Source organism: Aphelocoma coerulescens, chromosome 23 (genome assembly GCF_041296385.1).
Source record: "Aphelocoma coerulescens isolate FSJ_1873_10779 chromosome 23, UR_Acoe_1.0, whole genome shotgun sequence".
NCBI lineage: Eukaryota > Metazoa > Chordata > Aves > Passeriformes > Corvidae > Aphelocoma > Aphelocoma coerulescens.
In genome coordinates, this window is record NC_091036.1 from 7,876,828 (window position 1) to 8,012,868 (window position 136,041).

The 136,041-nt window shown below is 51.0% G+C and overlaps 7 protein-coding genes and 1 non-coding gene across 26 annotated transcripts in view; 5 read left to right on the forward strand and 3 right to left on the reverse strand.

Moving 5' to 3' along the window:
- FAM76A (family with sequence similarity 76 member A) overlaps positions 1-1,846 on the forward strand; it is a 14,221-nt gene extending 12,375 nt beyond the window's left edge. For all 3 annotated transcript variants that reach the window (XM_068994480.1, XM_068994482.1, XM_068994481.1), the window contains one exon: positions 1-1,846. This exon is cut by the window's left edge and continues 83 nt beyond it. In XM_068994480.1, the coding sequence (XP_068850581.1) occupies positions 1-4 (4 nt within the window). In that variant the 3' untranslated portion in view covers positions 5-1,846.
- Positions 1,847-5,698: 3,852 nt separating this feature from the next.
- On the forward strand, positions 5,699-13,798 carry SESN2 (sestrin 2). Of its 2 annotated transcripts, none has more exons than XM_068994477.1 (10): positions 5,699-5,820; positions 8,732-8,797; positions 9,594-9,788; positions 10,156-10,338; positions 10,623-10,832; positions 11,582-11,732; positions 11,902-12,017; positions 12,794-12,984; positions 13,403-13,547; positions 13,626-13,798. In XM_068994477.1, the coding sequence occupies exons 1-10, from the start codon at positions 5,743-5,745 to the stop codon at positions 13,710-13,712; spliced, it is 1,422 nt and encodes a 473-aa protein (XP_068850578.1). In that variant the 5' UTR covers positions 5,699-5,742; the 3' UTR covers positions 13,713-13,798. The 2 variants fall into 2 exon arrangements, with proteins under 2 accessions (XP_068850578.1, XP_068850579.1); XM_068994478.1 differs by lacking the exon at positions 5,699-5,820 and adding an exon at positions 9,209-9,455 and having other exon boundaries at positions 6,602-8,797.
- A 4,014-nt stretch (positions 13,799-17,812) lies between these two features.
- PHACTR4 (phosphatase and actin regulator 4) lies at positions 17,813-83,346 on the forward strand. 9 transcript variants are annotated; one of them, XM_069035876.1, is made up of 16 exons: positions 17,857-17,872; positions 41,523-41,569; positions 43,423-43,481; positions 43,761-43,859; positions 68,571-68,747; positions 69,164-69,244; positions 72,158-72,322; positions 72,451-72,810; positions 75,956-76,526; positions 77,137-77,360; positions 77,788-77,938; positions 78,541-78,596; positions 79,503-79,564; positions 80,345-80,482; positions 81,386-81,462; positions 82,051-83,346. In XM_069035876.1, the coding sequence occupies exons 5-16, from the start codon at positions 68,606-68,608 to the stop codon at positions 82,064-82,066; spliced, it is 2,043 nt and encodes a 680-aa protein (XP_068891977.1). In that variant the 5' UTR covers positions 17,857-17,872; positions 41,523-41,569; positions 43,423-43,481; positions 43,761-43,859; positions 68,571-68,605; the 3' UTR covers positions 82,067-83,346. The 9 variants fall into 9 exon arrangements, with proteins under 9 accessions (XP_068891973.1, XP_068891977.1, XP_068891981.1 ...); XM_069035878.1 differs by lacking the exon at positions 17,857-17,872 and adding an exon at positions 18,497-18,512; XM_069035880.1 differs by lacking the exon at positions 43,761-43,859.
- A 315-nt stretch (positions 83,347-83,661) lies between these two features.
- RCC1 (regulator of chromosome condensation 1) lies at positions 83,662-92,489 on the forward strand. Of its 4 annotated transcripts, XM_069035937.1 has the most exons (13): positions 83,662-83,691; positions 83,905-83,950; positions 84,356-84,395; positions 84,705-84,763; positions 87,314-87,391; positions 87,494-87,681; positions 88,212-88,391; positions 88,473-88,569; positions 89,146-89,268; positions 89,458-89,613; positions 89,861-89,980; positions 90,374-90,526; positions 91,078-92,489. In XM_069035937.1, exons 4-13 carry the CDS (start codon positions 84,730-84,732, stop codon positions 91,251-91,253), a joined length of 1,305 nt encoding a protein of 434 aa, XP_068892038.1. In that variant the 5' UTR covers positions 83,662-83,691; positions 83,905-83,950; positions 84,356-84,395; positions 84,705-84,729; the 3' UTR covers positions 91,254-92,489. The 4 variants fall into 4 exon arrangements, with proteins under 4 accessions (XP_068892038.1, XP_068892037.1, XP_068892039.1 ...); XM_069035936.1 differs by lacking the exon at positions 83,662-83,691 and having other exon boundaries at positions 83,774-83,950; XM_069035938.1 differs by lacking the exons at positions 83,662-83,691; positions 83,905-83,950; positions 84,356-84,395; positions 84,705-84,763 and adding an exon at positions 86,684-86,715.
- Positions 84,048-84,252, forward strand: LOC138098176 (small nucleolar RNA SNORA73 family). Its single transcript, XR_011146557.1, has one exon. It is a non-coding gene; the product is annotated as a small nucleolar RNA SNORA73 family (small nucleolar RNA).
- Positions 92,490-99,835: 7,346 nt separating the features above from the next.
- Positions 99,836-108,626, reverse strand: OPRD1 (opioid receptor delta 1). 2 transcript variants are annotated; one of them, XM_069035939.1, is made up of 3 exons: positions 108,373-108,626; positions 101,087-101,436; positions 99,836-100,368 (listed from the first exon to the last, which is right to left on the reverse strand). In XM_069035939.1, the coding sequence occupies exons 1-3, from the start codon at positions 108,624-108,626 to the stop codon at positions 99,836-99,838; spliced, it is 1,137 nt and encodes a 378-aa protein (XP_068892040.1). The 2 variants fall into 2 exon arrangements, with proteins under 2 accessions (XP_068892040.1, XP_068892041.1); XM_069035940.1 differs by having other exon boundaries at positions 108,388-108,419.
- Positions 108,627-124,853: 16,227 nt separating this feature from the next.
- TCEA3 (transcription elongation factor A3) lies at positions 124,854-131,723 on the reverse strand. Of its 4 annotated transcripts, XM_069035851.1 has the most exons (14): positions 131,485-131,720; positions 129,948-130,010; positions 129,740-129,845; positions 129,246-129,411; positions 128,914-128,982; positions 128,646-128,714; positions 128,445-128,519; positions 128,097-128,174; positions 127,824-127,978; positions 127,490-127,551; positions 126,467-126,616; positions 125,811-125,957; positions 125,660-125,731; positions 124,854-125,522 (listed from the first exon to the last, which is right to left on the reverse strand). In XM_069035851.1, the coding sequence occupies exons 1-14, from the start codon at positions 131,551-131,553 to the stop codon at positions 125,514-125,516; spliced, it is 1,290 nt and encodes a 429-aa protein (XP_068891952.1). In that variant the 5' UTR covers positions 131,554-131,720; the 3' UTR covers positions 124,854-125,513. The 4 variants fall into 4 exon arrangements, with proteins under 4 accessions (XP_068891952.1, XP_068891953.1, XP_068891950.1 ...); XM_069035852.1 differs by lacking the exon at positions 124,854-125,522 and having other exon boundaries at positions 125,531-125,731; positions 127,824-127,912; positions 131,485-131,723; XM_069035849.1 differs by lacking the exon at positions 124,854-125,522 and having other exon boundaries at positions 125,531-125,731; positions 131,485-131,722.
- A 911-nt stretch (positions 131,724-132,634) lies between these two features.
- The window catches only part of ASAP3 (ArfGAP with SH3 domain, ankyrin repeat and PH domain 3), a 17,658-nt gene continuing 14,251 nt past the window's right edge, over positions 132,635-136,041 (reverse strand). Inside the window, exons 19-26 of the mRNA XM_069036108.1 lie at positions 135,944-136,041; positions 135,788-135,855; positions 135,514-135,621; positions 135,150-135,393; positions 134,789-135,062; positions 134,155-134,299; positions 133,882-134,004; positions 132,635-133,605 (exon numbers count right to left, since the gene is read on the reverse strand). The exon at positions 135,944-136,041 is cut by the window's right edge and continues 18 nt beyond it. Of these exons, the coding sequence (XP_068892209.1) occupies positions 133,531-133,605; positions 133,882-134,004; positions 134,155-134,299; positions 134,789-135,062; positions 135,150-135,393; positions 135,514-135,621; positions 135,788-135,855; positions 135,944-136,041 (1,135 nt within the window). The 3' untranslated portion in view covers positions 132,635-133,530. The remainder of the gene's footprint in view (positions 133,606-133,881; positions 134,005-134,154; positions 134,300-134,788; positions 135,063-135,149; positions 135,394-135,513; positions 135,622-135,787; positions 135,856-135,943) is intronic.

The window sequence follows — 136,041 nt, forward strand, 5'->3', positions numbered from 1 at the left end:
TTAAAGCCAAACCCCCAACCTGGGAGCTTTCCCCAGCATTAGCCAAGGAGTCTGGGAGACCTGCTGGATCGCTGGAAGCCAAAACCTCTGTGTTGTCGCTAGCCCAGTGCTGTGGACTCCATGGGAATTCCTGATGGGTGTTACTTCCGACAGCATGCTTGAGCGTGGCCGGTTTCGATCCATGGGGAGAGGTCCCAGCCTTCCTAAATCCCCCGTGAAGTACTGTTTTCTGGAAGAAATCTTTTCCTAACCAGTTGCTACCACTGCCAGCCCTTTCCATGAGCAAACAGGAACCTGCTGCTTAGTGGCTCCTTGCTGGTTTCCAGCCTGCTGCTGTGCGGGAATTGCTGTGGCCAGTTGTTCTGCAGATAAAATGGGAGCTACGTGTGGTGGGAGCTGGATTTTTTTTCCTTGAACTGTTTCCTCTTCAAAAGAGAGCTGAGAACTCACCAGCCCAACAGATGTTCCTGGAAGGTTGTGCCACTGCTGACAATGGTTGATCCAGCTTTTTGAAGATGCTTCCAAAATGGGGGCCATGTATTTATCTTGGAAAATTTTTATGTTTTGTTTTTTCTTCTTTTCTCTGTCAACTTGGCAAACCAAACTGCCTGGTTTTGTGTTTCCTTGTTTTTCTGATGAGAGCTTTTGGGTTGGGAGCCAGAGTGGAATGATACAGCCCCCAACCCACCCAGAATTCCACCCCACCAGTGCCCTGGTTACGTGGTGACATCTGGGATTTCGATGATTTCTGCAGCTTGGTGTGATCAAATGTCTCTTACTCCATTTCTTTACACAGAGAGTTCAAGGCTCGGATATTCCCTCTCTTTCCCCTTTCCCTGCCCCTTCCAGATGCAGGGGCCAGGTTGGCTCCAGGAAAGCACTTACTCAGGCAGCAACCCGAGCCAGGGAGTGTTTTTTGGGGCACTCCAGGGATTTTTCTCACTGCTGATTCCAAACCAGCAGGATCAAAGGGCTATGAGCGTTCCCTGTACCAGGGGTGTGCTGCCCTGAAACAGCATGGCCACCACTGACCCTTACAGCCAGGCCAGCTGGGGTAGGTCTTTTGAGGTGATGGTGATGGATAAAAGCACTTGGAGGGGGAGCACCACACAACTCCAGGCTGGCAGGAGCTCCTCGACATCCCGAACTCTGGTCAGGGAGTGGAGAAACATCTCAGGGCTTGGAGACCCCCGAGCAGGGGCTGAAGGTAGGTAAGAGAACTCATGCTTTTGCTGCAGGACGGCTGCTCCGTCAGGGCTTTGATGAAGCTTTTAACTAGAGCTTGTGATTATTTTTTTCATCCTTTTGTTTCTTATTTGTTTCTAAAGTTGATTTTACTCAAAGGCACTTTTGTGGGATGATGTTGGCTTCTGGCACGGAAGGAGCATGTTTCATTTGACACTGCCATGCATTTCTTTTTGGCTTTTCTAAGGGACTTTTGATGTGAAAACAAGCAAAATCAGAAATTGTTACACTTTGCCTGAGTGTGGCAGCAGGAAAAAACTCACCCAATTTTATACTTTTAGAAAATGAAGTGCATTGGTGGGAGTTTTTTAACTGTGGGCTTTTGCTTTTTTTGCTTCCCTCAACATACAGAAATAAAAAGAGGGAGAAAGGCCCTGTAAATACTGTTCAGTTGGGTTTTTAATCGTGATAAATTGCTCCTGCCGTCGCGTAGCTGATTTGTAGCACCAACATCGTTTCTTTGTATGTTTGTAATAATGAGATTTTCAAGGGATGCTTTGATTTGTACAAATGACACCTGTAAAAGTGGTTTTAAAAATCCTCATCTGTGGCTGATACTTTGTTTGCTTTGAAAAGGGAAAACACCAAAACAACCAAAGCACCTTTCCCTGCCTGGAGCTGATTTATCTCCTGCTCTGGGGTTGGGAGTTATGGGAAGGAGATGGTATTTTCCCATTGTTTGCTTTGTTCCTACTTTTCTTTCTATCTTTAAATCCTCCCATCAAGCCTGTTGCTAGGATCCTGGTTACTTGGTTACATCCAGCTTCCCAGGACCCATCCGCCTGTATCTGACAAGATTTATTCCTGATCTCAGCAAGGGGAGAGAGAGACCTGCTCTTTTGGCATGGAGGTTTTCCCTTTTCCCATGAGATTTCCATGAAGAAAACTCAGCTGCCCCTTGTCTTTTTCCAAAGAAATCTCCAGAGGTCCGGGAGTCCAAAGGGGTTTTAGCTGTGACCCTTACTCATATCCAATTCCTGCTCCTGGAGCACATGGGGATAGCAGCTCCCTCCTGCTGCTACTTCCAGAGCAATGAGGACCACTGACCAGTACAAACCATAGTTTCTAATGTTTATGTTGCTGAAGCCACATCCATCTGCCTGCAGGGCAGAAATCCTGATGGAGCGCTGGCAGCTCCTGTGGGCCAGGATCACCTTGGGAGTCACCTTCCCTCCACGCCTCTGAACAGTTCAGCTGCAGAGGAAATGAGAGGAAACAGCCTCAAGGTGTGCCAGGGAAGGTTTAGATTGGACATCAGGGAAAATTCTTCCATGGAAAGGGCTGTCCAGCCCTGGCACAGGCTACCCAGGGAAGTTGTAGAGTCTCCGTCCCTGGAGGAATTTGAAAGCCATGTGGATGTGACATTTGGGGATGAGGGTTAGGTGGTAGCCCCCAATGCTGGGGGAACAGTTGGATTCGATGCTCTTAAAGATCTTTTCCAACCTAAATGATTCCATAATTCTAATTCCCTTCTCCACGCCGCAAATGCTCTGGGCTTCCTTTTTCCAGCCCACAAAGCCCTAATGCCAGTGGGTTTTCCCACTGGAATCTGTAATGGGGTGACCAGCCACAGTGACAATCCAGCTCCTGATCTTCTAGCAGAGCATGTAAGGAAAGGAAACACTGAAACAATATTCCATGTCTTACCTGCCCCAGGTGTTCCCTCAGTGTCCCTGTATGGTCTCTGCTGCTTCCCTTCGTCCTCAGAATCTGGGCTGCCCAAAACCACCAGCTAGTGAAAGAGGCAGGAGTTGTCCGCAGCCAGCCTTCCTCTGAGGTAACACACCTTGAGCAATTTGCCTTCCTTTGCTGTTTAGCTTTCCTGGAGCACCAGACTTGTCCAGTCAGCAGGATGGTAACCAGGACACTGTCAATTCCAAAATAATTGCCTACTGTTGCGGTTTTTTAAATCCCTGGAGAGAGTTAAAAGCCATGTGGATGTGGCACACTTGGGGACATGGGTTAGTGGTGGCCTTGGCAGTGCTGGGCTAATAGTTAGACTTGATGATCTTAGAGGGCTTTTCTGAACTGAGCAATTCCATGATTCTATGGAATGCTGAAGCTGTTATGCACTGCCCAGCATCACCAGCTCCTGGCTCCCATCATGGGAGGGGCTGAGCCCCTGGCAGCTCAGCTGTGGTGGCTGGACACTCCCTGTACCAGGCTGCTGTGAGAGGAGGGAGATGCTGCTGACAGCCTGAGCTGGCTGCTACGTGAGCAGGAGCGTCAGGAACCAGCCAGGAAAGTGCTGGGACTGCAGGTTACCTGGCGCTGGCCAGGTGGGCTGACGAGGGGTGAGGAGCAGATGGGGGATCCCGTGCTGCTCCAAAACCTGGAGCTCTCTGCCCAGCTAGCCGTGATTGGCCCCTTCTGTCCCTGCTCAACATCCAGGAATCATCTGTGGGACAAATGTCCTCCTGGCACAGCTCTTTGTGTCTTCTGATGGGATATTTTTGTATTAAATATTTGGCAGCATCTCCAGCCCATCTCTCCAGCTGGATCATTGCCTGATGCACACCCACAGCCCTGTCCCTCTAATATCTAGTGCTTTTTGAGGGGGGCAGAAAGGGAAGAACAGAGACAGCCTTCCCCCCTCTGCCCCCCGCACTCTGCTTGCTCTGTGTTGCCTCCACTGATGCAAAGGAAGAGATGGATTTTCCCCTCCAGGCTGACGTGTTCAGCCAGAGCCAACACAGAGCTCATGGCCTCAGGGTGGAATTGTAGAATCATCATGGAATGGTTTGGGTTGGAAGAAACCTTAAAGCTCATCTCGTTCCACCCCCTGCCATGGACAGGGTCACCTTCCACTATCCCAGGTTGCTCCAATCCCCATCCAACCTGGCCTTCGACACTTGCAGAGATGGGGCAGCCACAACTTCTCTGGGCAGCCCCAGGGCTGGCTGGTGACCAGCAGCACCTCTGCTCGTGCCCCGTGTTCAGCAGCTCTGTGGGCTGTGACAGTGCCAAAGGAGCAGGTGATGGAGCTGGGCTGAGGTGACAGAGACTAAACAGCACCTCTGACCCCAGGGCAGGGCGGGGCCACGTTCCTTGGATCAGATGAAATAAACGCCCGAACTGTGCCTTTGAAATGACACAAATGGAAATACAGAAGCGGAAACCTTGAGGTGGCCAGAGCCACCCAGACCCCACAGCCTCAGCACAGGGCCATGTTTGCAAAACACTCTAAAAATAGCCCCAGGAAGGGGACAAGGAGCAATGACCAGGCACGTTTGAAACTGGCTGTGTCCTCCCTCCCTGCAGAGGCTGGGGCTGTGGGCTGTGCTGATCGTGGCTGTTCCACCTGTGGGCTGTGATGCCTTGCAGTGGCTAGGAGCACTGACGTTCCCTTCGCTGGCAGGAGCTCAGCCCGGAGCCAGAGGAGGCTGTTGCCAGGCAAATCCTGAGTTGTTTGTGCAGCGACTCCTGTTTGTTGGACTTTGCCATGTCGGGCTGTCAGGCAGCACCAGATTGGCACCAGCGCTGTGTCTGGGACAGCCCATGGTTGTGGGGGTGGGGTTTTTTCCCTTCTTTTCACATTTTTTTCATTTTCTTTATTATTTTTCTTCTTTTCAACCTTTTTTTTTTCTCCTGTCCCTTTGGAGAAACACCAAACCCAGCAAAAGAATCAGAATCCCAGACTGTTTTGGTTGGAAGGGATCTTAAAGCTCATGTCGTTCTGCCCCCCTTCAGTGGGCAGGGACACCTTCCACTATCCCAGGTTGCTCCAAGCCCCATCCAGCCTGGCCTAGGACACCTCCAGGGACGGGGCAGCCACAGCTTCTCTGGGCACCCTGTGCCAGGGCCTCCCCACCCTCACACCCTTCCCCATATCCATCTATCCCTGCTCTCTGGCAGTGGGAAGCCATTCCCCCTTGACCTGGCACTTCAGGACCTTGTCCCAAGTCCCTCTCCAGCTCTCTTGGAGCCCCTTTGGACACTGGAATGGGCTCTGAGGTTTCACCAGAGCCTTCTCCAGGCTGAACATTCTCAGCTCTCCCAGCCTGGCTTCAGAGCAGAGGGGTTCTAGCCCTCTTCGGAGCATCTCTGTGGCCTCCTCTGGGGTTGCTCCAGCAGCTCCGTATCCTTTTGATATTGGTGGCCCAGAGCCTGCCGTGCGGGGCCTCACTTGAGCGGAACAGAAAGGGTTTCCCTCAGCTTTCTTTTCCCTTTAGCCCGAGGACACATTTCCAGTACTCCCAGTGTTCAGTGGTCGGTAAAGTGCGGCTGGCGCTGGGTAGACCTGATGTCTGCGTGTTGACCACGCCCCTCCGTACTGCCATTGGTCTGATTGTTGTTTGGTGGTCACGCCCGCGAGCTCCCATTGGCCGGGGCGGGCGGGGGCGTGTCCCACCGCCCCGCGCTATGTAAGCGTGGCGGGCGCGGAGCCCCGGGGTTACTGCGGAGCGCGGGGGTGTCCGGGGGTGTCCGGGGGTGTCCGGGGGTGTCCGGGGCCTCCGGGGGTACCCGGGGCTATCCCCACCGCCCAGCCCCGCCGTGATGCTGGTGGCCGGCTCGCCGTGCAGCCCCGCGGGGCCGAAGGAACACCGGGGCTGCGGGGCCCGGCGGGGCGGCCAGGTAAGGGCTCCCGGGCTGCATCGCCCCATCCCCGGGGCACGCGGGGTGTAGCCCCCACGGGAGTCCCTCGGGGAAGGGCTGGGGGTGTGCCCTTGGCCCGCGGCCGCTGTCTCCCCACTGCCCGGGGTCACCCGGCCCCGGCTGGCTGCAGAGAGGGGAGAAGCCGGGACATGTCCAGAAACCGGCCGGGGTGCAGGAACAGTCCTTTGGCTCTTCCACTTTGCAGCGAGGCTAAAACCAGGGGTGTTGAGGAGCAGGCTGGGTGCTGGGAGCTCCTGCAGTGTCCTGGGCATGGGGCGGCCCTGTCCAGGCAGGGGGAACTTTGGGCGTCTGGAAGGGGAAACCTTGGGGTCTCCGAAGCTTCCAGGAGCTGGGCTGTATGTGGGAGCCGGGCAGAGCTTACAGGAATGGCCGGGCACAAAGGGAAGTGAGGCACAGGTGTGATGGGATGTGCCTGTCGGGGTAGGTGAGGGGCTGACAGGAGGTTGGGTGCTTCAGGGTCTCTGTCCTGTTGTTTGGCTCGTGCTGCTGTTCCCAGGCTGGGTATGGGATCTCTGATGTCCCCGTTAACCAAGACATCTGGAAAACATCTGGTGTCGCCCAGGGCTTATGCATTGTGTGGAAAAGTCCAGTGTGGAAAACTGGGGTCCTGGGGTGTCCGTGGAGTTTTGCAGGATCTCCTTGACCTTCCCAAGCAACCAGCTCGGTCTGCAACATCAGTCCACCAACATCCTGAGTATTCTGAAAAGCTGGGAGTTGCCTCTATTGGCAAGACTTATTTTCCCCCCTCAAAAAAAAAAAAAAAAAAAGCTTTTTTTTCTCTTGCTCCTGCCTTCCCCTTCCACCAGATTTCCTTAGTGACAGCGGGATTGCTCTGCAGCTTGGGGCTTTGCTTGGAGGGAGTTGTCACAGCAGGATGGTTACTCCAGAGGAGGGCTGGAAGCTAGAAATGCTGGGACAGTGGATGGAACAGACCCCAGGCAGCAGAGAACAGCAGGGAACTCACTCTGGCACCTGTTCTGACGTGAGCCAAAGCCTGAAATCAGTGCTTTGGAGCAGGCTGGGGTGAAACTGGTGGTGGCCCTGATGCTGCTATTGTCCCCAGGAACAGTTTTTGGCAGGAACATGGTTAGGAGGCACAATCCACTCTGCTGGGTGGCTCTGATGGTGTTTATTTAACTTCACCTTATCTGGGATGGTTTCCCCACACCTGACTAAGCACTGGCACCAGTGGGATTAGTACTCAGCACACCCATCTTCCTGCTCCTGGGGAATTATCTCGTTCCCCTGGTACCTCTGTCGAGACCCTCAGCCTGCTTTGTGCCAGCTGGAGCTGGGAGCAGGTTGTGTGTCTAGTGCCAGTCACAGCGTCTCAGTGCCTCAGTTTCCCCTCAGTTTGATAGGACAAGAGGAAACAGCCTCAAGTTGCACCAGGGAAGGTTGAGGTTGGATAGTAGAGTAAAGTTCTTCACTGAAAGGGTTGTCTAGTCCTGGCACAGGCTACCCAGAGAAGTTGTGGAGTCCACATCCCTGGAGGGATTTAAAAGACATGTGGATGTGGCACTTGGGGACATGGGTTAGTGGTGGCTTTGCCAGTGCTGGGGTAACAGTTGGACTTTACGGTCTCAGAGGGCTTTTCTAACCTGAACTATTCCATGGTTCTGATTCCCCATTGGTGGAAGCAGGAGGGGATATCTTATCCGGTGGTGGCACAGCAAGGGTTAAGCACAGCACCCCAAGGATTCCTTAATTCAGCAAAACACTAGGAGCCTCTTGCAGGAATGATTAAAAGCACCTTCCAAGGTCACCCTGAGATGCCACTGTAAAGCAGTGGCTGGGCTGGGGGGTTGGAATTCCAGCCGGCTGGAAGTCCTGCTGTCTGTCCCATGGATTTGCCTTGCCAGGGTCTGCTGCTGTCCCCCTGCCAGGGAGTCTCTTGGGCTGTCAGACAGTTCTTTCTCCTCAATCCCTGAGTCAGCAAGGAACAAAGGAGCCAACTCAGCAGCAGGAGCCTAATCCCGCTGTCACCCCAGTGCTTCCATGGTGACTCAAGGCAGGAGCATCCCATGGGAGCCATTGGATGAGGGCACTCCTGGCTTTGCCTTGGCTCTGTCCCGGTGCCGTGTCCCGCTGTCCGGCACATGGGGAGTGCGTGGCTGCACTGACAGCTGCTCTGGTCACTTCGTGCCATCCTACACCCCTTCCTGCTCAGGAGAGGGTGCCAGGCTGCACCTTCCACCTCCACAGGGGTTTGAATTATGCCATTATGTTCCTCTTTATGGGTCTGTGGGAGCAGCTCGTCCAGTTCACCCAGTAACTAACTGGATGCTGTGGGAGCACAGCTGCCCACTTCCAGCCCTGAGGAGTGTGAGGCAGAAAGGACCTGAACCCCGTGCTTGGAGCAGGGGGAGCCCCTCTAAGTAAGGGCTCATTTCTGGATTAACTGTGTTAATTAATTTGGAGAGGGGTGGGGGGAAATGGTGACGGTTTAGTAGCATTTTGTGCCCAGGGACGGGTTAGTGGGACCCCCGGGCGCCGTGTCTTTGCTGGTGATCGTAACCACAGGGCTGTGGCTGTGCTGCTCCTTATCCCCACTGCCGTCCCGCGGGACCCCTGCATCCCATTTCTCCCTGTTTTCCCACGGAGGTGGTAAACCACGGCTCGGGAGTGGTGTCACGGCTCCTGACCCGTGGGGCCGCAGCCCCGGTGTCCCGGTGTGTCACACGCGCCCGGGAGCGGAGCAACATCCCAGCGCGGTTTCATCAGGCGCTGCCAGCCTGACGCAAAGGGTGTGGGGGCGATGGCCCCGTGGCCCGTGCCGGGTGTCTGCCTGAGTCACCCCTTCCGGTGACGCTGACGGGGATATTCCGTGGCTCCGGTGACTCCTGGCTGCTCCTTCCTTCCTTCCTAGGAAAGAGGAATCAAGGCTCCCCGGGAACAGGCAAAGGGCCCCAGCACCTTCATTCCCCTGGGAGAGGTAAAGCGATGGGGATGGACTTGGGTGGGGGTCTCCTCCCTGCTGGGGGTCTCCTTCACCCTTCCCTGCTGCGGGTGGGGGGACAGGAAGGATTCCCAACCCCCCAATTCTTAGTGGCTGGTGGGGGTGGGATGCTGGGGAAGGAGGAAGAGGTGGAGAGGGGTCACCAGCCCGGGCAGATCCTTGTGGCATTGTGGGGGAGTCGTTCTGGAGGTTGGGGGAACAGCTGTGTTTCACCCTGGTGTTTGCCTACCCTGCCTGTGCCTCAGTTTCCCCACTCATCCAAACACATCTGTGTTTCTCCTGCGATGCAAAGACCTCCACCCTTGCCTCAAGGCCCCCCTCAAAATTCTACCTTGAAATCCCCAGGGCACCTGAGCCCTATCTGAGCACCCACGTTCACTCTCCCAGATGTTCCTCCTCCGGCAGAGATAGTGCCGTGGTTTCGTCACCGTGTTGGGGGGGCTGACCCCCATCTCCTCCCCTGCGCTCCAGAGCCCAGACAAACAACCCAACCCATGGGCTGAGCTGGACGGGCTGTGTGGGATCTGTCATGGAGACCCCCAAACACCCCCTGCTCCCTGGGGCTGGGGACAGGGAGACGGGCAGCAGGGGCCACCGGCGGTGTCCGTTCCGGAGGCGGGGCACTTCCAATGGGGTGAGGATCTGATCTTGGTGCTCTTGGGTGACTGGATCCTGCTTGTTGGGGGGTCCCCATTTAGGTTAGGGGGATGTTGGCAAGAGCAGGGGCCTACAGCTCACAGCCCTTCACTTCCCTCCTCTCCTCATTCCACAGATCCCGCAGGAAGGTGGGGAGAGCAGCCTTCACCAACTCCTCGAGGCCTTCGTCTCGGCAGGCAGGGTGGACCACGTCGCCATGGTCATGGGGCTGCACCCCCAGTACCTCAGCAGCTTCTGGAAGACCCAGTACCTCCTGCTGCGCATGGACGGGCCCCTGCCCTACCACAAGCGCCACTACATTGCCATCATGGTGAGCAGTGGGGCCCTTGGGGTGTGGGGACACAGGGGGCTGTGTGGGGTCCCAGCACTGCTGCTTGGGAGGCACTTGGGGCCCCACAGATAGGCCCCTCTCTGATCTGACATCCCAAAAGCTTGGAAGCCCCTTTGGGGTTGGTGCCCACCCAGGGTACCCCAACACCCTCCCTCCAGGACCTCTGGGGACTGGCACTGATAGTGAGGGGGGAAATCCCTCCTGTCTGGAACTTGTATCCCCAGGGAAAATCCTCCAGAAGCAATGTGGGAGGAGTGGGCTCCCTGCCTTGGCTTCTTCAAGGGCTTGGAGCAGGGTGGGGGTCCCCCGGCCAGTGCCGGGGGCTGACTGCTGGCTCTCCCCACAGGCAGCAGCCCGGCACCGGTGCTCCTACCTGGTGGGGTTGCACATGGGGGAGTTCCTGCAGGTAGGGGGCAACCCTGTGTGGCTGCAAGGGCTGCACTGTGCCCCCCAAAAACTCCGGAACCTCAATGAGATCAACAAGCTGCTGGCGCACCGGCCCTGGCTCATCACCAAGGAGCACATCGAGGTGAGAGCTGATGCTGCCAGCACAGATCCCCCCAAAACACACTGTTTGACCCCAGGCCACGTTCCTGCTTGCACAGCTCCCAGGGTTTAACCCTTTCAGGGCTGGGGGAGTCAGTGGGATGGGAAGGGGCGACTTGCCCTCAACAGGTCTATGGGTGAGGCATTTCCCAAACATGCTCCTATATCCCTGCCCTTGGCCTGCCCTTGGCTTGCCCCGGCACTGGGCTGTGGTGAGGGTACAGCTGAGGGCTGGGGGGTCTCTCCAATCCCCGCTGCGTGTCACAGGCTCTGCTGAAGCCAGGGGAGGACAGCTGGTCACTGGCGGAGCTGGTGCAGGCGCTGGTGCTCCTCACCCACTACCACTCGCTCGCATCCTTTGTCTTCGGCTGTGGCATCAAACCCGAGGAGGACCAGGATGTGGGGAACAGCTGCTGGCCCCCCTCGCCCCACAGTGACAGCAGTCCTGCCTCTGATGACAGCATGGGGGGCTCTGGGGTAAGAGGGGCTTTGCCTTGCAGGGGTGTGAGTGCACCGTGGGGTGCTGCATGCTTTATGGAGCTTCCCCTGGGAATCACAGAACGGTTTGGATTGGAAGGGACCTTAGAGCCCATCTTGTTCTACCCCCTGCCATGGGCAGGGACACCTTCCACTATCCCAGGTTTCTCCAAGCCCCATCCAGCCTGGCCCTGAACACTTGCAGGGATGAGACAGCCACAGCTTCTCTGGGCACCCTCCATCAGGGCCTCCCCACCCTCACAGGGAAGAATTCCTTCCCAGTATTCCATCTATCCCTGCCCTCTGGCAGTGGGAAGCCATTTCCTCTTATCCTGTCCCTCCAGGCTCTTGTTCTAAGTCCCTCTCCAGCTGTCCTGGAGCCCCTTTGGGCACTGGAAGGGGCTCTAAGGTTTCTCCAGAGCCTTCTCTTCTCCGGGTGGAACACCCCCATCTCTCCCAGCCTGGCTTCAGAGCAGAGGGGCCCAGCTCTTGGAGCGTTTCTGTGGCCTTTACTGGGAACAGCAGATGCTTTAGAGCCGTGCAGTACCTTCCATGTCCTACACAGGACTTCCCCCTCCTCCCAGGCCTGGGGATGGGTCATGGGAGCTGCTGGAATCTTGGCAGGACAAACACAGAGGGAGATGCTCGTTTGAGCAGCCCTGGGGGTCCCCCAAGTGCCCGCAGATCTGGACTTGGGGCCCCCTCTGGTTGACCAGGGGCAGGGTTGACCCTGCCCTGTGCTTCCCCAGGGTGTGGACACCATGCAGGAGGTAGAGGTGCTGATGGAGAGGATGAAGCTGCTGCAGGAAAACCAGTGGGAGGAGGAAGGAGTCACACAGGAGGAGATGGCAACGCGCTTCGAGCTGGAGAAGACAGAGAATTTGCTGGTCCCTTCCTCAGGTGAGGAGGTGCAGGGGGCAACTGTCGGGGGGCAGGAGGTCTCCATGGGCCAGGGGAGCCTGGGGAGGGGGGAAGGAACCAGAACCTGCCTGAGGGAGAGCAGGATCCGCTCTCCAGTGCAGCGCTGGCTCTCGTCTGGGCTCACGGCCACTGCGGTGGTGCCTTGTAGATATTTTGGATCCCTCCCTGCAGTCCAACATCCGCTGCTTCCTGGAGGACCCTGAATTTGGATATAAGGACTTCACACGGAGGGGGGAGCAGGCTCCCCCCACCTTCCGTGCACAGGTGGGTGCTCAGCCGTGGCTCAGGTCTGGGGGATAGCTCCTGCTTATCTCAGTGTTGTTCCCAGGATTGTGGAGAGTGGATGAAGAGCTGGAGCTGAGCAACCAGGTGCTGAGAATTGGGGGGAGGTGTCAACTTAGGGGGGGGACCCCCACTTATGTCCCTGGCTTTGGGAGGTGTTGTGGTTTAAGCCCTGCTGGAGATGAAACACGACACAGCTGCTCACTCAGCCCCCACTTTCTTCCCCCCAACCCAGGGAGGATAATCCAAATAAAACTTGTATGCTGAGGTAAGAACAGTTTAATAATTGAAAATAAAGTAAAATACAATAATAATGGTAAATAATGATAATAATGACAATGAAAAGGGAAAAAACAAGTGATGCACAATGCAATTGCTCAGCATCTGCTGACTGGTGCCAGACCCATCTTCCCAAACCCAGATTGGCCCCTTCCAGGTAACTCCCCCCAGTTTATATACTGGACATGACGTTCTCTGGTGTGGAATATCCTCGTGGTCAATTTGGGTCACGTGTCCTGGCTATGCTTCCTCCCACTGGCAGAGCCTGAAACAAGAGGAATAAAGTCCTTGACCCAGGATAAACCCAACTTTAGCAAAAAACCCAAACCATCAGTGTGTTACCAACACCCTTCTCATTCCAAATCCAAAACTCAGCATTGGAACAGCTGCTGAGAAGAAATTGACTCTGCCTGAAACCAGGACAGAGGGACCCCACTTTTCCCCATCAAACCCCTACCCCAGCATCCTTTCTCCATCAGGATTACACCTGGGAGGACCACGGCTACTCACTGATCAACCGCCTGTACCCGGATGTGGGGCAGCTCCTGGATGAGAAGTTCCAGGTGGTTTACAACCTGACCTACAACACCATTGCCATGCACTGCGGCGTGGATACCTCCATGCTGCGCCGGGCCATCTGGAACTATGTCCACTGCGTCTTTGGCATCCGGTACATCCCCAAAACGTGGCTGGAGTTTCTTTGCCTTGGGAAGAGCCCAGGAGGAGGTCCAGTGATTTGGTCTTGGTTAGAGTGTTGCTGCTGCTTCCGCAAGGCAAAGTGATGCTGTTGGTGGGCTTGGCTGAGGTTCAGAACAGCCCTGGGAAAGGAGAATTTAGTAAGAAATTACTATAAAGGCAGTGAGGCTCTGGCAGAGTTTGCCCAGAGAGGTGGTGGAATCCTCATCCCTGGAAGTGTCCAAGGCCAGGTTCGATGGGGCTTGGAACATCCTGGGATAGTGGAAGGTGTCCCTGCCCATGGCAGGGGGTGGCACTGGATGGGCTTTAAGCTCCCTTCCAACACAAACCATTCCATGGTTCTATGAGTGCACAAGGCTTGTGGCTGGAATAACACATCCTCTTCTCTCCAGCTACGACGACTACGACTACGGGGAGGTGAACCAGCTGCTGGAACGCAACTTGAAGATCTACATCAAGACAGTGGCTTGCTACCCGGAGAAGACGACCAAGCAGATCTACACACAGTTCTGGAGGCACTTCAGACACTCGGAGAAGGTGCTGCCCTGTCCCTTCCCCTCCTGGCAGGGTGTTTGGGGGTGCAGACCCTGTGCCCTTACCCTGCTCTCGCCATAGGTGCACGTCAACCTGCTGCTACTGGAGGCACGGATGCAGGCGGCTCTGCTCTATGCCCTCAGGGCCGTCACCCGCTACATGACCTGAGCTGCCTCTGCTCTCTCCTCCTCCTCCTCCTGCCCTGGCTGTGTGGGAAAGACCAGGGGGCAGCTGGTACCTTGTGAATTTGTCTGGAGTATTGTCTCCCTGCTTAATGGGCTTAGAGCTGTGGAAGGAAAGTGGGAGCTTCCCTGCACTTTCTTCCAGGAAAGGGGAGCCCCCCAGAAGCTCTCAGTGCTGGGAAGATCCCAAAGTGCTGCCCTGGGTTTGGCAGAGCTGTGCGTGCTCCACTGCTCCGTGCCTTTTTGGGGTTAGCCCAAATGAAGCCAAACTGGGATCTCTGTGGGTGCAGTGCTGGTGTCACAGCCCTGTGACATGTCCTGGCACCAAGGCTGCCACTGCATAGGACTGTCCCCCTGCCAGAGATGGCCAGAGGATATCATGGGCTTCATCCCTGCTTTTTGGGTCCTGCCATGGTGGGAGACACAGCTGCTGGTGGGGGTGCTGCCCAGGCACACCCTCCCCACCTTTCTGCCTCATCACCTGCGATTTGGGATGTGAAGTGCCTTTAACCTAAGTGCCAGGGCAGGAGCAGGGAAAGGGTAGAAATACCTGAGTGTGTTTTACACCTTTTTGCATTGTTTTCCAACCCCTGGCACATCTCCACTGCCTCAGCTTTAGGGGCTGAGGTGGGGAGCTGTGCTGGGGCATGAGGCTCCCTCAGCCCCTCTCCTGCTGTGATGGTGGCAGGGTGGGATGGGGTGACCAAGGCTTTATCCGGATATGCAAGAACATTCCCAGCAGCGCAGGTTGCCAGGGAGGTGTTTGTTGGGGAGCAGGATCCAGGGCCAGCAGCACCACCACCCTTGGTTTGGCTGTTGAATCATAGCTCCAGTTAAGTTATTTCTATATTTTTTGGGTATATTAACTCCTGGCTAGGCATGGAAATGCCTCTGTAACTTTGCTATGAATCTCGTTTGAAAAAATAAAATAGTTCTTTTTTTATTCTTTCTCTTCTTCCTTTTTCACTTTCCCCTTGGTCAGCCCAGGGGCTGATCCTGTATGGCATGTATAGAGGCAGGAGTCTTGCTGCTCCAGGAGTGCCTGGGAGCATCCCTGAGTTGTCCAAGGGGGGATGTGGGAGGCCTGAGTACTCCCCATTTGTCTGAGGGGGATGGGTTTGGCTTCGGTAAACCCTCCCTGTGGTGATTGTTTCCAGTCTTTCCTGGCTGTAACATCTTCCTTGAAAGCCAGGATTTGGACATGACACTCATTCCACTGTGGTGCTGGGTGGGTGAAGCAGCACTGCGGACACCCCAACCCCATGATGTGGAGCCCAGCACTTATCAGGGTGTGGGCAGGAGCCCCTGGAAGCTGCTGATAAGATCCCTGAGGAGGGGCCAGCTCTGCCTGGGAGGTGCTTCCCTTCGTGCCTTAGGAGCAGGATCCTGGCTCTGGGGCTGGTTGGAACCCTCTGGCCCCTGCAGCCATGGAGGACCTGCCGTGCTGCCCCTCTGAGCAAGCATGTGGAGGACAGTGGGGCTAGAAGGGAGGCTTGGTGAGGGTTTGCTAGGGATGTATAGGGCAGAGTCTCTATTTTGGGGGAAAGAGGTTTGAGGGCAGCTTTTTCTGGGAAACTGACGCAGGAGGACAGGGCTCCCAGGGCTTTGCTGGTTGTGCCAAAGTTCCTGGTGGACATAACAGCTGTACTTTTAGGGTGTCACTCTGTAGCACAAGAGAACACTGTGTGGGGGCCTGGGGGGCTTGGGGAGCTGAGCCAGTCCTTTAGCTCATAGCCTGGGTCATCGCACCCCCTTTGTTTTTTCAGTTGGTCACAATTATAAACCAATAAATTCCTCATCTGGGGCATAACCAAAGCCTGCAATTTGTGTACATATGTATAATTTCTCAGCAGCTTTCACTGTTGTCTTGCAGGGCCGGTGTGTTAATAATCTCCCTACCTGTCACTGATAGTTGTGATCCCAATAGATGCTATTTGTTTTTCACTCCACTTGCCCTCAATTTAAAAACATAATATGTTAGTGGTGTTTAAAACACATCAAAGCAACAGGAAATAATAATAATCTGTGCTGAAGGAGCACTTAAAGACTGGTGGGGCCCAAAGTGCTTTGCAAAATTGGCATTACTGGGGCTGAGCTGCCCTCGCTGTGCAGGGGTTCATGTGGGGCTGGAGACAAGGAGAAATATCTGTACCCTGAGTGTGGACAGCTCATTCCCTACAGATGCAAGGAGATACCTGGATCCACTGCATGGGCTGGAGATGGATAATCATAGAGCCATTGAATGGTTTGGGTTGGGGGGAAACCTTAAAGATCATCTTGTTCCAAGCCCCTATCATGGGAGGGGATAAACTGAGGCTTAAGACAAAGCAGCTGCACAACAACTGGGGGGACATTTGGCTAAAGTGAGTGGTGGGTGGGCACAGGTCTCTGTCCCAGCTCTTCCCAGTGTCCATGTCTGCTGTGGACAATCAATGCCCTGTGCTTCCATGGGATCACATACTTCCCAGTGGAGAGCAGCTACCTCAGCAAAGCCTCTGCTGTGGTCACCTCGGACTGCGATGGAGTTGAGCACCAGAGCTCCCAGTTCTGTCACTGTCTTAGCTCATAGGAGTAATCTGGCCCATGGAGCCCAAAATATGCCCTGGCATCCTCTGTGCCCAGTGCCAGCCCTGGCATAACCTACCTGTTGGTGGGCACCTTGGGGTCCTTGGAGTGCCAGCGGTGGCTGGGAGTCAGGGTCCCTCCACAAGCCCCCCTAAAACGAGCTCCATCCTTGCAGACACAGCAGAAGAGCTTGGCAGGGTGTGGGTCCACAAGCTCCCAGCCCTTTGCAAGTAAAAAGCTGATTGCTTTGGATTTAAGGTGATAATGGGGCTGTCATGATGTAGCCAACAACCTGTCCTCGCTGGGGATAAATTTGGCTTATCCCGGGGAATGTGCGGGTTTCTGGGCACCTCAAATGGCTGCTGGAGCATTTAAGTCCTTGGAAGCATCCACGCAGCAGGGATGGTGCGGCCAGGGCTGGGACCAGCTGTAATTCAGGATGTGTCCCCGAGTTGCTGTCACCGCCCGGGATCGGGGTGCCCAACCCGCACCCCCAGCTCTGAGACAGCCGGGGGATGAGCACCGCGGCGGGTGCAAGGGGGTCCCCAACACTTGCTGAGACAATGGAGGGGACAGACGGGCTCCACAGCCCGGAGCTGCCCGGATTTACAGCCCAAACCACTCCGAATCCAGCCCCGCCTCGGGAGGGCGGGGCGCTGAAAAGGGGCAGGTGGGACCGGCCCGGGGCTGGAGTTCGGGACTCGTCGGTGTCCCCCGGCCCCGGAGCCGCCGCTCCAGCGCCTCCTCCCCGCCGCTCCACGGCTTTCCCGGCTCGGCAGCGCCGCTCGCTGGGAGTCGGCGGCAGCTGCGAACCGGCCGCTGGAACCAGCCCCGCCACGATCCTGCCCCACATCCCCGCTGTGAACCTTGGAATCCCGGAATCCCAGGATGGTTTGGGTTGGAAGGGACCTTAAAGCTCATCTCGTTCCACCTCTGCCCTGGGCAGAGACAGCTTTCACTGGACTAGGCTGTGGGGTGTGTGTATGTGTGTGTGTGTGTTCGTGCCAGCCGCTCCCTCCGGAGCCCTGAGATCTTCAGGGTGAGGTTTTCCTTGCCCGGAGTGTTAGAGGCTAAATCCACCTCCGAGGTAACGCAGGGAATCATCTCAGGCTTCTGCGGGCAAACCCCAACCCCAAAACTTCATCCCAGCCCTCCCAACACCCCATCACCCCCCATGCCAGTTCTCTATGACCCCTGTCACGCTCTGACCCCAAAGCCCCACTCCTACACCCCCATCACCCCCTACAGCAAGCCCCCACAGCCCCCGATCTCCAAACCCAAAGCCTCACTCCCAGCAACCTCACCCCAACCCCCCATGACCTTTGGCCTCAGAGTCTCCCTCCAACCTCGCCCAGCACCCCATCATCCCCCTCCCGAAATCCCCTCTTGTCCCTTGACCCCAAAGCCTCACTCCAAACGCCCCCACAGCCCCAAACCCCCACGTATCCACTCTTCCCTTTTCCGGGGGGTGTGTCCTCCCTCCCGGGGCGTGTCCCCCGGCCGCACTACATCTCCCGGCATGTCCCACGCGTGGCTTCCGGCGGGGCGGCCCGGGAGCGGCGGCGGCGGCGGCGGCGGCAGGTGAGGCCGGGCGGGGGCTGGGAGCGCCGGCGCGGCCGGGGAGCCCCGCCGGGGGAAGGACGGGGCTGGAGACCCCCGGCTGGACCCTGCCGAGCCCCCTGCCCAGGGGCAGCGCTTTGGGACGGGGGCGGAGGGCGAGAGGGGGTGGTCACTAGGGGGGACCCGGGGGTACCTCGGGGACCCCGGGGATGCCGCGGAAGGGCTGGGGCTGTGCGGGCGCTGCGGGCGGACCGCGCCGGGGGCGTCCCGGGGGGACGCTGCACGGGAACCGGCTCGCGGGTCGAACACACCCCGCACGCCGGTTCTGAACGCAACAAGCGGAGTTCCCGTCCCTGTTCGCTGCTGTCCTCCGAAGGACAATTCGGAAACTCTGAACGGCTTGGTCTGGGACTACAGTAAACCCGGTTTTTTGTCCCTCCTGCCCTCCTGTGCCTTGCTGTGAGTGTTTCCAGCTTCCCCAAAGTTCTCTCTGAGGCAGCCCGTTGGTATTTCTTTGTTTGCTCTCTCCTGCCTTAATGTTGACTGAAATTTGAAACGTCCCCGCTGTGCTTTCTGGCTTAATTGTTCTTTCCCTCTGTTTGCATGCAGATGAATTATTTACCTCTGTGCCTTGCATTGGGTTGTGTTTGTCCAGGTGGAGGTAGGTGAGGGCTTGGTGCCCTTCTCTGGGGCTGGAATACTGCAACAAAAGTGAATGATGTGAGAAGGTGCTCAGCTGAGGATGAAATGAACTATAAAGCTTCTTAAGCTTTAGAATATTCAAGTGCTGCTTCTACAAGCCTAGAAAGAGAAATGGGAGTCAAAGAATCCCAGAATGGCTTGGTTTGGAAGGGACTTTAAAGCTCCTCTTGTACCACCCCCTGCCATGGGCAGGGACACCTTCCACTATCTCCCAGGATGCTCCAAGCCCCATCCAGCCTGGCCTTGGACATTTCCAGGGATGGGGCAGCCACAGCTTCTCTGGGCACCCTGTGCCAGGGCCTTCTGACCCTCACAGGAAAGAATTTCTTCCCCATATCCATCCAAATTTCCTTGCGTAGTTTAAAACTGTTCGCCTCGTCCTATTGCTTTCTGCCTGCGTAAAAAGTCACTCTCATTTTTATAATCTTCTTTCAAGTATTGGAAGGCTGTAGTGAGATCTCCCAGGAGCCTTCTCTTCTCCATGTAATTGCTTCTTTATTGCTTAAAGATACCTGGAATTGTGCAGGAGTGAGTGTTAAACTTGAAGTTTTCCAGTGTTCCCATTTTTCAAAAGCAAGTCCTGGGCAGAATCAGGTAAGGGGATTGATGATGTTTCCATAGTCCACTCTTGGGGTGGGTAAAGGATGTTCAGCTGAGTTAGTTTCATGTGCTATAGAAGTTGCAAGGGGGTGTAATTAGATTCCTCTCACTGCTGCGATTTCCTCAGGAATGCCTGATGCTCTTCAAACAGACCTTTTAAATGAATCCAAATTGCTTTTAAGAGTAAACAACACCTAAATCGTAAACTTAGATGGTTTAAATTCCTATTTGTGAAGACTGCAAAAAAGGGCAACATAGAGCCAGAATGAGGCCGATTGTGAGGGACAAGGCTGGCACAGTTACAACTGAAGCTGAGTATTTGGACAGTGATGGCAACAAAAGCCCTCTCTCATTCAGAGTAGGTTTAAACCTGTTCTTGCAAACAGTGCTGGAAATGACTGTGCTGTTCTGTGCCAAGTCAAGGTGGTTTCAAATGTGTCAGTGTGTCCTTTCACAGGTGATGCTCTTATCTGATAATGTATCAGAGTGTTTTTGCAAGGAACGTTTTCTTTCTGGATTACCAAGAAATGAGCTGTGTCTGAGGCACGGAGCATACTCAGGTCCTGGGAGATGTAGCGGGAGTCCTGTTGGGAGCACAGGGCAGTGCCACAAACAAGGGGAATGTGATTGCATCCTTGTTTCCATGCTGCTGGATCAGTGATCTGTGATTATACAGCCTTCTACTTCATTCAATCACTGGTTAATTTGATTTCCAGTTTAATTTGATGACAGTTTTGAGAGCCAAATCATTTGTATTTAAACAAATGGCTTTTATTTTGATCAAATTTCATTGTGTTTGGCATGTGTTGGAGCATTATATGTATTAAAAATCGCTGAGACTGTGGTTCCTGCAGGTTTATTAGCTGGTGATGAATATTCAGTTACAAGCAGTACAAAACCTGTGTCTGGCCGGGGGTGGGGGGACTTAAAGCATAACTGGGTTTTTCTGGCTGGTCTCAGTGATACAATGAGTGAAGAAAGCTGCCAATATCCTTGGGATCACTTGGATTACCTCAAAACGTCATTTTTCAGGCAAAACTGGAACTTCAGGCTGCAGGGAAGCTGGTAGGGCTGTTGGGGGCAGAGACGTCATCTTGCTCCAGCATCCATTAAGGTGGGAGTGGAGATGCCCTGGGTCATTCATAGTCAGTTCCCTAATTCTCTTTAACAGTGATTTTTGGCATACAAGTGCCATGTGGGTTTATTTTTCTGAGTGTGAGAATGCTTTTATTTTTTGCTGGCAAGTTTGGAGCCTGTGGAAGACTAATGGATGTGCAACTGTGGCAGCGTTGGGCCTCAGCTTTGTGTCGAGGGGAAAAAAGCCGTTTCAGAGATCTATTTTTATCAGTTAATTAGTTGCTCTTGCTGACGTGTCAGTGCTGTGGTGATAACTAGTCCCAGTTCTTCCCTGCGCAGTGGGGTCATGGTTAGGCAAGGAATGCAGCAGCCAGCATGGCTGCTCATCCCCATGGCTGGAAGGTTAACTCCTTCCAAACTGTGCCCCTGAATCCAAGGGCAGGTTCCATGTGAGGAGTTGGCATATAGACATACAGAATTTTGTCAGTCTTCAGCAGAGGTGCTTTCCCAATGGTGACTGCCCTTAATTTTTTTTCTCTCCCTGGAGGACTTACTGTGTTTCAGTAAGAGCTGAGGTGTGGAGGTTGCTGTGATTTGCCAGTGGCTGGGTGACAGGCCTGGAATCAGAGGTAAAGGGCTGCAGTTTTCCCAATTCTTGCTCTTATCTGCTGATTTTGAATGACTCAGGACGATCCGTCAGGGTTGGAAGGTGACCAGGCAGAACATCTAGCAGTGACACATTGGTATTTTGCTCTTTGTAGATGAGGAATTGCTGTTTTCCTGATTTCAAAATGACGAAGCCCTTAACCTGAAAATTCTTGTGTTGTTCATTCTATTGCTTGTGGTGTCACTTGTTTTTGATTCTCAGCCGTGCTGAGATAGGGAGGTGAGAGGCAGCTTTGGTCCCAGCTATACCCTGGTTGTCGCTGCCTGAATTTCTTTGTTTATTGGTGACTCTCTGCTCTTTCTGCTGAGGATGGGATGGGGGAGGGAGGACTAATTATCTCCAGAGAGAGGCTTTAAATGCTATTAGCCAAAAGAACAGGCTTCATCTCCTAACTTGAATGAGTTGAGAGAACTAACATGAAGCACTGGTGGCAAAGATACGAAAATTGAGAGCAGTCCGAATGGTTTCTCTCTGCTGACCCCTGAAAATAGATTTATTATTTCTTTTCCCCCAGCCTTTGGCTGGCAGCAGCTTTGGAGGAGTGGGGGAAGGGGTAAACAGATTGTTAACTTTATTCTTTTGTGTTTGTGCTTTTGGCATACTGATTCCAAAGCACAGTTAGGAATTGCTCACCTACCAGCTGCATGGGGAAGTTCTGCAGGCGTGATGGGAAATTCATTATCAAGGACTAATTAGCCACAGCTGCTGAGTGTCATGGGGCAAAACAAGGTGCATACTGATGAGGTCGGTTTGTGCAAGCCTGGCACTTCTGTGCTAAACAGATAGTCTGTCCTTTTGAAACACTTTTGGGAAAGATCATTGGACTTTGGTAAAGCTTAAGTGCTGTTAGACCTGAGGGTTTGAACCTTTTCACATTTCTGGAGCTTTTAGCTCCAGAAAGCTGCTGCTAAAAGCAGGAATCTCTTGGCTGCCAGTACCTAAAGGTTTTCCTTTAGTTAACCAATCCCCAAGAATTAACCCCTTAATTAGAGCAGCGTTGCCACAGACTTAGTTGTTCAAAATCCATCAAGATTAATCCCCACCACTGATTTAAACCAGAGGCTGCCCCATATGGGCTTCCTTCATCACCTCACACTTGTCTGTGGGAACAGTGAACCTCTCTTAATGTGCTTTTCTCTCCTCAGTTCTCTCCCTTAGCTTTTATGGGTGCAAACAAAGAAAATTTGGCCCTAATCGTGCAGAAAAGCCTTGATTTGTAAACTCTGATCCAAGTTTGGGAGGCACTGACTTGTCTGGTGTCTGCACAGTGTTTAGTGGTGGGCCATGTTCCGACCTCTCAGTGTGTGAACACTGTGTTGCAGAGGGTGACTTAGCAAAAAAAGAGGTTATTGCTGGATGTGGCCTTGGGGCTGGTATCACAAGCTGTGTCTCAGGCTGTGCTCATGGAGGCGAAGCTTCCAGAGGTGTTTATGGATGGGGGATAAAGCCAAAGGTTGTTGCCTTTGGAGTAGTTGAGCTTTAAACAGTGCATGTCACTGTGCCTGTTTTCAGGGGACTTTGGCTGTACTCACATGCCTTTGAAGGCTGTGTTCTTTTGACTAATCCTTCTCTCCTACTCAAAATCAAATCAGGGATGTCTGTCACCAACTGAACTCACTGCTGTAGGTCGGTGGGATTGGCTGTTCTCACTGTGCCTCCTGGAAGGGGGATTTGGTCAATGTTATTTCTGTGTTGGCAAGAGCTCCCCTGCAGATGCACAAAAGTGCTGCTGGTGGTGTGTTATTGATTCCTCTCCTCTCCAGAGCCGTCTAAAAGTTTTTGCTGGTTTGCTGCAGTGCCAAGATCCTCAGGAAGCAGGTTTGCAGGTACAACTGACACCTGCCAGCCTTCGGATCCCAGTGCAGGGGAGACTGTGTTTGTGCAGGGATAGAAGCAAGGTCAGGAGGGTTTGAGCTGGTCTTTGCTGGCTGCCTCAGGTTCTGTGGGAATGCATTTTTAAACCTGCTCTGCTGCAATGTTGACAGTGGAAATCTGGATGGATCCACAGAATATTTGCTCCTTGTTCCTGGATGGATGACCTTGTGCTGATGAGGTTATCTTTATCAGCTGAGACTGAGAAGGAGGATAATTACTGAAATGGTGACAAGCTGTCACATTTGTGCTAGCAAATTTGGGCTTTTATTTTTGGCAATATTAAGTTTAGTGTCTGTTACAAACCAGGTGTAATTTACTGCTATGTGGGAAACAGGAGAAGCAGGAAAAGAGCTGTTACAGAATCACGGAATATGCTGAGTTGGAAGGGACCCATCAGGGTCATGGAGTCCAACTCCCACTAGATTTGTTCCCTTGTAAAGGGTGTTCGTGTGATGCCAGAGGAGAACAAATAATTAGAAGCAAAGTCTTCTTCGCTTACATTTTTTGATTAGCAGCAGGTGAGAAGTGGCATGTTCCCTGTAGGGCCACGGAAGCTTCATTTACCTTGTGCTAAGAGTTAAATTAGTGCTTATATCCTACTCCTGACTTGCTCTGTATCCTGTTCCTCCTGCCTGTGGATCAGGGCCAGAGGGGGGCAAGGTCATAGAATTTTTCATCTTGTACTTCCAAATCAGTTTTTAACAGACCCACAGTTATGGACAGAAGCCACCTGTGATTGCAGGTGTCTGTAAATGGGATTTCTCCTGGCTCAGCTGCACCTTCCTAAAGCAGTATCTACTTCTGGGTGAAATTGTCAGATGAGTGTGTCCAGTTCTCTTGGCTCATACTGTTTTCCAGCAGTTTTGGAGTTAGTAATGGCTTCAGGCCACTTGGCTTTTCTGTACCTGTTCAGATCAAGGTAAAGGCAGTTAATAGAGGGCCAGCAGTGCCAGAGCAGCAAGGGAAACTTGAGAAAGTCTTACCTGGGACCTAACATTATAAAAAGTGGGGTTTTGCTATTATTATTCTATTTCACTTGTCTTTTATAAATACAGGATTTTTTTCCTGACTATGAAGATAAACAGTTTGCAGGGAAGAACTTTCCTGGACTGGAAAACTTCGTTCATGCAGGGACTGCTCAGTTGCTGATACCTAATGTCAGGCTGGATTCTTCTGTCCTTCAGCCAGCAAGGCTGTTATTTGGCATTGTTAAGTATCCAGTTTCTCTGGGGGTGTTGGTGGGCTTACACAAAATGCATCTGGAGGAAAGAAAGGGGGGAATTTTCAGGTTGAATTTATTAAGCTGGCTGTGTGAGGTATCCTGAATGTGCTGCAGTCTGGTCACCTGCTAAAACCTGTGTGAGTGCATCAGGCTGGGGAAGTGGGATGGATTGTTGTGAGGCTGCTGGATCCCCAAAATCAGTGTGACACTAGTGATTACACTAATCAGTATTATTCCACATCTGCTTCTAGCCTCCAAATGAAGCCTTCAATCTGTGTTTTAATGACTGTGTTCTCTCTGCTTATCAACTGTGAGTCCAGGGAAAATAAGGATGCTTAGGTGGACAGGAGGCATGGTTTAGCTCCCAGCGATGTTGCTGCCGTGGTGTTTGATGTCAGGCAAGTCACTTTTTCCTTGTTTCATCCTTCTGTCTATCCTCTCCAAAATTACCTGTGCTTAGTGAGGGTGTAGTCATCCTCCTGTTTATAGCTAGAGGGACAAATTAATTAATCTCAGCCTTAAGGGCCATAATTAGCAGCCAGGTTCTACTGGTCTAGTCCCATCCTGCTCCGTGTCGCATGGTGTGTAGGCGGGCCCTTTAGTAAATGGAATATGAATAACAGGAGGAAGTGTTTGAATAGCAGGTATGTTGGGTAAGTCCAGCATCAGCTGTGTTCAGGGAGTTGTTTCTTGATTTTCACCTTGTCCTGTATTTTGTGAATGTGTAATTTTAAGTTTTAACTCTGCAGTTTTTTAATTTAAATGCTTATTCAGGTTTCACACTGGGCTTTTCTGCCTGTGGATCTTGCTTTTTGTATTAAGTTCTTTTGCAAGGGGGGATTTTTAAGAGCTTTTTTCAGTGAAATAGAAAAAGGGTTGCCTTGATACTGCAGTAAATTGCTGCTGCTCTTGGGAAGTGGGATTTATAATGCTGCTGTGCTACATTTCAGCATGGAAGGGGAGGTGGGGGAGAAACTACCAGAAATCCATTTCTCATTTAATATGGAATTGCATAGGTGATACTCTTGCATGGAGAGCAGCAGTCCTTGCATAAACACTGGGTACACTAACATTTCTAACTAGTAAATTTATGGATAATCTCTTCTTTTGGAGGATTTATTTAGATTTGAGAGCATTAGCCTCTGGGAAAATTAAACCTCTTTTAAATCCACTTTGTTCAGAGACTAGACTGAGGAACTGCTGGTAAGCCCTGCTATCTTCCTACTGCTTTTCTGTGGGCTTGATTGGAATTGCCGTGCAGGGACACAGCTGGTCCAGAGGCATCAGGGCTTTGGTTTTAGGTGCTTTATCCAGTTGTGGCAAAATGGATTTGGAGCCTGTTTGCTGTTCCTGTAAGGGGCATGTGCAGCTTTAAGCACTGCCAAAACCAAGAGAGCCCCTAAAACAACCAACCCCAAAGGTAAGAAAGATGAAATATTTGTGGGAGCTGAAATGTCTGGATAAAGCCGTTTTTCTGCATAATGCCACAGTTTTGGGGGGCTGGTGGCAGCTGAAGTATCGGTGTGCTGGGTGCTGCTGTGCCTGCCGAGGTGTACTTTTGTTTCATGTGGCTGATTCATGATTCTGTGTATTTAATCATAGTTTCTATAGCAGTGAAATCTTTAATGAGCAGGTGGAGTTTGCTCTTAGTCCATTGCGGGTTCGCAGGAATGTTGTGGCCGATTCATTCCTGTGTTCTGCTGAGCAGAGTTGTTTCATAGGGGATAATATTGAAGGCTATTCTGTGTTTCTGGTGCATGTAATGAGTACTGAAACAGCTCTTTCATTTTAATAGTATTACTATTTTTAATATTATGAGCATGAGCATTGCTTTGTCCTGTGATGTGTGGCTGCACTGCTGAGTAAATGCAGGGTAGGATTCCTTATGTTGATGTGAATGTTTATCTTACTACCTTTTGATTATCATTTAAGATAATTGAACCTGTGATTGTAGACTTGAGTCTTCCTGTGTTCTCCACAAACCCTTCCCTCAGGGTTTGATATTATCTGTTGGCTCTTAAGTTACTGGGACACTCTTTACAACTGTGGTTTAGTCCTGTTGTACTGAAAGCTCAAATTCTTTGGTATTTCCAAGGTGACTTTGCTGCAGGAAGTAGCTTTCATTCTTAATGCCAGCATCAAGGGGTTTGATAATGTGGTGGGTCGTGGTTTTGTGTGGATTTAGAGCCACATGTCACCTTGCTCTGGTGTCCTATAAAATATGTTGAGTTCTTGAACTTGGAACAGAACACCGATCCTGGAGAAGGGCACTAGCTAGCTGTTGGGTCCCTCAGTGGGATGAGAGTCCTTTGGGATGGCTGACAGTGCTGCTGCTGAGTTTGGCTTCAATAAAACCTCATCTGAAGCTGGTGTTACAGTTGTTTTTGCGGAAGAGTGACAGTTTAATGCTTGTCTGCATTGATCATACCCTCTTCATCCTTCCCCTCTTTTGAGTGTGAGCACTTTAAAAGCAAATAAAGCTTCCTCGTCCAAAATTCGGGTTCTGATGTGGCATGTGACTTGCTTGTGACAACTAGGGCAGTTGAAACAGGAATCTGTTGGGAATGGATTTGTATCTCCATTAAACAGGAGGGGAACGTGTCCATTGCCAAGAGTCTGTTGGAGATGTTGGCTGAAAATTGTTGTGTTTAACTTCCTGTGCGTGGGGCTCAGCAGCAGCAGAAGGCTGACTTTTGCCCATGTCCCTGAGGTGAATCATGTATGGGGTTAACCTGCTGTTCAAAATGCAGCATTAAAGCATTTGGCAATGTAGTGCACGGGGAACTGAGGTTGGTGGGTGCCAGCACTGCTCAGCTCTGCAGGTGCTATTCCTGTCTCCTCCTCCATAGTAAGTAGCTCCTGCTTTATTGTGGGTGTCCCTTGGTGTTGGAGATCAGAAGCTTTGCATATTAGGCACACTGTGTGCAGGTAAAGTGGAAGTCCTGGTTTATTTGCCATTTCTTTTAGTGTTGAAGACAGGAACACTTTGTTCCCTGCTTTTGATTGTAGCAGTTTGGAGTGTGAGATCTTCCAAGCTTGATTTTGTGAAGCTTTCTCACAGTTGCAGGCTTGATCTTGGAATTTAGTGTCCCTACAAGCTCTGTCTTCAAAAAGAATTCTTTCTTGGGAGGCTGTATTTGTGCTGGCTGATAGGAACCTAGCTGAGCTGCCTGTAATCACTGTCTGGGTTTGAAGTAGCCATGGTGGGATGAAATGTTTGCTGCCTTTCAGTGGAGTGCTTGTCAAATAGTCTCATTTAGTGCACCCAGATTTTTAGCAGATGGGACAGATTTCTGTGAGCCTGGGCAAGCGCCACAATTGTTTCGCAAGGTGAGACATTTCTCTTTTGATGGGCAGGAGAATTAATAATGCTGTGTGATTCATACCAGTGATGAATCTGGATCAGATTTGGATTTTTTTTTTTTTTTTCAAGGACATTAGCATTTGTCTTCAAAGAAAGCCAAGTTGAAAGCCAAAACTTGACAGAAGCAGTTCCTGAGCTGTTCTGATGGGATGAATGAATCTTGTGGATAGAGATCCCCATACACTTGAGGAGAATTGGTCTTGGGCAACAGGATCACTGTGCTCAGAAACTCTTCCCCTTGTGCTTGGGGTTGCACCAGGGCAGTGCTGTGTGGATAGGAGGGCTGAGCCAGCCCACAGCTCCTGCAGGGGCAAGGAGCTGTGGGACACCAGATCTGCATTAGGTGTGCTGGGGCAATGATTAACTACGGCAGGAATCCATCCTGTGGGTAGCCAGCTCCTAATGGAAGTGTTCTGCAGATGGCCAGACTTGCCAAACAGCACAGGAACCACAAGGAGGGGGGAGCAGGGAAGGAGATGTTGGTGTCTGGTGCTTGTGGAGCTCAGTGTGCACTGCAGGAACAGCCTCTTGCACTGATTTTTGTCTTGGCAAAGGCAGCAGTATCTGAGTGAGTATTCGGCAGTCTCTGGTGGCCAGGCCTCCATTTGCCTAGAACAGTCCTGTTCCTGCTGCGAATCCAAGGCCACCTTAAATGCCACCACACTTGAGGGATTACAGGGCAGGTCTGGCAGGAGTGAGAAAGGCAGAATTCAGGCTCCATTTTAGTGTTTTATTGCCTGCTCTCAGGGCTATCACTTCCTTTGCAAAGGGGTTATTTCCTCCCTGCGGCATCGCCCTGGATGGGAGCAGGGTGTGCAAGAAAGTGAAAATCTCTGGTGATGACTGAGCCATTGCATGTTAAATTTAGTCATTTGGGGACATGTGGGGCAGGTGATGCATTAGTCAGATCTCAGGATGTGATCTGCCAGTGGAGGGACATGGTCCCCAAAAGCCAGAGTGTACTTGTGTGTTTTAGCAGATTGCAATTTAATTGGGCTCGGAGTGAGTCTGAGCTGTTTGTGTGGCTGGAGGATTGCTGATTTATGTCGTGATCCTTTAACAAAACAGCTCTGGTGGAGGCAGCCTCTGCCATCGGGCTTTGTGTCTCAGCAGCACAAAGGCTGTGCTGGAAGCAAAGCGGGTGTCTGTGTGCCTGGTGTGTCCATCTGGGCTGGCTGAGAGAGAGCTGGAATTTGGAAATGCCTTTAACTGTGTGGGGGGAGCAGGTGGCTTTTCATTGCCGTGATTTGTTTATTCTGGTATAGATAGGGGCAGGGTTTTGTTGCTGTCTGTTGTTCCAATAAAGTAGGAGGAATGAGAGGTAAAAAGTGTGGAACTGGTTAAGCTGGAATTCCTGGGTAGTGCCTGCCCTTGGGATATGATCAGCAAGGTCCTACTTATTTCAAAACCTAGGGCTGATAAATCCTGGTGCTTTGGGATCAGTTGGTGCTTTAGGTTTTTGCTTCTAGGTGTATTGGAGGAGTTTAAGAATTGTTTTGTAGCAGAGAACTCAATCTTGTAAATATGAGTAAAGTATCTTGGTTTGTCGCAGATACTCTGAGATTATGTAGGATAGGTACTCATGGCCTGGTGATCAACCTGGCTCAACCAGCACGGAGAGATAGGGGTGGCACCTTCCATGTGGTGTTGCAATGGGAAAAGGAATAGAGGAGCAGGCAAGAACTATGATTCATGTCAGATATTTCAAGCCTGTTGAGTGCTGGGAAGCCTGACTCTGCCTCCCAAGCCCTTGGCTGTGAGGACAGACACTGGAGCTGTGTGTGGGGCTGCAGCTATGTAAACATCCAAAAGTGCTGTAGCTGCCTAGCAGGTCCTGTGTATTCACTCCCTTCCCTTATTCTCCACCAACTGGTTGTGGCCCATGTGACAAACAAATTGAGGAACTGAGCTGGATCCAAACCAGCTGCTTCTGCACCAGGCTGGTTTTGGCTGCGGTCAGATGCTCTGTGAGATCTCTGGTGCCAGTGGAGAGGAGGGAGGGCAGAGCCTGTGGAGCCACAGCTTTCGTTGCCTTCTGCACAGGGGTATTTTGGGGTTCCAGTGCAGGTGCTGCTGTGCCTGCCATCCCCTCACCTGGTGCCTGCCTGGAATTGCTCCCTTGAGAAAATTTTCAGGTTGAGCTGTTTCTCCAGTTTAGTTTTCATGTCAGACTAACCTGAAAGAGCTGTGACGTTGCAGTTGTGGAAGGGCTGTGCTGAGCTCCATGAGATTGGGGGCGCTTGTTACTGGGGGCTTTCAGGTCTGTTAATTTTTGTCAGAAGACTATTTTTTTTCCATTGGATCACATAGGTCATAGAATGATGGAATGGCTTGGAATAGAAGGAACCTTAAAGACCATCTAGTTTCAATCCCCCTGCTGGACACCTGCAGGGGGACCCCTTCCATTAGACCAGGTTGCTTTTCCCTAATAAAAAGCTGACTTTTATCCCAAATACACGACAAAGTTATATTTTTTCAAGACATCGGGAAAGGTGGGGTGCTTTGGTTCTTTGTAGTGGGCTCTCTTTGCTGGAAATAAAGCAATTGGAGACCTCATTAGTTACTTCTGTGGTAAAAGCTACTCAAAGCTGACTCTGCAGCAGGATAGTTAATAGCAGACCTAACCCAAGGCTGAAAGGAAGCTGTAGTGATGGAGAGGGCAGCTGAAACCAGTCTTGGTGGTGGTTGCAAATGAAATTGTTTATCAAGTCATAATTACACGGGCATGACCACAGACCCTTTGGCTGCTGAAACTGGGATGGCAGTAGGACTGTATTACAGCTGAATGGTCTGAGTTCATGGGCTGCCTTTCCCTGGAGCTCCCTGACCCATCCGGAAGAACAGGAGAGGCTGCAGAGAGGTGCAGGTTCCAGCAAATAAATTTGCAATGAATTAAATTCCTGAGAGTTGGCAGAACTCCTGCAGCCTTCTGTGTGTCGCTCCTGGCTGTTGGGATGGGAGGGTGCAAACCTGCGGGCTGAAGTCCCTCTGAAAGCTGCTGAAGTTTGTATTTGGTGTGTGGGTGTTTCACAGTTCCTGTGCTCTGGGGTAGATGTTGTGTATCTAAACCCTGTGTTTTGTGGGCACCTCTTTGTGAATTGAAGTATTCCTCAGATTAAGTCAGTAAATCTCCATTTACAGGCAAACCCCAAGGCTGGCTGATAAATACACTCTGTGGCCTTCAAATGAATGATATCATCCATCCAACTTGGAGTTATGTCAGAGGGGAAGGTCACCTCTCAATCCTTCAGATTGCTGCAAGCATCATTATTTACTGGGTGAAGCTGGGTCAGGTTGGATCAAGCTTCAGTTCCTTTTTACAACAACTATTCCTCAATACCATTTTTATTGCAGACCCGAGTTTCCCTTTAGTAGACCTGTCACTGCTGACTGATTTTCCATTTAAAATGAGCAAGTTTTCCAGGTGTAGGTAAGAATACACCCCCCCCCCCCACCCCCCCAATTCCAGTGTATTTTTACATTTCCAGAAATGCTGTCGGGTTATACCAGTGCTTGCCTGGTACCTGTGCAGGTTTCAAACTCCTGGGCTCACTCACAGCTACCTTTGAAGTCTTAAAAACCTTGCAAAGTACTTTTTGTTTTGTTTATATGGCTCAGTATGAATTTAGGTCCTGCTAGTTTTAATGTTTTTCCTTAATATGCCTTTTCCATACTACGTTTTGTGATCACATTCTCCTTCAATTTGACTATTTTTCATCTGTTTTACTGTTCTGATACAATTCATTCCCTTTCCAGAAATCTTGTTTAGAATTTACCTGGAATGCTGATGTAGGTGGAGGGGGTGGGGGTACGTTTTTAACTGTTCTTGGTTCTGGCACCTATCAAAAGGTCCTGTTTGCTGAGCAAACTAGCAGTTCCTGGCTGGTTAGTAACTGTGCTGGGGAATGGGGTCACAAAACAAACCTGCTGTGATGTCCAAGGGCACAGCAGCTGAATGCAACAGACAGGCTGAATCTGGTATACAAGAGAAGTCACCAGAAGGTGTCAGCTTACAGTTCAAGCTGCTTATTTTTTAAGGATTTTTTTTTTGTCATTGGATTTTAATTCTCTTCTGAAGCTCCTCGCAGGCTCTGTCATAATGGATTCCTATTATATAACTTTGGGTGGTGTTTGTAATTCTCAATAGCTCTTAGGTGGATTGATTCAAGGTGATCAAACCAATCAGGTGTGCTGGTTCCTGTACAGGGAAGGGCTGGGAGCTACTGGGTGTACCTGGAGTGCTCCTGTCTAAGGTACGTCTTGTGGAGGATCCACTGCTTGTGAACCAGGGGCTCCTCACGCCAGGTATGCAGAGCCAGCTCTAGCAACCTTCCTGTTAAATACAGCCCATCCCAAGGTATTTCCTCAGCTCCTGTGCCTTGAGAATGTTTGAGACATTGATCTTTTCTGTAATTTTAAAGTCCTCTCTGCTCCTTGGTGTTACAAAGATTTCCCTGGTTTGATTTGTGCAGTTGGAGAAGAGCAGTTTTCCCTGGTTGCCTTCCTGGGCCAGGTCAGCTCGCCTGCCTGCAGGGCATGAGGAGCGATTTGTCGCTTCAGTTGGGTGTTTTTTTTAACCATTGTTACTGTGGAAGGTCCTTTTGTGGCTAGAAAGAAGCCCTGATAGTTTTGTTGAGCTCTTAATGCTCAAATGTGTTGGCTGAAAAATTTCACTTCTAATGGAAAGTTAGAGTGGCGATAAGAGAACAGAACTGAAACATTCCTGTTCTTGGGGGAGTTTCAGGAGATTACTGTCTTTAAGATTATCCCACTTAAGATTTAATTTAAGATCATTTGGAGGAATATATCAGACCAAAACCTAAAAGATGAGTGGTCATGTGCTGAGCAACCTGGTCTAGTGGAAGGTGTGCCTGCCTGTGGCAGGAAGGTTGGAGTTAGATGATCTTTAAAGGCCCTTCTGACCCAAACCATTCCCTGATTCTGTGTCCCGATCTAAAAACAAATGGAAGAGCACTAGGAAAGGCACAACTTCCCCAAGATTAAAATCAACTTGGGGCCCAGTAGGTCAGATGGCTGCACTAAGCACCCTCCCCAGGCAATCAGTGTTGCTGCTTCATAAACTTTGTGCATAACCATGAGAACTACAAAATGTTTTTGTTTTTTTTTTTTTTTAAAGAAATGTTCTCATTCAGAAACTTTATAGGCTTATTTTCACAATGGGATGTCTTGCTGCCTGCGCTTATGTTAAAAAGACTTTGCCAGATCAGTAATGGGAATTAATTTCTCTGTTGTCCTAGTTAAAGCCTGGGCACCTTTTTATTAAAGCTGGAGCTTTTTGAGAAAATTGCCTGGGGAAGGTTTCTTTGAGGAAATTTGATATCTTAATCAGAAATAATTAGCAATTATGCTAGTGAGTCTGTGAAAGAAAAAAATAAGGCTAGAACTGAATTTCAAACCACCTGAACTGCTTGGCAAAATCTGCCTCAAAAGGTGAAATTTAATGCTCCTATAGATTCAGTGATGTAATTCTGGGGTGTCCATTCAGAAAGAGCTTTAATTTCAAATAGCTGAGCTGTTCCCAGTTAAAAAGTGTTGACTCTGTAAGTTGATAATGACACCTACACAGCACAGGTTTCCTGCATCTCACATTTTTTCAAGTGGGAACTTTGCATTGCCTTTGAGTGTGGAATTTGGTTAGAGGTGCCTGGTTTATGTGCTGGAACGTGCAGCAGGGAAGGCATGGAGTTTTATCTGATTGCACAAACCCTGTGGGCTGTTTATCCGAGGAAGCAGTTGGGCATTCAGAGTGCTTTGGGAAAGACCCACATGGCAGGATTGCAAATTCAGCTCTGCTGCTGCAGAATTTTTGGGAGTTCAGGTGAGCTTTCTAACAAATTCATTTTAGTGCTTTGATGGTGGTTAAGCTCATTCCTCTCACTTCTTAAGTAGAGGTGAAAAGAAAGACTTTTCAAACTGGCTCTGCAGTGGCTGAGACTAAAAGTGGCCTCATTTGGGGGAGGAAATGGTGGTTGCAAATGAGATTGTCTATCGAATCATAATTACAGGGGCATGACCACAGCACTAAATGAGAACTTACTCAGCTGCTTAGTTTTTATTCAAAGTTTGATGAAAATGAAAACCACAAAATGAAGGCAGAGATGGTTTGAATTTTACCCCAGAAGCCAGAGGTAAATAAGTAACCCTGTTATTTTGTGCTTTTTGGGGGTGTGTTACAGAACTGACACAGACTATTATAGCCCAGATGATACATGCAACCCACAGTCTTCAGCCATTCCCCGTAACAGTGGTTCCAGGATGAGAGGTTTGCTTGGATATATCCCAACAAGCTCATTTGGATCCTTCAGTCAGACAGGCACAAGCCAGAGGACTGAGCTTGTGTTTGCTTAGCATTCATCAGGTATAAACCATAGAATTCTGGGATGGTTTGGGTTGGAAGGAATCTTAAAACTCATCCTGTTCCACCCCCTGCCATGGGCAGGGACACCTTCCACTACCCCAGGTTGCTCTAAGCCTTGTCCAACCTGGCCTTGGACACTTGCAGGGATGGGACAGCCACATGAATTGAAATTGCCTGTGATGTGTGGTACAAGAGTGCGCTGTTGTGTGAGCAGATATTTGCAGACCACAAAGGAATTTTAATTTCTGACAAGCCCTATTGTCCTGAAATCAGTTGTGCAGAAAGACATGAGGGAAATGTGCCAGTTCCAGAGCTGAAACCAGTGTGGTGCTGCTGGGGCTAGGATTTCACAGGGCTGCGAGCTGATCTCAGTTGCTTTTGGAAGGGGAACCTTCTACAGTTCTGTGTCTAACATGTTTGTTTTTTTTTTCTCTTTAAAAAAAAACAAACCCTGGGATTCATTTCTTTGTGGCAATACGGGAAGCTGGAAAGGATCTGGATGAGAAACCCTTCTACTGGTGACCAGCATTTTGGGTTGGTTAAGGCATTCAAGCTTATTTTTGGGTTTGAATATTAGATGCTCAATGTTTAACATGTTGTGCACTGTTTTATAACCTTTACAGGAAAAAAAAAAGGCATCTCCAAACTTCCTGTTCTTAACATTCATAGGTCTGAGAAATACGGACCACACTCCTGGTTGTTTTCCCTTTACACTTATATAACCTTCTCTGAAAGGTGGATTGTACTGGAGGCATTTCCCCATCTCCCCTGTGCTTTCAATTACTGCACTAATTAATTTATATAGGCCTTGTGATTGGGCTGTGGCCTGGGTTTGCAGAGGCCCCGCTGGTGTTTTTGTAACTAACTGGGGATGCCCCAGTGGCTTCAGCAGCAATAAAGTTTCTCCTAATACGGATTTGTGTAGTCAAGAATTCAGTTTGTCATCTTCTGCGTTTTGGAAAGAGGGAGAAACAGAAAGTACAGCTTAAATTTTGGGCAGTTTAGCTCTGAACTTCAAATATTCATTGTTTTTTGCTTTGCTGAAGTAGATGTTGGTGGAGCTGGTTCCTTTTCTTAAGCCCCATTGTGCAAAAATGCGTCGGGTCCTGGATGACTGGGATGCTCTATAGAAACTACTTTCTATAGTTCCCTTCCTTTTCCCCTTCATTTGCCATGCCCAAACTTTTCTGGGTGTAATAGCGAGCTATAGGAATTGCATTCTTCAGTACAAGAATCTATTAATGCGTTTTGAGCATTCGTATGTATCAATAGATTAAGTGGGGTGTGTTGGTCTTATGGGTGTCCAGAACTACTTTAATCTCCTGGGTTTCATTATATCAAGCAGTTGGTCAAGGAATAGCCATGCCTTGCTACCTCCCTTTGGATCCTCCTACTCCTATGTCAGCTTCCACAGTAATAAGAGCATCTGTCCCCTGCATGAATGGACCATTCTGCTTTAATTTTACCCTCTGCTTTTATATTATCTGGAAGATAATTTTGGTCCAAGACAAGCCCTTCAGCTGCTTCAAGGACAGTGAAGAGAGAAGCTGGTTTGCTCTGTTCATACTGCAATTTTGCCCTGCGTGTATCTGCATCTCCAGAGTGGTGGATCAGCTGTCAACAGGTCTGGAGGCGAATTAGAGGTGTTTCCCATACTGAGAGCTAAATAGAAATAGCATTTGTCACTGGGGGCTGGCGCAGATGTCATGCTGTGTTCGTATGTGCTACACTTTCCTGTAGGCTGCTGGCTTTTCATTCAAGGTTTGGTAAACACGGCTCCTTCAGTGAACTGAAACACCTGGGAGAGGCTGGAGTGGCTTTTTCAGACTTTATATGGTCTGTTTCAAATAGAAGTATGGAAGAACTTACTGTGTTTGGTTTGTGAGATGAATACAGTGTCCAGGTGCTATTGTGGAGGCCTACATAAGGTGAAAGTTTATAGGAAATGGAGTATGGTAAGTTGTAATTTGGGTTTGAATTGCTTTACCAAAGAAGGGGGAAACTGAGGTGTAGATAAACAAAGGTCCTTGTCTGTTGCACAAGTACTGCGTTACTTGTCCAGTGTCCAATGTTCATCATCCCTGCAGGTGCTCAAGGAACAACTGGATGTGGCACTCAGTGCTCTGATCTGGTTAACAAGGTGGTGATTGGTCACAAGTTGGACTCAGTTATCCTGGAGATCTTTTCCAACCGCAGAGATTCTTTGCTGGTCAGTAGCAGAGCAGTAATGGTGTGGGGTCTGGAGTCCCACTCCAGTGTTCTGCACAGCATGTCCGTGAGTATTTTTAAGGTTTACTTTTGCCCAAATGTTGGAAAAAGCCACTCACCTTTCCCGTGACGCAGCCCCGGAAGATGCAGCTCCTTTCCCTTTCCAGTTCCTCTCTGGTAATGTTATATTACTGTGCCACCCACAGGCAGCTACTGAGCTGCTGGAAAACATTTGCTGTGTGCATGGGGAGCCACTTATCAAATGTTAAATCTGTGACAAAAAGCCACTGGTTTCATATCAACTGTATTGAGGTTTTCAATCCTGGTTATTCCATTTTCTATTTAAATTGCACGTAGAGTTATACTGTTGTCTGATTTTTCCACTTCTTCTGCAAAACCCATTCCTCGTGCCAGCCAGCTGCTGTGTTCCTGCTCAAAGTCATTGCTTCCCAACCAGTGCAAAAATGCCTGAAGTGCTGGGATCCTTGGAAAGAGAGGGAAACTGCCTAGCTGTTAATTAGTGGTGCACCCCGTTAATTGACACGTTGTCAGATTAGGCTGCAGAACAACTGGGTTTAATCTGTGTGGTTTTATTGAGGGGGAATATTCTGATTTCCCTCCAAGTGACCTCTCCACTACTCAGTGTGTGATTAATGCAGAACAAACTGGGTCAGCTGAGGCTGCTCAGAGGATTTTGAAACCAGCATTTGTAGTTCCAGCAATTTGTAGAAACCAGCAAATGATGTTCAAACCATATGACTGAAGGAGATGAGCACACCAAGATTTTTAGGTGGAACTGGTTTGTTTTTAAACAAAGTCAGAAAAATAAATGAGCTTTTTGGCATCCACTGACTTGAAAAGGGGCTTGTGCATCTCTTCCCCTTTGTACCACTCTGTCCAACAAGGGGTTAATTATACCTTTACGCCTTGTCTTGTAATCTGTACTAGGGCATTTGGCACAGTTGATCTGTTTAGGCTTTTTAAGAATTTCCCTTGTAATATTTAAACTCCAGTTGTGCACCGGTGCTGTAATCTGTCCCTTGGGAGAACAGTTTGGTGCTGTGGAGGTATTCTGCTTTGTAGAACAGAATTTGAATATTGTTTACCATGCTCTTAATCTCACCACTGGCAGATAAAATGAGTTTCTTTAGCCCTTCCCCAGAGGACCTGATGGGGCTTCATGGCCAACGGACCCATGGCATTAGGTGGAGTTATCTGAGCTTTGCAAAAATCCGCACATCTGTCTTCCTGGAAGGAGTAATTGATTGGTGAGAGAATAAAATGTTGATTTTATTTTTGAAATTGTATTTATAAAAAGGAAAGGGCAGCCAGATCCCTGGGGCAGATGGGGAGCTTTTGTGAGTCTGGCCCTTGAGAAACATTTGCAGCTGGGGAGAGTCCTGATGGCTTGGATCAGCTATTAGAGTGGTGTTTGGCAAATCAGGAAGGAAGACTCAGGACATTCCCTGTGTGATGAAGAGGAGGATGCTCTGTGCCTGGCCTCCATCTCTCAGCTGGCCTTATTCCTGGTGTCCACTTTTTCTTGTTATGATGGTGAGCTATTGTGGGCAGCATCAACCCTTTGCATGCCTCTTGTCATCTGCCCCAGCGGGACCCTTCTGGGTGCTGCTATAGTAATATTTTAAGTGGTGTAAAGCAAAGGGCTGAAGTGGCATAATATTTGTTTATTGGCTGTTACTAGCACCATATGAGGTCAAAATGAATAATCATCTGGGAGTTGTCAGGTGAGCTTGTTTAATTTCATGGGTCATGGTCTGTATTAATGCAGGACCATGTTCCTCAAGCTATGGGTGTGTGTTAACCCTTCCCTTTCCCTCCAGCTGACGGCTATAGTTCCAAACTGTTACAAAAGCATCCTTTCTCTCTCCCACATGCTTTTTTTTTTCCAAGACAGACTTGGGTTTTTTGTCTCGTTATAGTAAAAGCCCTGTAGTAGCTGCCCAGCTGCTGTCGTGTCCCTCTGGAATGGTGATTTAGAGCTGAGCCAGCATGGAAACTGCCTTTCCATGCCTAAGGCACGCCTGTTGGTAGCCACTGTGGAGAAGTAATGTGCCACTTCTGCTTGGAAGAGTTGTCATTTTTCTAGTTCAGTTGGGAAAAACAACCAACATTGTCTTAGGTGTTAGCTGGACTTTTGGAAGCATGTTGTAGTTTTTTGAAGGAAGTTGTTCATGTTACTGGAGGAGATGAGCAGTGAGGACAGAGGGGTCCAGCTAATGAGCTTCATTCTGAAGGAAGCTGAATGCTTAATGTTGCAGAGGTCTGGGGAAGGATTGTGAAAATGAGACCGTGAGGAAAGGGGGAAGCTGTAAAGGGATAATCAGTAAAGCTCGTGGATTGCCCAAGGCTGGAACAAACAGCGGCACCTTGGTGTGCAGCTTCGTGGTAGTTTGAACTGGGGCTGTCGAGGTCCTGTCCTTCCCAGCCCACTCCTCTGGCCATGCGTGGTCTGCATCTGGGTCAGCTTTGACTGTTCCCAGAGCAGCTGGATGGGTGCTGGTGCAAGGAATGGGTGGGAGGCATGGGAGGAGGTCCAAAGTCTGGAATTGGGCTGGTTTGTGTTGCTGTGGGAGGATGTGACAGAGCTGAGTACATGGGCAGACCTGGAAAAGACAAAATTCCCTGTGCAGCAGGGAGTGTGTTAAGACTGAAGAAATAGGGTGGAAAACTGTGGAAAATACTCCAGCACGGCTGCAAAGCAGTCGTTTTCTATTGTGTGTGGATTATCTGCCTAGCTGGAAAAAAGCCATCACCTTGCTGCCGGGAGTTCAGAGCCGGGTCAATGGAACAGGAATATATTCTTAGAGTGGTACAAAGAGCTGGGGAAAAAGCTGTAAAGTGTTTGAAGTCTCGAAGCAGACAAAGACCGTGGTTCTGCTGCTGCGGATGGCCAGAGTAGCGAGGGGCGGGGGAGTGTCCTGAGCGCTGAAAGTTACTCAGCTGTGCCGGGAACAGGGCTCTCAGAAACACAGGAATTTCACACAGCTCTCAGGCCCAGGGAATGTGGGAGCACTCAGAGGACATGAATATTCAGAGGAGCTGTGGCATGTCATGCTAGAGGAAATGAAAAATCCAAGTCTTCTCAGGATTAGGTATCTGGGAAACCTGTGGTAGCAGGGGATAAAAGCAAATTTCTGTTCTGTGGGGTAGGTTATCTCAAACCACCAATTCCAGAATACAGCTTTCCAATTATCCAATCCTAGTTAATGCTGGCAGCAGGATCTGCACTGCTTAATCCATTTCTTTGGTGAGAAGTGCCCGTTCCTTAGTGCAGGCAGAGCTCCACGCTCCTGCTTTGGCAGCCTGTGGCAATGCTGCGGGAGTGTGTGGACTTTGCTCCTTCTTCCTCTACCCTGGCATCACTTTTTTTTCCCCCAGTGTGCCTTTTATGCTTGTTCTGTTAATAACCAGATATTGTGGATTTAGTGTTCTGCTCAGAAAGATCCTCCCAGCACGGACTGAGGTGCTTCCAGCTGTGCTGTCAGGCAGTGACAGATGTCTCTAGTGTGCACAGTGAGTGTCCAGCAGTGACAGGCTGCCAGGATTAGTATTCCAGGCACAAATGTGCCCCTTGTAGTATGCAAAGCTCAGCACAGCCTGTGCAGGAATGCCCTTGAAAGATAAATGAAACCCAGCTCCCTGGTGGCTCTGGGGGAGTGGGAGCATTGCTGTCATCTGTGCTGAGGTTCAAGTAGGCTTTGAGTTGGCTGTTTCTGTTTCCCTTCTGCTTTCCTTTCCCAGAAGGGCTTGCTGAAACGGCAGGCAGGGAGGGTGGCTCTTCTGCCTTCAGTGGGGGAGCATTCTCTGACAGGAGTTTGGAGCCAGATGAGAGTCAGGCTCTGTTCCCAGGGAGTAAGAGACTGGACAAGAGGAAACAACCTCAAGTTGTGCCAGGGGAGGTTCAGGTTGGACATCAGGGAAAATTTCTTCACCAAAAGGGTTGTCAAGCCATGGCACAGGCTGCTTAGTCAACCTTCTGGAAGTCACCATTCCCAGAAGCGAAGCGTTCAAAAAGATGTGGATGTGGCACTTGGGGACATGGGTTAGTGGTTGCCTTGGCGGCGCTGGTTAATGGTTGGACTCAATCACCTTAGAGGGCTTTTCTAGCCTAAGTGATTCTGCAGTTCATTCATTCAAGTTCTCACAAACAGTGTCCTTGATGCAGCACGTGGATGCACCAAACCATACATCCAAATGCGTGGTGTGAAAGCTGTGTTTTAACAGCTTTATGTCCGGTGTTAATGGATTAGGCTGTAGGGATTCTGAGGGTGTTTCATAAGCAACTTGTGGCCGTCTACCTCTGAAATCAAAACCTTCTGGTCTTGATCCACTTGCTGCACAGAAGCCTGTACAGATACTTGTTATCTTTTTTGAGCTGTTTGAACCTGTGATCACCAATTATGCTTTGAGGGTTTAGTGGCTCTGTTGAGGTGTCCCCCCCCCCCCCCATTCCAAGAACATCACTGCAATGGAATTCAAGCTACAGCAGAGAGAAGTAGCCTGGAGCATGGTTGTCTGATCCAGAGAAGCATTTTCCCCACACAGCTGAGCAAAGCAAAGCTGAAAAGCCCCCCTGGGCAGAGCTTCCATGGATGGTGTGTTGTGGTTGTCTCCGCTGACACTGCAGCCCTGGGATGCTCTAGTGCTCTTGAACATGAGCACATGCTGCACAGTCAGCAAGTTGTCACATGAAGATGATCAGCTGATCTGACGTTAAATTAAAGCCACCAAGCTGTGCTTTGCTGCTGGGAGCAAAGGTGATGAGTTTGCCTGGGCTTCATGGGGAAAAGGCTAGGCTGAAGTGGGCTATGGATAAAGGCTGGCTTTGACTCCTTGGCACTGGAACAACTTTATTTTAGTTCTTCCCCAGTCACCCCATGCTGTTCCTGCTGACATGTCTAGTTGTGGTTGTCTAAGTTTGAACTGCAAGATTATGAGGACAGAACCTCCCGTTTTCTAAAAAATGGAGCCTGTTTTTACTGTGCTACGGAATCTGTCAAAATCAGGACACATAATGATTTCCCCAAACTTTGTTCCTCTGGCACTTCATTTCAGAACTTTCTCCAGAGAAAAACTGGCTTTTCTATTAAAATCCTGGTTCCTCCTTTTCCCCCCTTCCTTCCCCCCCCCAATATGTTCAAAAGTGCCTTGATGCTGTGTGGCATCTGAAATACTTCCTGTGCACGTGCTGTGCTGCCTTTGCTAGATAAGCAGTAGGCTGTTCCCTTTTACAGCAGGCACATCCCTTCCTGAAGAGGCAGATGTGGAATGTTTTCCCTGGGAGCAAATATTGCTGCTTTGTGATTATGACACCTTAATTTTGTTTCTCTTTTCTTTCCATCACAGCATGTGTGTGATTAGAAGCTTCTGATACCTTCAAAGAGGGGTGACAATGTCTCACTCTTCCTAGTTTGGGGCAGGAGTTCTACTCTAGGTTCCCTCCATGCTGGTTTTGTGTAGGCTGAGCAGAGCTGATAGAGAAATGAAACTAAATCTGAGCTTTGTTCACACTTGGAATTTTAATTTGCGTGTTGACTTTGTTTCCTGTTTTTGTAGGAATTACTGCGGACACTAGTGTGCAAGAGGAATGGAAGAGAACGCTGGTGAGTACGGTCTTGGATATCTTGCCACAGATTATGGACCTGACCTGTCCTGCTTGGTCGTTAAGCATCATAAAAAACCTGATTACTTTAAACTTGGTGTCTTCATTTCAAGTGTAGAAGGTGATAAGAAAATAATGTAGTTTTGCAGATGCAACAGCTGCGCTTGTACCGTAGTGTGGACCAGATCTAATTGAAGCTCTGTACATATGGAAGATCTTTTTTGGAATCTCCCATCTGTGAAACCTGTAATACAGGTCTCTTGGCTATCCCAAGTTCTTAAAAACAAGTAACATCCCCTTTCTTAATAGGGAAGAGGCCAGAAGCAATGAGCTGGTTTGAACAAGGCACATGGCAAGGCATAAAGGAGGATCAGCTCCTGGTTGTTCCTGTGGTTCTGTATTTATTCCTTTAGGCTGCTCTGTCCTGCAGAAGATAGAGGATTTTTTTTTAATTAAATTTTTTTTAAATTAAAATTTAAATCTCTTGCTTTAGGCAGTGTGTAGTGCTTGCCCTGAGGCAAGCAAATTTATCCCTGGTAGGCTTAACTGATGCAAGGATATGGTTGTAACTAAAATGCACAGATTTTTGGTTTAGCGATTGCCTTGAAGAGCTCTTCTATCTGTTTGCCTAAAATGGCTACAAGAAAGGAGTTTAATGCCCATTTTTTCCCTGCTATTGACATGAGATTTGCATGAAAGCTCTTGCCTGCACTGTGGGAAACCATTATCCATGCAGCACATTGACCTCACATCTTCTGGACTGTGATACTGCAGTTGGTGACTTCTAACTCTTAAATGATATTTCTAGGTTATTGTATGCAGTCAGGTGATGCCATGCTGAAAACTTTGGGAATGGATGTACTTGTCAGCAGGGCAGTGTGCTTGGTAAGGCAGATTAAGGCCAGTTTTTGGCTTCATACAGAGCTGGAGTGTTGGAGCCCAGTGGCCTGGCATCTGCAAGCCAAGAGTTCCTGCATAAAAACATAATGTGCTTGTAGTCCTGGTGGCAAGAACTGCTGTTGCCTTCTTTTTGTCAGGCTGTAAAGGTGCACATTTAATCTGTGCTGCTTGCTTTCCCTTCTGATTTGCTCATGGCAAATTAATTCCAAATGATGACTTGTGGAGGAGGTGGAAGGTGAAGTGAGTGTGGCACTGGCAGCCGAGGCTGGAGGAGTGGCTGTGGAGATGGCAGCTCCTACTCAGCCCTGGGACAGAGCACAGTGGAGCAGGGCCATTTTTCAGTCTCTAGAGCTTGAATTACTGAGATGGCTTTGAGCAACATCAAGGCCAAGTTGGATGAGGCTCTGAGCAACCTGGTCTAGTGGAATGTGTCCCTGCCCACAGCAGGGAATGGAGCAAGATGTTCAAGGTCCCTCCCCATCCCAAACCATTCTGTGATCAGTTAGCTCTCCTTACTCACCAGGACTCAGCCTTTGCTGGGACTGCCACCAGCCACCTCTGTTCACATCACAAAGCTTTGTGTCCCTTCTCATGTGCAGTTGAACCCCATTTTTTGGCTAGATCAGTGGGACACAGGGTTGGAGCCTGTTGAGGTTTGAGAGCCCCTGATTTGAGGAATGCTGGTGGCCTGGGATGTCAAAAGCTGTATGTTCTGTTTGCACTTTGCCAGCTTAAGTAAAGTTACCTCCCCTTTCCCTCTGAACAACTTGAGCAGTGCCAGTTTAGGATGGAATATCTGTACTGGATCTTTGCATGCACAGACATCCCCTATGGCTGGTTGGGAAGCTTTACGTGTTACCTCCTTCGTGCTGGAAGCCAAGAGCCCCATAGTAAAGACAGAATAAACTGATTAATCTTTTATTATCATTTCCTTAAAATTCCTTTGCTTTTAAGGATATTCATTCTCCAAGTGCTGCTAAGCTCAGGACTCCTGGGTTGATCCCAGAGATGAGGTAAGATGGAGCTGAAGTCTAAGTCCGTGTCCTTTGTTGCCTTCAAGCCTGGTGCTTTGGATGCGTTGCTGTCCTTCCGTGGTTGGATATTGACTGCACTCACGATGCTGCATGGGTGGCGCTTCTTTGAGCTGGTCTGCTTGGAATGGCCACTGGGAATGCACAGGGAAGCATAAATCCTTTTGAGCTGTCAGGCTTCACCAGCCATGGGTGGGTGGGGGAGCCTTCCTTGGCTGACTGCCCTGGCTAATTAAAAATGAAATTTGCTGTTGTCTTCAGATTTTAATTCATGCTCATCCCTGAGGACAAGTGGAAGCCAGGTCTCCAGGCAGCTGCAGTAAAGTTTCAGAGCTGTCCATACATGGTATTCTAGAACAGGTATGCAGCTTAAAATTTGCTCATGACCCTGCCTTGAGTTAAGTATTCAGAAGAATCCACAGAAACTTCCAGCAAACCTTGGGATGTGGCCCTGAGCAAGTGACTGTAGGTTAAGTTGCCACATGTGGCCTTAAACTGAAGGAGGATGGGTTTGGATTGGATATTAGGAAGAAATTCTTCCCTGAGAGGGTGGTGAGGGACTGGAATGCATTTCCCAGAGAAGCTGTGGCTGCCCCACTCCTGGAAGTGTTCCAGGCCAATTTGGATGGTGCTTGGAGCAACCTGGTCTAGTGGAAGGTGTCCCTGCCTGTTGGAGGGGAGTGGAATTGAATGAGTGAGCTTTAAGGTCCCTTCCAACCCAAACCATTCTGGGATTCTACAATTTTAGATCAGCTCTCTGCAGTAAATTTGGGGTATGTGTGTGTGTGTGAGGGCAGCCTCACATGTCCTTGTTTGTCACTAATGCTGGACTTAAAGCGGAATTCCTTCCCTGTAGGCTGTGCCTGTGTCACTGGCATTTGCTTTAGGAATGTACAGACTGCTCAGGTTGCAGTGACATGGAGATGGAGGAGGTTCTGAAGTGGGGGAACCTGCACTGTTCTGAGGAGATGAGAGGTGTTGTGCCAGTCCCGCGTGGTCCCTGCTGGAGGGACAGCACTGCCCCGGAGGAGCCGGCAGGGCAGGTGCCGGTGGGAGGATGGAGATTAGGGAGGGGAATAAATAAAATCTAAATGTACACATGCTGCGAGGCCAGGCTTCCTCAAGGTCCCACCTACACAAGTGATCTGTTGAAGGGAAATGTCTCTGGGATACCTTTCCCTTCTTCAGATCCTCCCTGGGGCGCAGGTGAAGACTCACTCTATTTTCGGAGCCTATTTTTGCTGTTCATCTACTGCCTGTGCTGACACTGCCCAGGCCCCTCCCAAAGACCACTCACTCACCTTACCATGATCTGAGCTAGGTCTGGACTTTTTTCTTTGTCAGGGGATTGTGTTCTATCTAGTATTTCATCTGTCTGTAAGTCTGTGAGATCTAAAAAGCAAAATATTGAAGTGGAAGCTTTGTGCTTGGCAGGGCAAGTCTCACCTTATGCCCATGGTTCCTTGAAAGCTCTGCTGCCATGTTAGATCGACCTAAGGTGGGAGCAGACCTGCAGTTTGCTTGCCCAGTAACGAGCAATCATTAATGAACACATTCAGAGGGAGCATGGAATGCCTTTTCATGGAAAGTGTTTGCTGTTGGGTCCTTTGACCTCCTGGACTTTGCACTCTGTTGACAGTTTCTGCCTATGCTTACACACTTCCTCTGCAGGTATTCACATATGAACCTTTAAGTCCCTTAAAGGTCTAAATGTCTGTTGGATAACTGTGAAACATTTGGGGTAATTAGTGAAGTAGCCTTTGCACACACAGGCTGTTACCCAAAGCTGCTTTTTTAGAAAGCTCCTGAAATACTAAGTTTATGGATGCTTTAAGAATCTTCTGCAGCTACTGCTTTATTCCATGCGGACTTTTATCCCCTTTATCTCCTGCTGTGCTACTTCTTTCCCAATTCTTTTCCTCCTAAAAATAGGAAATACTCTTCAAGTCCTTCACCTTTGTGCAAACAAAGAAGTAATTTGTTTTAGCATCTAAGCTGACTCTTGGGTTACATGCCTCAGAAAGAAACCAGTGTGATATGAATCTGCTGCTTCTGGAGGCTTGGACTCCAAATATAGTCTGAGTAGAGCAAAGGGCTGAAAACATGAATACTTGGTTCTTATCCCACCTGCTCTGCTGCTTTTTCCCAGCAGGATGCATGGCTGGCTGCTTCACTCCCATCTTTATCCCCAAAAATCAGAGCTATACCTTCAGATGCTCAGAGATTCAAAACCATTATGGGAACCATCATGGAATGGTTTGGGTTGGGAGGGACTCTAAAGCTCATCCAGTTCCACCCCCTGCCATGGGCAGGGACACCTTTCACTATCCCAGGTTGCTCCAAGCCATGTCCAACCTGGCCTTGGACACTTGCAGGGATGGGGCAGCCACAGCTGCTCTGGGCACCCCAGGGCTTCACCACCCTCACAGGAAAGAATTCCTTCCCCATATCCCATCTAACCCTGCCCTCTGTCAATGGGAAGCCATTCCCCCTTGTTCTATCACTCCAGGCTCTTGTCCCAAGTCCCTCTCCAGCTCTCTTGGAGCCCCTTTAGGCACTGGAAGGGGCTCTAAGGTCTCAATTTAAGCCAGGCTGCTGAAGCTGGCAGTCAGTGCCAGCAGTGTGTGCTGGGTTTGATGTGCAGAGCACTGCGGGGTTGGGAGCTTTGCTGTCACCAGCTCAGGTCTGCTGGAGAAGAACAGTCACTGCTAAGTAGCCAATGGAAATATCTTCATAATGTCTGTTCCAGAACAAAAGAACGGGTTTTTCTTCCGGGAAGACACAGAAGCTGTGATTCCCCTCAGATGCTGCATGTTGTGTGTGCAGCACTAACACTGCTCTGTGTGATACAGCAGAAGAACTGAAGTGGCCAAAGTGCCTGAGATCAAATCCTTAATTACAGTTGATGGGCACTAATTTGCAAGCAGGTAGAAAGGCAAATTCCTCCTATTCCTTAGGCAGGTTACCAGAGGTTGGAACTGATCTCAGCGGAGACCATTTGACTTTTAAACAAGGTGCAGCATAGAGCATTTCCTTACCTACCTGAGAGCATTACTGTAAAGAAGTTGAGTGCACTTGACAGGTTAGCAAAATACTTTGGGACATTATCCTGACAGCCTTTTGTTCTTAAATTTGTTCTAGTTCTTAGTGTAATTAATGTACTGAGTGCTGTCAGGGTGCTTGGGGCACTCGATGGCATGTCGGTACTGTTTTTCTGCCTGCTGTATTTGCAAGTGGTTCAGCTCAGCCATCCATCTAGTTAGCGTGGCATTTCTGAAAATTAATACCTGATAATTCCTCCCTGAACAACTTGAGGCAGTGTCTGAACTCTTGCTGCCTTTCCCTCTTGAGCTACAAGCCAAGTGTTTTACAGAGATTATTTGCTGACCTGCCAGAGACCTCATAATTCTGTGACACCCCATTTTGAGTGACTTTTGAAGCTGTTGTGGTAAGTGGTCTTGTAGTTTGTACCCATATCCCTGACTGGGGGAAAGCAGAGGTTAATTCTGCTGGTTTTGTGGTTTCCTGGCTCAGCTGTGGATGTGTTGGGATGGAGATGCTTTGGCCTCCAGGCTGGTTGGAGCAAGATAGTGGCAAAGGTTGATGTTGAGTGAGAAGTGTCGTTTCTGAAGTGCTTCATGACAGAATTGAACAATCTTATTTCTTGTGCAAAGAGATAAGACCCTATAGGAGGCATGCAGTCAATCCTCTGGGTAATTCAGGGTGACTTGCTGTGAAACAGTGAGTGTGCAGTTCCTGTGGCTCAGTAAGTAGGGCACAGAGCAGGGCAGTAGGTTTCCAGAGTTTGTAGTTCTCTTTTTTAACTTGTTGGATCTTAAATTCACCTTGCTCCTGGAATGTTGCCTGTAAATTCTGTCCAGGGATTTTAGTAGCTGATTTTATTGGGGTTGGGAGTAGAAGAGGAGCCTGCCTGGAACCAGGTGAGCAGGTTTAGTATTAATGTGATTTTTGTTATTACTGTTTCTTTGTACAGCAGCAATGTGTCCAGGCTGAGTGGCAAACCTGGCCTTTTAAAAACAAAATACTGAATGTTCTCATTTTCTTGCTGCCTTTGTGAGCTGTAAATAGTGTTAGCTGAGCTGTTGGCTGGACAAAGCTACTCCCAGGCCCTCAGGCTTGTCCTGAGGTGCAGTCCCAGTGTGACCACTTGGATGTTGTCACTGCTGACATCACCACTTTATCTGCTTGGTCTTGGAAAGGAGCCCTGGCTCTGATTGCTGAAGGTGTCTTTTGTCTCTTGAAACAAACAGGAAACCAGAGATACAAGGTGGCTTTTTTACAGGTTGGGCCCATCCAGCTGTGATGGGATGAGTGGATAACCATGACTTGCTTAGAGAGAACATGGCTCTTCAACCTAGCCTGGGTTTGTCTCATTTTGTGAAGCAGAAATTTTAAGATTTCAAAAGGATTTACTGTCCGGGTTATGAAAAATTTGTATTCCCTGGCACATGAAGAACATTTATAGGAATTGCTAAATTCCATGTATACATCTGTTCAGAGCCTGCGGGTGCTCAGGCTCTGCAGGTTCTGAGCTGATTTTTGCAGATTCAGGCTCTGCCATGGATCCTGGCTCCTATTAGAGCTAGTCTTAAGGCTCTGTAAGGTAGAGCTTTGTACACTGGTGTAACTCAGCTGTGCAATTTTGTTACCATAGAATCACAAAATCCTTCAGGTTGGAAAAGCCCACCAAGATCCTCAAGTCCAGCCATTCCCTCAGCACTGCCAAGGCCAGTACTAACCCTTGTCCTCAAGTGCCACATCCACATGGCTTTTAAATCCCTGCAGGGATGGGGACTCTACTACTGCCCTGGGCAGCCTGTGCCAGGGACTGACAACCCTTTGATGAAGAATTTTCCCCAATATCAAGTCTAAACCTTCCCTGGCACAACTTGACGCTGTTTCCTCCTGTTCTGTTCCTTGTTCTATGGGGGCAGAGCCCAACCCCCACCTGGCCTGCACCCTCCTGCCAGGAAGTTGGAGAGAGCAAGAAGATCCCCCCGAGCCTCCTTTTCTCCAGGCCCCCTCAGCCGCTTCTGGTTCTCCAGACCCCTCCTCAGGTCCGTTTCCCGTCTCTGAACACACTCCAGCCCCTCCATGTCCGAGGTTCGGCCTCGACCGCCCCTGAGCCCCCGGAATGTCCGGGGAGCGCGAGGGGCCGCAGAGCTGCGCGTGGCCGCCAGAGGGCGCGCGGGACCGGCCCAAGGGGGGCCAGGATCGAAGGGGCTCCCGGAGAAGCTGCAGAGGGACTGGGGACAAGGACTGGAGGGACAGGACACGGGGAATGGCTTCCCAGTGCCAGAGGGCAGGGCTGGATGGGATGTTGGGAAGGAATTCTCAGAGAGCGGTGGCTGCCCCTGGATCCCTGGAAGTGTTCAAGGCCAGGTCGGACAGGGCTTGGAGCGACCTGGGATAGTGGACTGTGGCAGGGGGTGGAATGAGATGAGTTCGAAGGTCCCTTTCAACTCAAACCATTCTAGAATTTTGTGAATTGCATTTCTGTAGGAGATTTCCCCCTTCCCCTCTCTCCCCTTTTTTGGGGGGGGGTAAAAGAGACAAACCATGACGGTGCAGCCAAGCAGCGGCTGTGGACATTGACTTTCACAGGCAGTCCAGTGGGGTCTGATTTGGCACCATGTCAGGCTTAGTGCCAGCATAACAACACTGGCCTAAGTGATGTAGCACAGCCTCCTGCTGCACTTGAAGGGTAGAATTTAACAGTGTTCTGCCCTCCATAAAAAAATTCCCTATAGAAACACGTCCTGGTTCCTGAGGCTGTTCCCCTGGGGGGTCGGAAGCAGCTCTGTGTACTGTTTGCTTTGTATGCTTTCCCTTTTCCTTCCCCAGCCCTGCTGCACTAAGGGACTTGTTTCCAAGGTGAGGTGAGCAGCAAGTCATGGCTTGGCAAGGAAAATCACTCCTGGAGGCTCTATGGTGATCCCAGCTGGCCGTAGCTCTGCTTTTAGAGAGCAGATCAACCTCTTCTCCCCAGGAATACAGAGTTAGGCAGGGATCTGGGGCTGAACCTTGATCTTTGAGAGGACTATAACCAGCCTCTGCCATGATTTTCGCTGAAATTCAACCAAAATGATGAAAAGCCTGCCCTCCCCCCCTCCAGCTCTTTGGTCTTAGCATTAAATCTTGGAAACTGAAGTGGTGATTAGGAAAGTAAACAGGGTCCCTTCCTGCAGGGAAAGCAGGAGTTTGTTCTGCCCAAGCATTGTATGTTGCAGGGGTTAAGTCAAATTTTGCTTTGGGAGAGGAAAGGAAAATCTCTCCAAGTAATTAACTTAAGATGCTGACGCTAATGAAGGGGCTTTCAAGGCTGGAACTGGTGGGGGATGATGGGAATCCCCTGCTGAATCAATGATTTTACAGCTGTAGGAGTGATTCCGCAATTATTAGGCTGAAATGATGTTGAACATGAAGTTAATCCTGTTATCTCTCAGATACTGAGCAAACTGAGTGCTCTGGATAACTCTAATGGGATTATGTGAGTCAGTCTGGCACCCTTGCCCTGTTCAGGGCTTTTTCTTATTTTTCTTTTCAGGATAAAGTATTGATCAAGCTTCCTAGAGTTCATGTTGGGAGGTGGTGTCTGGGACAGTTTGTTGCAGCAGTGCTGGGTTATTTTTTTAAATGAGTTTGATAATGAACACCCTGTGGCCTCCTGAAGCCATTCACTTCTCCACAGCAAGAATCCCTTAAGCCCATCCATAAACAGATGTTTAGGAAAAGAACTGAAGAACGAGGACAAGTTTAAAAGGAGACTTCTCTGTGTCACACATTCCTGGCGTCAACGATCTGCCATTGAGTGAATTTCTGTGATGGAGACTGTTCTGGGCCATCATATTTGCAGAGAATAATTAGTTCTGGCTTGAAAGTCTCATTTTGCATCTGTGATAGCCTGTGGTGATTGTTTTAAATGCAAGTAGCTGGTGGGGTGCTTAAAAGGGATTATCTCAAGCTTGGTTTTAAGGAGTTGGATAAATTGCAAGGTAACCAGTGTCAGGAAAGCTCTGGAACCAAAATGATCCTGTAAGAAGGAGAGAAGAGCCATAGTGCATGTTCAGTCACTGGCTGTGGTCATTACAGGTGGGGTTGTTTTCCTGTTGGGCACAGACCTCCAGGTTGTACTGGCCTGACTTCCATGCAGGGTTTGGATGAGCCGGAACAGTGGCGTTGTCACTGCCAGGTCAAGCTCCAGCAGTGGTTGCAGCAGCACAAAGCACAGGGATTCAAGATGACCACGTACAGTGGAGAGGTGAAGTTCTATATCCCAGTGAGAACTAGAATTTGTTGCAGGGTTTCAAAGTCATGGAAAATGTTTTTCTCTGCTCAATTACCACTAAACCAGGCCTCTTAGTTTCAGCATCACCAGAGTATGGAAGTGATTTTTATAACACCCACTAAATGAGCAGATGTTTTTGTGCCAAACCAGAAATTTCCATAAATACAGGAAAATTCTGTTATTAAAGGTTTTATTTTTATTCTTTTCTGTTCCCTTGAGGAAGGTGAGAATTGTTCTGCAAGATCCAAGGAGCTCATTTACTGCAGAAATGAGCTTCAGGGTTGCTAATGACAAAGTGTTTGGGTTGTCTCAAAGAAGGCAGCGAGAGGATGTGGGGGGCTGGTGTAGCCAAGGGGCCACCTGGGATTTTGGACTAGTTTAAGTGCCCAGAGGCCAGCCAGCCCTGCTGTTGATAAGGTGATGGATTTAGGTGGCATCACACTAGCCTATAATTCCAGGGACCGCAGGGGGTAATTCTTAAAGCAAAGGAGTCAGCACTTTCCACAAGCTTTTTGAGATGGGAATTCAGCACAAGAAAAAATTCCTGATTTCAAACCTAAAGTGCACAGAAAAACAGTTTTAATATTTGTGTTTATACACCATAATTTTTGCACACCATACGCTTGCTCTAAGGTGTCCTTGCTATAACTGCTCTTGAAGAGTACACTTACTGGAGCCACTTTTCATTCCTGGAACACAGTCTGATAGAGGCACAGACCCTTGATAAATTAGTTAATCCAGATGTTTTCCACTGGTTTTCCCAGTGACTTCTCTTTGAACTTCTTGTGGATCTTGCTCATTCTTCCTGAAATCTGAAAACCCTTGAACCTGAGTTTTGGTGCTGCTCAGGCTGGTGTGTTCTGGATTATGAGGAGGGAGATTTTGGTGGATGCCACGGTGGGGAGTTTTTTCTGATACTTACCTTTATGATCTTTCTCCCTAATCAACAGTGTTCCCTCTTTGAGCACTGGGAAGTGTCTCACGGAGCCATGGGATGTAGAGTGGAGCTCTTTGGCTGCTTAATCTCTGCCATCACATCATTCTTTGATCCCAGCCTGTATCTCAAAGTGTTTAACTCAGGTGTGAGGCTCCCAAAGACTTCCCTGGGCAGGAAAGGGGTGACTCCTCCTCTGTCTATCCTGCTGGTGTGGGAGTTATCTGCATCTGAGTGAAGGTGGGACTGCAGCTCCCATTAGGCTGGCTGGAAGCTTGTTAGCTGACATACTTGAAACAGTCCTGTGCTATAATTCTTATGCTGCAGAATTTTTCTGAGAGGGTGAGTAAATATTTGAGGAGCTCATTCTTACTGAGCTCGAGGCTGTTCCAACAGGTGGGTTTGAGCTGCTGTTTCGCAGCCCATCCTTGATGGTCTGTGGTGGCTGTGCTGGGCTGTGCTCACAGCTCTTGGTGCCCTGCTTTAATTCATTGTGTTTGGTTCTGGTCCTCACAGTGTGAGAAAGACAAGAAGCTACTGGAGAGGGTCCAGTGGAGGCCGCAGAGATAAGTGGTCTGGAGCATCCCTCTGATGAGCAGAGACTGTGGGAGCTGGGCCTGGTTAGTCTGGAGAAGAGAAGGCTGAGAGGGCATCTCATCAATGAGCAACCTGGGATAGTGGGAGGTGTCCCTGCCCAGGGCAGGGGGATTGGGACTAGGTGATCTCTGAGGTCCATTCCAATCCCTTAACATTCTGAATCTATGAAATGTCTCCAAGGGGAACCAGAGGATGGTGCCGGGCTCTGTTCAGTGGTGCCCAGGGACAGAACAAGGAGCGATGGCCATAAACTAAAACACAAGTTCCACCCCAACATGAAGAAGAACTTCTTTCCATGAGAGTGGCAGAGCCCTGGAACAGCTGCCCAGGGAGGGCCAGGAGTCTCCCTCTCTGGAAACATTCCAAACCCACCTGTATGCATTCCTCTGTTACCTGCTTTGGGTGACCCTGCCTTGGCAGGGGTTTGGACTGGGTCCAACCAGAGGTCCCTTCTAACCCCAACTCTTCTGTGATTCTGTGAATTGAACCCCATTTCCTGCTGGCAGCAGTGCCTGTGGCAGTGCTCCGACTGCAGCCCCACGTCCAGCCCTGCCACTGGGAGGAGAGGGGGGAGCATTATTTGAGAGTCTTGCAAATGGTTTTCAGCTGCTGTTTCGGTGTGGTGCTGTTTGCTCCTAGGCCGCTGCAGGTCCTCTACAGACACAGGATGAAGGAAATGAGGTGAAATGAGGAATCTGGGAATCTGTGAAGGGTTGTGTCTGCAAGAGGGGGAGCAACTCGGGGAGAAACAGCTTCCTACAAGGTTAGGATTAGCTGTACCATCAGAACTGTTGGTGTTATCTCATCTCTTGACATTTCCTTTAATTATATGAAACGACCTTGACACTGTAAACAATTCCCATGGCATTGTCCCTGCACTCATGTGAGTCAATGTGATGCGTAAACAGTGTTTGGTTTGGGGACCCAAGGTCTATAGTTTGGGACACAATCATCCTGTCTGATTTTTGTGCCTTGTTCCTGGGCGGCTCTTTGTGCCTGTGGCTGCCACGATTGTGTTTTCCCAAGTTCTCTTGGTACTGGCAGAAAACAGGAGCATCTGGGATTGGGATTTCAGGATGAGCCTAAGGAGGCAGGTGGAGTGCTCTCGTTTTGCTTTCAGCTGCTCTGGGCCTCCATAATTCTCTCCCCAGTTCCAAAGGGGAAGAAGGGGATGTTACACAGCACAACCCCAGCACTGCTTTATTCACATTAGCAGCAATGCCTTACTCATCATGTTTCCATCTTCAGCCTTGCTGCTGCTCGGAGATACCTTGGTGGTTGAGCAAGAGTCAATATTTGGAGTTGAGGTTGAGGTTCACTCCCTGTCTTGCTGATGGCTCTTGTCTGGGTGTGACCTGAGGTCTGGCCATGCCACTGTTTAGGGTGGCCCATGGTAGATCTATGAAACATAATTTGGCCAGATGTACTTCCTAAGCGTTATCTTGTTCCTTAAATAGAGAATAAAGCTTGTATCAACATGAATCACAGAGTTGATAAACTGGAATGGTTCCTCTTGGAGTTGTCTTCTTGTATTGGGCAAATATTTATCCACATTGTTTCCAAAGGCATATTTGTGCAACAGAAGGAGGTCAGACCTGTAATTACCTGTTAGATTCACTCTGGCAGAAATGGCTTGTAAAAACACAGTACAATTGAAAGGGAGCTTTTAAACCTTCTCTCTGTGTGTGAACCTAAAGCTGTGGTTTAAAATTTCAAATTTTATGAGAGTTTTCAGTTGCAAGGGTACAAAAAGTATTTTCCTTGCTGAATTTAAGTGCCCCAACTGAAACTGATCCACCCTTTGTTTTGATTCCTGAACTATGGCAGGGAATTTGGGTTTCTCTTCCAACTGTATCTGCGGGAGATGATCAGAAGCTGAGGTTATGTGCCAGGCTTGCCTTGCATTTTAATCAGGAGCTCCTCGCCTAGTCAATAATTAAAGCAGAGCAGGTGCAGTGGGGAAATTGGGTGTTCCCCAAAAACTAAACCAAGGCGCTTTTGTAAGTCTCCCTGAGCAGAGCCAGGCGAGTGAGGGGTGGTAGGTGGTAGCCTGGCATTGCCTGGCTTGTGCAGTAATTTGGAAAAAACGTAACATCAGACTGGAGAGCTGGAGGTGTTGAAGGATAATTTGGATTATTGGTGTGGTGTGGCTGCTGCAAGCCTGTTGGGTTGGCAGAACAAAGGTGGTCAGCTTTGGGTATGAAGAGCAAATGCATTTACTAAGATTTTTGTGGAATGTTTAAAAGAGGAAACAAGTTTTACAGAGAAATCTTGCTGCCTTTCTTTTCAGTTACTGTGTGGGCAGAGAGGCTTGCAGCTGAAGTTTGGCATCTTGAAGGATTAGAGGTAGGAAGAGAAATTTGGGATCACAAGTGTGTTGACCTTGACCTATACACTGAAGACTGGCTTAGAGTCAAATATAGTCCTACCCCTTAAGGTTAATTGCAATTTAATCTGAATTTAAAGGTTTCACATTTACTGATATTCTTGCTGGTAGCTTGCAGTTTCCAGTGTTGTGCTTAACAAACTCTGTCCCATTGGTTTTATAAGTGGCATAGATGTACTTACTCTGCTGGAGGACTTGTTTATTTTGGATATTGTCTGCAGAAAGCTGTAAAGTCTTAGGAGTTAGGTTTGTCCTGTAAGGCTGTTTGTGGTGGATGTGACTGTGCAGCAGCCTCTTGCTTGGGAAGAGCACTGTGCGCTGTGCTGGGCCAGCCCTAAAAGCTTGTGCTGGGCAGTGCTTTGGAAGGAGGGGAATATATTTTGATTTTCTTCATCTTCATGTTTTGAAGTGGGGAGCCTCAGATGATGTCAGTTTATTCATTTTTTCTCTGAGTATCTTGCGTTTTTGCTGCAGGAGAGGGTTAAACAAGAGTTAAGCTAAATGTCATTCCTGATTCTTCTCTAAACAATGCAATAATTAATGTAATTTTCTTCTCCGTGTTTTTGCTTAATGTGTTCCTAATAATATAGCTGGAAGTGGCAGATGGGTATCCTGCCTCTGAATGCTTCCCTGTTGGGAATACGCTGATGCTTTGCTAATGCCTGATGCTTTGTTGGAATGTATCCTATATGTATGCTTCCTTTGGCTTCTGACCAGACTTTCTTTTAATGCTGCTTCAAGGTGCTCCAAAAAGTTGTTCAACGGCTTTGGAGTTTCCCTTGCCTCGAGATGGCAAAGCCATGAATCACCATAGTGATCAAGTTAGGGTTAGTCAAGTTAGCCAAGATGTGACTGAATCTTTAATTTTGTCAAGATTACATTCCTCAGCATTCCCTCACTAGTAAACAAGAAAATACTTGGCCTGTGTTGTAATTGCAGGGAGTGGTGGGGAGGCATTGATGGTGAGACTTTTCCAGTACTGGCTAAAACCTGCTTCCAATGGAAGTTGTATTTCCACTGGAAAACAAGGCTGGGGGATATTTTTGCCCTAAGCTCCTATGGGCCCAAAGCCCAGTTTAATTTACAATTTTTTAAGCCCATTCCCTGTGACAGTGGAGCAATTCCTTGTTCCTGCTACCTGCTGTGACTGAAGGCCTTTCCAGGAGCATGGCCTCACCTTCCCAAGGGTGGGGCTGGAAGTGCTGTCAGTCGGCTCCTTGGCAGAGCAATCTCTTCCTCCAGCTGTGCTTCATCGTGGTCAACATCTGGACTGCTGTGGGACATGGCATGCTCACCTTCCCTGACACCAGCACATTAATGGTGACGCCAAGAGTCCCTGATATGCTGGACCTGCTGCCCTTTGCTGTCTGAGGTGGAGCACCATGCTGACTAACTGGCGGGGACACGGGGACTGGAATGCTCTGGGAAATAGGAGTTTCCCTCTTGGAAATGTCACAGGAAGCATGAAGGAAATCATGTGGTGCAGGAGCAGTTAGCTCACATTTGTCTCATCTGAACCATCAAAGTCTGCAGGGCCCAAACAATGTGATGCCAGCTGCCTTATAAATAACCAATTTTCCACTTCCACACCAGCTTTTCGTTCCATGTGAGGAGAAAGGAAAAGCGTCACATTGTGTTCGTTTGTTCAGAGTGACTCCCTGGCCTCTGCTGCCCTCGCTAATGGCTCCACATGCTCAGTGTTGGAGCACAGCTCAGAAAGGGGCATCTCTGTAGGCAGCCAGAGCTGTTATGCATACATACAAGATTTTTTCATTTTCTTGTTCTTCCAAAACTGAAAACAAAAACTGTGGTGAAACCAAGTTGATTAGAGGGCTGGAGCACCTCTCCTGTGAGGAAAGGCTGAGGGAGCTGGGGTTGTTCAGCCTGGAGGAGAGACGCTTCAGGGTGACCTAATTGTGGCCTTTCAGTACCTGAAGGGAGCCTGCAGGAAAGGTGGAGAGAGACTATTGACAAGGGCCTGGGGTGACAGGACAAGGGGGAATGGCTTGAAACTGACAGAGAGTAGGGTTAGATGGGATATTGGGGAGAAGTTCTTCCCTGTGAGAGTGGTGAGGGAATGGATTTCCCAGAGAAGCTGTGGCTGCCTCTCCCTGGAAGCATGTTCCAGGCCGGGTTGGACAGGGCTTGGAGCAACCTGGTCTAGTGAAAGGTGTCCCTGCCCATGGCAGGGGGTGAAATGAGATAGACTTTAAACCACCATTCCATGATTCAATGAAACACCTCCAGAGTTGTGGTGCTGCCACTTTTTCTCCTCCCTGCCAGCCCTCCTGGTGAGGTGGTCCCCACGTGAGGATTTTAGTGGGTGCATCTCCTGCAGTGAAAGAGCCTTAAAGGCCCTGTAGTGCCTGCTGACTTTTTGGTGATGAACTCTGAGGGAAAACGCCCAGTATCACTGGTTTTAAATAGCTCCGTCGTCGGCAGGGATGGGATAATGCCAGAGTCCTTTTTAATGTTCCTGTGGCTGAATCATGGAACACACATGTCTGAGTCACCACAGGTGAATGTAGCATTTCATGTCGATGTGAACTGAAATGTGAACAACACTGGCTTTATTAGAGGAGCTAATATTGGGCTCATTGTGGCTTTCATTAGATTTTAAAGTGAAACAATCCAGAAGAGTTCCTTTTACAATGTATATAAACAGATTATTAACATGGAAATGCCAGGGGTTTAATGGGATTCTGGGCTGGATGGAGAGGAAATGAAACTTCAGAGGAAGGCCATGTACCCCATGTTTGGGTGTTTGCTGCCTGTCTTTTTTTATTTCAGCCATCTGCCTCTCCTGAAATCGTGTAAAATTTTCATGAAACTGGGGTTTCTTGGTTACTATATTTTAAAAGAAAATGCTGAAGGGACAATCAGCTGTTTCCCATTTTGCTCTCCTTTAGAAAGCTCTTTGCTATTCCAAGTTTTTAATCTTAGAAAGGTCTTCACCTGTCCCTGAGGAGTTAAACAGTTGCTCTGGTTTCTTCTGGTTGCTGTACAGCAAAGTCAGATGGCCTTTCTCATTATTATGGGAATTTTGGACATTTGTTACTCTTCCTTGCTTGAAATGTGGGTTTTCCTTTGTCCTGGATGTCCTGTGGGATAAGGACAGGTTCCTTTGTCCCGTATTTTTTCCCCAGTGGTGAAACAAAGCCCTCTGAAAGCAGAGGGTTTCTTAGGAGCTGTTCTCATGCTCTGACCTCAGGCTGCAGTTGAGGCAGGCACATTTTTTGGAGTTCTGTTTCCTGGGACAGAATTTGCACCTTTCCTTCTAGAGGCGGAGCTGAAGAACAGACTGATAGGTTTTCCTGGCCAGGAGTACCCTTGAAAACAATGATGCTGGTGTTACTTCTGGGTTTCTGCTCTTTTGTGCACATTGTCAGCTGTTTTCTGGTGGGGTTTTGCTTTCTCCCCCAAAAGAGAGAGTTGTGGCTGGTACTCCTGAATGATGCCTAAGTCCACAGCTAGCAATTTGAAACACAGATTTGTATCTCTTTGCTCCTTGGGCACCACAGCCCTGCCTTTCAGGAGGAAATATTAACACTTCTGGTACAACCATTGCCAAATCTTGTTAGTCTCTCTGTGATGGTGTTTGAGGCCTGATGAAGGATACAGAAATGTAAAGGACTTTATTTCACAGCCTGATGGCTTCCTGTGCAGCACCAGTGTCTGAGTAACTGTCATGCATCTCTTGGGCTGCAGCCGCTGTGAATTTAAATCCGTTTATTTAAATATCTTTTATTGAAATTTAGGCTAATGTTTCATGTTTTACTAATGTAGAAATAAAGGGTCAGGATATGATTGTGCTGCTGTGCTTTAACAATTTACTACATGTCATCTATTCTGGAACAGAGCTTTTGTGCACTCTGAATTCACAGCAAATGCCTTAGAAAAGGCAGTGACTTTAATTCCTTAGAAGCCAGGCAGGTCTAGAGGCAGCATTCTGTAGCATTCCCAAATGCAGGGATGTTTTTTCCAGACCTCCTTCCAAGCTGGGCAGTTGATTTACAGACACGGGGAAATCTTCCTGCCTTTATCTCTGACCTTTATGGGTCTCTGCCAGATGGCAGTGAATATAAATGGCTTTAAAAATGGCTTTTTCTTTGCTTCAAAGCAAAAGTCTTCAGTGAGGAGGAGCATTCCTGGGAATCGGGATGTTCATTGCCTACAGTGAGAGCCTGAGCATGGAGATGTCCATGGTGGGAGTTGGAGAAGAGCAACACTTCCAGGAATGTCCATGTGCCCTGCGTGAGGGAGGACAGTGGTATTTGCTGTCCTCCTCCACGGCTCTGCTGATCTCCAGCTCCTCCACCTGCTCCAGCTGTCTGTGGGATGAGGGTCACCTGCCTGGCACCAGGGACTAAGGGCAAGCACAGTGCAGGTGGAGAAGGTGCACAAGTGTTTTCCTTCCTCCTATGTTTTTACGGCTCTGCTTTGAATGAGGAATGGATTTGCAAATTGCTCAGGGGTACATTTAGTAGGGTAGTGGGGAAACCAAGAGCACCAAGGTCCTCATGGTGTGTTTGTGGCTCAGGTGAGGTGTTACAGAATTTCAGAACTACCCCTTGCCCTGTTTTTGGGATATGTTTTGGTAGTGCTGCATCCCCCATCCATGGGACTGGGAACAGCAATCCCATGGCATTTGCTGTGGGCAATGTGCAGCATTGATTGTTCCCATCTGCACCAGCCCAAATCGACGATCTTGGATCTGGTTATTTCCCAGAATAGAAGATTTTCCTATTGGGGTTGCTGCCTGGGTAGTATTCAGTCGTATTGAAGTCCTCCTCTTGTTGGCCCAACAAGGACAGGGACACCAAGTGCTGCAGCAAATCCTGTTTAAAACTTCTCCTACACTGGGGAAAAACCAACCTAGAATGTGTCATGCGGGGTCAGGTTCCTGATTTTAATCCCTTTTATGCTGCAGAAAATTCCTGTATATTTTTGAAAATTGATTTTCCTTTTTCCCTGAACTACGATTAAGCTTCTAGATGCTTAAAGATTTTCCTGCTCCTCTCTTGTGGGGTGTACAGAGAAAACAAGCTGCAGGTTCACAGAAGTCCTAACCCAAATTTTAATGATAAATTAAGGAATCCAAGTGGACATATTTAAACTTTGGAGATCTTTTATTGTGAAGCAGATGATTGAGGGGGATGTTTGTTACCTTAACCATCAAGCTGTGACACATGAATAGAAACTAAACTTTTACTTTCCTTGTTAAATTTAAATTAAGTGAGAAGACATGCTTCCTGGTAACTTTAGCAGAGAGAGGAATTGCTATGAAATTGTATTTTTATTATATATTTGGCTAGATGCATATCAGCTCAGGCTCTCTTTGAAGGGGTAGTGCAGCTCCCACAGCACTTAGAGAACGGCTGTCTCATCCCTGACTGCCTTGGTTTGTTTAGCTGGCACAGGTAGGCTGTAAATTCCTTAATCCCATTTTGGGAGGTGAAATCCCTTGGTGTGTTGCCGTGCATGGATTCTCCAAGCCCATCCCTGAGAAAAACACTGCTCTCCTTGTCCTCACTCCCAGCTTTTCTCTCTTCTTGCTAAACTGGATGTGAGGAAGGAGCGAGGGGTGTTGATAATTTGGATTGTGCAGCTAAGTGGCTGGATTGTGGCTGGCTGTCTCCTCCCCTTCCTGAGCTTCGGCCCTAGCCAGCTCGACTCTGGAATGACAGGCATTCCTGCGTGAAGGGAGCTGGCACGGACACCTATTTATGAGAATCAAGTGCCCAGCCATGGGGGACAGGGAGAGCAGGACCTGTGCTGGACCATCGGACACCGGAGCCGTGGCATGAGAGTTGGGAGCTGCCTCACTCGCCAGGCTCTTTCCTCATCCGAAGTGTGGCTTTATTGTTTTAAAGGATTGAAGTGTTCTCAGCGTAGACTTTTCCTCTCTCCCCCTCCCGCCTCTTCCCGGAGAGCTGCTCTGAACGGAATCTCATGGGGCAGCCGCACTTCTCGAGACCGGTAAATCCGGGTGCTTTTGGTGAGTAATGGAGGGCAGGGGAGACGAGGGAACTTCGGGGCTGTGGCAGGGCAACATTGCAGGTGAAACGGAGGAGTTGGGAGGAGTGGAATGTGGGACTTGTGTAACCTGTGCCCAGCTGGGGAGAGAAACCAGAGAAATAACTCCATTTCCTTCCTTTCTCTTACTTATTTTCCATGCAATCACTGTGCGACGTGTTCTCTGATCTTCAGACAGGCTCCAAGCTGCTGTTTTAAGGGACAGCCTCTGACTGGCATGGATTCAGGGATACTACCTTAGCAAAGCACTTGGATAGTGGGAAAGTTCACCTGCATGGGGCAGGAGTCAGCCCTGAGAGTGAGCCTGGACCAAAGCCACCAAGAATTGCCTCCTTGTGTGTGATGTCACCCAGCTTTTGGGGCAGCTATAGCAGTTTTGGGGGAAGAGGGCTTGGCAATCATCTCCTTGTTTGTTTTCCCTCTCCACTGTGAGGTATCTCAGTAACAGGCTGGAGAAAACACAACTGTGTTAAGCTCTAGGTGCAGCCCCACTTCCCGAGCACTGTGTGTGTGTCAGTGTTATTCCAGGTCTGTCATGGGTGCTGTTCCCAGCACTGGGACTGGGGAGGCACTGGCTATGAGGAGACTTCCCACATCCCGCTGTTGCCTTTCTCTCATTCCCACTTGCTGTCAGCTGGCTGGGCTCAGTTGCTCACCCTCATCTGTAAAATGGAATTACCTGATTTTTAGAGAAGAAATTGACATTGGCACACAAAGAATACCCTCAAGATACAGTCTATTATTTTCATTATTTTTCACTTCTATATCTTTGACCCTATCAAGCATTTCCAAGGGCTCAGATGAAACCAGAGATTCTCTTCCTCACCACCAGTTCACTCCAGCTAGTCTTGTTCAAGAGTTGCTAAAAGTAAAGTGATGGAGAGAGTGGAAGGGAGAAGTAAAACTTCAGTTGTCTTCATACGGTGGAGATTAACAGTTCTTCTGCTTGGATTTATTTACTGTTAGAAGGTGGCCTGGTCAGTCTTGGGCTCTTTCATCAAACACCAAGAACAGGGGTAATTTCCAGGGAAGTGGGCTTGGTGTAATGATGTGCTTTCTGGAGATTGGGGCCAGCAGACCTGGTGCTTCCTCAACTGCTCATTTGCTCTCTGAAGTCTTTTTTCATGGCACAGCTCTCACAGTTCCTACTGATTAAATCTGGAACTTGAAGAGATGGTTCTTGCGTTAACTGTGGCAGGATGCTGTTAAGGAGAGTCCTGTGAAGATTATGGTGATTAGAAACATAAAAAACACAGGGAAGCCCAGGGCTGGGACTATTTGAGGCTTTTGTGACCACAACCTTTTATTCCTTTAAGATCAGGATTCACGTCTTCCCTGGATGATTCAGGAGGAAAACACACACCAAGTTTTTAAAGCTGTTTTAGGGAAGCTTAGAAACATTTACCTAAAGTGCTTTTTGGATACTTTTAACAGCATTTCCCTCAAAAGAGTGTTTGCTTTTTGAGTTGTTACCATTTGGAAGTTTCTCGGATTCTTGACTGCCCTGCTGGACACAGCAGGGTGGGAAAGGAGGGAGTTGCGTTGCTCTCCAGCCTGTGCATCCACACTGTGGTGGCAATGAGAAGGTTTGTGGCAGTGCCTCGGTGCTAGCTCAGGGCTGCGATGGTCCCGCTGGAGCCATAGGTACTGATCTATTCCAGGTACCTGAGGTGTGTAATGAGCAGCCACGTTCCCAGCAGAACTTCCTGATGCACCTTGTGGGCTTGTTCGATGGCAGAACTTCAGGGAGGTGCGTTCCCTAGGGAAATAAGGGTGGTTAAGCAGAGTTGCTGCTGTGGCACTGAATTACCTCATTTGCCCAAAGACAGAAATGCCCAGCAAGCTCCTTTTGAACAGAAACTCCTGGGATTTGCAGAAATCCCATAGTAACTCCTACAAGAAGAGATGGATCGGGTGAACTCTGGTTTCTGGATGGAAGGAATCTGGCCCAAGCTCACAATTTACACACTGTGCAAGTCTGTTTACACATCAAAATAGGGATGTTTCCTCATGAAGATGTCGCTTAATGAAGGTGTACCAGAATTTACCATCTCAGAAAAGGACTGGGGCAAAGAGCCCACTGTAGTGCAAGGAGGGTGATACTTGGCTTCTCTTAAGAACTAGACTGCACCACCAGTCTTTGGATGTCTGCAGAAGTGGTTGGGGGAGAAAAGCAGCTCCATTCTACAGTCCTGTCCTGGGGCTCACTGACCCTACATCCTTAAAGGATTTGTGCCATTTTCCTCATGGACATTTGAAAATCAGTAGTGTTTCTCCTAGGTATATTCAAGATGATATGAACTGTCATTATCTGAGATGCAATCCTTTGATTTCTTCACAGCCTTCAGCCTTGCTTTGTTGTGGTCTCAGACTTGGATCTGAAGCGATTTTTAGCTTAAAAACAACATTTCTCCATAGCCAGGGTGACTTTTGAGGATGTGTGGCCTGAGTTAAAACAGTTTAAAAACTCACCAGGATTAATTCTGGAATGCCCTGCACTAGATCCAGGTTGGGTTTGATTCTTTAATGCTGTGCATCAGAGGTGCCACTATTCCATGTGACTGTTGCAGGTATCTTCCACATGAGAAATGATCCTTAACAGAAGAAATGCTTTTTAGTTACTCCTGTTGGTCCCTGATGTCCCTGCTGTGCCTTTTTCCAGGCTGGCAGTGCTTGGCTCTACAAAAGGGTATTTTGGGGCTTGATCTCTGAAGATGGGGATTAACTCTCCTTGCTCACATGGTGGCTTTCTCTCTCTGGCCCATGCTGTGACCATTAAACTGTGACATTTATAGGTGGGGTTCCTAAGGGCCAGCTGGGAGCTGCCTGCTGGGGTGTCATGTGTGCGTGGCCATGGTGTGACTACGTGTGGGGTTTTTAATTGACTCCATGGATCCTGGTTGTGCCAGTTTGACCCACTGAGAGCAGTGGTGGAAGTGAAAGCTTCACCCTGTTTAATGGGAATGGCAGCCCCAAGCCTGACAGGACCTTTGGGAAAAGGTGACACATCACCACAGCCGCTTGCTGAGGGTGTGAGAGACCAATTGTGGGTTCTCTGTTTTGGAAAAAAAAAAAAAAGACTGGGGTCATGCAACTCCACAAGACGCAGTGGGAAAAGAGCTTTTTTCTGCATGATATTTAACTGCAAGGCATGAGCAAAAACATGTCTGCAGGGGGGAGGGTTGGAAGGACCAGCTGGCCAGGCAAACCGATAGAGAATTGCATCCCAAGCTGCTTGGCACTGCTGGAGCTTTCCTGCCTTCTTATGTGTTCAGGCTGTGCCAATTTTGTGGCGTTTCCCTAGATTATTTCAGTCTAAACATTTTGGGTTAACACAAATCTGCTGTTTTAAACAGCTCAAATTCACCTGCTTGTTTGGATAAAATGAGATCAGAACAGCTTAAGTGTTTGGGAGAGTGGAAATCTGAAATGGCAGGAGGCTCTGGCTGGGAAGTAGCTGGGGCATCACGCTGTCCCTGGACCAGCTGGATTCTGAGCTCCAAGTATTCCAGGCCATCTCCCCCGGGAGCATCAGGCAACGTGCTGAAGTTGCAGCAGATATTTTATTCCTGATTTTTCCTCAGCTGGGGCTCTGTTGAACATTAAGCCACAGCATCCAGCTGTCAGGGTGGGTTCTGTGGGGCTCTCCCACCTCCAGGGTCACTTTTCCAAAGCGTGGACTACTACTTCCAGAAGGGTTAAACAAGGCCCTGCTTTGGCATGGGGTCACTTTAGGGACCTGCCAGCTGGGAATCTCTTTACCTTCTCATGAGGACTCTGCTGGCTTCACCCAGGGCTGTGTAACCTTATTTAACCTTTTCCATGTATTTAAAATGGGTTTTCCAGCCTGGCACCATGGTGAGGGTGAGGCTGGTCTCTTGCTGCTGCTGAGAAAGGGACAGGTTGGGTGAAGGCATCAGATACCTGATTCTTCCCTCCCTTCCCTCAAAGTTTGGTTCCTCTTTGCTTTGCCCCATTTCATTCCCTGGGCACTGCGCTGTGGTTCTTTCCTGGTTTCCCAGTGCATGACTCGGATAAGGAAGGGTTTCCTCCTTGCATTGCAAAGCGGCTTAAGGACCCTCCTGTACCTTGTAGAGCAGAGCAGGAGGAGGCACAGCTTCAGCAAGGTGAATTCTCTGCCTTCCTAAGGAAGAAATGTCCTCTGCAGCATTTTGTGGAGATTTGAGCTGGAAATGGGCTGTGAATGGAAGGGAAGGTTCATTTTGGAGGGAGTGTGAGCACTATCTAACTTGAACAATCACTGAACAATAAGGTTATTTGAATGCAGGTCTGTAAATCTCACCTCCAGCTGCTGATCCACCTGCTCATTAGTCCTCAGTTTCATAATTGCTTCACAACAGACTGCTTTAAATGTCTATGTCCCTGTAATAATTAGGGATGGGAAAAGGAAGAGTGCTGTAGAAAGGTAGGACAGGCTCTCCTGTCATCTGCACAACAGGACAGAACGAATCCCAGTGGGGATCAGGGAAGGAATTGCTTCCCTGGCATCAGTGTGACCAGTGGGCTGGAATGGTCTCAGAATGTATAGTGACAAGTCAAGTTTTATTCTACACAGAGCAAAAGGTGGAAAAGGATTTGGACAGTTTTGTGTTCTAGTGTGCCTGTCTCCCCCTCTTGCCTGGCTGTTTTTGGGCACGGAACTGATTATAAACCAACAAAACCAAGTGTTTCTGTGTTGGACAACACCTGATTCTTAGCAGGATCCTACGAGCAGTTGTAACACGGCCGAGGGAGCAGTGAGGCAAAGATGCAGGACTAAGTGATTTGCTCTTGATGTGAAGGTCTTGTGAAACCTCCTATGTTCACCTGCATGGTTGCTGTTCTGGCAGTGAGACTCCACCCTGGGCTGGTATTTGCTTTGACAGCTGGACCTGGGCTGCAGGAGCTGCTGGAGGAGGTTCTGCCAGGAGTAAAGTCACATGTGGGCTCTCCCCACCCTCTCTGCTGTTAGCTGCTCCTCCTTTGGAGGTATTGTGTGTCTCCTGCAGTTTCGGCTCATCCGTTCATGTCCTCTGCTCCTCCCTGGCTGCTCGGAGGGGACTGTGGCAGGGGAATGCTTGTTTTTCTCCCTCTAACTGGAAATGGAGACATCCCAGCGGGCTAAGGGCTCTTCATTAATCCCTGGACCTGATGGTTTTCTCTTAATAACTTACTTTGCTTAGTGTAGCACTCTGACATCTTGGGTGGTAGGCAGCACGTAAGTGACATTCCTCAGAGCAGCTCGGGGAAAGGGTAGATATGAGGCAAGCTTGGTACTGCTACGTTCAGCACTGTTCTCCTTGGAAAGGTGAGGGAAATGCCTTTGATGACACTTGGGATTCAAATTCAGTCTACAGCCTGCGCTTGGCAAGTGCTTGTGCCTGCCTGGTGAGGTTTGGGAATGCTCTGTTGAGCACAGTGAATACTGCTTGTTAAAATTGCATGTACAACTCCAGGGCTAATGCTGGTCTCTGAAGAAAGTGCCTCTAAACATGCAGACAATTCCTCTTGGGTTTCTGGGAGCTTGAAATGCCTTCCACATCTCCCCCTCTCTGCCCCACTTCCATCTGTCCTCCCTCCATCCCTGCAGAAAATCACAGATCAGTGCTGACATGGTATATGTTATTTTCCACCCAATTTCTCTCCTGTTATGAAGTCAGGGTTGTTGTTGTTGTTTTTTTTTTTTTTAATTTAAAAATTGATCTTGCTTTTTCAAATAAATGTTGGCTGACATCAGGTTTTGACTGGTAGAGAGTGAGGGACTTACTGTTATGGGGCTGATTTAAACAAAAGTACAACCAAACAGTGGCTCAAACGCTCTTTGGTTTCCCTCTGTTGTTCTTTTCTTCCCTATGTTTCAGTGATCTTCCATTCCATTTGTGCTCAGACTGAAACCTGGGGTCTGTCTGTCCTGCAGTGACACAGTGGTAGTCTGTCCCCAGCCCTGTGGCCTGAGGCTGCTCAGGAGCCCATGGCTGTGGCTACCTGTGCTTCATGCTTCCTGGGATCTGAAATCTCATGCTGGGAAGCACTAGAGGGTAACAGGTGAAGCTGCATCAAACAATGCATTTTTTTGTGTTTTTTCTTCATCTGTGTCCTGAACATGCTCTTCCCTATGCTGACAGGAATCTACTTTTTCACTTCAGGGCCTGTATCCTCAGTGGAGGTTTGTAGGATACAGAAGAAACATTATTTGCTCTTTGTCCTATGTGTGAAGTGGCTTTCCCCTAAAATTCTTTTCCCAATCCCTTTGTCTCAGGAGATGGGATTCTTGGTTGAACTTTCCTGTTACCTATGGGGCCTTGCCTGTTCTGCAGGCACGTCACACAGGCTTGTCTGAAATTGACTGAAAGGTCTGTTGTGCTCCCAAGCTCCACAATGTCTGATTGGGGGCTCCAAAAGAAGACACTTGAGTGCTGTTTGTATCAGGACACTCCAGCCTGCTGGACGTGTTGGGGGCTGGGGAATGTCTCTCTTCTCCATAGGATTTTTCCATGGAGCTCTGCAGTGCTTCTGTCTCTAGTCCTGAAGCTGAGGGATTCTGGCTCTGGAAATTCTACAATGGAGTGGGCACCAGCTGGCTTCACTTAGCACATGCACACCGATTTATTTTTTTGCAGGCAATGCTAGATTCTGCTCATTGTAAGTGCTCCTCTGTGTTCCATCAAATACCCCAAAACAGCAACATCAGGCAAGGCAGGATCAACAGACCCTGGATTCATGTTTTGTGCTCTGGTTCTGCTTCAAAAGTGGTTTCTTTGACTTGGGGGTGGGGCTTTTTGCTTTGGTTTGGTTTTTGTGCATGTCCCTTCCCACCTCCGTGTTCTTCTTGTGTTGTTCTCCAGAGACTCCAGTGCAGTAGGTGGAGCACAGGCCTGTATTGTGTCGCTTTCCTGTGGAGCTGTTGCTCTTGGCCAGCTTTGCTGCCCTTATTTATGGAATAAATAAGGATGGAAGATCAGAGAGGGGAAAATCTGGCACTTCCAGCTGCTGGAACGGGTCTAGTGATTTCAGGGTGCAGACAGTTGTGAACATCAGCTCAGTGGGCTGGAAGGTGTTTGTTTCATGTAGTGACTTGTGTCCAGCACCAGTTGCTTCTAAATGAAGATGAGAAAATTTAGGGAAGTGTTTTGTGTTCATGGGCGAAGCTGTGACACTGCAAAATTAAATTAATACGTGTCTGAGGGAGCTGGGGGGACTCAGCCTGGAGAGGAGGCGGCTCAGGGGGACCTTCTCACTCTCTCCAACTCCCTGACAGGCAGGTGCAGCCAGGTGTGGGTCAGGCTCTGCCCCCAGAGCACAAGGAACAGAATAGGAGGAAACAGCGTCAAGTTGTGCCAGGGGAGGTTCAGGTTGGACATCAGGAGGAATTTCTTCATGGGAAGAGTTGTCAATCCCTGGCACAGGCTGTCCAGGGCAGTGGTGGAGTCCTCCATCCCTGGAGGCGTCCAAGGAATGACTGGACGTGGCCCTCAGTGCTCTGGGCTGGTGACAAGGTGGGGATTGGTCACAGATTGGATTCAGTTATCTTGGAGGTCTTTTCCAGCCTTAACAATTCTGGGATTCTGTAATCTTTGTCTCATCAGGAAGGCCCTTATCAGTTTCCCTTTGCCCTGTTTATATTGGGAACATCACTTGTGTCTCCCCAAGCTGATGTGAGGGCTCAGTGGAGCCACAGACAGAATCTTATTCCCTTCTTTGCATGAATGTGTGCCACCATTTCCCAGTGTGGGGTGGGTTGGTGGGAGATGACAGCTGTTACTTGCAGCACAGAAGTAATTCTTTATTCTTTTCCTTCTTTCTTTACAGCTGAAGAGGTGGATCACGCTCCAGGTGATGCCAGCATGGGGGTAGATGTTTTGGAATCAGGTGACACCACACCTCCAACAAAGAGGAAAAGCAAGTTCTCAAGCTTTGGCAAGATTTTCAAACCCTGGAAGTGGAGGAAAAAGAAAAGCAGTGACAAATTTAAGGAGACTTCAGAAGGTAAAGTAACAGGGGCTGTGTGGGTATCCCTTCCTCCATCCATCTGAGAAGGGCTTGCTGTCACAAGCCTGAGTCCTGCTGTGTTAAGAACCAAAATGGGACTTTGGTGATGGGTTGGCACCTGCAATCTCTCCAGAAATATCTTTCCATGGAGCTGTAGTTTCAGACAGATTAATTCCTTTCTTTCAAGGAAGCTCCTCAAGCAGCTGTGAGGAGGGAGGATTTGCTCCATGATCAGCAGTGCAGTGTGAAATGCAGGTCTGAACATGCAGTTCCTCCTCTCTCTTAATCCATATAAAACCAGTGAAATTTGAAGCCCTTTTATTTCCTCTAGAGAGTCTCTTTAAAAGAAAAAAAAATCTTCTTGAACGTCAAGCTTCCCTTTTTCTGAGTGATTTTTTTCAATTTAATGTCAGTTTTAGAACGAAAGATTTCTATGCGAAAGCCAAGAGAGGAGCTGGTGAAAAGAGGGGTTCTGTTGGAAGAGCCTGAGCAGGGTGAGTCTGCAAGCGAACTTCTCCTGTGTCTGTGTAGCTGATCCTTCCTCTGGCCTCCTCTGGCCAAACCTCAGTCTTGGGAGACAAATTTAAGGGCTTTCTGCTAAAATGATTCCTGTCTGGCTTACCCTTTTCAGTGCTCTCTCTTGTCTGTTTTCCCACCTGGGAGGAAGGCAGCCTGCTCAGGGAGGAAGTGCAATGCCTATCTGGGACACTTTCCTGCAGGGAGGGAGGGCTCTGCTGTGGTCACTTCCCATCCTGTCCCTCTGTGTTCTGCTCCAGATCCCTTGTGCTGTCCTGCCAGCCTCTGCTGTCACACTGTCACTCATTATCTCCTGCTGTTCCAAATTGGAGAGGTGCTGCCCCTAGGGCTCAATTTGGGAGAAGAATCAGAAATGGATGAATTCTGAGCTGCTTGGGTAGGGGCATTTCTTCCAAGAGATGCTTCCTGGTATGGTGTCATAGTCACCACTAGGCTTATTAAAGTTTGTGCTGCTGTCTAAGAAGTCTTATTCCCTTTTCTTTCATCTTTGATGTCTCCAAGTTGGGATCATGCTGCCAAAATAAGTTGTCAGATCACCATCCAGTCACCTGGCTGGGATTTGTGTGATGTGGTCCAAGGGAGGGGGCAGGAAGGTGTGGGGAGATAGCAGCCCCCCATCTCCCGTGGGCAGGAGTGTGGTCCTTGGCTTAGAGCAACATGTAACTGCACCTCAGGACACACACTGCAGAGACAGTCTTGGCCTAGCGCAAGTTTGATTCTAAGTGGAAAACTGGAGGTGAAACAGTGGTTTTCAGACCAAACCACTGAAGGCAAAACTGAGAAAAAGTCTTAACACAGCTGTGCTGGAGTGATGCCATCGACACCTACCTGAGGGTGTCAGTGCCTCACTGCAGAGCTCACCAGGTACAGAAGGGTGGGAAGTCACAGGGGTGAAACGAAGAGAGATCAAAGACTTTGGGTACCAAACTTCCAACTAGAAAGGGCAGAGGAGGCAGAGATCTTCCATGCTGTACAGGTGTAACAGAAGCCTGGCTAAGAAGTGGAATTTTCTTCTTTGAGACACCTGCTCTGGTTTTAGAAATGGAAGATGGGTATAGTCTGGATAAAGTGCAAACCCCTGGCATGAGAGAGCAGTCAGTGTTGGCAGGAGGGGTAGATTAGAGGCGCATTATCTAAATCCCTCTGGGAGTTTAAGATACTTGGGCAGTCATAAGATGCAAGGGTGGGTTATTGTATTTGTTTGCAGTTTTAAAACCTGCTTGTACAAGGTCAGTTAATTTTCTTAGGTTAGTTCTTAGGGGGGAAAGATGCTGGAAACCCTTTGAGATGAGGAAGAGAGGAGTAGAGGTGAAAGAGGTGTAAGTGGAGGAGAAGCGGGGAGAGGAGGCTTTGCTGTTCTTGGATGGGTGGGGGGGGGTGGTCAGCAGGCTGTGGGCTCCAGGATGTGGGTACTGGGCTCAGAGTAAGGAAAGAAGATGGCATTGGATTCTCTTGACCTTGAAGAAGGTCACTGGAGCTGAAGTTGAGAGTAGTGAGGTGGTGTGAGAGGCCATCAGGAGCTGCAGCTCCCTGCCAGAGAAGTGCAGGCAAGGTTGAGTGGTAATGAAAGCTGGATCATACTGTTCCTGTCTCCCCTGCTGAAAACTCTGGATAACCAGAGGCAGTTGCTGCCATAAAAATCTCTGGCTTGTCCCTTGAGTTTCAGCCCTGGCTGGGGAGGAAACTCCCTCTTGTTGCTGTTGGTGCCTCCTGCATTTCAGGGAAGGGCAGTGAGTGAGTGAGGCAGCAGCGTCTACCAGCTGCTCACAGGAACTGAGGCTGTTTCTTGTGGAAAAGAAATCCTGGGAAGCTTCTGAATAACAGCAGGTTAGGGAAGGAGGGGTTAATACTTAGGAGAGGAAACGTGAGGAGGGCACTGGAATAAATTATCAAAAATCCGAGCAGCAGAGTGTGCTGGGGTCTAGCACCTAGAGGGCCTGGGTGCCACACACTTCAATTCCTTCAGAGACAGCAGACTGAACTGAAAAAGATTTTTAATCAAATGGGTAATGTATTTATTTGAGTTTTCTTGAGTTGAGAATCAGTCAAAATGGGCAATTTGCCTTTATAGGTACATGCCAAGTCTTTTTTTGAGAGTAATACTGTCAAAAATTTGTCCTGTCAGGGCAATTACAGAGAATGGTGGAGTATTTCCTCATGGGGATTAGGAGTTTAAGGACCCTCAAAAGCATGGGTTGGATTGGATGGGTTTTTTCCAAAAAGTGATCTTGTTTCTAACACTGGGAAACTCCATGCTAGAATTTGTAAAGCAGAAATAGTCAAAGTGAGCTACATCAAATTCTAGAGCTGTGTCATTACATCTGATTAAAACAAAGGTAAAGTGAGGAAATCTGCCTTGCTGATGTTTTGGGTCGAGCAGTGGTTTTTGTGCCAAATTCAGGGTAAAAACAAGGAAAACAGAGGTGCTTCCACTAATCTGAAGACTTTATGAAAGTCTATTATTGCATGTGCAGTAGATGACTTGGCTCCTGTTGGAATCTGTGTTGCAACAGGGAGTTGGTGACTGCTCCGTGATGGAGGTTTATGACTTCAGGTACAACTTCCCTGTGCTGCAGCACAGCACTGGGCACACTAATGTGAAACGCAGGAGGACGGGCAGGACAGGGAGAAGAAAAACCCTTGATGGCATATAGTGCTGTGTGATTTACTCATTGATAATGAAATCAAGGGCTCTGAGCTCCTGCTGGTTGGGTTGCTGTGCTATCGTGTGCAGAAGGTGACTGAAGAGCAGCTGTTTCAGAAGCCAGAGAGAAGCTGGTGTGGCTCCATGGTGGTTCAGTCAGCTCAGCCACCTCTCCTCTCTCCTGCCTTCTGAGTGTTTTCTCTTTGCTTCTCCCGTCCCCTTGCAGATGGTGAAGAGCCAGAGAAGCTGAACCCACCTGCACTGAAGAACGGCCACACCACCCCCATTGGGGGCCCTGGGGTCTGTGACCTGCCCAGCCAGGAGGAAGAGGCCACAAAGCCATCCAGCCTTAGGAAGCCTGCTCCAGTGGAGGAACCAAAGAAGAGGCAAGGTAAGAAACCAGATGTGCGCAAAATCAGGGCTTCACATTCTCCTGGAATCAGTTTTGAATTCTCATCTGATCCTTCCCATCTTCACTAGGCCCTCCGGTGCCTTAAACTGAGCTGCCTTCCTTTGCAGGCTCCTCCAGCAGCCACCCTGGGCCCGAACTGGAACCACCTCAGGAACCACATGTTCCCAGACAACCTCTGCTTCCTCCAAAAAGACCTCCCTCCACTTCCCAGGAGGCAAACGAAGCACAGGCAAAGGATCCAACGCCTGCCAGCAGCACTGCAAGAACTGCCCCCTTCAGCACAGCCCCCACGGCAGCAAAGACAGTCAATTCTATAGCTGCCCCTTCCCCAGCCCCCAGGACTCTGCTCCCTGCTCCTGCCAGTGCCAACACTACTGTTCCCACCAGTACAACCAGCACAGCTCCTGCCAAACAGCCTCCCATCCCTCCTCCCAAACCCGTCAACAGAAATAGCAACTCACTAATAGGTAAGTGACCCCATAAGCTGGTTTTTGTACCCTGAGATGTTCTGGAGCCACTGCTCCAAGACACTCTTCCCTTCATAAGGGAAGATTTTTAGTTGCATCATGAATGTCTGACCATCTTTCCTGAAAACAGTCCAGTTTGGACTCAGATCTGCCGGTGTTTAGCAAGGACACATGTATTCTGGGAACATAGTAATTACTGGAGTCTTCTGCCATGAGCTGTCCAATCTGTTCCCAACAGCTACCTGCAGGAAGGAATCCCTGCCTGCCTGTTCTCTGTCAAATCTAAGACAGTGTCTGAATGTTGATGCCTCACTGGGGGCTGGGATTGGAGAATGATGGATGAGGTTTTGCTTTGTGAGACTGTGGTTAGTGACAATTCCTTCTTTCAGCTGCTCTTGGAAAAAAAGAACGAAACCAAGAAACAAACCCAAAAAATCCACATCACACCAAACAATGTCTGTCGTGGCTGTCACTGCCAGGCCATGTGGTTTCCACTTAGGGCAGAGACCAGGAGCTGTCAGGGATAATTCAGACTTCTGTGGTTATACTCAGGCACCTCCTCTAAGATCTGTGGCTGGGCTATTGACATACGAGTCTTGTCCCATGGATAAATCAGCTCAACTGTAATTTGAACTGAATCCTGCAATTTAGAGAATTCAATGTTTTTATCTCTGTAACTTTTCTAAGCAGAAGATTTGGTGAGGGTTTCTTAAAGCTCATTTAGTCTCTGTTCTCTGTGGGAGTTCTGGGGATCTTAAAGATGCAACATTGAGAGTTGGGATGACTTCCATGCAGTGATGGCCTGTTGGCGTTTCAGGCAATTCTTGCACAGACACCTCCTAATCTTTGGACAGGGTTAGCAGAGGTTAGCACAGATCAGGAGGGAGGCTCCTGGGAAGCTCAGTCTGACAGGTCTGCACTGTTATCACAGAAACTGGAGGTGTTACCCAGGTGTGGTTTGAGAGGCAGTGCTGGATGTGCAAGTTGCCATCTGAAGTAGCCTGGGCCACTGCTTTCAGTGTGGATGGATGGCTCTGCTCTGCTTGGGACTCACCTTGTTCTGGCAGGTTTTGCAAGTGACCTTGGTATGGTGTTAACAATCCCCGTGTGTCAGACCAGCTTGATTAGCCTGACCATGCTTGAGCACTCCATAAAATACCTTTTTGTTTTCTTTAAGCTGCTTGCACGCACTGCAGGTGGCATTTGAAATGCCCCAGCGCTAATTGCAGGAGGTACCTGCGGAACAAAAAAATGTGGCTGGAAACAGCAGTGTATCCAACATCTGTTTGGAGCCATCTTGCCTCTTCCCAACAGCATGGGCTGGGCTCAGAGCACCTGTGGAGTGTGCAGGGGAGGAGAGAACAGGCAGTTCTCTTTTGTCTCCTGGATAAGAAGGCAGATGATGTAGAGGAGGCTCCACAGGCCTCTGGTCCAGCAGGATGGAGCTGGAGCTGTGGTGTTGCTGTGTGAGCCTTGTGTTGTCACTGTGGATGAGTGGCAGGAGTGGAATTGGCTTTGTGAGCTCTCCACCGGTCTTTGATGCCTGCTCTGACTGCAGGGGTGTCCTTTTGTGCTGCTGTTACAGCCTGAGACTGGGGAGGGTATTACTGTGCAGGTCACCCCTTTGTCTATCCCCTCAAGCAACAGCTGAAAATAAATCTCAGGAAATATTTGGGGAGTGGGAATTTAATCGGCATCAGCTTGAACAAGCAAGGAGGGAACAGCATGCTGTCTGCTTTCCCAAAGTTTGGTGGCACCCCCGGGGCTTGGTGCTTCCAGCAGGTTTCAGGAGCCACAGGCAACACAGCATGTGTGGGAGCACCAGGTCTACCCATGCTCGTATGTCACAAGGGCTGTGCCAGCCTGGAAATTGGGTCTGTTGCATTGGAGGGCAACGGGCTGGCTCGGGAGGGTGCTCCAAGAACCACGCAGGCCCTTTCTTTCTTCCTTCTGCCAGCTCCTCACTCCCTTTCAAATTCTGCTCTTATCCAGAGGTGCCTCAAGCCTGGTCCTGCCAGGCTTGGAGCACTGCTCAGGAGACACTGGAGTCCCTTGCCCAGGAGCTGAGGGCACTCTGTGTTTTGCACAATCTGGCGCTTAATCTACGAGGGGAAAGTCTAAAAATGCTAAACATCTCAAAAATGTGCCCACCTCTCTCCAGTTACGTGGCCTTATCTCTGAAAACTCTCCCACTTGCAGCACCCTCTTGTGGTGTCTGCGCCATGTATTCCTCCAGCTCTATTCTGGAGACACCCATGTGTCACCATCACCCGCTCCAGGGAAATGTGCAGCAAAGCCTCTACAAGCCCCAGAAGCCATGGATACATAGATGTTAAAAGCTGAAAACTCCTAAAGCAAGAGCAGTCTTTACTGGTGCAATTTCCCTAGGAACAGAGGGGTTTGAAGATCCTGTGACTGCCCACTGCAGGCATTTTTCATGTCTCCATTTCTTTCTCTTTCCTCCATCAAACAACAAATATTTAGACTAAATGATTTTAGGTATTTTTGGAAGTTTTTCTAGTTACTTGTAGTGGCAGATGAGTTTGTATGGGGCTTAAGGAACAGAGTTCAGAGGGAGTAAACCAGAACCTCATCCTGAGGAGTTGCTGGCAGTGGGGTGTTCTTAGATTGGGTCTGATGGAGGAATAGAAGTGGGGGGAGCACACTGCTGCCTGCAGCTCTAAGCAAAAAATAAGACTAAGACTTTCTGAGAATTCCCAAGCAGTTCTTTAATGTGCAGGGGAGCCGTTAACACAACTGGAATCTGGGGTGTCCTGGGTGTCTTGGATTCCTTTTATGCTGTAAATACAGCCATAAAGTGCCCATATAACTGCATTCCTAGGCAGGCTCCTGTGCTGTCATTCAAGGGCCGGTGCCATTCCTCTCTCTCTGAAGCAGCGGGATGCACAAACCTGTCTCAGCCTGCTTGTTTTTGGCTGCTCCCCCAAGTCTTACCTTTGCTGCAGGAAGGGCAAACTAGAGCCTTGCAACCTGGCTATTTCTGGTATGACATTCCAGTAAAAAACAGCAGAGACTGCTTAGTCCAAGGCTCTTGAGTGCATTGTCGTGCTTTTTCCACACTGGTGAAGGATATCTGGAAAAATACCCTGTTAAACATTGTGGCTTTTGTGGTTTTTATTTTCAGCTGAACTTTCCCAAGTAATGACCAGTGGTACAGCCTTATCCAAGCCTTCCCCTCCTCTCCCCCCTAAGAGAGGCCTCCTCCCTAACAACATGTCAGAGGTTGTCGCATCCAAGCCCCCAAATGACAGGACAGTGACAGTGAATCGCCCCGCACCGGTTCCACTGCACGTGACCTCAGCTTATCCACCACCCTCGCCGCCGCTGCCCACCCATGTACCCCCTGAACCTCCACGTGTGGCCCTGCCTACCTCCACCCCTATCCTAGACCCCCCGTGCTCTCTGGACCTGCCCAAGGAGACTCCTCCTCCTCCTGAAGACTTCAGGTCCGTGGAAGTGTCGAAGAGGACAGCAGAGCAAGGGTTTGGTGAACCCCACGTGCTGCCTCGCCTGCCCCAAATCCCACTGCACATTCGTATCCAGCAGGCTCTGGCCAGCCCTCTACCTGTCACCCCACCTCCCGAGGGGTCCCACAGGGCTCACTCGCTGCTCTTTGAGAATGATGGCTTCGGAGAAGACAACAGCACCCTGGGCAGGACGAGGTCCCTGCCTGTCACCATTGAGATGCTCAAAGTGTGAGTATGTGTGCTGGCTCTCCCAACTCCTGCAATGCTGTGGTGGTGGGGATGGCTCTGAGCAGGGCTTAGGTCTCTGCTGAAACCATTTTCCCTATTGCCCAAATCTGTGTTTCAGCCTCTTGAGAGCCAGAGCATCTTCCCCATGAAATGACCCCTGGGTTTGGGATTTTATTGCTCACAAAGGGAAATGGGTTCCAGATTACAAACACAGGCTGATGCCAGGAATCCAGGCCTGGACTGTCTGTAACTGCACCAAGACCAAACAAGGTCCCAGATTCCATCCATCTGTGGCCTTCCTTAGCCTTTCATTTTGCTAAACATAAGTGGGAAAAGGACTGTCTTGTGTTATAGCAGAGCTGAATCTCCATGTCACAAAGTAGTGGGGTCAGAGGGCTGTTTGGTTCTGCAGAACCTGCCTCTGTCATTTCCTTGGCCAGAGCTCCCTGTGCTTTGAAAAGAGGGGACAGTGCAGAATCCTGTGGTGGCTCTTGCACCTCTGGTTTCTGGACTTCCCTGAGGAGAGATAAGGAGGTATTGATTTTAGGGACATTCCCCAGCCCCTGTGCCATGTGTTCATTCAGAGGTGTAATAGTGTGCTTCTTGTTAGTCCAGACGATGAGGAAGAGGAAGAAGATGACCAGGAAGAGGAGCAGAATTCAGGTCCTCGTGTGTATATTGGAGATGTGCCATCTGTCACAGTCATCCCCAAACTGGTACCCCAGGTCCTCCCGGAGGAGCAGGAAGGAGACGAAGGGATGAGCGACTCTGACTCGGAGGGGCCCATCCTGTATAAGGACGATGAGGATGAGGAAGAAGATGAAAGCCATAACAGTAAGGCTTTGACATTACAGCTGGCTTTTTTTATTGCTCTGCTGAACTCATGCCTGGCAGCACTGAGATCTGGATCAAAGCACTGGTTCTTGGTTGCATGATGTAGCACATGTCCTCTGCCTCGCTTTTTCCAAGGCTCTGCAGCCAAACCTGTGCACTCACCTGCTGAGTGCACCCCTTCAGTTGCAGATGGCTTCTGTGATAGCCTGTGCTGTCCCAGCCCTTCAGGTAGGACAGCATTAGGTGAGCATGTGGTGTTACACAAGAGTGCTGGCTGCTGCTGCTGTGCACTGCAGAGCTTGGGAAGAGCAAGGAGACAGGACAGCTCTCCCTCAGGGAGATCACAACTGCCAGGGGCACAGGGCTGGGACTGCTGTGGCTGGCTCGGCAGCCTTGAGCTGCATCCCGTTGCTCTCCCTCCCCCCAGGCACGCTGGCCAACAAAGTGAAGAGGAAAGATACGCTCGCTATAAAGCTGGGGAACATGACTGTGCCACAGGAGGAGAAGATCGTCTTCCCTCGGAAGAGCAAGGAGGAGTGGAACGAAATCCGTCACCAGATTGGGACAACGCTGATCAGGTACAGATAATGATGATGTTCAGCTGAGCTGCTGGCATAAGTGTGTGTGGGGTGGGACTGGGCAAAGTTGGTCCCTTGTCCAAGCAGCTTGTGCTGGAATAGGGTGGGTGGTTGGGCACAGGAGCTGGAGCAGGGCTGGGAGGTTGAGTGTTGCTGTTCCTCCTCTGTTGGAAAGGTTGGGAGTTCCTCCTGGAGCTGGAACTATATCCTGCTGACAGGCCCCTGTTTTCAGAGGTTAAATGGACTGGGAGGGGAAGATCTCAAGGATTACAGACGTGTAAAACACAGATGGTGTAGAAAGGTGTGGATGGATGCAGGGTGGGTGCTGGTGGTGGATGAAGCTGGGGCTGGTGACAGTCCAGGCTCTGCTGAGCTCCCTGCAAAGCTGCTTCTGAGCTGGAGAGCCCTTCCCAAAGCTTGCCAGTGGCCAAGCAGCTGTTTGAGAAAAGCAGAGTGTAAAACAGGGTAGCAGTGATCCTCAGTGGTGAGTGAGGAGTGTGGAGGAGGCTGTCTAATGCACTGAAACCAGGCAGTTTTATCCTTCATCTGCTACTGATGAGTTACCAGATACAACATTCTGCACTTGTCACACTTTTCTTCAGGCGACTGAGTCAGAGACCGACTGCAGAAGAACTGGAACAGAGGAACATTCTTCAGCGTGAGTAGCCTTTAACATCTTGCCTTTAACATCTTACTTTATCAGGTGGGGATGGTTTTAAATTGAAAGAGATTTAGATTAGATGTTAGGAAGAAATCCTTCCCTGTAAGGGTGGTGAGGTCCTTGGGACAGGTTTCCCAGAGAAGCTGTGGCTGCCCCATCCCTGCAAGTGTCCAAGGCCAGGTTGGATGGGGTTTGGAGCAACCTGGTCTCGTGGTAGGTGTCCCTGCCCATGGCAGGGGGTGGAACAGGGTAGTCATTGAGGTCTCTTCCAACCAAACCCATTCTGGGATCATATGGTAATGGACAGAATAGCAGTCCCATGCCTGCCAGGGAAGAGTGTGCGGGCTGGTTCAGACTCTGCTGTTACACAGCAAGAACTGTTAAAGGTGTTTTTGTTTGGGCTGGACTTTTATTTGTGTTCCAGACATTACAGCATTGCCTTGCATGATCTCAAAAGCAGCAGTGCATTACAAAGTCAGAACTGTTTCTCTTGGCCATATCTTGTTCTGGAAAAGTTTTAAATAAACATCTTGAGGAAATGGGAATGTCAGTTCAGGAAGTTTCCATTTAAAATATTTATCTGTGCTGTTATTTTCTTTTAAACTATAATAGCCTTGTGAAGGAGTGAGCTGCACAGTGGCTTGGATGTATTTTGGTAATATGGCCATTAATCTTGGACATGAGAATGACTCACTGGTGCTGTGTAAGGGGCATATTTGCCCCTGCCAGTTCAGGAGGTGACACAGGGTATTGAGTTGTATTGCACTCTCTGCCTGTCCTAAGCCTTTAGATCTGTAGATAATCTGATCCAGCTCAATACTCTCCTTTGTTCAAGCCTAGAAAGCACTTTTCAAAGCCTGATGCTTACATGAAAAATGTTTTTTTTTTTTTTCCCCTTGGCAGCAAAAAATGAAGCTGACCGTCAAGCTGAGAAGCGCGAGATCAAGCGCCGGCTCACCAGAAAGGTACTGCTGGCTCCCACAGTGATGGCCACCTGGCAGGGCTGCTGGGCATGGTGGCAATGAGCAAGTTGTAGGTACTGTGCTGTGGGGGAGGTCACAGGGCTCTTGTGTAAGTGTCCCCAGTGCCCTCGGAGTGCAGTGACTTTGGAATGTGGACTGTCACCCAAGGTGAGCGGTTGGCGCGAGGGCCATGTTTGTTAGTGATAGATCTGAGCTGGCAGAAAGTGTAACAAGCGAGATGAGAACTAAATTTGGCACCTGACACTTGAAAGGTTTGCTGCCCTGGCTGCTTTAACACAGCTCTTCAGCAGCCACGACTTCACACCAGGCTCCCTAAAATCCATTTCTAAAGTAACAGCAGTGTGGGAGCTGAGCAGAGTAACAGCTGCTTGTCACTGTTATGACCAAGTTGCTTGTGATTGTTACTCATGGCTGGGAAAAGCTTCCCCAGGGCCTGTGGGTGTGAAGCCTGAGTATTGCTGTTGCTGAAGCTGTGTTTAGGGGTGTCACGCAGGGCTCACCCTTGTAGTGGCTGTTCCCAAACCCCTCACTGTCCTTCTCTATGGTAGTGTGGCCCAGATTGCGCCCTAGCCTGGCTTTGTGATCCAAATGGGAGTATCCAGTCTGTAAGAGGTTTACCTATTCCTTTGCAGGCTGCGAGCAGGATCTGGTAGTGTCTGTGGTTAAGGCCCAGTGAGGGAACTGGTTTTAGTTTTGCTTAGTCTTGGATCTGCTTTGTGGACAACGCTCAGGCTAACCTCCTTTGTTTTTGCTGGTGTTTAGCTTAGCCAAAGGCCTACAGTGGCAGAGCTGCAGGCCAGGAAGATCCTGAGGTTTAATGAATATGTGGAAGTAACAGATGCTCAAGACTATGACCGACGAGCAGATAAGCCATGGACAAAGCTGACACCAGCTGACAAGGTAACTGAGAGTGTCCTGTCCCCAGATGGCAAGGAGAGCCAGACCAGGGTGTCCCATGCAAAAAGGTGTGAGCCAGGGAGATTTGCTCTGTTCCTCTGGCTTCAGCTCTTCATCTTTCCCTCTGCCACCCCACCAGTGTCCCTTCACCTGCATGTGCTGTCCCAGCTCTGCTTCCTGCTGCCTCATGGCAAGGTGGAGCCCAGGTGGGCACAGTCTGAAGGCCAGCATGCCTTCTGCCTCAGCTTCTGAGTGATGTAAGAATCATAAAATCATGGAATTAAGGTTAAGGTTGGAAAAGCCCTTGAAGATCATGGAGTCCAACTGTTTACCCAGCACCACCATGATCACCACTAAACCATGTCCCCACATGCCTCATCTGCACATTTTTGAACACTTCCAGGGATGGTGATTCTACCACAGCCCTTTCCCTGAAGAAATTTTTCCTTGTATCTCATCTAAATTTCTGTGGCTCAACTTGAGGCTGTTTCCCCTTGTCCTGTCACTTGTTACCTAGGAGAAGCAACTGACCCCCACCTGTCTTGACCTTCCTGTCAGGGAGTTGTAGAGAGCAGGAAGGTCCTCCGGAGCCTCCTTTTCTTCAGGCTGAGTCCCCCCAGCTCCCTCAGCCACTCCTGCTACTCCAGACCCTTCCCCAGCCGCATTCCCTTTTCTGGACACACCAAGGATACTGGGTGTTGGTCATAGCAATGCAGTTCCGTTCAGGCTCAAGAAGCTGGCAGGGAGCCATCTGTCCTTGTCCTCCCCAGCCACCTCTGGGGACTGCCCAGCCCTTATCGTGGAGGGGCAGATTAAATTCAGCTTGGTGTTAATGGACTCGGAAAGCTGGAGTTGCTGCTGCAATATGAGCCCTTCCTTTACAAAAAAATCTCCCTCTTTGTGCAGGCGGCCATCAGGAAAGAGCTGAATGAGTTTAAGAGCTGTGAAATGGAAGTGCATGAGGAGAGCAAGCAGTTCACCAGGTGAGAATGTGCTACTTAAGAGTTTCAGTCTTGTTGGAGCTGTCAGAGCTGTGCTGCAAGGACAGTGCTCAGGGGCAAAACACTAAAACCTTAGAAGAATGTTTGTGCGGTAGTTGGAGATTGAATACCCCTTTTTGTCTCAGTCCTGGGGGGTGACTGAAGCAGTAGCTTCACAACAACAAAGCGGGTTGTTTTTCCTTAAACTGGGGCTTCCAACCACTGGTCAGAGTGACCAGTGGCAGGTTTGAGGTGTGTCTGAAACCAGTGTGAAGCTGCAGCTGGAGCGAGCTTTTCTGGGGCTAGAGAGCTGCAGCCACAGCCATGAAACACTTTGCTAATGAGTTACCTTGGATGTTATCTGTGTAGTTACCTCTGGATCATGGCCCAAGTGATTCTTTTCCTTCCAGCTCTATGTGGCAAAGTTGAGTGCAGAGCACAGGAGGTGAAATTGTTTGATGTTAACAGCTTCCCTGAGGGCTGAGAGTTCTGAGATAATTTAATTTACTCTCTTTGGCCATCTGTAGTGCCCAAGTAACCATTTAACCTGAGTTCCAAGGATAACACTCAGATTTTTCACTTGGCTTTCAGGTACCATCGACCTTAATATTCCAAGGAGGGAGCAAGAAACCGGGAGGCCTGGAAGTTCTCTGCATTCCTGTCCTAGGCAATACAGTGAGGGTGGAACCTCGGCTCTTCCAAGATTTGCCTTCCAAACATATCCAGAAAAGGGCTTTTGGCCGGGGAAGGGGAATCCTGTCTGAATGTAGCATTTCACTGGAACAAACACATCTCTCATGCCATCAGGCTGAAACTGACACTATACCTCGTGTGCTCAGCAATATGACTCTGCCAGGAGACTGTGCCCAGGGGAACCACCCCTTCCTTCCCCAGTTGTACGGACTTGTCTTGGGAGTGCAATTCCTCATTTCCTCCTCCTTTCCATGAGGAAGGGAGAAAAAAAAAAAGGCAGCTCTAGTGTTGGGAAGCTGAGGAGAGCGTGTGCTCGGAAGCACGTGTGTGTATATTAGCTATGTACAGAGAACCCTGGCAGACAACTGACATGGGACTCGTTATTTTGGGATGGGGGGGGGGTTTGCTTGTTTCTGTCATGTCCTTAATGCCCTGAATCACTACTGACCAACGGTTTGTTGTCCTGGAAGGGAATTGTATAGATATTAACATATGCTGCATCTTTTTGTAAAAAAAAAGAAAAAAAAAAAGAAAAAAAAAAAAAGAAAAACAATAGATGTATAAAACATTTGCTCTGCACTCTCTCACACTTGCTGTGATCTTAATAACAGATCTTGAGATATCTAGGCTTGTTTAACAAATTACAGAACCAGGAGAAATGACTGTTGCCTTTTAAAAACTTTTTAATTTGGGGAAACTGTGAGAGTAGTCAGTCCTTTTTATTGTGGCTTTCTCTCAGATGTTTTTTACTCTCCCAAATCAGGGTTGAAGCTTGCCTTTTTCTCATTTTTACAGCTAAACCTACTGGAAACTTGAAAATTTCACTGTGTGGGTCGAAAGGAGGGGAAGAATAGGTTTAAGAAGTGACCTTAAAAAGATGGTATTTCTCTTCTGAGAGAAAAATTCTTCCTAAATGTGGGTTTAAAAAAAAAATCTGGTATGGGCCACTGCTGTATTATGCACAAAACCGAAACCATGTGAGAATGCCACTGGGGTGGGAGTGGGGGGAAGGGAGAGAAGAACTTTGCCTTGTTCATAGACCAGTGTGGCAACACGCGGGCCCTGGCCCGGCGCCCCCTGGGGGCTATTCCCTCACAGCATCCCCTGTACAGCCGCCATTACATTGTCTATCAGTCTCCTCAGCAACAGATTTTAATTAATAAATAAAAGTATTTTAGATTTTTTTTTTTTAAACCCTGCTTGTGTGTGGTCGTGTTCTATCAACTGATCTCAGTAGGGCCGGGACCAGCGGCTCCTGAGGGAGTGGGGGGCGGATCAGCCATGGCGCCGCCTCCCCTGAGGCCGCGGCTTTTCGCGCCTTTCCCACTGCGCGTGCGCCAACCGCCCTTCCTTCCACTGCGCAGGCGGTGCTGGCCCCGCCCCTTTCGCATAACGTTAGCCCCGGCGCGTATGCCCACATAAGGTTTGTCCCGGCCCCTTACTCGGCTGCGCATGCGCATTTTAGCACCGCCCCGCGCTCTATAAATACCGCCCCGCGGCATAGCCGGGCCTCTTTCTTCCTGAGGAGCGGTAGGGGTGGTAAGTATGGCTAACTCGACTTGAACCCTTTTTACCCCTTAGCTTGCTGCGGCGTGAGGTTCTAGTGGCCGCGCAGCGCGGCGCTGTCAGAGGATGCCCGCTGCATCCTCCTTTTAACGCAAAAATATGCTGTGAGTTACACGTGGCTGTGGGCTTTGCGGGGTCACCCCGCGCCACCACAGCCGCCCCCACAGACGTTTGATTTTCCTACAGGTTCCACCAAAGCCTGTTTACCTTGGTTCTTCCAGCTCGCTCCACCGTGAGTATCCGTTGTGTGGCCACGCCGTATGGTCGGCGGAGCGGGGACGCATGAGGGCTTGGCGGTCGAGGTGGTTATGAGCTATTTTAAACAAGGTCCAACGTGGATATCCGGAGAAGTCGCTCTCTCTCGGCTCTGTCCGTGTGGCGCACGGGAGCGCAGGCCCTCGGGCCCATGACGTACAGTCCCCTTCCACGACGTTGGAGAACAAGCCGGGCCCCGAGCCTGCAGCCTGCATATTCCTACTGCTTCTCTGAGCCCTTGGGCCGTGACAGAGGAGACAAACCATGCAGGAAACACTGACGTGCGGGGTGGGACGGGGGACACGTGCGGAGCGGGGAGGGAGACTGAAAAGGAGAAGCTTCTGAGCAAATCCTTAAAGTACCCTTTTTTTTATATTTCCAGTCCCAGAATTGAAAATTTGAGTGGACCGGGATTTTTAAAGGTAATAACTGCGTTTAAAATGTAATATTGTGTGTAGTTTCGCTCTTTTCTTTAAAATTAAACTTTACACTTCAAATAGGTTTAAGCTGTAATTTGAAGATGCTTATAAAAAAGTTGAATCGGCTTTAAGTGATACTACTCCAGATAATATAGGTGATCTTTAAAGAGGAAAAAAAAAATGGTCATGAATCTTAGCATAAGGAAGAAAAAACTTGCTGGAGATAGGGCTTTAAGTTGAATAAAAATATTTATTTGTTTAATGTAGGATATGAGAAAATAATTTAAAAAAGAAAAATCTTTCTTTTCTAAGATACTGCAGAAACTGCTGGGACAAAATGACAAAGAAAAATGCGCCTTTAGTGGGAGAGGGTGAGTATATTAAGGAGTCTGCCCAAATAAGGTGGCTGCCTAAGTCCTGTTGGTGCACTGTGTGTAATCAAAATGTAGTCACAGGGATCAAAACGGGATGGAACCAGGGAATGTAGTGGTCTTTCAGAGCTTGTGCTGGGAACACAAGAAACTGCTGTATGTATCCCTGCTCCCTCGGTGGGATGTGCACTCCTGGATTTTTTGGAGCAGGGCCTGGAGTTGAGTACGTTGTTGGTAAGCTGCACAGGAAGGAAGGACAATCCATGGGATGTGGGATTGGTTGAAAGACACCTGGAAAGTCAAGGGCAGACTTGGGGTTGGCTGGCCCAGCAAGAACTAGCTGCTTTTGGGGTGCTTTAAACTGGGGATGCATGGGAAGGGGGATAAAGGCACGTGCTCTCCTGTGGACTAGACTTGACAGCCTTCCCATCTGTTCGACCTCGTGGGGCCAGGATGTTACCAGGAAGGTGATACTGAAAGTGGATGGGTTACAGGACGTGGGTGGGAGCAGCAGTTCGTATTCGAGCCCTGAAATACAGCCGTACTCTTCTGTTGGTATCTAAATCCGTATCTGGCTACAGTAGACAACTCAATAAACTGAATTTGCTTTGGCTTGGTGTGTGTTTTTGGTGAGTGAATGGAATATTATGGAAAACTTCATGCTCCTGGTGGTGCCTCTTCCTTGTGTAGCAGTATGATTGTGTGCCGCTGACCCATCTCAAAAAAATAAAGGGTGTAGAAATGCACTGTGACGCTCTGGGCTGTATTGGGAGCAGAACATACCTTCAGGTTTGGATTATGTCGTGGCACAAACCCCTTCATGTTATCTAAAGTGAGAAGGGTTAATAAGGTCTACTGGGGTGTACCCAGTGTGTGGCTTGGGGAGGAAGCAGGGTGAAGGATCACACATCCCTTGTTGGCACCTTCTTGTAAGGGGAGTGATGCTGATGGGTGGGTTTGTGGGAGGCTCTGGTGTGAAATGGATGAAATGGGTACTGGCAGTTGGTGTGATGTCCTGTCCTTGACCATAAAAGCCCCAGGGACAGGATCAGGGGATGCATGTGTATCTGCTCATCAGAAAAGTCCCGACACAAACCTGGGATAAACAAACTATGGTTGTGCCTCTCCTGGAAGGTTTTCTAATCACCTGGGATGTGGGTGACCCCTTGGGATCAGGGTCTGTAAATAAGCAGATTAGGCTGGTGTATCAACCAAAATACAAATAGGAGCTTGATTTTTTGAGTAAATTAGGGCCATTATGGCCAAATGCAATCCTCTGGTCTGGACCATCCTGGGGGCTGGATTTACATGTTAACTGGAGCAGAATTAATCAGTGGAATAAGGGCAATTCATCCCGTTTGATGAAGGGGAAACTCTGAAGTTCACTGACCTCCAGTTAGCCCAAGAAGTTTAGTCTGGTTCCTGTTTGAAGAGGAAATGGATTTTCCACATTAAGCAGCAGCAGATTTCTGGAAAAGGTGGGAGCTCAGACTTGCTGGATTGAAGTAGTCTGTTCGTTATCATCATTCTGTGTGTTAAATTGCCATTTTTTTGCAGCAGCTCTGTTCCATCACGGCTGGCTGCGGCCTTACAGGCTGGAGGCACCTCTGGATGTTAAAAGCAGGGCAAGTTACTGACACGGATTTATTCCCCGGGGGCCAGCGTTCTGGCCAAGGGTGGCACCTGTCAGCCCTGCCCTGTGTTGCGTGTCCTGTCTTTCTGTCCCCTTGTTCTGTATTACCTGTCCTGTGCCCCTATTCCATCCTGCCTCGCCTGTTCTGTCCCACCTGACCTTCTGTCCTGTACTTCTGTCCTCCTGTCCCGCCCTACCTGCGGGGAGGAGTGACCCGGCCGGGGGGGGCCGCCGGCCGGCAGGGGGCGCTGCGCCACGCGGAGCCCTTGCGCGCGCCCCCGCGCATGCGCAGAGGGGAGCGTGGCGGCGCTGGCGGGCGGTGAGGGAGCGCGGCGGGGTCGGGTCGGGAAAGCGGCGGGAGGGATCGGCCGGACTGGGGGGGAGGGCGATGAGGACAGAGACACGGACACGGGCGCGGCGGTCCCGGCGAGCCCCGGGCCGCCCTCGGCGCAGCCGACCGGCCAGCAGAGACAGCTGCAGGCGGCGGGAGAAGCGGCCGGTCGGAGCCGCGGCCTGTGCGGCCCCACGTGAGGCGGCGCCGCGGGGAATTCGAACGGCGGGAAGGGGCGGGGGGCGGTGCTCGGGCCATGTGGAATGGGGAGTGCGGACGCGGCTCGGCTCGGCTCGGATTCTTCCCTTTCCTTTCCCCCTTTCCCCTTTTCCCTCTTCTTTCTTTTTCCCTTCCCTCTTGCTTGCCTGGACCTGAAATCTGGAGGGGTTCACGTCCGCATGAGGTAGGGAGCATGGATGAAACACACAAGGGAAAACCTTCCATTTTCCCAGAGTAGGAGCAGGGATCGATGTTTAAATACCAACTCAGTCACCAGTCCGTCAGGTGGTTTTTTAATGTGCGAGGGGACACCCCAAACAGTGACAGCCCAGTGGGTGACTCCTGACAGGCTCTTTTTGGTGTTTAGATTCCAAGATGCCGGGGAAACGCAGTGCAAAAAACCCGGTGCCAGAAGAAGAGTCTCCTGAGAGGAAGAAGGTTAAAGGTAAGAAAAAGCCCTGGGAATTTTCCTTCCACTTTCCCAGGGGTGATCTTTACCAGGAATCTTGTACCCCCACATGTTCTTTCTCCCCCTCCCACCCCACAGTCAGCCACCCATCACACCGCTCACAGCCTGGGCTGGTGCTGACACTGGGCCAGGGTAATGTCGGCCAGCTGGGCCTGGGTGAGGACATCATGGAGAGGAAGAAGCCAGCTCTGGTCACGCTGCCGGAGATGGTGGTGCAGGTGGAAGCTGGAGGGATGCACACGGTGTGCCTCAGCCAGACAGGAAAGGTGAGTGCAGTGAGTTCTGGGGTGTGTTCTGGAGCAGGGGGTCGGAATCACTGCTCTGCCTACATCTTGTTCCAGCTCTGGGAGTGAGCATAGTCTCACATGGATCACAAAATTTTAGGGGGTCAAAAGGAGGACCTGAAGGGAACCTGCAAGAGAATTGGAGAGGGACTTTGGACAAGAGGGAATGGCTTTACATTGACAGAGAATAGATGGGCGACACTGCCATTTTAGGTGCAATATTGGGAAGAAATTCTTCCTTGTGAGGGTTGTGAGGCCCTGGCACAGAGAAGCTGTGGCTGTCCTATCCCTGGAAGTGTTCCAGGCCAGGTTGGATGGTGTTTCAAGCAACCTGGTCTAGTGGAAGGTGTACCTGGCAGGGGGTGGACTGAGATGAGCTTTAAGGTCCCTTCCAACCCAAACCATTCCATGATTCTATGATAATTTAGTCTGGTGAGTCTCTGTCCCCTTACTTCATACTCAGCCTGTTGCCCCTCTGGGCCCCATCCTGACCACTTGCACCCAATCTGCAGATCTACACCTTTGGCTGCAACGATGAAGGTGCCCTGGGACGCGACACCTCGGCTGAAGGGTCTGAGACCTCTCCAGGGCCGGTGGAGCTACAGGAAAAGGTGGTGCAGGTGTCAGCAGGGGACAGCCACACGGCCGCGCTGACTGAGGATGGCAGGGTCTTTGTCTGGGGCTCCTTCCGGGTACGCTGATTCCTCAGATGCTGGAAGCTCCACTGGTGGCTGCTGCTCCTGTAGCTCATCCCTGTGTCTCTCTCCCCTCAGGATAACAATGGAGTGATAGGCTTGCTGGAGCCTATGAAGACAAGCTCCATTCCTCTGCTGCTCCAGCTCGAGGCGCCTGTTGTTAAAATAGTTTCGGGTGAGCAGGGCCCTGGGGTGTGCAGGGTCAGGCAGGTACACAAGGCTGTTGCAACCCTTGAGGAAGGGCCAGAAGATCCATGACCTTTTCCTCCCTCTTGACTTGCTCCGAGCCCAGTACAAGGATGTACTTGCTCATCTCTGACTCTCCAGAGAACAGACCTTTTAGTCCAAAAAGATGTTTTAGCCCTACTGGATTCACATACTGAGTTAATATTTGACCAGTCTGATGTGGAATGCCTTCCAAGAGTGGCCTGAACTGTGACCCCATGGGGCCAGAGCACTTGCCCTCTAATGAGGCCTGGGGAGGCTGAGCACAGCAGCCAGGGATCTTGTCCAGGGCCAAGGGGAAGTTGGGGCACACCTGTGTCCTTACACCTTCCCAGAAAAACTGCTTTGAATTCCTGGGAATTGGGAAGAGGGAGATCCTGGAGTTTTAGGTGGTGGCACAATTGTTGTCAGGGTATCCGGTGCAGTAAACCCCGCAAGCTGGGACAGCTGGCGTTTACCTGTGGGATCTCAGCCCCCAGGCATTGCTGAAGACTTCTCCCTCATTTCCCTTTCCTTCGTCTCCCAGGGAATGACCACTTGGTGATGCTGACAGTGGACGGCGACCTGTTCACGTGTGGCTGCGGGGAACAGGGCCAGCTGGGCAGAGTGCCAGCATTCTTTGCCAACCGAGGAGGACGGAAAGGGCTGCGTGAGTTAGATTTGGTTCTCTGAGGTGCATCCTTTGGCTCTAGTTCTGCCCTTTGCAGAGGAACAAAGGGACCCAGTCCCTGATGCTCATGTGTAATCAGTGATCTAAATGCAGTGAGCCAGATCCTTAGACGCAGGGAGAGGGTGTAAATCCATAGTCCTTGTATAACACCTTGTCTTCTGCTCCCAGAGCGGCTGCTGGTACCCCAGCTTGTCCCTGTCAGAGGCAAAGGGAGAAGAGGCAAAATGCGCTTCCAGGACGCTTTCTGTGGGGCATATTTCACCTTCGCTGTTACGCGTGAGGGACACATCTATGGATTTGGCCTCTCCAACTACCACCAGCTGGGTGAGCTTCACCTATGTCCCTTCAGATTTCCTGCCAGTCTAGTGCTGCCCTGGTCTGGTGGGGAAAGCTGCTGGGGTGCCCCAAATTTTAAACACTGGACACACTGGAGCTGGAAACGGGGCTGGAGGGGCTATATTGGTCTCTGGCAGGGTGAGCCCCAGGGTGGATGGCTCAGTGCCGAAGCTTGGCCTGGGCTGTCCGTGCCCGTGGACCTGATCCGCCCGGGTTTGTGCGTCCCACCCTGCAGGGACCCAGGACACCGAGCCCTGCTTCTCCCCGCAGAACCTCACGTGCTTCAAGAACTCCACCAAGTCTTGGGTTGGGTTCTCTGGCGGGCAGCACCACACAGTCTGCGTAGACTCCGAGGGTGAGTAACAGTGTGACAGGTGGTCTGGGAGTCACACAGAGCAGGATGGGGAAATCCCATGGCTCTCATCCTGGCCAAGGAGCTGTTGGGATTAGGGTGATGTGCTGGAGCTCTCCAAGCCTTCAGTGTTCAAGGCAACAAGGCAGCAAAGGGAAGCTGACAACAGGAACCTCGACTCAGTTGTGAGCTCTGCTCTTGCACTTATCCACGTTATTGATTTTGGGGAGCTCAGGGTCTCTATCCCACCCTTCCCCTTCTGGTTGGGTCTCAGGGTGTGGTATGGAGGAGTGATGCTCCTTCAGGATTCGGACCTGGGAAGAGGGTCCAGCTGTGGCCCTGCTGCAGCTTCTGCCCCCCTCAAGTCACCTCTCCCATGTATCCACTGTGCTCCAGGTAAAGCCTACAGCCTGGGCAGGGCGGAGTATGGCCGGCTGGGCCTTGGGACAGGGGCAGAGGAGAAGAGTACACCCACCATTATCCCGGAGCTCCCCAGTATCACCTCGGTGGCCTGCGGAGCGTCAGTTGGTTATGCTGTCAGCACTGATGGTGAGTGCCCAGGTTTGGGAATACTGTCTTCTGTACCTTCCTCACCCCTCATCCCTCTATCCAGCCCTGCACACCATCACCACCCACTGCCAGCGGGGTTGGGACTGGAGCCAGGTCCTGGTGCTGATCACCTGGCAGTGGCTGCTCAGATGTGTTTGTGGGCCTGTGGCAGCAGGGTTGGTCATGTGGTGTTAACCAGGAGGGGGTTGTTGGCCTGACAGTGTCTTCTCTGACTCTGCTGATGGCAGACCTCTGTGCTCTGGGGCTGCATTTGCCTGTGTGCAGTGTCTGCAGGAAGGAAGGTTTGGAGTGGGCTGTGGGTTTAGTTCTCTCCCCAAAAAGGATACAAGTGCCTTGGCTCTGTGATGGAACATCTGTTGGAGTTGCAAGTGCTCCTCCTGTTCCTCTTGCTTGTGTTTCTGACACACAGAAACTCACTGCCTGGGTGCGAGGTCCCCTTGGGTTTGGGTGCTGGCTCCCCTTCCCATTCCCACAATGCTTCCCATTGTGCATCCACTTGGAACTCAAAACTTGCTTCAACTCTGTTGCAGGACGAGCGTTTGCCTGGGGAATGGGCACTAACTACCAGCTGGGCACTGGGGAGGAGGATGATGTCTGGAGCCCTGTGGAGATGACGGGGAAGCAGCTGGAGAACCGGCGGGTGCTGGCTGTGTCCAGCGGTGGGCAGCACACCGTGCTGCTGGTCAGTGACAAGGAGCAGAGCTGATGAAGCCACGCCGCAGCCAAGCCCAGCAGGATCACAGCACCCCCAGACCCCCCACAACTTCTGCCTGGCTTGGGGAGCCGATTTCCTGGGGAGGGCAGGAGGCTCATGGAGCTGGGCCCAGCAGCACATGTGTGGCTGGAACAGGTGCCCATGGGTTCTCCCTGCAAGTGTTTGTCTGTTTTCCCGTGGTTCTGGGTGCTCTGTCAGCTCCCCGGGTCAGCTTGGTCCTAAACTGATCTCAGTTCTGTGCCTGGATGGATTTCCACTTCTTCTTGTCTGGTTTTTTAACATTTCCCGACCCAGCAAAGCCAAGGGTCTTGTTCTTCACTCTGCAATCAGGTTTGGGTATCAGTCTCCCTGAGGTCCCGCTGTTCCCCAGACGTGGATGCTCCTCCACCCCCTTGACCTAAGTATCTTACACCTCTCTGGTCTGGATTTGTCTGCTGCTGCCCCCCAAACCCCTCTGAGCCCATTCCAGGGGCATCTCAGTCCAACGGGAATGTTCCCAGGGAGCTCTATCCTCTAATCCAGAACCTGTGGCTGCTGTGGGGATATTCTGCCTGGTGAGGAAGAATGCTGCTGGTTGATGCCTAGCACACTGTGACTGCTGGAAAAGGGAAGGGAGGCTCCTGCCTCCCATCCATCAAGTATCTTAGCTGACCCCCCTCCCCCCAGGCAGTGAGGCCAGGAGCAGGTTCCTCACTCCACATGGCCTGGAGCAGCCACCTGCAGCACTGCTTTTTGCAGTCCTGGCCAATCCTTCTTTCCCATTGCCTTTGGAAACCCAACCAAATCCATCCCACGGGTGGGAACACTGTTACTTTAATTTTTTTCTCTTTCGCTTGCTGAGGAAGGAGCTTCATTTGCTGTTAGGGCCTTGCTGAGCAGACACAAAGACCTCAGCTATGCATGGAGTCGCTGGAAACAACAGGACGACTCCTCCCCGTCGCCTCCCTGATCCAACTGGTCTTGCTTCCTGCGCCCAGCCTGCCCCATCCTCTCCTTACAGGAGGTGCCTTCCAGGTGCCTGGAGTGAGGAGGGGTCTGCGAAGAGCTAAATTATAGCAATAGGAGGTGGGGGTTGTGGCTTCGGAGGGGGGGGTCTGGGATTGTACAATGGTTCAGAAGGGGTTGGATTTTTTTAAAAAAGAAAATGTATTTTGGTTGATAAATCAAGGCAGAAAGGACAGAAAACTCTCATCTTTTAACATTTGGAATAAACTGAGTTTTGATAAACCCAGGCTTTTCCTGTGCTTTGGATGGACAGTTCTCCCGTGGGACCTGCTGTGGCTCTTCGGGACAGTCGGGATGGGTGGCTGCGTTTAGGGGTGCTCTCATGGTCCCAGCTGTGTCTGGGTGTTCTGTGCAGTGGGGGGACATGGCCACGGGATGGCAGCAGGAGAATGCTCTGGCAGCTGTTGGGCCACGGGACTGGGAGAACCGGGACAGGGAGAGGGGATGGTCCCTGTCGTCTCTGTCACCCTCTCTTTGGTTCCCTGCCTGTCTGATGGGGCACCCCGGTGTCTTTGGGTCTCCAGGGACACAACCAAGCCCGTGGCACAGCTGGAAGGATCCTGGCATGTCCCTGCTGGGTGCTCCCAGCTGGAGCTGAGCCAGACGTGTGTGGAGACGGGAACCCATGGGGCAAATTTCCATATCCTGGTGTGACTGGAGCCCCAGGTCCTGTTTACACTTAATTCATTGGGCAGGAGCAGGTTCCTTAATGAGCCCCTGGGCAGAGATGGGCTTTGGGCACTGGGAGCGCCTCAGGCTGTTGGCAGCTCTGCTGCTCCCATGTGGGACAAGCTTGGATTTACAATCAGGGATGGCCTCAGCGGGTCCAGCACTAGCTGGGGGGGCTGGGGGCACCCACCTCCCATCAGGTGGGTTTGTGTTGGTGGTTGCAGTCCTGGGCTTGCAAAGGACTCTAAGCGTGACGTTGGGATGTGGGCCCATGGGGAACGTTGTATTGCCAGGGATTGAGCCCGTATTTTGCCATCACTGCAGGCTGAGCCAAGAGCAAGTGCTCCCTGATCCCATGGCTACTTCTGCTCCCTGGGGACCACTACCATTTGATGCTCTTCCGTGAAATGTGACCTGCTGGAGACCGATGGAGAAACTGCTCCCTGTCTTGGGCTTGATTCCCAGCAACAACATTTATCCAAAACCAGCCTCAGCTGCCGGGGAGCTGGGACCCAAGACCCCACATCTCAGTGCTTCCAGTTCCTCCCTAGCCCCAACACTGGCAGGTTTTTACATCTATATCTCCCACATTTGGGCAATTCCTTGCAGCAGGAACAGGGTCAGTGGTGGCACCACTGTGTGGTCACCACAGGGTTAGATCCTGCCAGGAGCCAATGCAATTCCCTGCTCCAGCTCCTGCAGATGCAGAGAAAATCCAGATCACTCCCAAATGAGATGGGATTGTACCTATCCTTGTGGGGCTGGTCCTGTTCCTGGACAGGGGAAAACATGTCTTTGTGAATGGGGAGCTTGTTGGTATTTTCAAGAAACAGGGGGAAAAGGGCTGGGGGAGAACAGTAAGATTTAAAATATTCAGAACTGATGAATCAACCATTGTCTTGGGAGCCAGAGTGACGCTTCAGTGGGAAACTGCTGGAAACTGGGGGAAGGATGAGCCCCCACACAGGGGGGAGAGGGTGGGCAAAGGAAAACAGCTTAATTGAGGAAAGGGAAATGTCTCATTAACGAGTTTTTGTGCTCACAGAGTGAATTGGGGGTGTTTTAAGGATGAGGAAGGAGGAATTTGGGTCCTGTAGAGCCGATGGGCTCCTGGCTATGTCAGGATCCAGCCTCAGTCCACGGTGGAGGTTTTGGAGTGCTGACACCTCCAGACCCTCCCTCATCCCCAGTTGGCAGCTCCAATCCCACACTGTGGTCTCCATCATTGCTATTGGAAGTGCATAAAAGGCTTTTGATTTACAGACAAAAGCTGGGAAAGTGGAATTTGAGGGCTTTAGCATCCATGGAGGATGAGGCCTGGTGGTGTGAGGCTCTTTTGAGACCAGAATAAAAGCACTTTGAGTGTTGTTTGCAGGGTTTGTGTGTTTGTGAGGGATTTTTTTTTCATGTTTTTTAACATGTTGCTGTTTTAGATACAAAAATTCTGCCTATGCAGTGGTGCTGCAAGATCTGCAGGGAGGGGATTGCATCTTTCAGGAGGGTTTGGAGGGTACTGAGATTGTTTTCTTGTTCTTCCTTTCCTGCCTATAAGAGGAAATGAGCCTTAATTATGGCCAAGCTGCCTGTGACGGGGTTTAATGATGGGTCTGCAAGTGACAGAGTTTGGTCATTCCACTGTGCTGTCTCTCCCTGAATCCCATCATTAAGGCTGGTACCTGGCCAGTATATCCCAGGATAACTGGCGTGTGAAGTGCTCTGGTGTGGCTCTTGGTAGAAGAGTGTCTTGGGTCTCTTTGGGATGAGAATTGGGCTGAAATAGTGATGTGGCGGTGTCTCTGCCCCCTCCCCAAACTGCTGAAGTCTTGGTTCCTCTCTCATTACAACAGGCCAAAAATAAGGAAAGTCTCACATGGCTCACACGACTCCTGGGAGCTGGGGAAGGGGATCCTGGCTCTATCCCTGCCTGGATGAGCCCCAGCACTCACACAGGATCCCAGCCAGCCCCCATCCCCTCCCTGCATGTCTCTCCCGGTCCCATTTGCTCAGAGAATAAAACAGTATAAATTAAGTAGAATTTGTAACCCTGAAAGAAGAAAACAAATCCTCTAGGAATTATTCATAGTGATTTCTTTTTTCCCTATTAAATGATGAGTTGCAAGACAAGAATCTCTGTAGGGCTGAGAGCCTGGATCCACCCCAGGCTGCTCTGGGGTGAGGAAGGTGGGAGATATCGCTCCTGTCCTCCCCAGGAAAGCCAGATCCATTCATTTCCATCCACATATTAATGCAATTCCAAAGTCAGCCTAAACCTGCAGACAAAGAAACCGGCATCATCATAATTAATCACACGTGTAATAATAAAGCCCAACACATCAGGGTTCATTATTTGGTGGATTAAAAAAAATGGGGAAAAGCATGTTTCCTTCAGTAACACAGGGTTTTGGGCTGCAAAGGTCCCTGGAAATAGCTGGTAGGTGTGTGGCAGCTCCCGTGTGCCAGCACAGGTTGCTGCATAATTAATCTGGGCTGGCTGCTGGTTTAACTGGGCTGTGAAATCACCGGAGTCAGTGCCTGGTTCAGTTTTCCCAGGGTGCTGGGTGATGGAGAGGGGTCCTCAAGTGGTGCTGGAGCAGTGATGCTCTGGCTAAACAACACCCCCAGGCTGGAAATCTGGTTTTCATATCCACTCTGTGCTCTTTTATGGTTTTCTCTTCTTTGGGAACTCAGAAACCTACACAGCAGAAGTGACAAATACCTTAAAATCCAAAGTCTCGTTAAGCCAGAGCGAAGTTACAGGCTCCAACACCTGTTTCTGTTGCTTTTTGCTAAATCCACATTTACATTTAAATTACAAATGTAATTTGGGCCAGAATTTGAGCTCCTAGACTTTTAAAATAAAATTCTATCTTGATGACCAGTGGCAGAAGAGGTTTTTGGTGACTAGGGCTTGCAAACAATCTCAGATAAAAGGCTTTGGGGGTTCACAAAGGTGTTTTTCCAAGTCCAGGTGAGTTTTTAGAACTTGAATTTAGAATCATGGAATGGCCTGGGTTAAAAGGGACCTTAAAGCTCATCTAGTCCCACCCCCTGCCATGGGCAGGGACACCTTCCACCACCCCGGGTTGCTCCAAGCCCTGTCCAACCTGGCCTTGGACACTTGCAGGGATGGGGCAGCCACAGCTTCTCTGGGCACCCTGTGCCAGGGCCTGACCACTCTCACAGGGAAGAGTGAAGAGTAAATTTAGAGGTAGTTCCATCAGTCCTCAGACCACCCTGAGCCAGACCCTGCCCATTTTCAATGCCTGGGAATCACAAGACAGCTGGAAACTGCTTCCTAACTCCAATTTTATTTTACTTTATTATTTTAATTTTTAGAAAGCAGGGTTCCTGTACAGAAATGCCATTCTAAGGCCAAAATCCCGAGGGCTGGAGCTGGAAATAGTGGCTGAAGTACTTTGTGAGGTGCTGTGGATCCGGCATATTCAGCTACATCACGCATGGAGCAGCTGCTATAGTGGGAGGCATGATGGGAGGCCTTGGGGTCACTTTAATTTCATACAGCTATAGACAGACATACATATATATTTATAAAAGCACACAGAGAGTTCCCTCCGAGCATCCTGCCTACAGCATGGCTCAGTCTGGGCAGGCAGGATCTCCCAGTGCTGTTTCCCTGGACTAGGATTTGTCCCCAGTTTCCCAGCCCAGATGAGGGGCTGGAGGAGCTGGTTTTTAGGTGGAAAGAAGCTGGATCATTCCCCAGATCCCTGCTGGGATGCTGTTGGAGTGGGATGATCAAGGTCCATGTCACCCCTTATGCTCTGGCATGCTGCCTGCCACCTATTTTTCCCAGGAATATTCTATCTTTCTTTAAGTCAGCAAACCTGAAGCTCAGGAAAGCTACACTCTTTGGCTGTGCCCTGGGCTCCAAGCTCTGCCCAAGCATGGTGGCATTTTAAAAACTAATGACTTGAAGCATTTTAATCCACTTTAAGGCCATGGCAGTCATGCTTTCCAGCAGGCTGGGAATTCAGCAGATGAAAACAAAGGCCCTGTGGAGATGGGAAAAGCAGGGGCTGAGCTTTGTGGGGTGGCCAAGTTGCTCATGAAGCCCCAAGTGAACCTGCAGCTCCCAGCACTCATGGTGGGGGGGGGTTCTTGCACCCTCTTCCTCCCTCCCCCCCCAACACAATGTCATGTTCTCGATGGGGCTCTGCCAGGGCAAGGGTGCTCCATCCCTGATGCTGGGGTTCACTTCCCCTGTGTCCCCCATTCCTCCCTGTGCTGCTGTGGGAAACACTGCTCTCTGTTGTTCCATTCCCAGCCTTGAACATGGGGTTGGTTTTTACAGGACACTGAGGCACTGGCTAAGACAGCTTGAAGACATCACTGGTATGGGGTCATCACGTGTTTTAGGGGTACTCCACAACTTAATATATCAAGCTGGAATTCAGCTTCATGCTGGAGCTTGGAGTGAATTCCAAAATGTCCTGCTTCACAGCATGGGACATCCCACCCCTGGAGGAGCACCCAGCCTGCTGGGACATCCTGAAATCCCACTATGGCCAGGTCTGTCACCAACCAGCTCCAAACCCACCACATGCTGCTGAGGGTTCTGCCCCAGGGTGGGTAGAGGTGGAGAGCTGAAGGATGGTCTCCAACTCCTTCTGGATACCTTAGTCCCTCTTCTCACAGAGCTGAAGCTCAGCTTTATGTAACCCTAGGGATTTCCCCCAATTTCTGCCCTGGAACTGATCATGCTTTCCCTTATCTGATGCTCCATGAGCAGCTGGGCTTGTGGTAGCAGGGGGTGAGGAGCCCAAGCACGGCCATGCCAGTAGTCCAGGACTCCATTCATGCCTACAAAGGGATTCTGAAGAGCCCCGGTCATGAGCTGGAGGTGTCCAGGGGGATGCAGCACTGAGCAAGAGGCTTTTGCCTGTGGCACATCGACACGGTGCAGGCAGATGGGGAGGATCATTCACATGCATCAGCACAATTGATTTGAGACCCTAATGGGCAATTTCACCCTATTTGATTCCTTTGAAAGAGAAATTGGTTTTGACTGCCTTGCAGGCTCTATCTTTCTAACGAGGAGGGCTGCGTTTTCCACAGTTCTGGAGAAAGGTGGGGCTGGTGAGGAGAGGTAATGGCTTTTATTAGCCTAAATTGATACAACTGGAGAAACCAGACACAAGCCAAGCTCTGCATCCGCAGCCCGTTAGCCCCAGGTGCATCTGGGTACTTGCCTGCTTCCTCCAGCTGTATCAATTTGTTCTCTCAACTGCTTCCTCCAAGCATCCTTCTCCTTGGGCTGTCTGAGTGCCTGGGAATGACAGCGGGAAGGTGAGGGAAAGGAAAAGTGGTGGTTCATGAATGTGGTGCAGGGCTGGAGGGGGTATTCAGGGAGTGGGAGAACCCACCAGTTATTGTTCAGCTGCAGATAATGTGGTCAAGAGGTCCCTGGACAGTGATTCTTGCAGGACGCATTGGGAGCTGGAGTTCAGCCATCCCTTTGGAGGGATGCTGTTCCATCCAGATGAGAGCTGAAATACCCAGATCTCTGTCTCTTGTGGGTGCTTTCTTGGTGCCTGCACAACCTCTGTCTCTGCTTGGAGAATTGTGAAAGGGAGGTGAAATCTTTGTCATCTTCTAAAAAAACCCCCACAACCCCATCCTATCCTTTTTGTCTCTGCTATGGAAAGCTGGGCAGTGCTGTTGTTCATCCTTCCCCTGATGGGCAGGGGAGGGAAAGCCCTTGGTGCAGCCTGTTATTCCATTCTAATTACTTTAGCACTGCAAGAAACAACTCCAGTTCCTACAAATTACTCCCTTAATGAGGTTCTTCTTGGGCTTTATGACTTCATCAGTTCCCTGTCACCCTGATGGATTCTGGGCATAGGGAATTTGGTATTGGCACACGGATATGGGGTCAACTTCAGATGTGCCCTGGTCCATACCCTGCCCATATCCATATTCATCACATCCATGTCCAGGGCAGCCTTAGCTGCACTCAGAGGTCTCTAAATAACACAGTAATGACATTAACAGTAGAAAGTTTTCTCTGGGAGCAGTCCCAGTTTGAAGGACTCCAGGAGAATTTTTATAATGGATCTGGAGCTTTTTGAAAACAGTATCTCTGAGGTGGCATAAGTTTCTCTTCCCATCTCTGGTCGTCTTTTGGACACAGCTCAGAGTGGGATGGAATAAGGTCCCATGATGTGGCAGAGGAAATGGCCTCCAGTCATTCCAGGGGAGGATTAGGTTGGATATTAGGGAACATTTTTTCACTGAAAGGTTTGTCCAGCCCTGGCACAGCTGCCCAGGGCAGTGGTGGAGTAACCATCACTGGAGGGATTTAACCATCACCGTGTGCATGTGGCACTTGGGGACGTGGGCTAGTGGTGGCCTTGGTAGTTGTGGGAGAGTGGTTGAACTTGATGATCTTGAAGGGCTTTTCCAATCTGAATGATTCTGTGATCCTGTGATCACTTCCTGGCACAGTTCCCTTCTGCCATGGGAGTGTTTCCACTCTCGCCATGGGCTGTGGTGTCATCCTGGCCCATGCAGGAGGAGAAGCATGTGGACATTGCAGTCCTGGTTCCCTGGGCTCTGCCAAGAGCCACGTGTCGGAGGGTGACAGCCCTTGCTGGGTTTTGTTGGTTGAGGTGGTAGCAGCAGTGGAGCATCTTTGCCCAAGTTGCCTCTTTTTCTGGTCCTCTCCCTGCATCATTTGGTGAGTCCCAATTCTCCCACTCTTCTTTCCCAGGACGAAAAAAGTTTTTGCAGTCAGTCTGTATGCAAACCCAGCAGTGTTACCGAGCAGCAGCCAGGCCACCATTCTGCTAGAACTCTGTGGTGGTGACCTGGGTGACTTCTGAGCGCAGCTCGTCTCCTCCATGTCCCTGGCAGCCCCGCTGGGGGCTGCCCACTTCTAGTCATGCTGGCTTGTTGCGGGCTTCAGAAGGGGTGCAGGTGGAGACATGCTCCCGCGTGGTGTTCCTGGCACGGGAGAAGCTGTTCTGGTCCACACGGGCTCGGAAAGGCAGGCAGAACTCTCGGAAGCACCTCTTGAAGTTTTCATCCAGGAAAGCATAGAGGACAGGGTTGAGGCTGCTGTTGGTGTAGCCCAGGGCGATGCAGAAGTGCAGGCTGGCCACCACGTAGGGGTTCTTCTTGTCTATGTCCACCAGTGTCCAGACAATGACAAAGATGTGGATGGGTGTCCAGCAGATGATGAAGGCCGCCACCACCACCAGCACCATGCGCGTGATGCGCCGTAGGTTGCGGTCCTTCTCCTTAGAGCCTGAGAGGAGCCGGACGCTCTTCAGGCGAAGAATCATCAGCCCGTAGCAGATGGTGATGACCAAAATGGGGACCAGGAAGGCAAAGATGAAGACACAGATCTTGGTCACGGTGTCCCAATAGATGGGAGGATCAGGAAACTGGAGAGTACACAGGACCATCCCATCTGTAGGAGAGAGGAGGGTCAAAGAGGGAGCTGGTGGAGTGTCTGCTGAGAATATTCTGCCTTCTGCTCAGTCATGGCTTGTTAAAACCCCAGGGAGACGCATTCTTACCTGCCTGCTCTTGGCAGAGGTTCCCCAGGAGCTCTGTGCCATCAGACCCCTGCCCACAAGACACTGAGGGGATGCAGTGGATGCAGTGACCCTGGAACCTTTTCCCTGCAGAGCCTCCTGGGCCATTCAAGGCCAATCCTGCCTTCTCTCAGCCCCCATAGTGGACACACCCCATGTCACCCTCCACTGAAATCTGTCCACTTCCTCAAGATGCCCAGAGTTTTCCCTAGCAGCCAAGGGCCAGCATCCCCACACAGGAGCTGCAGAACTTAGTGTGGGCCACTTGGAGACTTTGCAGCATCCCTGGGAGTGTTTACAGGCAGATGATTTGCACTCCAGGAGCTAGGGAGAGGGACTGGTTGGACTGGAGATGGGGAAAGTTTTGGCATCCCTACCCTTAAGGGGAGAGGAGGACAATTTCTGGGACAGTTTCCAAGACAGGAAACAGCACCACAATGCTTTTTCCAAGACAGGGAACATTTATGGTGTCATGGAGAGGTGTCCACCACTGACCACAAATCTGCTACAGGACCAGAGGTCAAGTTTGCCAGGTCACCCCTGGGATGGACCAATGGGAGAGGAGGGGAATGTGTCCCCAGAGCCGCTTGCCTTTTGACTTGGTGACCGCCATGACCATGATGGGCACCCCAATGAGGGAGGAAAGCACCCAGATGCAGACATTGATGATCTTGGCTTTGGCCGGCGTGCGGAAGTCCAGGGCCTTGACTGGGTGACACACAGCGATGTAGCGGTCCACGCTCATCATGGTGAGGGTGAAGATGCTGGTGAACATGTTGTAGTAGTCAATGGAGAGCACAACCTTGCAGAGCAGCTCCCCAAAGGGCCAGGTCTCCATGAGGTACTTGGCGCTCTGGAAGGGCAGTGTGCTGGTGGCCAGTGCGTCGGCCAGTGCCAGGTTGAAGATGTAGATGTTGGTGGCTGTCTTCATCTTGGTGTACCTGGGGGTGGCAGAGAAGGGAGATGTTAAGGTGGTCAGGACACTTGACGTGATGAGGAGAGGGCACAGCCTGGCTGCTCACAAAGTGACACCAGCCTTGGTAGGCAAAAGTACGTGTTGTGACATGCCTTTCTGCAGCACCAATGTGCTCAGCAACTTTCCAGGTGCACCAGGGAGCACATTGAGGAAGGACATGGAGCTGTTGGAGCAAGTCCAGGGGAGGCCACCAAGATGGCTAGAGGGATGAAACACCTCTGCTATGAGGAAAGGCTGAGAGAATTGGGATTGTTCAGCCTGGGGAAGAGAAGCTTCGAGGTGGCCTAACTGTGGCCTTCCAGTCCCTGAAGGACCCCACAAGAAACATGGGGAGAGACTCTTTACAAGAGCCTGGAGTGACAGGATATTAGATGGGATATTGGGAAGAAATCCTGCCCTGTGAGGGTGGGGAGGCCCTGGCACAAGTTGTCCAGAGAAGCTGTGGTTGCCCCATCCCTGCAAGTGTCCAAGGCCAGGTTGGACAGGGCTTGGAGCAACCTGGGATGGTGGAAGGTGTCCCTGCCCATGGCAGGGGGTGGAATGAGATGAGCTTTAAGGTCCCTTTTAACCCAAGCCATTCTATGATTCTGTTCTTGTGTGTTGAATTAATAAAATCACAGAATCCCAAAGTGATTTGGGTTGGGAGGGACCTTAAAGCTCATCTCATTCCACTTGCCAGCCATGGGCAGGGAGCCACACACCACATCCTGGTATCTGAGCAGGGGATGACGTTTGTATGTGCTGTGCTGGGACCTGCAGAGCATGGCTTGGCCCCTGCCACAGTAGTTTTCCTGCACCTGACCAGGGAGGTGACACTCATTCCACACCTGCTTTTGTTCAAAGGAATAAAGAACTTTCCAGAGGAGTTAATTCTCCAATGAGATTGATTTGCTCCATTTCCCTGAACCAGTTGCAAAATGTCCTTTATCCCCTCAACCCTCCTTCATCTGATTTTCTGCCCAGTAAATTGTGATTATCCAGCCTGCTTCCCTGTCAAGTTTGCTTGCAGAAATTGGATCGATTACCCCCGGAAACAGGCCATCTGGAAGCAGCCCAATTAGCCAGCCTGGAGCTCCAGAGCCTTTGGGGAAGCCTGGCTGTGTCCCCCAGGGCATTTGGGAAGGGCTGGCTCTGCTTCTGGTTCTTGTCACACCATGGCAAGAGAAATGCCTGGTCCCTCATGTCCAAACCTTTCCTGAAGGGATGAGGCAAAGTTATGGTGGATGCCAGAGCAGCAGGGATGTGTGTGGGTGTGTGTGTGTCCATCCCAGGAGCAGCCAGTCCTGCAAGTGTTGGTCAAAGGGATGCTTTGAATGGCGTGGTGGCTTGGAAATAGATACTGAGGGATCTGCTGGGCACCCCCAAAGGGCAACACGTGTGGGGTGGGAGCAGCTCTGTGGAAGACCCTGCTCTTTGCAGGGCTACTCTATCAGCTCCAACTCTTCCTGGGCTCCCTTCCAGCGAATCTCCATTGCTCAGAGCATCCTCCCCAGCCCCAAGTTTCTTTAGGTGCACCCTAATTAATACAGGGTCAGTTTGCACAGAACCATCTCTGTGCATAGCTAACCTGCCTGTAGCAGCACTGGGATAGGGCACGGAGAAGGGAGATGACCCCTTCGTTGCTGGGATGAAAAGATTGTTTTCCTTGGAGTACTTATGAAACAGATAGAAAGTGATTTCTAATGTGTGTGATAGAGGTAAGACAGTTTTAAACTGACAGAGGGCAGGTTTAGATCAGATATGAGGGTGGTGAGGCCCTGGCACAGGCTGCCCAGAGAGGCTGTGGCTGCCCCATCCCTGCAAGTGTCCAAGGCAAGATGGGGCTTGGAGCAAGCTGGTCTAGTGGAAGGTGTCCCTGCCCATGGCAGGGAGTGGAATTAGACAGGCTTTAAGGTCCCTTCCAATCTAAACCATTCCAGGATTCTGTGATAATTGGCACAGCTCATTACATGTCAGGGTTACATGGAGTAAATTGAAGTGGGGGGATTGAGTAGCTCCCATCTCAGGTGGTCCTGCCCTGGCTGGAGTCCAGGAATGCAGGCTGGTGTGGGAAAGAGGCTCCTGGGATTGCTGGTGGTACCCAATCTCTTTCCTTTATTCTTTCTCCATCTCAGCAGGGTCAGTAGAGTGTATTGGTGGGGACAGAGACCCACCGGATACCACTGTTGATAGAACTGGGAACTGGAGCTGAAAAACTCATTTTTCTCTGGGAGAAAATAGAAAACAGCAGTTTAACCCAGCTCCCAGCTCCAAGAGCATTCCCGTCTCCTTCACCATGGCTGCAAATGGCAGCCCATTGCCCAAGGGTGGAAATATTCGAGCTGAGCTTTTTTTTTAAATTTAAATATGGCATTAAAAATGTCTTGTCCTTGAAAAGTCCTTTTCAGTTCTCTTTAGTGTTATTTTCCAAGTGCTTTTGCAGAAAAGTTTCCTTCCAGGTTAAACAAAAAGCTGAGAATTTGTGGTACTGTCAGGTTTTGCCTCTCCTATGTGAACAAACAGTCAGTTCAGGTAGATTCACATGTCTTTCGTCTCTGTTTTTTGAGTAAAAAACCAGTTATTCCTTCCACAGTCTGCCAGATGTGCTTGACTGTGCTGGGTAAGCACTTCCCAACCCCCTGTGAGATGTGCATGGGGTGGGGGACTGGAGGGGTGGAGCTGTCACCCATCCCCAGGCAGGATGGGGCTGGTGAGGGCAAAGCAGTGACTGGGACAAAGGAGATGATAGGTATGATGATGGAAATGGCTGGCATGTTGGGTGAATGTCTGGGATGATGGGTTGACTCTGATGATGCATTTGACTGCAATGATGGGGATAACTGGGATGAAGATGGGGATAACTTGGATGATGAAGGACATAACTGGGATGATGGAGTTGACTGGGATAATGGGGATGACTTGGGATGGTGATGGGGATGACTGGGATAATAAGGATGGCAATTTAGCCTCCAGCACTGGGGTTTTGGGCAAGATGCAGCCCCCTCCAGGCTTGTTCTGAGGTTTCAACCCCCTGCACAGGGTGGGGCGTCCATCCTGATGACCCTCTGAGCTGCAAATGAAGCTGCTGCTCCAGGAAAGAGGTTTGTTGCCCACATTAGAGCAAACCATCCACTGCTGCTGATGGAGCTCCCCAGGCTGCCAAACCCATTGCAATTAAGTGAGTGCCTTGATTGGGAAGTTATGCACTTGAACGGAACAACGTGGGAGGTGTTGATGGAGAGAAGAGATGGGAGGAGATGAGGCAAGCACAGGGCAGCTCCACATTCCAGTCTCGACTCCCAAGTAGGGACCCCCTCTCCAAACCTCTTGGAAAATAAATAAGTGAAAGAAAAGTGAATAATAAGTGAAAGAAAAACTCCCGGAGCTGCTAAAAGCTGCTGCCTGAAAGAGCCTGGCTTGACAAAGCCTGCACCCAGGTGTCCTTGCAGCCTGTGCGGGAGCTGGTGGGGGGCTGATGGGCTTGGTGGGGATGAGGGCACTTGCAGCCCCAAGCTCAAAGCTGCAAATTGCTTCCATGGGTATTTTTAAAAGCATCTGAGAATGCAGTGGCAATGGCAGTGCTGGTCAGAGCTGAGGTGGGGTGGGTGCTGGATGTGCTGGGCTCTCTCCAGCTGTGCGGGTAGGTTTGGCTGCTCTGGAGAGGGATTTATTTGGGGTTTGGCTGTGCTCGGCTCACGGTGTGTCCATTCACAGAGCTATGTACCAGGGTCCTGTGTCTGCATTTGCCAGCTCCTGGCACTCATGGACTTTGTGGCAAACTCAGTGTAGTCCCTGAGGTCCCTGACCCTTAGGATGTGCTCCAGCTGTTCTTGCAGACTGCCTGGATCCCAAGGGCACTGGGAGGTGGCACTGGGAGAAGACCACAAGGCAAACACCCAGAATCTCCCTGGCAGTGATGTCCAAATCTGAGCCAATCCCATCTCACAGTCCTTTCTTGCATGAACACAGGTCTCCCCTAGTCCTGGCCTAAACCCTGACGACATGGAGGAACTCTGACAAGGACCCCTGGGAAACTCCATGTGGCTTTGGCCATGGAAGGGGTGAAGGCACATGTCTCCGCAGCCCCTCCTGTTCCAGGAGCTTGAAGGATGATATTTGCTCATTTAATGGGAGATATTCCCCATCCCTGGAAGTGTTCAAGGCCAGCTTGGATAGGGCTTGGAGCCACCTGGTCTAGCGGAAAGCAACCCTGCCTATGGCAGGATAGTGGAACAAGATGATCTATAAGGTCACTTCCAACCCAAATCACTCTGTGATTCTGTGCTTAATTCCATCATCAGCTGGAAAATGGGGGCTAGAAGCTGTGGTGATGGGATCTGTGGATCTGTCAGGCTTGCTAAAGCCTGGCTAAGGTGTGGTTACTCAGGGAGTATAATAGGGAGGATGTTGTTTGCACATGAAATCACTCTCTTTAAAATGCCTTCCCTCTCCTCTCTGAGCAGAACCACCTGGAGGGGGTCTAAGAACACTCATCCCTCACCCTGACATCACTCATGGCATCTGTCTCTGCTGCAATTACCTCCATTTGCTTTTTCAGACCAGGGCTCATTTTTAATGCCACTTTGAGTGGATGAAAAATCCCATTAGGGGTCAGGTCGGGTCAGTGACTGACTCCCCCATCCCCTTCCCCATTGCCCACCCTCTTGGATGGTTAAAAACACACAGCAGAGCCCTGCAGAGAATGGGGAGCAGGGACAGCAGAGCCTGATACCAGGATGATGGGCACTCCAGGGTGGCTCATGGACACGTTTCAGGATGGTTTCCTTCCCTCCGGTGAGTCACCATAATTATTTGTGCACAGACAGTGCCAGGCTGTGCTGACCTCCTGTAACAATAGCTATGGACTGAAAGGCATGGGGAAAGGAGGGTGGAAATGGTTAAAAAAATGTGAATTCTGAGGAGTTTGTTTAAATCCAGCCACCAGCTCTGGTTTGGTTCCAGGGTTTTGGTGAAGCTGGGGTTACAGCACCACCTGGGGCAGTGGGAATTGGGATTACCCCACAAGTTCTGGGCCACCAGGATCAAGCCCCCTCCAGTGCAGAGAGGGTGGCTGTGAAGCCCAGGCACACAGTGAGACCCTTCTGCTCCCTCTTGCCAGGCAGGAGGTATAGGGGTCTGTGCCCTCACAGAGTGTGACTGCGAGTACAGCTCCATCCTTTGCTGCTGGCAGGGCTGTGGAGGGGCTCTGTCAGCCCTCACTGCTGGCATTGGTCCTGTGCTCTGCAAGATTTGACTTCATGGTCCTGATGCCATGAAGATTTTTTTGCCTTTTCTTGTATACCCCTGTTATACCTTTTTTACAACTTCTGTATTCTTAGTGCTTTTTGCCTACATTCTTGGACTTGTTTGTCAAGCTGAGAGACTAAACATTTTAGAAGCTTCATAGTTAGGGATCAGTGTGCCCCAGACCCCAATGTGTTCTCTCCAGAACACATTCTGTAAACTAAGATAGAACCATCCAGGGGAAGGCTCCTTGGGGAGAGGAGCTCACTCGAGCCTCTCATTGGGGAATTTTTGATAGGTATGCTAATTAGTAAAATCTATAATGTTATACCAGATCTTTTAGGGGTGCATTTTGCAGTGTGCATTTGACCTGGACATGTGCACCTTAGGATCCTTAAAATAAATACCAAGGTAAAATCCCTTTTCCCTTCTAACCATGTATGACTCTTGATTTTAAGACCAGGAAAAGGCATCAGTCCCATTTTTCATGTCAACCCATCTCATCCAGGCAGGACCAACCAATGTCTCACACAAAGGGACTGATGAGATTTTGTACCTTAGCACACGTGCCAGGCTGGATACAGCAGCATCTTGCCATGCCCCATCTTTAAAATGGGGGATATTTGGGTCATGTTGCCTGTCTTGGGGTGCAGAGACCCTGCAGACTCCCTCTCTTCCCAGGGAAAGCCTCACCACAGGTGCCAAGGTCTTGGATGGAGCCCAAGTGGGTCTCTCTGCTGCTGGAGATGGTGCCCCACACTAAGGGGACCAGAGGACAGCTCAGCTGTCGTGGGAGATGGGGCTGGGCCATGCAGTTTCTGCTCTTTGCTAGAGAAAAACAGACGTCAGGCAGCTGCAGGAGGTGCCGGCACAAGAAGGAACTGGGAATGGACTGGGTGGGTAATTCCCACTGATGGAGTGGGGTGGCAGCAGTGGGAACCCACCAGCCCCTGGCTGAGGCGGGGGTCTGGACCCACCCTGCAAACAGGGCAGCTCCCAGCCCGCAGCGTGACCAGCCCTGCGGCTTCTCTTCCTCACAAAAGACAAGGGGCACCCGCTTGTGTATGTCCGTGCCCCCCAAACACAGCTCCCTTGCACCACCCGAGCTGCTCCAGGCACACATGGCCTCTGCTCTCACCCCTCGCACAGCACCTGCGGCCCCTCGCTTCCCCCCCCCCCTCCCCTCCCCCCCACTTGCACAGCTTGCACACGCACTGCTCCACACACATCACACCCGTCAGGAGCACCCGTCTCGATGCTGCCTGGGCACAAGAAGCCGATGCATACCCAACCCTCCTTCTGCTGCTGGCTCACTCTCGGAGCACACTCACCCCTGGGGCAAACTCACACCCAGTGCAGACTCATACCTGGTGCACACTTACTTCTGCTGGTTGACACACAGCACACACTCACCCCTGTGCACACTTTCTCTTAGTGCAAACTCCCTCCTGGTGCACAGACGATCCTGGTGCACACTCACCCCTGGTGCATACCCACTCCTGGCGCACACTCACTCAATGCTACATCTCACACCTTCCATGTGCTGCACGCTCACCCCTGGCACACCCTGGCTCCATCGGTGCTCTCGCACTTGGGTGCCCACTCACCCAAAGTGCCCCCTCGCTCCCTGCACACACCCCACCCCTCGTGGGCAGCGGCCGGGGTGCCCAGCTCTCACCTGATGATGCCGTACATGACCAGGACGTTGCCCAGCAGCCCCACCACGCACACCACGGAGTAGAGCGCAGTGATGACGATGGCGATGAGGATGGATGTAGCGTTCTTGGCCCGCTGCGGGCCCGTGTCGTTGACCCCGTGTTCGGGCAGGGGGACCCAGGCGGTGCCGTTGCCCCAGGGGGTGGCAGTGGCCGTGGACAGCACGGATGGCAGTTCCGCGGGCGCATCCATGGTCACATCCGTAGGCAGCTCCATGGCCCGCGGGCGGCCGTGGCCCCCCTGGAACCGCCGGGCGCATCCGAGCACCGCGGGTTCGAGCCCCGCTCCCGGCCGCTGACGCCGCCGCCTCCCGCACCCGCGCGGGCCGGGAACGCTTTATAAACCCGCGTGTCCCCCAAGCCACGTGGGGCTAGGGGCGGCCCTGCTCGCCCGCCCGCCCCCCCCCTTCCCCGCCTGCACCCCTCCCTCTCCCTGCCTGCTCCCCAGATCCCTGCCTGCTATTCTCCCCCTTGCTCCCTACCTGTCCCCCCGTCCCGCCTTCCTCCACCTCGGACCCTGCCTGCCTTTCCACACTTGGCAGGTCCTTGTCTTCCCTCCAGGGTCCCGTTTTCCCCCCATCCCTGCCTGCCTCGTCCCATGCTTCCATTCCTCCCTTCCTCCCCCACAGATCCCTCCTTGCGCCTCCCCTCCCCCTCCCCTCCCCCAAGCCTGTCGCTCTCTCTCCCCATCCCTGCCAGCCTTCCTTCCCGGTTCCTGTCTTTTCAGCCCCTCTCTGACCCCCGCTCTCCCCAGTCCCTGCCTCGTTTTCCACCACCCAGTTCCTTACCTGCACCCCCTCTCCCCCATGCCTGCCTCTACCTCCCCTCCCTGCTTGTCTTACCAACCCCCAATCCCTGTCTCCCCCCCCCCCCCCAGCTCCTCCCGGTTCCTGCCTCCCCCCCGTCCCTGCCTGTCGCCCATCCCCGGAGCCGGCAAAGGCTTCGGGGGCGGCCCCGAGCATCTGGGGGTTCCCGAACTGGAGGGGAAGTGCGATAGATCCCGGCGCTACGACTCTTTTGGGTTTTCTTTGTCTGTAAGAAAGCAGGGGGACAAACAGCCCCCTTGTTCACAAAACAAAGCCGGGGTGTCTCCAGTTCCCCCTTGCCCTCTGCTTTTTCTTCCTCTCCTTCACTCTCCCCACCATGTGTTGCCGGGTTAGAGGGTGCTGGATGGGTTTGGGGGTGCTGAGAATGTCTTGGGAGGATGTTGCAGGGCAATTCAAGAGAGATATTGTGGGATGAGGGAAGGAATTGACGGGGTGCTGGGGGGAGAAAGATGCGGGAATGCTGAGGAGGGATTTGGGGAGCAATGTTGAGGGGATTTAGGAGGAATTCTTGGGAGGGAATAAGTAGGGATGCTGGGGGAGGTGCTAAAGAGGATTCCGGGGGGGCTTAAGAGGAATGCTGCTGCAGGCTAAGGGATTTAGGGAGATGCTGCAGAGTGAAGATGCAAACACAGACCCACAGCAGCACCTGCTTAGCAGAGCTGGGCTTTGTGGGATGTTGAGGGTCACCCTCCCCTTTCCAAGAATCCTTGCCAGCCATGGGGCAGGACCACCTTCCTCTGGCAAGGCTCCCCCTTTTCAGGGTCTGCAAAGCTGAGAGGCAGGAGCCTTATTTTTCCTGGAGCCCTACTGGATGTGGAGGCTGTGGGTACCCGCATTTGGGGTGTCCCCAGCTCCTATTTGCTTTGGGAATGGATTAATTCATTGTCCTGTGCCCTGGGACAGAAGTGGCTCAGAGAGAGAGGATGATTTGCTACAATTTTGCGTACATTTGGCTCCAGAGGGACTGAGCAGGGGACACAGGACATGGAGGAGAGGCCAACAGCTTGTTCAATCCTGGAGATGGGGTATTCAGTCTGCGCAGAGCTCTGCCAGCATCAAACTCCTGCAGTGCTGAAGCATCCAGACATTTCATCAAGAGCCTCATAAAAACGCCCAGGAGGGAATTAATGGCTTTTCATTCATCCCGTGGTTCAGACGGTAACCAGCTCCAGGGCCACTGAGCAGGGAGGCAGGAACAATGTGCTGTGGGTTTCTGTCCTCATGGTGTGAGGTGGCCATGGTCCTGGCTTTGTCCCACAGGGCTGGTGGGATGGGTAAAGGCAGGAATTGGGAACACAGGGATAGATTTAGTAAGAATATCTTGGTCGTGCGTTTCAGATGCATCAGTCTCCTTACCTGGAGGGTGTTCCCATGCCTGCAATGGTTTCATAAGCCCAGGCAGGACAGAGGGGGATGTCCTGCATCTGTGTGTGGTCCAGAATACAGGATTTAAACACCTTCCTGGGTGAAAACAGCGTCCCAGACCCAGAGCGAGGTGTTGAGTATCTGCTGTGCCCAGCTCTGATGCAGGCCAGCTGCTGATCTCTCCCAGCAGGAAGGAAACATCAGGTTGGGGAGTGTAAAATAGCTTTTAGTGTGGCTGAGGAGCTCTCTGGAAGAGAACTCATCCCTTCACTTGGCTCCCGGCATGGCCAGAGCCCTCACACTGACCCTTTTCCAATGGGTTATCTGCAAAAGACTCATCATCCTGGCAGGTTCCAGCAAACATGTCCTCTCAGCTCAGCTACAGCATTTCTTTATAAATTTTTTTCAGCTGGAATGTTAAAAATAAACCCAGTGGACACATAAAACAAATGGAAAATCTTTAAAGGGCTTCTGTGTTCATCTGCCTGCTCTCAGCTATTGCTGCTCCAGCTGCCAAGCCCATAGATGGGCTGCCATAGATGGAATTCTCAAAATTGGGGAAACTGAGGCAGAGGAGGCATGTTGGAGGGGAGACCATCACCCTGTTGCAGTGTATGGAGCCTGGTGGGTCTGGCAGGTCCTGACCCCCAGCACTGGTGCTGGGAATTCTGTCTGCATCCTGAGTTTGATCGATGCCACTTTATCTTCCCTGGGAGGGTGGCGAGGCCCTGGCACAGGGTGCCCAGAGAAGCTGTGGCTGCCCCATCCTTGGAAGTCTCCATGGCCAGGTTGGATGGAGCTTGGAGCAGCCAGGGATAGTGGAAGGTGTCCCCACCCATGGCAGGGATTGGAACTGGATGAGCTTTAAGCTCCCTTCCAGTCTAAACCACTTTGTGATTCTGTGATCTTGGATCAAGTCCTGCTCTCCTGCGAGGATTGCTTCTCTTAGGAAATTCTCAGTGGCAATGCCTTAGCTCTTAATTTCTCCCCCACACCCTGAAAAATAAATAAATAATATATCAAATTGAGGTGGTGAGAGCAATGCTGAGGCTGTCGAGGAGCACAATTCATGTTGCTCCTTTGCTTGCTGAGCTGAGGTCCATCCAAGGGGATTTACAGCTGGAGCCACTAATGGCGGTGCTTTGATTTACTCAGAAGCTGCAAACTTGACAGTGTATTTCACAGTGAGAAGACCGTCTTCTCTGGAATTTATGTGTTTTAATTAAAATGGACGTAAAAATAATGTGCATGTGCTGTGAATCTGCTCTGACCGGACTCCAGTCAAAATCCATGGCAATCTCTGGAGGTTAATGGAGGAGGAAACAGGGGAGATGAGTTCTCCATGAATATTTTTGGGAATTCAGAAGGACACTGAGACTCTCTAAGTGCCTCTCACCTTGCCATGATACTGTTAGGGAGAGCCTTGCACTGGAGCTCTGATGACGCTGGAACGGCTGTGTCCTGTGCTGAGGTGGGAGCCAGGGCAGCTCTGCCAGGTATAGAACTATGATAGAAATATACAGATATCTAAAATACAAATATCTAAAGCTATTTAGATAATTTGATATAATTTCCAGTTTGGCAGCCAGCTTGAGTCCTGCCTGTGACATTTCAGAGCTGTGATGCAGAGAGGGGAAACTCCATTTCTTATTCCCCCTCCAGAGTGTCTATCTTCATAGAATCATGGAATGATTTAGGTGGGAAGGGATCTTAAAACCCGTCTAATTCCACTCCCTGCCACTAGACCAGGTTTCTCCAAGCTCCATCCAGCCAGGCCTTGGACACTTCCAGGGATGAAAGTGTTCCATTTTTAATGGATTTTTGCCCCAAGTGTGAAGAAGCAGTGCTGGGAACACCAGGTGCATTGGCTTTCAGTTGGGGCGAGGGTGGTTTTTGGCAAGAGGAGCAGCCCTCAGTGTCAGACCATGGGCTCTCCTGCTTCCCTTGCAGTCCCTGTGCTGCTCTCTTGCCTCCCAATGCTACACAAGCAGGATTTTTTTTGTGCAGGGTTTTGTTTTTAGAGCAAATACTGTGCAGACCTGGAGCTCAGCATCTGCAATCAATCCTGGGGATGGGGATTGGCTGAAATGCCACTATCAGTGCTGCATCCTGGTCCCAGTGTTGTCCATGACCTTTCCTAAATCCCACATGAACCGGTGCTGGATGGTACCCATAGAGAGGCACACACCATGTGTGTGGGCACCACTTTCTCCATCCCATTTCCTGCTTTTCCACTCACATTCACAAAACCATTTTATAGGGCTCTGTTGATGGAACATCCCTGGATTCTCAAGAGGGGCCAAAATTGTTGGGACAGCAAATGAATAAAACCCTCAACAAATCCACTACCTTAGAAGTCAAAATCAGATGCTGCTTGGAAAACTTCTGGAATGTTTCACCTGCACCCTGCCAAGAGAGGGAATTATTTTCATGGCTTTGCTCTTAGTAGTGAATGCAACCCTTCCTGGGAGGAAGGAAGGAATGTGGTGGCAATGGCTGCTGTTGAGCCCACGAGCTCCCTTCCTCTCCTCTTCCTTTCCAGATGGTAAAACCGTCTGCCCTTGGGGGTATGAACGCATCATGGGGTCTGCAGGCCAAGCCTAAAAATAGGAGGATGTGTAACAGGAACTGGGAGAGGGATCATGGTGTGGGAGAGATCTGGGCTAACCTGGGAGACCTGGGCAGAGCAGAGCCAGTGCAAAAAGGTGGAGCCTCATCAGGCTGAGCGGATGGGATTTTCCAGGTGAAAGATGGGAAACTGGAGATGGGATGTAGGCTCCCACAAAGCTGGAAATCCAGGCAAGTGCTGCACCTCCCAGAAAACAACATGTGAAAAGAGCAGGGCTGTGTTTGCACCATCCATCCATCCATCCATCCATCCATCCATCCATCCATCCATCCATCCATCCATCCATCCATCCTTCTGTCCTGCCATCCTTCCATCCTTCCCCTTATAGAAGTGATGCACCAACCCTTGCAGAAGGATTTACCAGCTTCCCCTCCTCCCCCTGAACTGCTGTCACCATTCTCCAGGGTCTGATCCCACCCATCTCAACTCAGAAAACCAAGCACGATGGGGGCACCAGGATGGAGCTCAGCTTGTGGTGAACCACTTTGGGGGGGGGGGGGCACTGGCATCTAGCTCCCCTCATTTTTAAGGATGAGCCGGGACATGTGCAGAATCACACCTTGGGGAATTGCAGCAGAAAACGTCACTTTGTTTTCTGTAGAACTGAGATGTTTTGGGGCTTGGGAGAGAATGGACCAGGTGCTTGATGAGCATCAGCCCAACTGCACTGGTAACCACCGAGCTGCAAGTCCAGGCTGCTCCCCCATCTCCCCAGGGCTCATCACTTCCCCTTCCTCCACTGACAGCTCCAGATAAATCGGCCTTGAAGAGGAAAATGGGCTGATTTGTGTGTTTTGTTTTCCCATGTCAACATATCTGAGTGTTTTCATACCTTGCGGGGCAGCTGTTGCAAAGAACAAAGCCCATCCGTCAGGGGAGTTAAAATTAGATGAGATCCTTCTCTGCCTCACCATTCTGCGTGGCTGCATGTGAGGTGGGGGGTTTGCAGCTTTATTTCCTCAGCATTGTGTGTGGAGAGGCTGTCTCTGAGGGCAGGGTGTTTGCACACTGCGATGGCCAGAGCCTGGGTTGAGTCCAGAGGCTGGATGGAAAAATCTCTGCTTACCACCTTGCAGGAAACAATCCCTCTCCCAGAGGTCGGTGATCTCTTGAGGGTGATGCCACCAGTATCCCTGAGATGTTATTTGGACATGATAGGAGCTGTCCCACTGCTGGGCTCGAGCTGGTGACAGTGCCAGCCTGCCCCATGCCCGCTGCTTCTACCCAAGGCTGGGGGCAGCAGGGCTCCTTACAAATACAGGGTGAGTGCATCTGCTGGTTCATCCTTTTCCATGAAAAATGCCTCCAAAAACATGATTATTTAATTGCAGGGGTTAATGAGTCCTTTTCCTTCACTCAGGCTTGTGCCTGGCCTCGTGGCAGTGACAGGGACGGGGACAGTGATAGCGAATGGCTCGTGGGCACCAAGCTGTGCTGGCAGCGAAGGAAGGACAGGCATCACATCCCATCCCCAGGGAACTCAATACCCACGGGAGCCTTTTTCTCTGATTGTTGCTTATTTAGGTGTTTTCACCATCCCACTGCCCCCCTCCGTGCTGCCTTTGTCTGACAGTGGAGCACTGATTGGGAACTGGCAGTGTCTCCCTGGATTTTGGGGAGCTGGAAGCCTGAACTGTGCCCCCCTCAGCTGGCGCTCAGAGGTGGCAGCGCTGCTTCCATCCGATGTGCGTCGGGAGCATTAACAGCCTGTGAGTCATCTCATAAATGAACCATCGTGGGAAGGGGGTATCCAGGGCAGGATGCTGCTCCCAGACAGAGCTGGGCTGCAAAAATAAAGCTTTTTGCTGCTGGTGGAAGGAATTGGTGTCAATGTGACCCCTGGGCTCACCGAGGGGCTGGGTTTTCCTGGACAGGGAGCAGGTCCTTTGAGACTGAGACATGGGGACCATGTGTCCTGGTGCCTGGGGCTGGTTGTGACATGATGGGGGGCCAAGGACCCTGTGCACATGGACAGACACACATGTAGCACTACCACTACCAAGGGACAGAGAGGAGTGTTAGGGCTGGGTTTCCCAAGGGATAAGGTCTGTTTTTCTGTCTCCTGTGAGTCTGACAGGAGATTTGCCAGTGTCTGTTACTGTACCAGCACGATGGGGGTTAGACCCATGCCAGATGGGGGTTAAACCCCCCGGGCCACCTTCAATCATCCTGTTCATGGAGGAGGCAGGTTTCCTTCTCAGCATATAAGTGTTACATTTTCTACAGCTTTTTAGCTCCAAGCCACAGAGCAGGGGGGATGGTCCTGCCATCACCCGCAGCCCTGAGTGCCAGTGCCAGGATGGGATGGATACGTGGCTGTTCAGCTTTTTGATTGACCTCCTTGGAGGCCTGTGGAGATGTTGGGGAGACAGCAGGTCTTTCATGTTGGGAATCCAGGTCAGCTGCAATCCTGCTTCTCTCTAACTGTGCCAAATCAGAGAGCGCAGCTTATGTGCCTCTTGCTCTGGACTCAGACCCCGGGTCTTCCCTCCACTTCTTCATGCTCCTGCAAAAGTCCGTGGGATAATTTGGTTTGGGGCTGGGAGAGGACAGGAAACCTCCTTTCAGTGGAAACCTGGTGGAAAAGCACAGGAAGGTTTGAATCAGATTTGGTTTGGGGCTGGGAGAGGACAGGAAACCTCCTTTCAGTGGAAACCTGGTGGAAAAGCACAGGAAGGTTTGAATCAGTTTTGGTTTGGGGCTGAAGGATTGAGATTTGACTGATTCGGATCTGGAGACATCAGGCGCTGCAGAAAGAGCATCAGCTCCCACCAGCTTTTTGTTTTTGTGCCAGTCATTCTCTGCCAGGACCCAAGATGTGGAGGCCAGGGAAGCAATGGCATGGGACCAGTAGTGGTTACAGGGTGTTTTAAACATCTGATTAAGGCTCTTTCCTGGTTATCTTGGAGCTCTCCATATCCTGTGCTTGGTTTGGGTGGGGCAGCTGCCTGGCTGTGGGGCAGCACAGGGACCAGCGTGTCCCCTCACAGTGTGCGCTCACAGTCAGCAGGTCCCGAAGTGATGCTCAGGTTTACGACAGGATCCTGGGAGGTTTTGAAGATGCTCAGCAGGTCCTGAAGGCAGGAGGTTTTCAGGGAATCTGGCTGCAGCATCCCTCACCTGCATGGCTTTGGTCCCGGATGTGAGGAGGTGTGATGGACGGCTCAGCGCTGGGGCAGGGCTCATCCCAAAAAGCTCAGTAAACCTCTGGATTTTTCCTTGACGGTTTGATCAAGCTCTGAAGGGCTCAGGAGCTGGGATCGGCCAGAGCAAGGCTGGATGCAGCTGTGGCCAGAGACAGAGCAAAGCTCTTTGGTCACCAGCTGCCTGCTTTACACCCAGCTCATCCCTGACTTGTCTGAGCTGGATCTCCAGCAGAAAAGCCAACAGCATCACTTGTTTGTTGATGATGGGCATTCCTGGTGATGCCGCCCCTGATGCAGCTGCCTCCAGGGATTCCTCCTCCAGCCCTTTATCAGCACTGGGGATCTTGCTTTGCTTCAGTTCCCAGCATGATACCATCAGGTACCTGCTCCCATCTGTCCTGGCTGCTCCTAGGAGAGCACCCAGGGAGGGCAGCATGCTCTCGATCCACAGGGACACAGATGGTGGCTGCCCAATGCTGTATTTTTCCAAGACGGCCACCTGCTTCCCTCCCTGCTGCCAGGGGCAATGCCAAGCCATGGGGCAGAACCTCTGCCAGCATTCCCAGTCCATCAACCAGCACTGGGAGCCTTTGGAGGGCAGGTGGGATGGCACAGCTCTTCCATGGTCATGGTGTTACCCAGGGAAAAGCAAGAGGCATCAGGAAAAGGAGTTGAAACCCATCAGTGCTGGGTCTTAGAGGAAATCTCTGGCTCTGTTTGTACCCTGCCACGAGAGCGCCACTGACACCCCAATGTTGGATGCTTTGCCCATCCTGGGGTTGGGCTCCCAATCCAGGATGAGGACAGGGAACAGGAAAGAGCTGGAGGAAGAGGAGTAGTGACAGCAAAGGCTGCTGTGCTCAGCCTCCCCCAGCTTCAAAGGCAGGTCCTCCTCCTCCAGCCTCTCCAGCCTGCAGAACCTCGGACAGCTGATCAGAGAAGGTGATTTCTCTCCCTCTTTTCTTTCTTCTTCTGAAAGGCACAAAACCCCCTCTTTCATCCCCTGTATCTTGTACACGTGCTGGATCTTCCTCCCACCCTCTCCCACTCTTCCTGTCTGAAAATATCCCAGCCTAGCAGGAAGCCAGGGGCAGACTCCAGCCACGTCATTGTTTCCTTCCTGAATGCCTCTGCTTTGGGAAGACATTTTCAGGGAAGATTTCCTCTCTGATTATCAGATTGAGGTCATTTTTTTTAAGACCCCTTTTAGAGCTGCAAACCTGCTGGGCTCAGCTGGGCTGTCCCCAAGGAGCACTTGGCCAGCCCGGCCTGTGGTTAAATGAAGACTAGTAATAAGGAAAAATTGAAAGCGGTGATTTAATGATTTGAACAGCTCTTCTTCCACAGCTATCTGTCTGTGTATCTAAATATAGATATATATTTTCTAAACACAAAGTGCCAACATCCCTGCTCCAAGATGGGTGAAGCAGCTGGGAGCCAAACACAAGGATTTAAAAGAGCAATATTAAATAACTGATGTCCCATAAAAGCCTTAGGCAGAAGGAAATGCTCTGCCAATAGATACTTGCTTATATGGAGAGGAAAACAGCTGGAAACAGCTTTTTTCCTCTCTCTCAAGGTTTCAGCTTCAGCAGTTTGAGGGAGAGGATGTTTGATGTGTAAATCCCTTCCTGCTGTCAGGTTTGGCAGAGGCAGAGCCACATCAGGAGCAGCCCTGGCTCAGGGAGGTGTTGGCTTAGATAAAATTTTGTTGATTTAAAGGATTTTTTTTTATTTTTTGGGTTTTTAACTTGCCCTTCTTGGCTTGCCCTCCCATGGCACAGTAGGGAGCAAATTTGTTTGGGGGTGGCCACAGTTCCCAGGAGCTGCCCTCCTGTCCCCACTGAGAAGCAACATACACACATCCATATGGATGTGGCAGGATGACTGGGAGCACTGGAGCAGCAATGTTGCCAGAGATGAAGGAAGGCAGTGTTTGCCTGTAACCACCTTCAAGGTGATGCTCCAACCTAATTCCCAAGCCCAGAGTGGATTTTTCCCATCAGCCTGATGGAAAGACCCATCCTCCTCCCTTCTACTAATAATTGCACTCCATTAACAACTTGAATGTTCTAGGCTAAGTGTTCCCATTTCTCTCATAAATGAGGCCCTTCTTGCCCACCTAACAAAACAACATCCCCTTTTTCCTGAGGCTGTGGGACCAGAGCTGGGGGTGGGTGCCAAAGGGACAATTTCTATTCCTTGCTGTAACCACGATGTCTTCTGAGCGAAGCAATTTTTCCTCTTGCCTTGTGCTTCTACCTTCTCCGTATCCAAGCACAGCCCTCGGAGGGCCTGGATGACTCACCACGGCAGAGATGTCAGGGCATTAGCACGATTCCTCCCTGGGCTCTGCATCTCCCACCACCAGGAGTTTTTATATTCCAAACATCTCTTCTGCCACGAGGAAATGTCACATTTACCTGTAAAACGGCTGGGCAGAGGGAGCACATTGAGGGAACAGCAGGGATGGGTGCTGAATCAGGGAGGGTGGTGTAGGGATCAGAGGGATGCGAGGACACATGGAGTGTCACAGCCTCGCTGATGGCCGCATGACACGCATCTCCCCAATGCAATTAGTGCCCTCATCCCGAGTTATAGCCAGGAGCTGCAGCAGTTGCTTCTTCCATGGCTTCTCTGTCGCCCCTTTCCCCACAGCCCCAGCACTGTGGCGGTTGCAGTTGGTTCACTAATTATATGCCATGCCCAGGCAGGCTGCTTTGCACAGTGCTATTAATTAGCATTTGCTTCCCTGATGGTTGCTGACCCTACCAGAGTCGGGAATAAATTGGCTGCTGTGGGTAATGGGCTTGCTGCGAGTGGCCGGCGGTGGCACAGCTCCTGGGTAATGGCATCGTTGCAGGACGAGCTATTTATATTCCCATTTTGGAAAGACAAGGCGGTTTGCTGGAAGAATGTGGCCCTTGGCTTCCAGGGACCTTGGAGAAAAGGCAAAGAGCTGAGACAGTTGGGTTGTTCAGCCTGGGAAGGAGGCTTTGAGGTCACCTAATTGTGGCCTTCCAGTGCCTGAAGGAGCTGACAAGAAAGGTGGAGAGGGACTATTTACAAGGGTCTGGAGTGACAGGACAAGGGGGAATGGCTTTCCACTGCCAGAGGGCAGGGTTAGATGGGATATTGGGAAGAAATCCTTCCCTGTGAGGGTGGTGAGGCCCTGACATAGGGTGCCCAGAGAAGCTGTGGCTGCCCCATCCCTGCAAGGCCAGGTTGGACAGGGCTTGGAGCAACCTGGGGTGGTGGAAGGTGTCCCTGCCCATGGCAGGGGGTGGAATTGGATGAGCTTTTAAGGTCCCCTCACACTCCAACAACTCTGTGATTCTGTGACTGTGGAAGGGGGCACAAATATGGCTGGGGGAAGAGCTTGGGACCTGTCCAACCTGCCCTCCTGGGGCATTTTTCCCCAATAAATAATTGACCAGGGGCTGGGAGACTCTGGGATGGTGCAAAGCAGGTGGAAAGATACCTTGGGGACATTACAAGCAAATCAGGGTCAGAAAATGTGCAAAGAATATTCTTCCTCTGCAACACAAGCCCTGCCCAGTCCACACCTTTGGATGCAAAGGATCATGGAATGGGGATGAGCCTGAATATCCCATTGAGCCCCCCAGGCCCCTCCTCTTCCCATCACCTTGGGTGCTCTACCTGCACTAAACCTGTCCTAAACCATGTTAATCTGTAGAGCAAACCCTCCCTGCTCACCAGCTCTGTCCTCCAGCCACCCGGCACTTCATTATATCACTCAAGATTAATCTGCGGCTCCTAATTGCCGAGCGCCCAAGAGCTCCTGGCAGGGAGGAAAAAAAGTGTCAAGCAAAAAAGCCAATGTGGTTTTTTTTCTCTGCAATATTTAGGTCAACCTACTGATGTGGGAAGCACAGGAGATGAGAATTTGTGCGGTTTGAGGGAGTTGGGGGGTATTACAGCATTTATTGGAGTTTTCCCTGGTGTCTCCTCCATCCTGCCTGTAAGAGGGAAGAGTGTGCATGATTCCAGCTGAAAGTGAGGAAAAATTGTATTTCGTGGAGACATTTTTGCTTTTAATGGGGGATCTTTGCTCAGTTCACTGCCTATTCAGCTAAAGACAAGCACTGTGATTTTAGGAAGGCTGAGATCAAAGTGCTGTGCAGACTCAGCAAACCTCTCTGGCCAGGAAACAAAAAGGCACAGGGTTTTTCTTTAGGAAAAGTATACTCTGTAATTTTCCATGCAACACATTTCACTTTAGAAATAAAGGCTTGGGTCCAGTTTGGGCTCATTCGATGCTTTTAATCATCACAATGCCTGGGCTGCAGAATCACAGCCATACACCTTGACAAATCATTTCCTTCCAATGGACTGCAAACACTGCAGATGAAAACTGATTTTCCTTTTTTTTTTTTTTTTTCAGGAAAAACACACCAAAGCAAATACCCAGTCAGCTCAAATCCATGGCTTTGCTCAGAGTATTTTGGCTTGCTTGAAGATCCAGGCTGGATCATGTGGCTGTCCTGGGCAATCACTAATTTTTTCAGAGCTGCTCCAAAGCAGTCGAATCACTCACATCAAGGCAGAACAATGAAAGAGAAAGGAAATTCCATTTGTATCCCAGCCTGGGCCTGGAACCAGAACTGGGAGGCTCAGCAGTTTTTTCCTCCTATTTCAGTGTTGTTTGTGTGTCATTCAGTGCCTGGAGTGTCCTGCCAGATACCCCTGCCTGGTTCCTCCAGGTGTTTAGAGACCACCATACCACTGCATCCTTTGACAACCGCCCCTAAGGAATCCAGACCCAAAGTCCTTCATCCGCCATCTTCCCCTGCTCCTGTAGCAGAGGCAGCACATTGTGCTTAGGAAAACCAGTGCTTAGGGGTTTATTAAAACAAAAAGCTGAATAAAAAGCTCAGAGTTTGGAAGGCTTTGGCTGAGCCACAGCTCAAAGTAAGTGCAGCAGCTGAGGTTTCCTTAAAAAATTTAGGTTCTCTAAGCTCTTGCCTTCACTTAACATCAAGTCCCAGGCTGGTGCAGGATCTGCTTGGCTTTTGGGGTACTGACCAGCCTTCTGGGATTTGGGGAAGAGCTGTTGGAGTCCAAGTATTGGGAGGCACATCGGGCACCTTTCCCAGGTCACCAAGGCACAGGGAGTTTTCTGGACTACCCCCGACCCCTACAGCACCCTCTGCATCATTTCTGCCTTCCCTAAACCACCCAGTGCTGTGTTTTCCTGCTTTCTAAAGGAAGTAATCCCAATTCCTGAGCAGGGCTGTCTCCTTGCCCTGTGCCCACCATGCTGAGCATCATCCCCATGACATCACCCATGAGAGCAGTCATGATGTGGAGGTGGGAGTGATAGGTAGTTTTCCCAGGAGATCTGAATCCTGTCTACTGACTACAGCAAAGTGAGTCATGCCGAGAGCCTGTGGCTTTCACCAGATAAACATTGCATGTGGGTTTGAGGTCTGGGGAGGCAGCGAGCACCTGTGCCTAAGGGATCATTACCTATTGATTGGAAGTAAGCATGGGAATGGGCAGGGGAATCTGCTCAGTTTGTCACAGACGCTGGAATCATGGAATGGTTTGGGTTGGAAGGGCCCTTAAAGCTCATCCAGTTCCACCCCCTGCCATGGGCAGGGACACCTTCCACTATCCCAGATTGCTCCAAGCCCTGTCCAACCTGGCCTTGAACACTTGCAGGGATTGGGCAGCCACAGCTGCTCAGGGCAACCTGTGCACAGCAGGAGCACTAGGACTCACACAGAGAGGTAAAGACCGGCTCCAAAACTGCTTTAATTCAGTTCAGTTCAGAGACATGAACCACCACAAGCTACTTCCTTTCCAAGAAGCCCAAGTGCTTGGGAATTCCTGGCTGAGGGTCCCTCCAGGATCAGCCATCCTGGTGATGGACAGGATACGCCACCTGTGCTCCATCCCTGTGCACAGAGTCCTGCCACTGTGCTTTGGGGGTTGGTGACCGGGGCCAGGGGAATTATAGATGCATAAAGTGAGAGAATGGGGAAATGGGGTTGCCAAGGAAACCACAGAACAGCAAAGTGCTGATTTTTTTCTCAAGGCTGGAAAAATGCGGGGGAGAAGGGCAGCGGCAAAGCCCTGTGCTGTGGGCGAGCTGGGGGGCTGGAGTATGGGGGGGGGGGGGTGACCCCTGGACAAGCCATTGCAAAGTAAAACTGGCCATGTGCCAGATTCTGTGGAACAGGGTGTCCCTGAGGTGGCTGAGGGCAGTCCCTGCGGAAGGGACTGGTCTGGCGGCATCTGTAGTGGCTGTCCTCTCACGGAGAAGCCTGGCTGGGGTTGGACACTCTGTGGGGGTTATTTAAAGTGTTGCAGGTTGGATGTTGAGTATAAAAACTCCATCAGATAGAAGACTGAGCATCTCATTGGAGTCACCATCCCTGGAGGGATTTAAAAGATGTGTCGATGTGGCACTGGGGACAGGGGGTTAGTGGCAGGCTTGGCAGTAGTGGGAGTGCAGTTGGACTCAATGATCTTGGGGGTCTTTTCCAACTGAAATGATTCTGTGATTCGTGCAGAGACAGGCAGGGAGAGGCAGGGAGTGGCACCAACCTCTGGTGAAGCTTTGGAGCATCCAAACCTGGAGCTTCAGGGTGGGTAAATCAACCCCTGGCAGGGACCGTAAGGGCCTCTCCATCGTTGCACAGTCACGACCAGCCCCAGGTGGGACTGGAGCTGTGACAGAGGCCCTGAGGGCTCTTGTCTGAACCTCCTGCCTGTAGAAAGCAGGGGGGAACCAGTGTTAGCATTTGCTGGTGCAGCCGTGGTTCCATCTCTCCAGCACTGATGAGAAATGAGAACTGAAGTGCCCACTTCCCCAAAGTTCAAGAGAGAGCTGAGTGCTGGCAGGAGGGGCAGCTGCCAGGGATCTTCCCTGCTCCTCTTCCTCGCCAGGTTGGGGGATGTGGAGGGGAGGAGGGGACCATCATTTGGGGAAGAGAGAGGGGAAAGCTCCAGGGCCCTCTGGAGCTGAGAGGTGGGGAGGGGATGGCAGGATATCCTGGGGGGCTCAGTCCCCAGTTTGGGACTGAAAGTTTGGGAAGTGGATTTTTTAAATACACACACACACACACACACAAACACGTGTCTGTGCCCTTCCTGTGGAGCAGGTCAGAGGCTCAGCCTGGGGAATGGAGCCTGTAAAGAGGTGCATACCAGAGAGCCCCTCACTGTCCCCTGCCCCAGTGGCACCCACTGTGCTGCAGGGGGACACATACTGCACCCCTCCAGAGGCTGGAGCATTGCTCAGGACCATAAGCTCCTCCAGCCCAGGCAAGTGGAAAAGCTCTCCCTGGGTGTGTGTGGGGGACACCCTTTCATGGATGTCAGTGGAGCCTCTGCTCTCCCAGCTCTCCAGCTGGCCTCTCCCTTTCCTCCTCTGGGATTTCCCAGGGAACCTGGGGAGGGGGCACAGGGTGACATTTTCTCTGGGGACATGTCCACAGGGGGACAGAAGGACACAGAGTGATGCTAGGAGATCCATCATAACATGTTTGGAGTCCAGCTCCCTCTGGTACCACTTAAACACCTTTATTAGACTGGACTGCCAAAAAATATAGATCCAAATCCCCCTATTTCAACCTTGTCCCAGGCAAACGTGCCCTGAGGCACCCTGGGGGCAGCTGGGAGTCCCAGTCCTGCCCTTGCTGCGCTCCCCTCACAGCTCAAGGTCACACTGATGTTTTATTCATCCCCTACAATCCGCTATATTCCTTAATTGCAGCCACACGCACTGTCACAAGCATAAATAATTGCCTTGGAGGCTCATTAATCACTTCAGCATTCTAACGAGCACCACAGCCCAGAGAGCTCTCTCAGGGGGCTCAGGGGTGGCAAGGATCCCCAAACACAGAGGGTTTAGCACCCAAGTCTGGCTGCAAATGGCACTGCCTGTGAAAAAATTCACACCTCAGCCCAAGATTAAAACATTAATGATAGGTTAATTAACAGTTTCACCATCCTTCTCTGCTCTCACCCTTTGGCTCACGCAGGCATGGGAGCAGCACCCTCATCCCCATCCATGGTCACCCATGGTCACCACGACCTTCCGGTGTCCCCATCAGACCTCACTGCCACTGGAAGAGGCTGGTGGTAACGAGGGATGGGCTTGATGCCACAAGGCTCCATCCCAGAACTCCTGTAGCCAAAGGGATGTCTCCCAGCTGGTCCCTGATGCCTTGTCCCTGGAAAATCCTTCCAGCTGTTGGTGGAAGTTCTGCCCTGCCATGGGGCAGCCTGCAGCATCCAGACCAAGCCAGGGAACTGTTCCAGCCTTAAGGTCTTTAATCACCAGTCAGGTGACAGATGAGCATCAAGCCATGGTTATATCCCAGGCTGATGGATTTGAGATACATATCGGAATTTGGTGAGGGATCTTGGAGGACCTGGAGGCTCGAGCTGGGGAGCTATAAACTTGAGACAGAGGTCCCACACCCACCTTAGGAAACAGTCTGTGCTGCAGAGATAGTTCACACCTTTATTACTCTGGCTGGAGGGGTTTTTCCTCACTCCTCTCCCTGCCATCCTTCCTTTTTTTTTTTTCTGGGACACAGTGCCTTGAAGCCAGGATGGATGGTCCACTTGTCACAGAGCAGAGGGACACGGTGGCATCCCAACAGCATCTGGACACACTGCAACCATCCTGTCCCCTCCATGTCCTCCCTCTGTGCGCACTTAGGTGAGGAAGAAGGTGTTTGGGTTAAAACCTGGCCCTCTCCCACCCTCAGCTCCCAGGCACAGCCCCATGTCCATGGGGCAATGTCTCTCCTGCTCCCAAATCATCCAAGTCCAGATTTCTCTCAGGGAAGGACATGCTGCCCAGGTTGTACCAGTCTCCCTTTCCAGGAATGAGTCTGATCCCAGTGGGATCCCAGCACACCCCAATCAAAGGGCAGGTATTTGCAGGGAAGTACCATTGAATTCACATGGACCTTCTTGAGCCAACTTGACTTTGCAGGAGGCCGGCTCCCCAGGATGTTTGAGGAAGCCCAATGCAAGGGAACAAAGAGCTGGGGTTTAGGGACTGGTGCCACCCTCCTCCCCACCCCAGCTGCCCAATATGGTGTCACAGCATCTTGTCTTGCACCACGTTCCCTCCAGCCCAATCACTGGCAGCGTCAGCAGAACTGCAGGAGAAGCAGAGCCCAGGGCAGGTGGTGAGCCCTCACCCAGTCCCCAAAGCCTGATTTCAGGGGGCTCTGCCACCTCTGAAGGCTAGGTAAGGGTCGGGTTGCCCAGAGCCTCTCCCCAGATGGTTACAGACCTTCCAGCGGTTCCCACACTCGTTGCACAGCACGAATGTTGTCATGGGCTCGTCGGCGCTGCGCGTCTGTACCTGGGGTGGAGCAGCACCGGGTCAGCGGAGACCCTTCTGGTGTGCCCCAAACCAGGGTCCCCTGGGGACCAGGCCTGACCTGGTTGTACGTGCAGTTCTTCTTCCTGCATTTGCCGCACTGGAAGAGGTCGGTGACGGTGCCGCCTGTCTTGGCCATCTGGTGCTCCCGGATGGCCTCCTGGGTCATGGCATTCCGCAGCTTCTTCAGCTCATCACTGGCCATCTCCTGCCACCGGCATTGGCCCGGATGGGTCAGTGTGGCCATGGCTCTGCTCACAGCCAAGTACCCCATCCTCTCCCAAACCAGGATTAATCCTGTTCTCTGTGTTTGCTGGAGGGCTCAGACCCACCCAGGCAAAAAAATCACCCCATCCTCAAACTAAAACTGCTACCTGCAGGGATCTGTCTCCCTGAAACTGGGCTTCTGAGGACCCTGATTTGTGGACCCTGGTTGAGGAGGACAAATGGGGACTCTCCAGCCTGATTCCTGCCAGTGTGACATCCCACAGCCAGATCTGTGATGCGCTGGGGGTCTGTAGGGCTCTGAGGGGACCCGGCAGTGCTGCCAGCTTTCTCCCAATGCTCTCTGTGCCTCATCCAGCACTGGGGTGGGACGGGGAGGTGCTGGGACAACCCCACTGTGGACAGCACCAAGCCAAGACCCAGCACTTGGGCAGCACAGAGGCAGCATGGATGAGATCCATGGGCACCAGCCCCATGCACCTCACTTCCCACCTCAGCAGTCATGCGGGCGATGAGGCCAGGCTCAATGGCCCCGCACAGCACATTCCTCCGCAGACCAGGGTTCTTGGGGTCCTTCAGGTTGCTGATCCTGCTCCGCACCCGGTTGCGATACTTCATGTCTGTGCTCTTCAGCTCCTGGAAGATATGTGGGGTCTGTCAAGGAATCAAGGGGGCAAGGTGGGGAGATGCCAGCTTGGGTGGTGCTGTCACCAGGGCCAATGGTCATGTGGAGGTGGCTGATCTCAGTGGGGCTTTCCTCCCTGTGGGAAGCATCCTCATCCTTGGCTTTAGGAGGATGAAGCACAGCTTGAGATGTGGAGAGGAAAAGGACTTTGCATTGCCTTGGAATGTCTAACATCCAGGTGAGGCTGTCACCTCAGGGACTGTCACCAAGCCCTGTGCTGGGACAAAAGTTCACGGTGCAGAGGACTCAGTCTACTCCCTCCTCCCAAAGAACAGGGATATGGACAGGTTGATGTAGCAGCTTTGGGCACAGAGTCTGGGATGCACCAAAAAGTGCACCCAGGAGGGGAACCACCCTGGGGTTGGTTCCAGTCTCAGGGGGCTGCCAGGAGAACCTCAAGCCTTGAGCTGGGGGTGGGCACAGGTGGCTCCATCCCTGCCAGCATGGCACAGCCTGGATGGTGTGACAGACTGGGTCTGGCAGGAGACACAGGCAGCTACAGCAGGCTCAAGGAAAAAGCTTTGGCTGGGTTTGGATTTATTTCCCCGGGAATGAAGGCAGGTCCCCGACCAGAGGGGCCTGGGGGGAACACACAGACCCCCGCACTAAGGCGGGTGCTCAGGGGATGCTTTGCTCAGCACCAGGTCCAGCCTCAGCCTCAGCATCCTCTAACTGTGGTCTGGGCTCCCTCTGCAGGCAACGAGCTCAGCAGAGCCTGTCACCTTCTGTCCTTGTCCCTGTCACCCTGTCCTGTCCCCAGTGCCACTCTTGAGCCCACGTATGACCCCCCCCCCCGCAGATGGAGCCTGGGGACCCCTAGCCCCCCAAAGGATATGGTCTTCAATCTCCGATGCCATCTTCTCGCAGTTGACACTGAACTCCTTGTAGTCATCTAAAGGGTAGAGAGGTTAAGGGGTGACTTTCAGGTGTACCTCCTCCAAAAAATCTCACCTCTCCCCCTGTACTTGCCCCAGACACTCCATCCCTAAAATACCTATTTTTATCCATCTGGAACCTTACAAAGATGCATTCTCATGTCCATTCCCCTTATCAGAGACCCTACCAACCTCCTTTTCTTTCCTTTTGGGGCTGAATGCTCCTGTTAGGACTGTCCCACAGAAGAGACAGCCCAGTCTGGGGTCCAGCACCCCCAGAACTGCTCACCATCCATGCGGAGTGCAGCCGTCAGCATCTCGATGCATTTGTCCCGCACCGAGTCCCCTGTGAGATAGCAGGGGGCCAGGAAGCAGGGGCTGGGAGAGAAGGAGGGGCTGGTGGGGGTTCGTGGCATCTCAGGTTTGGCCTTGCTGCTGTTGGCTCTGCAGGGGCACATGGAGGGGGACGGGCAGGTGGCAGGGTCCTGGCACAGCCACAGGGACCTGCCGGGGTCCCTTGGAAATGGAGTGGGTCTCTCCTACCTTTCCTCCTCTCTCCTACCTTTCCTCCTTGCTGTCACTGGAGTTTCTCTGGGAGCCAGTGGGAGCTGGAGAGAGGCTGGTGCCCACAGAGGCTCTCCTGGGAGTGGCACAGAACGGGACAGTGGGGATGACACCAGAGAGGGGGCAGGGAGTGGTGGCAGGACTTCAGGCACCAGCATATCGATGAGAGCGCTTGGGAGCCAACAGGAATCTCCCCAGGGGAGGATTTGCTTCTCCCAGGGAATATCCCAGTGCTGTGGCAGGATCAGGGCTCCCAGCCACTTCTTCTCACCCCCTCCATGGTCAGGGCATCCCCAAGGGGGCCCTAGAAGCATCCCCAGGCTGCCCAGGGACACCCCCTCCTTACCTCTCCCCTGACAGTCTCTTCTGTGGGGACGAAGAGGAGGAGATGGTTGACGACCTGGAGTCAGCAGAGGCTCTCCTGGCAGGACAAACCCCATGTCAGAGGGCAGTGATTGGGACCAGATGGTGGGTCCACACCCCCAGCCACAGTCCAGTGAGGGGCTGGGGTCTGGCCTCTCCCATCTTCACGCAGCCCAGCACCCACCTCTCTTTCTTGCCATCCAGAGGTGATTTCTTGGAGGATGCAATGGGGCTCTGGCCATCACTGGACTCTCTTCACCACGGAGGCCCAAAGGAAGGGAGAGAAGCTCTCAGCAACCCCAGCATACTCTGGCAACTTGTGAGCTGGAGTCTGTCCATCTGCATTCCCCTTCCCTAAGCCCACCATCCCCAGGCTGCCAGCAAAGCCTCTCCTGGGCTGGCAGTGCCTGGCACAGCCTGGCGTGAGGGTCAGGGCATCCTTCGGCAGGTACCTCTCCAGGTTGGAATCGGCAGAGCGGCCCTGGGTGGCAGGGGCATGAGAGTCAGGCTTGCTGGGCTTCCTAGGGACAGAGCGAGCAGGGGTCAGATAAGCACTGTCCAAACTGACCTCATCCAAGGAATAATTAGCTTTAAAGAAGGGAAAATAAAAAACTGCCACTTCTCCCTCCTCCAAAAACTGCCCTGGTGCTGTCCCAGAGGCAGTTTGGTCTCCAGAGGTGCTACCAGCATCCATGGGTAGGCAGAGATGGATAAATTCTTAAGGACCAAACAGAGGTTGGTCTCACTGACCTCGTGCCCCCCGACAGCAGGCAGGAGCCCTCACCTCTCCTTGTGCTTCTCCCTGTGCTTCTCAGCCGTATCCTTGCCGTGCTTCATCCCTTCACTGGGGCAGCTGGAAACATCCAGCCCCTTCTTCTTCTCCCTGTCTCCATCTGTGTCCTTCTCCTTCTTCCCATCTGAGTCCTTCTCCTTCTTTGTGGTGGAAGACTCTGGGGGAAGGATTTGGGTGTCACAGTCACAGCCCAAACCAGCACAGGGTACCTGCAGAGCTGCATCCTGGGGTGGGGAATGATTGTGGAGATGCTCAGCCCTTGGTGGGGCACACACTGATTTACACCACTCTATCCCAGAGTGAAAACAAGCCCTTGGAAAATCCAAATCCATGCATCTGGGTTACAGGTTATGGGAGCCTGCACATCCCAGCTCTGGACTGATCCCACTCCATCCCCCCAGAAAGCATTGGGGCTTGAGGTGCAGGGATGGCCCAGGGAGGATTGAGGCTTTTGGGGGTTCTTGCCTTCCCCCGGCATCACTCACCCAGAAGCCGCTTCCAGTTTTTGATGAGGATTTTGGCTGAGGCCACCACCTCTTCATCTGAGCAGTGTTTCCGCACTGAGTTCACAGCCACTCCGATCCGCGTGGTCTGGGTACACACACCAGGGACACATCCTTAGGGATGTGCTGGCTGGCACAGGACACAGGATGAACTACCCCATGGGGTGTCCCCCCACCCAAAACCCCTCACCTGGAGCAGCTGGATGGTCATGGTGTAGCCGGTGAGGGATTTGAGCAGATCCAGTGCCCCTTCCTGCAGCAGGGAGAAGCCACAGGAGCCCTTGAGGAGGCACCAGGCAGCACCAGAAAAGGCATGACAGGAGAACCCAAAGCAGCCCTGGGCTGCTCCCTGGGAATGCCTGACCCTCTGTGTCAACACACGGATAGAAAAGTCCCACACCCAAATCCTGCTGGACCATCCCAGCACCAGGTCACATCTCCAGCTGGGTAGCAGAAGGTTTTCTTAAAACTTGGGAAAACCCCATCCACAAGAAAAACCTGGGCTGGTGGGAGCTAAGGACAGCTGGGGGACACCCCAGTGTCCTCCACCCAGGGGTGTGAAGGTCCATGGGACACAAGCCCCAGCATCGCATCCTGACCCCCTGCGGCGGCAGCTGGGCTAAAGATAGTCCAGTATGGAGCCTTCCTCCTCCTCCCTCTCTTCCTCCTCCTCGTCCTTGGTATATTTAGAGCCCCAGCAGCAGACACCAGCTCCCAGGTATCCCCCGCCACTGGGACCCAGCTCCATGGAGTCCCACCTTGAGGGGCTGGATCAGACCCCCCTGGTTTGATGGGTGCAGGGACATTCCCGTGCTCTAGCTGGATCCTGGCTCTGTCCCATCCCAAAGTGCAGCAGGAAAGCTGTGGAGCACCCCTGTCCCTTGACCCCTGGGTAATTCCTGGCAGCAAGCAGAGCCATGGGATCTGGTTTGATACCAAGCACTGGCATCCCAAAAAGCCACCAGATCCAGGGAGACAGCAGTGCTGCCCCCCAGCCAGGAGCCTGCCCCTTGTCGGGGCAAAGGCCAGTGGAAACGGTCAAATATTAACTCTGAGGGCTGGGCTTGGCACATGTAACTGGCTCACCAGGATCCCCGGATGGATTCTCACTTGGCGCAAGGGCGGCAGGGCTGGATCCCAGCTTCCCCCAGCACACAACTACCAAAACCACCCATGAAACAGCAACTGATGCCCTCCCCTCCCTTTGCAACACTTGTGCAACAGGCACAGCTGTGCTGGGGGCATTGGGGGTGTTATGTCCCCCACCCCAGAGCTTTTCCTTGCTTGTATACGAGCCTCTGGCCCTGGCACTAATCGGGTGTTGGTGGACAGGCTGGGGGCCAAACACCTGTTGTGTACAGTCCGGCACTGCCGAGCAGTGTCTAGAGCTGCCACCCATGGGACAAACCCGCCCCCCCACCCCCAAATCCCAATGTCTGGGAGCAATGGGGTGCAGGAGAGCCCCAAATTAGAGGCAAAATTAAATCCCCTGGGTGCTGACTATGATGTCCTGAGGCTGGGCTTGGGGGACATAGGCAGCACCCCTTAAACCCACTCAGCCCCTCCAGGGACAACATGAGGGGTGTGAAGAGCAAACCCCCCCTTTCCCAAGCCACGCAACAACACTCAAACATGCATGTAAATAAGCATGTGCGTAAATATGCACATGTGAAAATACATACGTGTGTAAATATGCACACATGCCCCGAGGAGCTCGGCCACCTTACCGTGCTCTTCCTGGCCACCATCTTATCCAATTTCTTGGCAATCCGGACCAGCTCCTCAGCGGGCCCCATGCCGGGGGCTTCAGCGGAGCAGGATGGTGGCTGCGGGCACAGCTGGGCACTGCTGGCATGGGGGGCCCTGGGCAGCCGGGTGGGAGGGAGCAGAGAGGAGGGGAAAAGGGGGAAAGGGAAGGGAAGGGAGAGAAAGGAGAAAGGAGGTGGGGCTGTCCCGGCCAGTTATAAACTCCTGCCAGGAAAGCGAAATAGCACGGGGGAGGGCTAAATATAGCCGAGAGCCACGATTGCAGGAGCGGGGGAGGTGCGCGTCGGGGCGCTCCGGGACACGCGGCTGTGGCGGCCACGGGGAGCCCGGGGTGCCGAGGGACAGGGCCCAGGATGGGGCTATGCCATCGGGATGGCTTAGACAGGGAATCCTGGGGGGCACGGGTCCAGTGCAGTGTGTCACAAGCTCTGTTCTTCCCAAAGTTGGTGTCCTGCAGCAGCAAGACCCCTGGGGGAATAATTTTTATCCTCCATGTATTGGAATATCCCAATATACGTGGAATTCCAGTATATAGGAATAGCTCTTATACTGGAGTACTCCATATATTGAATACCCCATCCCTGGAAACGTCCAAGGTCAGGTTGGACAGGCTTGGAGCAACCTGGTCTAGTGGAAGGTGTCCCCACTATGGTAGGGGATGGAAGGAATGATCTTTAAGGCCCCTTCCAACATTCCATGATTGTGCGATGACAAATGACATGCCAACAGGTCCTGCAGTCTTTGAAGCACAGCAGAGCCCTGCTGGCTGGTGGTGTGCCTGCCTGAGGTGGGAGCCAGGAGCCCCTCAGGCCTGGCTGGATGGGCAGCAATGGGGCACAGGCCATTGGGATGTGTAGGCGACAACAACCTTGCCCTCCTTGCTTGCCCCTGCTCCAGCACCCAAAAGGGGTGGCTGTAGGACAAGCATCCTGCTCTGGATCCATCCCAGCACACTGGGAAGATGCCCATGTACCAGCCCAGCCCCACATGGCTGCCCCAAGGGTGCTCACAGATGCCCGTGACTGGGAGCCTCAGGGACACAAAGCAGCAGCATCACCATGCTGCAGACTGCCAGGGGAGGGGCTGTGCCCCCCACACACTCCCAGGTGCTTAAAAAAATGATGGTTTATTATAAATTGGAGACAGAAAACATTTTAAAAAAAGACTTTTTTGAGATGAAACATTTGACACAGAAATGAGAGGGGTAAATTGAGGGGGTATAGAGGCAGGCGAGTCACAAAGGACACTGGTACAGGCATATGCTGGTCCTAAAAAAAGCTGCAAAAGCCCATCTGAGAGCCCCCCCCAGTGCCAGGGCGGCGATCCAGCACCCACCCCAGATGAAGGACATGTGGCAGGGGCTCTGTGGTACCACCTGAAACATCCACCCCCCTCCAAATCAGGGAATGGCATTTTGATACCAGTTTTGGAGAAGCTTTGGAGCATCCCCAAGCCCCACCAGTCCAGGCCGCTCCTGGAAGCCAGGGTGGGGGATGGACACAAACACACCCCACTCTGCCCCTGCCCCCCCCCCCCATTTCTTGCCCATCCCAAAGGCTTCACAGTTGGGGTACAAAAGGAGGCTGGGGGTCCATGGCTGCCCCCAGGATGAGGAGGAGGCTTCATGACTACCTGGCAGAGGGTAGGGGACACCGAATACAGCTCCCCCATCCCAAATTCCTTGCAGAGAAGGAAGAAGAAAACCCAAGGGATGGGCAGAGTCCACAGGAAGGACAGAAGAGCAGTGGGAGCAGGGGCTGGCACAGAAATCTCAGCCCACGAGTGCAGCGAGCATGTCTGTTCTCTGCCCCTCAGCTCCCCACCGCCACCATCTATGGATGGTTTTCCCAATGCAGGGGGTCTCCTGGGCCCCCTTGGAGGGCAGTGGTCCCATGCCAGGATCCTGGGCACATGTCCCTTGTGGCCTGGCTCTAGCAAGCCCCCAGCAGGGAGCTGCCTCTAGTCCCAGACAATGGGACAGTGACAAATGGGCCACCCCCACCCGGTCAGTCTTGCAAGAGGTGGACGAAGCTGGCAGGGAAGACGCCGGTGCGGGAGCCATCGCCCTCGATGAAGCCGACCTGGGGGTGCAGAAAGAGGGTTCAGGAGGGTGGGAGTCTTATCTCGAGATATCAGCCCCAAAACTTCTCCCCTGCCCAATTCCAACAGGGACTTAGAGAGGCAAAGCTGTGGTGACACATCAGTGGAGTCCTCCCAGCCATCCTCCATGCACACAGGGGGCAGGAGTCCCCCATAGATGCCCCCCCAGAAGAACTCAGCCTCCTTCAGAAGAGAACCAGAGCGGGAAAAGGACCAGGATTTGGATCCCAGCACCTGTCCGTGCCATGGTGACTCACCCAGATCTGCTCGTCCTCCTCTCGTGTCACCACGATGACCTCCCCCTTGGAGAAGGTCAGATCTCGCGCCTTGTCCCCCTTGCAGTCAGCCACTGCTTTCACCCGCTTCTGCCTCCCCTTGGCCTGAAATGGGATGAAAATGGGGTGACAGAACCCCCCGAGGCCACCCAAAAGGCAGCAACAGGGATACGACCCCCTGATCATTCCGTCTGCCACCCCACGATAAGAGGAGCTGGGATGCTTGGGGATACAGAGAGGAGGATTTGCACCTACCGGAGCAAATCTCCTGGGCATGGGCACAGGGGGCACCTTGCTGAGAGCAGGGTCCTCGGGGCCACCAGGGCTCTGGGGGGACCCGGCCAATCCCACTTTGCCCATCATGCCGCTGATGCGCCGGTATGAGCGGGTGCTCTCTGAGCTGTGGGTGACATGGGGAACAGTGTCACCTCCCCCCCCTGCAGGTGCCTTCCTCCGCCCTGTTCTCCTTCCTGCAAGGTCTCAGGGGGGTCAGGGCTTCCTCCATGGGACCTGGATCCCACCCACAGCCCCCTGGATGCTGACGGAAAAGGTCCCCAGCACCCAAACTCCCTCAAATGAGCCCATCCCACCACAGTTTCCCAAGAGAGAAAAAAAATATACGGTAACTTGCAGAGGATCTTGGTGTCCTCCCAAATAATCTGCATCATTATCTCCAAGGACAACCCAGCATCCCCTCAGCTGCCCTTGTCTCCTCCTGCATCCCAGGGTCACCATCAACTTCTCTGGAGACCCCAGAGGGTGAGGACCCCTTTGCTCCACAGGGATTCCCCATGCCCGTGGGGGTGGCAGGGGTTGAAGCCAACCCACCAGCACCATGCAGTGGCCCCCCAACACCAAGTGCAACCCCTGTCTGGAGCAGGATCCCTACCTGAACTTGACAGGGGGGATGTCGGGGGCCGTGTTGCCTGGCAGGGGCTGCCCGGGTGGGGGACTCAGCTCTGGCCCCCGCCGACTGCTGCTAGTGTCCGTCTCGGAGCGTGTCTCCCAGTATGCTGCCCGCTGGCTCTCAGTGGGGCTGCAGGTGCTGGTGGTGCCATCCAGGGCACCCGTGCTGCTGGCACAAGGCAGGCTGCGTGGTGCCAGTGCCTCTGTTGCCCCAGAGAAGTGGGGCTCTGATGCCTGCCGGGGCAGTTCAGGGCGCTCTGGGGGAACACATGCAATGGGGACAATAAACTTGGTCTTCAGGGGAAGGCACAGCCCCACCATGATGACCCCCCACTCCGACTCACCGGTGGGGCTGTGGCTGGGTTTGGGGCGAGAGCTACCCCGCGAAGGGTTTTTGAGGGGCAACGGTGGGGGGATCTCCTCGCTGTGGGCCCGGCGGGGTGCAGGGCGTGAGGGCACCAGGATGCTCTCGTAGGTCTTGTTGGTGATGTCCATCCCCATGCAGCTCCAGCGGGTCTGGGGGCAGGCGGGCAGTGGGCTGGCGGGCAGTGGTGACGTGCCCTTGAAGGAGCGCTGGAGGGGGCTCACCTGGGGGTACACACACAGCTCCAGGGATGTCCTGCTGCCACCAGCCCCCCAAAAGGGTCTGCACTCTCCCGGCCCCCTCACTGGGGATGTGGAGGGCCCCCACCACCATCCCACAGGTACCTTCTCCTCCAGCTCATCCTCGCTGTCATAGGGGAACTCTGATGGGGGCTCCCAGTCATAATCCACATGGATTTGCAGGGAGAGCTTCCCTGCTTGCACCTGCTCCAGCTGCCAGAGGGATGGGGCAGGTCAGTGGAATCTCAGGATGGGGCAGCCCATAGGGCACTGGAGGGACACATCCCAGAAGCCCCCCACCTTCATGCCAGCCCTCCTCAGGCGCTTTGGTCCCCTCTCCCCATGCTGAGCTTCTCTCCCATTCCTCCATCCCACTTACCAGCTCCTCACACTCACTGTGCTTCAGCCTCCTCGCCACATCCAGAGCTGTCTCGCCTGCCGTGTTCACTGCCCAAGGGACAAAAGGGGGAAAAATCCAGGTTTCAGCCCTACCATCCCACCGAAGAACCCCAAAACCCCCATCCCAACCTCACACCTATGGTGAAGGCAGCTTTGCCCTTCAGGAGCAGCTTGAGGCAGTTGGGCTGGTTGTAGAGCGCACCATAGTGCAAGGCCGTGTTCCCGTCCTGTGTC

Bases quoted from the DNA above. Each gene is read 5' to 3' on its own strand.
- RCC1 (XM_069035937.1), top strand. From the start codon at position 84,730: ATGACAAAGAAAAATGCGCCTTTAGTGGGAGAGG. The intron at 84,764-87,313 runs GTGAGTATATTA...TTTGGTGTTTAG, and splicing joins TGCGCCTTTAGTGGGAGAGG to ATTCCAAGATGCCGGGGAAA. The intron at 90,527-91,077 runs GTGAGTGCCCAG...ACTCTGTTGCAG, and splicing joins TTATGCTGTCAGCACTGATG to GACGAGCGTTTGCCTGGGGA.
- OPRD1 (XM_069035939.1), bottom strand. From the start codon at position 108,626: ATGGAGCTGCCTACGGATGTGACCATGGATGCGCCCGCGGAACTGCCA. The intron at 101,437-108,372 runs GTGAGAGCTGGG...TGCCACCCCCAG, and splicing joins GTCATGTACGGCATCATCAG to GTACACCAAGATGAAGACAG. The intron at 100,369-101,086 runs GCAAGCGGCTCT...TCTCTCCTACAG, and splicing joins GGCGGTCACCAAGTCAAAAG to ATGGGATGGTCCTGTGTACT.
- PHACTR4 (XM_069035871.1), top strand. From the start codon at position 60,678: ATGGGGCAGCCGCACTTCTCGAGACCGGTAAATCCGGGTGCTTTTG. The intron at 60,724-68,570 runs GTGAGTAATGGA...CTTTCTTTACAG, and splicing joins GGTAAATCCGGGTGCTTTTG to CTGAAGAGGTGGATCACGCT. The intron at 79,565-80,344 runs GTACTGCTGGCT...GCTGGTGTTTAG, and splicing joins AGCGCCGGCTCACCAGAAAG to CTTAGCCAAAGGCCTACAGT.
- SESN2 (XM_068994477.1), top strand. From the start codon at position 5,743: ATGCTGGTGGCCGGCTCGCCGTGCAGCCCCGCGGGGCCGAAGGAACAC. The intron at 11,733-11,901 runs GTGAGGAGGTGC...GGTGCCTTGTAG, and splicing joins TTTGCTGGTCCCTTCCTCAG to ATATTTTGGATCCCTCCCTG. The intron at 12,018-12,793 runs GTGGGTGCTCAG...TTTCTCCATCAG, and splicing joins CCCCCACCTTCCGTGCACAG to GATTACACCTGGGAGGACCA.
- TCEA3 (XM_069035849.1), bottom strand. From the start codon at position 131,553: ATGGGGCCCGCTGAGGAGCTGGTCCGGATTGCCAAGAAATTGGATAAG. The intron at 128,520-128,645 runs GTGGGTGCTGGG...TTGTCCTGCCAG, and splicing joins CTGGATGGCAAGAAAGAGAG to GAGAGCCTCTGCTGACTCCA. The intron at 127,979-128,096 runs GTAGGAGAGAGG...GTGCCCCTGCAG, and splicing joins AGTGACAGCAAGGAGGAAAG to AGCCAACAGCAGCAAGGCCA.